Source organism: Sander lucioperca, chromosome 3 (genome assembly GCF_008315115.2).
Source record: "Sander lucioperca isolate FBNREF2018 chromosome 3, SLUC_FBN_1.2, whole genome shotgun sequence".
NCBI lineage: Eukaryota > Metazoa > Chordata > Actinopteri > Perciformes > Percidae > Sander > Sander lucioperca.
The window spans coordinates 42,255,703-42,399,881 of NC_050175.1; the positions used below are offsets into that span (position 1 = coordinate 42,255,703).

At 39.2% G+C, this 144,179-nt stretch overlaps 4 protein-coding genes and 1 long non-coding RNA gene across 16 annotated transcripts in view; 2 read left to right on the top strand and 3 right to left on the bottom strand.

Annotated features, from left to right (window-relative positions):
• itga11a (integrin, alpha 11a) overlaps window positions 1–25,653 on the bottom strand; it is a 50,266-nt gene extending 24,613 nt beyond the window's left edge. For 2 of the 3 annotated variants that reach the window (XM_031290135.2, XM_031290136.2), the window contains exons 1-10: window positions 25,390–25,653; window positions 15,125–15,239; window positions 5,171–5,283; window positions 4,534–4,625; window positions 4,148–4,262; window positions 3,877–4,004; window positions 3,508–3,656; window positions 3,271–3,415; window positions 2,618–2,783; window positions 1,976–2,046 (exon numbers count right to left, since the gene is read on the bottom strand). In XM_031290135.2, the coding sequence (XP_031145995.1) occupies window positions 1,976–2,046; window positions 2,618–2,783; window positions 3,271–3,415; window positions 3,508–3,656; window positions 3,877–4,004; window positions 4,148–4,262; window positions 4,534–4,625; window positions 5,171–5,283; window positions 15,125–15,239; window positions 25,390–25,474 (1,179 nt within the window). In that variant the 5' untranslated portion in view covers window positions 25,475–25,653. The remainder of the gene's footprint in view (window positions 1–1,975; window positions 2,047–2,617; window positions 2,784–3,270; window positions 3,416–3,507; window positions 3,657–3,876; window positions 4,005–4,147; window positions 4,263–4,533; window positions 4,626–5,170; window positions 5,284–15,124; window positions 15,240–25,389) is intronic. The other variant, XM_031290137.2, reaches the window with a different exon arrangement.
• Window positions 25,654–52,488: 26,835 nt separating this feature from the next.
• Window positions 52,489–104,280, top strand: coro2ba (coronin, actin binding protein, 2Ba). Of its 4 annotated transcripts, XM_035999780.1 has the most exons (13): window positions 52,489–52,506; window positions 52,750–52,860; window positions 85,053–85,253; window positions 93,241–93,357; window positions 94,122–94,271; window positions 95,058–95,222; window positions 96,550–96,666; window positions 96,816–96,920; window positions 98,668–98,764; window positions 99,066–99,178; window positions 99,624–99,714; window positions 100,928–101,067; window positions 101,306–104,280. In XM_035999780.1, exons 2-13 carry the CDS (start codon window positions 52,846–52,848, stop codon window positions 101,438–101,440), a joined length of 1,446 nt encoding a protein of 481 aa, XP_035855673.1. In that variant the 5' UTR covers window positions 52,489–52,506; window positions 52,750–52,845; the 3' UTR covers window positions 101,441–104,280. The 4 variants fall into 4 exon arrangements, with proteins under 4 accessions (XP_035855673.1, XP_031145845.1, XP_031145846.1 ...); XM_031289985.2 differs by lacking the exon at window positions 52,489–52,506 and having other exon boundaries at window positions 52,574–52,860; XM_031289986.2 differs by lacking the exons at window positions 52,489–52,506; window positions 52,750–52,860 and adding an exon at window positions 81,477–81,810.
• Window positions 103,599–109,440, bottom strand: anp32a (acidic (leucine-rich) nuclear phosphoprotein 32 family, member A). Of its 5 annotated transcripts, none has more exons than XM_031289993.2 (7): window positions 109,225–109,440; window positions 106,580–106,729; window positions 106,378–106,500; window positions 106,082–106,280; window positions 105,848–105,957; window positions 105,696–105,762; window positions 103,599–104,021 (listed from the first exon to the last, which is right to left on the bottom strand). In XM_031289993.2, the coding sequence occupies exons 1-7, from the start codon at window positions 109,276–109,278 to the stop codon at window positions 103,909–103,911; spliced, it is 816 nt and encodes a 271-aa protein (XP_031145853.1). In that variant the 5' UTR covers window positions 109,279–109,440; the 3' UTR covers window positions 103,599–103,908. The 5 variants fall into 5 exon arrangements, with proteins under 5 accessions (XP_031145853.1, XP_035855674.1, XP_031145852.1 ...); XM_035999781.1 differs by having other exon boundaries at window positions 103,605–104,832; window positions 105,708–105,762; XM_031289992.2 differs by having other exon boundaries at window positions 103,605–104,829; window positions 105,708–105,762; window positions 105,848–105,963.
• Window positions 109,441–128,109: 18,669 nt separating this feature from the next.
• LOC116043444 lies at window positions 128,110–129,199 on the bottom strand. Its single transcript, XR_004103471.2, has 3 exons — window positions 128,880–129,199; window positions 128,396–128,529; window positions 128,110–128,292 (listed from the first exon to the last, which is right to left on the bottom strand). It is a non-coding gene; the product is annotated as an uncharacterized LOC116043444 (long non-coding RNA).
• A 6,327-nt stretch (window positions 129,200–135,526) lies between these two features.
• Window positions 135,527–144,179, top strand: part of glceb (glucuronic acid epimerase b) — a 54,801-nt gene continuing 46,148 nt past the window's right edge. For 2 of the 3 annotated variants that reach the window (XM_031290133.2, XM_035999784.1), the window contains exon 1: window positions 135,527–135,734. The gene's annotated coding sequence lies outside the window, so the exon portion shown is untranslated. The remainder of the gene's footprint in view (window positions 135,735–144,179) is intronic. The other variant, XM_035999783.1, reaches the window with a different exon arrangement.

Genomic DNA, 144,179 nt, shown 5'->3' on the forward strand with positions numbered 1-144,179 from the left:
TGCTGTATTATGTAGTGTGTACATATACAAAGAATTTGACTCGTTTTTGCTGTTTCCCCTAGATCTCCTTTTCCAAGTCGTATTTAACAATGTGAATCATTTTCACCCTTTTCAGATACAACATCACTCCTATCCAGCTAACACATATCATACAAGTTAAGTATCCTGGGCCCATTTTGTTTTTGTGTTATTAACCACAGCACCCCATATCTCCCGTTACTGCTAAAGTTGGAGCATACTGTATCTATGAACAGGTTTTGCAATAAAGCCATATGTGAATGAAAACTTGAAATCTGCTTATCCATACTTTATTTAAGACATCTTCTGTCCAGGAAGTTGAGAAACTACCGTATTCATGACAAATCAACAGCTACTTCATCAACAGTCACAAACGCTACAGTGGAACATTTTCACACAATTAAAAACCACAGTGTGCAAAGAAAGTAAGTCTGCTATAAAGTCCATTATCAAAGCACTGATGAATCTTGGTCAGTGTGTATTTCAAATCATCATTCAACAAAGGAAACAAGTGCAAATAGCTGCAGACACAAGGAGGAATAGAGGAAGGATTTTCTGTCTTCCATGGTTCACCATACTTTGTATCACTGACAATGTAATTACAGGGTTCTTCTTCTTAATGAGCTCAGTTTTTTTCTTGCCGTACACAATGTGCCAACAACACATTTTCCAGTGTCTGAGCATATGCTGGAAAGCTTGCAAATCCATTCCTGAAAGATGGAATTGTGTGCTCACCAAGCTCGCACTACGTCACTCTTTGACAGCAGCTTTACGCCAGTGTGGTTGTCTGTTTTGGTCAGAATGGTCTCCATGGCAAATGAATGAAACTCCAAAACAGTTCAACATTATAAACCAGTAACCTATTTCTACTGCAGTTGCATGTACGGCCATGAGCCTTGCTTTGGTTAGGATGTCAAATCTTTATTGTATCGGAGGGGGCCAGATTTGTGTATAAAAGATATATCACATTATACCAGCTCAACAAACAAGTGATTTATATTCTGTATTGTATATAGGAATCAGTTTTGCAAATAAGCAGAGAGCCTTGGGATTATTCTTCAGCATTGTTTAGTTACAGTTAATGAAACAAACAGAAGACAGAGATTACTATGTATGCAGATGCATTAAACGTCCATATGGATAGTATATGACATAAGCAGCCTTGAGAGTTGGCACATATCACATTCAGCAAAACCATCTGGGCTTTCAGGACTGCTTTTCTCCTTTAAAGCCCCAAGATTCTTTCCAATAAGTTATTCTACTCTTAACACTCAGGTTGGTGTTGTCGAGAATCTCTGGAATCTGGCCTTGTGGACAGAATTTCCAGACATTGCTGCCACCCAGCTGCAAATTCAGCTATATATTTATTTTTCATCATAAATTGGAGATATTTATTCCTCCCTTGACAAATCCCACTGTGAAGGGGAACTGGAAAATCAAAGTAGTTACATCAGCAAATGTCTGGACGGAGCCAGAAAGAGAGGAATGAGAATCAATGAATTGGTATAATCAGCTGGTACAGTAGAGGAGATGTGTCTTATCTCCCTCTTCCAGCTGTGTCACCCTCAAAGCCAGCACACCTGCAACTATCTGCTCTCAGATAAAATCGAAAGCCTCGAGGTAAAGTAAGCGGAAAAACAACACGTTCTGAAGCAGAACTGTCTCAATTTTGTCTCAGCTTCTCACTAGCATGTTTCCCTGGGGAAAAAGTAATGTCTTATTACCCATCACTGCATGGTTGAAGTGGAAAAAGGCCTGAGTCTTTTGTCACGGGGTCCTAAATCAAGAAGACCTAAACCCTTTGGGGCCACACAGACGGCACCTCAGGGGGGACTGGAAAGTAATAAATGGCAGGTTGTGGGGAGGAGTTACGATGGGCCAGAAATTGAGACAATGTGTGTTGTTCTACATGTTGACAGATGATATGAGGCGACGTGGTAGCAGAAGTCAGACTCACCTCGACGTTGTGTGCGGAAAATCCAGCCTGAGACATCTGGAGGCCAAACGCTGTCCCATTCGTACTGGTTCCTGCGTAAACAAGTCAGTATTTTACAGCTTTCAACCACTGCAGCTGCCAAACCACAAACAAAACCTAAGAAGGTATTGGTATTGGAGTGTCCATGTGGATGTTTTTTTTGGATTACCACCAGTCTTCAAATTGCCTATTTTATCCAACCAACAGTCCAAGAGCCAAATTATTCAAATTACAATGATAGAAAACCGAGAAAAGCAGCAAATCCTCACATTTCAGAAACTGGAACCAGCCAAAGTTTGTCATTTTCACTTGATAAATAACTTAATAACCTATTATTAAAATTGTTGTACTGTATTTCTTTATCTTCCACAGATAACCATTGTATCCTTTGGTTAAAGATAAAAAAAAATGAAAATCACCAAACGCGGAGTTAGAATGTTTTCATGCAAATGTAGCAGTACATTACTAGGAGGTTACTACTGTATGCTGCTTAGTCCTAAGAACTTACACTGTTTTAGTTGTTTTTTTCCCTATTTTTTAATGCACTTATTATGAGTTGTTTTGGACAACAGTGTCTGCCAAATAAATGTAATGTATGTAGTTTTAATTAATTCCTTGCAAAACCTTCCAAACTGAAGATGCGTTCTCCAAGTGCGTCCACAATATCCTTCAGTGCTGACTCATCTGTCACATTAAAGAAGTGTTTGTCATCTGGGTCGCTGGCAATGTACTTGATTTCATTGAGGAAGGCCTCAGGGTTAATTCCTCTACGGTTGTAGTAGCCGAGGACCTGGGAAGATAAGTACGTGCATGAAGTATTTGAGTGTCAACAAATTTAATTAATCTGTCACATTGTATAGGCCCACAACAGGTTAACATTAGCACTTTTAAAGGAGGTTTCAGAGGATTTGGGGTTTTCTCCACCGATGCCAATGCTGTCATCAATCCAGAGTTTTTGCTCAGATGCTCATGCCCAGCTAAGTAAATCAAATGTGGAATCAAGTGTGCCATTAGCTGCACCAGCAGTGGCATAAACCGAAGAAAAAAAAGGCTTTTGGTTTGGAAGAGACCATTTACACCTTTAACAGCACTTCCACTGCTCTACAGTTCTCCAGGGGCTCGAGTGTTTTTGGCTCCATGCTTCACTATACTCCATGAAGTCACCTCATGTGTATGGCATTTTAAATGCTGCACTGGAAAAATATTAGCCATCAGAAAACTAAGTTAAAACTCATGAAGTGTAAGCCATCTAACCCAGGTAAAGCTAGCAGACTCACAGCAATGGCATAACGGGTGATACCATCCTTCTCACTGTCCTCGATGGCTTGCTGGAGATCCACACTGTCATGTGACTCTCCATCAGTTATCACTATCATCACCTTCTTGGCACCTCGTCGACCTCCTTGTTTGAAAGCTTGTGAGCTGTGAGAACATGTTTGATTTGTAAAATAAATCACATAATGGAGGAGTAGTGAAGTAGTGCTGCTCTTTTGTACAAACAGTAAATACTGTACCGTGCTACATTGATGCCAAGAGCTGTGTTGGTCTCCTCTCCACCTCGTTGGTTGATACTGCGCGCTCTTTTCACCACTTCCTCAACAGATTTGTAGTCGCTGAGTTTGAATTCATGGACCACCTTCTCACCATACTGAACGACTCCAACCTGTCCAAAGATACACAATGACAATGATCTAACACAATTAATAAGAGCTCTGTCTTCTTGCAGTTAATTACAGCAATGACTTTCTCCCGGCATAGTAGATTAAAAAAAAATCTCAGACCGCATTTGCTGAGATAAAGAAAATCAGTATTTGAATTTATCCAACAAGGAAGATTACCAATATATTGTATCTTATTTTAGTATTCCTTCCTTTCTTACACACCTGTATTTGACCTGGTCCAATATAGAACTTCTGAAGAATGTTGATGAGAAAAGCCTGCACTTCATACCAGGGGTAGATGGAGTTTGAGCCATCCAGAACGATCACTATGTCCATATAGGTCTCACATCCTGAAAAATATTTAAAGATGAGACTTAATAATGAGAGCACACATGAGGAAAACAGATGTTCATAAATGAGGAAATAATCCCCTGCTGTGACTAAGAACTGTCCATGAATGTTTGTCAAACAGAAAAGATACTTTAAGGCTTACTCTGAAAGGCAGGAGCAATCGTTCTGGAGAACTTGAAGCTCGCATTGACTCTGGAGCATATGCCAGTGCTGTAGTAAGAGCTGCCACACTCATAGGACCATAGCGGTCCACAGGCCTGAAACATAAAATAAATCATTTATACAAGCAACATTATCGACCTCAGCATATTACAGAGAGTTAGGTTCATGCTCTCAGAGAACTTCCGTAGGGAGAGCTGCAGTGTGACAACCATGTAATCAAAAGACAATCTTGTGGTATTTTTTTCCATTTTGACCCTTGCTATTTTATTAAATGTGTTCTTACTTACTCAAAAAAGGCTATGCAGCAACAGACCATTAGTGTATGTTACATCTCAAGAAGATAAATCCGACGAGTTTTAATCTCACCACAAAGCTGTTGTCTTGAGGGTTCGATGTGAGCGTCATTCCCAACCTCATCTTGTCCTTTCGCTCTGATACGTTGGTCAGAGATATCCTTCCTTGAGGGAAAATGAATCTCACTGAGAGGATCTTGGATGCACAGACTCATATATACATAAATACATGCGCTGTCCTTCAGAGACCAAACAGAGGTTCCATCATCTGGGACTTTGGTTTGTTATTGCTGTCGGGGCAGCCAAAGCAGAGTCTACATCCTCAGACCTAAACGTTTACTTGACAAAACTTCATGTGCCTTCCTAACCAGCACAACACATGTGCAACGGGTATGAAGAAGCATGCGGTGAGATGTGTGGTATAACACACATGTGGAAATGTACATAAACCATTTAAAAAAAAAAAAACAGTAAAATGTGGAATGATTGGTATGGTACCCACACTTCTGTCTCACACATGCCACCATAATGTTTACCGTTCAAAAATGTTGAGACACATGCAGAAAAACACGCAGATATAAACACACACATATTAACATATAATCCATGCATAAACATTTATCCAGATGTTGTACATTCATGATTGCCACTGTTACTGTATGTATCTTGTGATTCTCTGGTAAAAAAAAAAGTGTTTTGTGATACTATACCTAAGTTGAGCTTGGAGCAACCGTTTCCATTGGTTCGTCTGCTCAGTGAACATTTATAAACATCCCCTGTCTGATAAGGACCATTCATTTCATACGGAGCGCCCACTAATAACCTGCAAAGACACAAATTCCAAAGGTTAGCATTACTGAAAATGTACATCAATATTAAAGTGTGATTTACACAATGTCTCAGTTGTTATTTATTGTCTGGAAGCAGTTAACTCGTGGTAGTAGAGCTAGAAGATTGACAACTTTTGTTCTACCTAAGAGTAAGTCTTCGTCTGGCATCTAATTCTCTGAGGGAATATGACTGTGACTGTTAACTTCAGTGACCCACACTAAACACATGGGCTGACCGGGAAGGTTTTAAACCTCTATTTATTCAAGGACGTTAACGAAGCATGTTTAATCATGTCCAGAACCAGACGTCTCATTCATAAACAGTTCCACACAGTCACACCCATAGTTGTTTTAACTACATACAGATTTTAAATGAAGTATGAAATGGTCAGATAAAAGTCAGATAGTTGTATATGAATGTCAATTTAAGGTACTAGGTAAGTGCCTTACTTAAGGGTACCCTTACGGTAGTTTTGGAAGGAGGGGTATATGTTATTTAATTTTGCCATAAATGTGAAAAACAGACTTTTGCTCAATTTTCTAAACTCTAAGGTCACACCAAAGTTGAATCAGAGGAATTGTGTCATTATAGACCATCATAGAATTTAGATTTCCTCAAAGAGCAGTGTCAAGTGCTGGACATTCTTTTCACATGACGTACTATAGACTTCCCAGTGGGTTCCCTATGCGGGGTCAGTGTGGTCTTATAAATGTCACTAAAAGGTTTGGATGATTTAATGTGATGAAGAATATAAAGTTGCCTGGTGTGTTTACTTCAGGACTGATGGAGGACATAAATGCCTTAAAGGGAGACATACTTCACATGTATGTCAGAGATAAGAACTCTCTTTGTTAGAAATAAAAAGGGGGTTAAAGCCATTTTATTTATTATTGACGACCTTCATGAAAGTCCTTTAGGGTTTCACGCTATGTCTTGTGATGTGTTTCTGTTTATCAAGTGATATCTTTAGATTAAATGCCTCATCTCAGCACTGTCACAGTCACAAGGTCCAGTGTCCAAATGCCTCAGGTTTTAAGATACGTTAACTGCAAAGGCACCCTCAGCTTTATCTCTCCAAGGGGAATTTTGCAACGCATACACAGTATACAGACCGATTGTCCTAAATAGATAAAATAATATCAGCATTTAAAAAATACAGAGAATAACACTGCAATATAACACAGTAGTGTATCTTCAGTTGTATTGTTTAATCTGTACAAAAATAGATAGGACCTAAAATAGTAATTTAATGTTACATTTAAATTGTTCTGTCACTTCTTGGTCCAAGTTTTCAATCAAATTGTATGACAATGCTGACATGATGAAGGACACATTCAGTGACTGAAGAAATACACTTAACACAGTGCTGAAGAATCACGGGGCTATATAAATCAGTAGGTCAACTATTTAAACAACTGTGCAGTCCAAGTGAAAATCACACAGGGCAAATGAGCAATTCCCAGTTCAGTTGTGCCCCAAAGGAAGACACTTGACACCAATTTTGGTAAAAGCAGACTGTGGCCAACTACCTTCATGGACCTCGAGGTCAAAGTCTAATAATTAAAGAAAGACAGATCTTCAACTTAAGGGTTTTTAGGTCAGGCTCATGATCCCTTGAGCTTCAAAGCTTAGGTTAGTAAGACAAAGGTGTCCTGGGGATTGTAAAGTGATAATTATACACTTCCTAATAATACTGTTATAGCACTTTGTTTTGAATGCAATCTATGAATTTGTTGCAGAACACATTCTGTAGACATTCTTTCAGACAGAAAGACTATATTCATCATTGCAACCATTATTTAATTGTACAACAACAATAACAACAACAACAGTCTTTCTACAAATTTGTCTCATGAGCACAGCCTAAAAAGGCATTTAGACATTGCATTCAACAGAAACGTTAAAATGATTCAGCTCAAATGTCAAATGGTTTCATCTGCTTGTGCTATTAAAGCTAAAAATCCTGCAATGTACTGTAAAACATAACTGTTTGTTTGAATTAGGACACGGGTTAAGTTTTGACATTGCTAATATAATATAATATGCTGCTTTAACCTCAGCATGCTTCCAAAATATTAATTTAATCTTGTAAAAATCCTACATTAAGAACACAACTGTTTATAAAGTACATAAAAAAGGACAAATATATATTTGAACATCATTATTGCATGTTTAAGATTAATAATGACGTGCTTTTTCTTTCTTCTTTATCGATGGTGTTTTTATTTGTTGACCTAGTAGTAGTAGTAGCAAGCTATTGCATACAGTTCATCACAAGAACGGCAGTGGTCTTGCAGGGATAAATAAAGTTGTATTTGACTGAAAATTGAGTCAACACTTCCATGACAACCAGTCCAAACTCCCGTTGAGGAAGATTGTGTGATATAATTAGTCTCGAGAACAGAAGTGGACCTTGTGGTGAGATTGTTTGTTTAACTGTTTCAGTCTTGAGTTTATTTTTTGATGTCATGTGGCATGCCATCTTTATTTGTGAGTTCCTTTTAGGGTAGCTATACAAGTTATGTGTGCATATACACAGAAACATTTGTTATGATTTGACATTTTAAAGCAGTGATGAGGACAAGAGGAAACTGTCCATCACTGCACATTAAAGAGAGACTCATATGGAAGTAGGCTTCAATGTTATTGCACCTGAAGCCAACTTTTAAAGTCTCATAGCCTCTGGAAGTCATTTTCACCACAGTGGCTCCAACAGTGCTCATATTTTTATAGCTATTAATATCATGATTATTATTTCAGTTATTGCTATCCACTGGCAAGAGGAGACACTGCAGCACAAGTTCAGGTCAGGATACAGCTACCTTGAGGAAAAAGGACTATTGTTGCCTTTGACTTGGACGTCTGCCTCGGGGCCTTCTGAATTTCACCAGAAGCTGCTCAAACAATCATGTTCCAGAGCTAATTAGGGTTGAATGCTAGCCTCGGTGCATCATCACTGCAGGAATGCTAATGACACTGAAAGTAATAACTTGACCCAAAATGAATGCATGGACATTTTCTACCATGGTTACCAGGGGATACAAAATGTTGGGGTTTTGAGAAAGTGCCACCCCCAAGCCCAGGCTGTCATTAATGTGGTAATGTTTTTTCATATTTGGAAGGAAGAGATGCATACACTGTGAAACCACATCCCTGCCCCAAACATGAGCGTGCTAGTCTAATGTCATGCTTGCTCATCACATTCCATTTGTCTGCATTAACAGGATATGTTCTTTTGTTAATGCTGCCTCATAAATCGAAAGAATTGTCATGGTCAAATAATCATTTTCCAAAGACATTCATTTAGCGTGTCTATTTCACTTGAGAGTATTGACCAGGCAGTGACAGGACTTTTGAGAAAGCACATGCTTGTTGCTGTAATTTATTGTCCCTCAAACATGTTGGTCTTTTTCAGTTCGAACAAATAGCGGCCTATGTTTCTAAGATATATTTTTAGCCCACTAGCGGCGTGGCTCTTGGAAAGCCAATGTTGGTTGGTCAGTCCATCACATTCCCCCAGATTGAAATATCTCAAGAGCGATTACATGAATTGGATCATGGTCCCCACAGGATGAATCCTGTTGACTTTGGTGGTCCCTTGACTTGAACAAAGTTTTAACTTATCCAGTAAACTATCTCAAGATCTACTGGATGCCCCCATGGCTTAGGGATTCAGAGTAAATTATCTCTGCTGTCCATAACAAAAGCTTAAAATTACCAAAACATATATTCAACATGCATACAGTATATCTCAACATATACATGGATTGCACAGATATTGTACAGATATTTATGAAGAGGATGAATCGTTTGGTGATCCCCTGATTTTTCCTCTAGCATCACAATGTGGTTGACATTTGACTCATTTATTAAATGCATTGGCACAACATTTGGTGAAAAAAAATCATGTGGCCCAGTCATGAACTGTACAGTAATATCTTTGGTAGTAGCTTAACTTGTATCCTATAGCGCCATCATCAGGTCAAAATGTATCCAATACTAAAGTCTATGCCCAAATATCTGCAAAACTAATGGCATTCACATTAATCACAGTGGAACTTTTGTTGAATGTTTAATGCTAATTAGCCAATGTTTTCATGCCAACATTGGGCTCAAAGCACTGCTGTACCTGATATAACCTCACAGAAACTGTAGCTGTAGAGTCCTATTTTTACTATAGTCAATGAAACATGTATCAATCATCTAACTTAAAAGGTATAAAATACTACTGACATAAGCATTACAATCACATAACTGTGTCTGTTGTCTCTAAATTAAAATTCAATAGATCAAATTGTTTTCCTCTCAAGCTCAAGAGGTGTAAAACAACTTTTCTTTGCAGCTTTGCAAACGAGCAAAATAAAGGGAACACTATTTGAGGCCAGTGCTGAAAGACTTCACAGACTCCCTGTAGTTCTTTGTGGAGCGCAAGTCGTAACTGAGCTAAGGAGTAAAGGTCAGGTCTCCATTGAGGAGACCTGGTACAACTGTAGAAAAATAAATAGTGGGAATAGAAAGTGGGAGGCTTCTGTGGTGTATGGCTCAAGTATGCAGGTCCGTGAATCCCATCAGGTTTAAACACCCAAGCTCTTCGTCAATTGGAGGTAAAGTGGCCTCTTCTCAGCTCCCCACAGAGTGCCCGCTCTGGCAGAGTGTTTAGGGCACCAGAATGCTCAGTAGACATGTGAGGAAATGACACATTCTTGACATTGTGACCTTTCCTCAACTTGGTAGCTCTATCAGCAGTCATGGACAGAAACTGTCAACAGACCTGACAAAGATGTCTCAACTCACAAAAATTGTGAAAATAGTATTTTGTTTTCGCTGCTCACTTAAATACCACATGCTTGGGTAGTGGTTTCTCAGATAAGTCTTTTTCGACACATACTATTTTTATATTTCAGATACACAAAAGTTCTTGTCAACAACTTGTCCATCACAGTGGAATCAACAAACTACTTTCTTAATTTGTTCCACAAAGAAAGCCTTTTGAATTTAGCTGCATGCCTCGCTTACCTCAGTTTACCTCATTAAAAGCTTTTTTTTTTACAAAGTCACTTTCCAGCTGTGATCCTGTTCCAATCAAAACACACAGCTGAGGGTTTTCAGAAAATCAGACAGCTTCGGAAAAGTTGAGAGTGCTGCAGTGTAGCACAGATGCTCACAGGCAACATCCATTATTGTAACAATTTAAATTCTCTCGAAAGCTCAGTTGAGGTGAAACCACTTGAGGGGAAAGTGGAGGTTGGAAAGTTAAAAGGCATAAATGGCCAGGGACATTGTCGATTGTCCATTGCAATTTATAATAGGTCTATCTCAAATACTGTTTTCTAATGGACTAATATAAGTGTGAAGTCACATTTGTAAATACAGTGAATACAAGCACCAGAACACACAAACCCAGACAATCAGCAGAAATGCCCCCCTGAAGTGCTCACACTTGGTGAGCACATGTTCTGCTGCAGACTTGCAGTCTGGCACTTTAAAGATGCATTTGTATTCGCTTAAAAAACAGATTATGTCCTAATCAGCAGAGATAATTGTCTCATCAAAACATTAATCTTGGGGAAAACAAATATAAATCCCTCTCAAACCTCTTAGTTGACACATATGAAAATGTGAGACATGTGGAGTCAAAGTCATCACTTCTCCACAAGAAAGCAACACTGATCTGGTACCAGAGATGAAAAATAACTACATTAAACTACTTAAGTACTGTATTTAAGTACATTTCTGTAGTAAAAGTATTGCCATTGAATGCTACTTTATACTTCATTTCAATACAACAATAGGCAGTAATGTACATTTACTTATGTAACATTTTGAATGCAGGTCTTCTGTATCATAATTAAGTATTTTTTATAATATGGTATGTTTTTACTTTGACTCAAGTAAACAATCTGAATACTTCTACAGCTGTCTGATAAAGGGTGGATCCTCACATCACTTAGTGAAGCTCCCACTGGTGATAGATAAAACTATACTGAGCAGCAATATCTTTGGTTTAGATGTGCGGATGTGGATGAAAGAGATCAAGCCTTGTCAATAATGAAAGCATTATTCAGAATTATTTTAATGATCCTTTCACACTCAAAAACACAGTGTTTTCACATCTCCCTCAGATACCTCAACATTCCTGAGTCCAGCTGAGAAGTGTCAGACCATGCATCACACACACTGCCACAGACACACAAATATACTGTACAGCTTGAGTTTGTGCATGCAGCTGTGTGTTCAAATACCCACACCTACGCACACTGCTGCACTGACTAAACATCGTTTTAAAACTAAACTCCATTGGATGACTAACTTGTCTGCCACAGAGACAGAAAAGTCATAACCAAGGTGTAAAACCAGTGGGAGACTCAGCACTGTGGGTCACAGTAGGTTGAGTTAGGCAGTATACTGAATAGCCACAATATTGAAACAATTGTTTAAAACATTTTTTAACATATCTAAACATATATGTTTACAGAAATGTTGCCTCAATCAGAAGACTTTCCACCACATTTGTGCACTACCACTATTGTATTGCTTATGAATGAAGGCACTTTTATACCAGATGTATCAACACCTAATAAAGATGCCAATCCCTACAGCTCCATTTGGCTAGACACTGTTTGTGCAGTCTGTGCTGCACTATTCTTCCACTGCAAATGTTTTCACCTTATTTTCAGACATTTACCTCAGTCGAGGCAGCGTCTCTGGTGACCTTTGTTCCACACAAATTGGCCTCATCAGACCTTTTTACTTCTGGAAGACATGGCTGGCTGAGAGTTGCTCCGAATGGTGAAGAAGTTGGATTTTACAGTGTAAGCGACTCCGTTGCTGACATGTGCAAAGGATGACTTCTGTGAGCTGGCAGCTCTTGCTAGTTTGTCACTTCACTCTCCAAGTGTGTCAGTGTCCCTTCCTGTACACCAAGAACACACACGATTTCACTCCCAAGCCCCTCATCTAAACTTTAAAGCACGGGTCTTCAACATTTTTTAAGCCAAGGACCCCTTAACTGAAAGAGCGATAGAGCAGGGACCCCCTACTACATATATTGTATAAAATGAAGTTGCATTTTAAACTGGGCCTACAATAACGTGTAGGGTGGTCTAAAGCCTTTATACATACCCTTTTTGTATAGAATACTAAGCTATTAAAATAGCCTAATAATTGTTGGCATGATTTTATAAATCATGTTTTAATGTTAAAACATACATATGGCACAGTGAATCCTTAGGATTAACTCTATCTGTGGATGGCTATCTTAGTGACTACCTTACCTATAGGCCAGTAAGCCTGTCATCAGTAGGGATTCATATTTGCTAATAATATGTTGGATTTAAGTTAAGACATTTTTGGAATTGAGGCCCCCCTGCATTGACTCTGAGGCACCCCTAGGGGTCCTTGACCCCCTGTTGAAGATCCCTGCCTTAAAAGATAAGGCCAGTGATATTCTATATTGTATTATTATTAAATAATACCAAGTTAGTAGTTCAGGTATGTGTGAATGTGAAACATCGGCAAAATGACAAAGACTGGGCTGTGCGTAGGCTTCAAAATAGCTAGTCATCTATAATGCGATGAACTACATCACCTTGTTAGTAATACCTTAAGCTTTGGCGCTGTCTGTAGGGTATTTTCTCCCCTTCTCAAATGCTGTGGTTTTTAAGGACTGAGTCTTGCTGGTGGCGGTTTATGTTGCTGATCTTTCTCCGACACGGTGCAATCCTTCCAAATGGCCGACATTTTCTTTTACTGTAAATAAACCACACATGCGCACGGCACCCTTTGCCCTTTTTACGTTATACATCGTGCCAGGGTCGTGCAGAGTCAGTGGCTTCTTCTCTGAATCAGCAGCTGTAGTAGCAGCATATGTTAGCGGCTGTTGTTTGAGTCCGACAGCAAAAAAACAACACATATACATCAGCCACTGCCATCGGTAATTGCCATCTTATATGCAGATAGGCCGATGCAGTCAACGAGCAGATATTTGCACTTTTTCCACATAGCAAGTTGGCACTGCAAATTTGCACGTTCTCCCCGTATTTGCGTGGGTTTCCTCTGGGTGCTCCGGTTTCCTCCCACCATAAAGACATACATGCTAGGTAACTAGGACTACCGTTAAAACTTAACACAACTTAACTTAAAACAAAGGCGCATTTACAGAAATGTTGATTAATGTGCATTGTCCTAATCAAATAAATCTACAAAAAAATCTAAATCTAAATCCGTGCATCCCCAATAAATACAAGAGCACACACAAACACACATGTATATGTACACAAACACGGCATGGTGATCTGTGATTTTTTCAGGCAGCAGGATAGTCATTTCATTGTCAAGTGCAATATTCTGAAGTTTTTTTGTGTGAACACAATACTCTCTCTGTTTACACACAAACACACACATCACCCACATAAAACACTATAGGCCTCATTTCTCAGGCTATCCAAGGCTGATGGAGGATGGATAACTTGCCAAGAGGAACAGTAAAAACAATCAGCATGGGACAGTAAGCCCAGTCCGGTATTTACTGCATATACACTGGTCCCATTATGTTAGCAGAGCAGTGTAGTAGTGTAGTGTAAAATTAAAATAATACCATTGGGCTGTTCTCGGAGGGAAATTATGACCGATAAATTCTTAATGAGACATAACACAGTTCTACCATAATGCTATTGAAACAAAAATTAGATTAGGTACAACTAGCAACGTTTATGTTACACATATGCTATGTTTTCTGAACTATCACCCCTACATACATGTATGGTCAAGGTCGAGGGTTTCAGTTCGATGATCACTCGCTTGCTGCAAAGCAGTTTACGTCACTGTTAGGAAGGATTTTAGTGCTCTTCAGTGCATATGATTAGTCATTGTTGATGTAACTTTCATGGTTAAACAAGGCTGATTGTTGAAAGGAGACAACATGGTCATGGTCACATGCATTATACACCTACGCATCCACTCTAACAAATGACACTACTTAGAGGGGACAGTAATTATTCACTTATCAACTGCAAGAGGTCTCTTGTCAGGAAAATGTAAAGTGTTCATCATTTTCTGGTGAAGCCAGTCTGAAAGCCATTGAAGTCAGAGAAAAAAAAAAACAGGCATATAACTAATATATATATATATATATATATATATATATATATAAACAGAGCTAATGCTTTACATACACACACACACACACACACACACACACACACACACACACACACACACACAGACAGAAGCACAGCTGGGACTTGGCATGGTACTAGCACAGTGTTTGCCAACAGCCATTTTGGGGAAGCCAGAGACTCATTCTGGCCACCACACGGTGCCAGTTGGCCTAATAATAGCATGCATCAGGAGTGAGTTTGTGCTATGAGGTAACATGATGAATGTGAGGTATCCAGCTCAGGATTTCAGTTTGTTTTGCAAGCACAAATTAATGGGAGGAAACTGTGCACACCACAGGAGAGGTACAGTAGATTACTCTCTTTCTTGGGAAAAAATATCTAACTGCCAAGTCAGACTTGTCGCGTTGTCGAGTTTAACAGTCATGATGTCCTTGACCTCTTAGCCATAGATCTCCAAGGTAAATTCCGGCTGTTAAACAGAATTTAAAAATGTACATCACAATAAGAGATATTGACATTTTGCATCATTAAATATAGATGATAAAAGTCTGACACTTTTAATTCAAGTGGTCATTGTGGGGTCGGATTTTTGCCAAGCTATATGACAAGACAGGCACTGAGTAGCAGAATTTGACATCAAATTGCTGAAGTACTTTAAAGGTGCAAAACATCATTTTGCATCACAGCAGTGTGTAAATCATATCAGCTCCTTACCATTTTTCTCCTCCAGCAGCCACGTGCTGCTGAACAGTGTATCCAAACTGGGCTTGTTTAGGGCCTTTGATGATCCTGGGGTTCTTTGTGTCGATATTGAAGCAGTGGTGGAAGCCTTAAAAAAGAAAAGACAATGTTCATCAGCACTGGCTAAAGAAGATGCCATTAATGACCTGACGTCTGAGTTCTATACTAGCGTTAGTGTAATACACAGAACATCCAGTTTTCTGTGCCACGTAGTAGCATTTCAGCAGCTTTATGGATGTCTGTACTGAAAGAAGCATTCACATTAACATTGATTAGACCTCAGCATCTGGCCTAAGTGCAACAAACTGCCGCAAAGTCATCCTTGCTCATCATTAAAATAAGCCCTACTCTGTCTCGTGTCTGTTTGTCCCCCCTGCACCAGAATAAAAACACAGACTTCCCTCATAAAGAAAACAGATACTCATTGGTTACGTGTTGCAGAGTAGCTGAGCTGTCTGTCACATTTGACTGATATTCTTCTATCAGCCATCTGCAGACCCAGACATGTTTTGGTTAAGCAGCATAGTATCAACATTACCACCTACATGACCAACGTTTTACTTCCAGAATAACTTTTTTTCCAGGCACCAATCTGGCATATAATATAAAATAGACCTAAATCTGATCTAAGACAGATGTAAAATCTGTGATTTACATTTCAGTGGTGAAGGAGCCAAAAAGGCTCTCAACATGTCATCCATATGAAGAAATGACCTAACACCTGCATCATATCAGTATCTAATATCTTGCAACTGCAATTATACGATTGGTAAAGAGCCTCTGCAAGGAGTTTTGTTTTTATATTGCAGTTAATAGAAGGTTAAGTATAACCTGACAAGTAGTAAGAGGGTAAAAAGTAAAAGCTGCTGTGGGACCTGATCAAAGCAAATCTGTTTTTCCGATTGTGTGTCTAAATTTCTCTTACACCTTTTGACAGCTTACCAGGTGGGAGAAAAGAGCAGTGAATGTCTGTTTTCAATTAAAATACCAATCGCAGAAGTTTTTTTTTTTTTTTTTTCAGATTCTGCATGTCACCAAGTTATTGTGCCATTATGGCTAATTAATGGTGACAGCATTATTTGCCTTTTCAATTTCCATCAAAAGAGGAGGACTCTGTCTCTGTGTGAGGACTTGTGATGTGAAATGTTTTGACATTGACATTACATGACATTTTGCTTTTGGCAGAGAAGTAGGGGAAAAACATAATCATCTACCACTCTGACTTCCTCTTGATCAATCTCCGTCTTCTACTTAATATCCTGCTGATCTCTGTCTCAGATCCCAAACTTATCGTGAGTCTGTGCTGATCGGTCTATTGATGTTTCACCTACTCTACGCTCACAGATCATGCTGACCGTTACAGTAGGGCTTAATGATACTCTAAATCACAAAATATACTACGTTAGATTGGGAACTACTACACCATTTCAGCACCAAAAGAAATGCATTAAAGTGCTCATATTATGCTTTTTGGCTTTTCCCCTTTCCTGTATTGTGTTATATATCTTTTTTGTGCACGTTATAGGTTTACAAAGTGAAAAAGCCCCAAAGTCCACCCCAAAGAGACTTACCATCTCCAACAGAAAACACTGTTCACAAACTGCTCCAAACAGCTCTGTTGTAGTCCAGCCTTTACTTCCGTGACGAACGTGCGTCACTTTGTAACACACGTTATAATGCTCGCCAATGTGCTAGCATGGCACGCACTCATACTCTGCTTCTGACTGGCTGGTTGTCCTTACCTAGCTACTGCGCATGTGTGACTCCCAACAAAGATTGAATAGAAGTGAGATGCCTCACTCTGTAGCTAAAACTGAGAGCTCAACACAGGGTGAAAAGAGGAGCTGCAGCAATGTGCAGTACGACAAAAAAATATGGTGTTTTTTGCAAATTAAACCATGTAAACCTATTCTGGTACAACTACTAAATACAATTATGAACTGGAAGATGAGCATAATATGAGCACTTTAAGATAAGAAAGTAGGAGGGAAAGTTAAGCAAACGTTATGCTTAATGGGACACAGAGATTTGTTCTGTAGAAGTTGAAGATTATTGCTTAAAAAATAAAGTGTTTTCTCACAGTTTAAGCTGCCCAGCTGAGCTGAAAGCACAAAGGCCTCTGCTTTAAAGAACTACAAACTCCCCCACTTATTACATCTCTGTGGCTTTTGTCCATACACTGTTGGGCTTATTCAATCCCATGCCCTCACGCTAAACAATCTCACTCTCAGCTGACTCCCCATCTTTTTTTCCTGCAAGGGGAAAATTCAGTTAAACGTAAACAACAAAGTGAAGGAATGCTCAAAGTTGGAAAACATGTAAAATTCAAATTAACCCATAACAAATGACAGCTGAGGTCAAATTGAAGACAGTTGAACCCAGGGTTCTCTTTTAATGATGCAAATGTGAATGAAGTTAAACTTAATGAATTTTCATTGGCAATTGTTAAGCTGACTCTACATACCTAATGAACAAAATATGTGATTGTGCAGATTAGTATATTACATAAGATATATATTACTAATGATAATCATGCTATTATGCAGAGACATTTTGAGTCTCTTAATACAACTAGTTATGATATGTTATCCAATAACCCTAATAATTGTGAGCATTGAGTATTGAGTGATTGTTTATGAATAAAATGTATCTGATTCCAGCTTCTTAAATGTGAATACTGTCTAGTTTCTTTAATTCTCTATGACAGTAAACTGAATATCTTTGAGTTGTGGTCAAAACAAGACAAGACATTTTCTGTCTTTTTATAGATCAAACAACTAATTGATTAGGGTAATCGAGCAAATAATCAACAGATTTAAGGATAATGAAAATAATCGTTAGTTGCAGTCCTAGTGAGTTTAGCATCTGTTTTCACTTTTATCGCAATGATACTCATCTGCATTGCCAAGATAAACAGAGAAGCCCAGTTGCCCACATTACATAACTGTCTATTTGAAGTCAAGGGCTGTATGTCAGAAAACCTCCCAGACGTAACAATGTGTACCAGTCTGCTAACTACAGCTAAGTACAGTAGTCTAAAAACTACAGCTGAGTCTTTTAAACACCTCAAAGGAGCTGCTTGCTTTTCTTGGTTATCCATGAAAAACAATATCTATCAAGCCATCAGCTAGATGAAAAAAAAACAAAAAACAGACCCAACATTTTGATAGATGAAATTGTGCAAAATTTAACAATTTTTGTTGGTTTAGAGCTGTGTCAAATGCAAAAGCTTGTTGTGTGGCAGTTTGTAGTTTTACTCCAAAGCCAACCCCAAGCAAGATTTAGCTTTGGAGGCCCCTTACGGTGCCAGCATACTTCATAAGAACTGCTAGTCAGATGGTACAATGGCTTCGGAAACTATCTGAAACGTCGAATTTGGGGGGAGGTGATTTTACTTTATGTAGTTATTGGCCAACTATGCAAAGTAAGAACTATTTCTGTCACTTTCATATTATCAACCGAGTAAAACAATATGAATGCATTTTAGATCACTGTTTGAAAGTGCAATTCTATCCCCGTATTTAAACGATTATTGTATATTTCCTCCTCTCTGTGAGAGCCTTCGGGTGTGGCCCTTCGGAAAACACTTTTAGCTTCCGACGTGGTCGGACAACACGTCGTACGGACTACTTCATTTCTAGCATAAAAAGAACAAGTCCGGGCCATGTGTGTTTTTGTTAAACCCTACCTCTGACTGTTGTCAGAACTCACCAGAAACTTGGATTCTTTCTGTTATTTCCATCCGATCTTTCTTTTTTCCTCCTGTGCATTTATAACGCTGATTAATAAAGCTCTGAATGAAATATGTGCACATTTTTCACTCAAGTTGAAACATTCTTAAGTCTCGCAGACAGATCTTTGAATCAATTTGTTGCACTGCGATGAAGTTGTGTCTAATTCCATAATTCACTTTGTGTTCTGTCTGAACACACATTTATGAGTTGATACAGAACATAAATAACTTGGCTAATGGTGGAGCTTTTTTGTTATCTAAGATTTGCAAAGTTTGCTGCACTAATTGTGGGATCTTTGCCACTATAACAGCATATTCTGTGATGAGAATGAACCATAGACAGTTAAAGAAATGGACAAAGCGACGCCGTAGACTTTGACGGTAATTTCTCTACTGTGCGACAGAAAGTTGCGTGGCAATGACACAATCATTAGCCTATTTTTATAAAAACGGCTGCTACGGGGCCATAACGTGAGATACAAGGTAATGGAGCCTTTTATACATTGTCGTGTTTCTTTAGAAATAAACAATGGACAAATATAGTCTTTAAATGCTTCAGATGTAAAGTTATTCGCTCTCAAAGTGACGCCAAAATGAATGGCAGTCAATGGAATACTAGCAGAAGGTGATGGCTTGTTAGCCTATGAACCTCCCCATAGGAGGTACGCTTATAGGATGCTCGCTTACCCCCTTGGGATGAACATCCCCAGCACTTAAGCATCTGGTGCTCCACCTCCAGCTGAAGGACAATCATTGTCATTACTTCAGAACAAGGAATTACATTTGAAATGTTAAGGGTGAAAGCATGCTTTACTATCTTAAGTCTTACTATCCCGTAACGCCCTGCTGTGCCCTACTATAACATGAACTACTACGACTACCATTGTGGTCACTGTTTCACTATCTTTATTATGACTATTATTGCCACCATTCACCACACCCCCAACCGGTGCCGTCAGACACCACCTACCAAGAGTCTGGGTCTGTCCGAGGTTTCTTCCTAACAAAAAAGGGAGTTTTTCCTTGCCACTGTCGCAATAGCTACTGCTAATGCTTGCTCTTGAGGCAACCACTGTAATAGTTGGGGCTTCGTAAACTACAGAGTGTGGTCTAGACCTACTCCATCTGTGTCTCGAGATAACTCTTGTTATGATTTGATACTATAAATAAAATTGAATTGAAATTGAATTGAATTGAATTGAATTAAGTAAGTAATGGGGTCGTATCATGACATTTCAATAGTAGTTAAATGTGTTAAATGTTTCCGTGCATCAGCTGGTCAAACTCCCATCAGTATTTCTATGTAATGCTACTTTTTAGTCCAGATTAAAAGTGTCCATGTTCTCAAACGCAGTACTGTAGTAATACAAAGTACAGCTGCAACAAAACTCAGCTTTTTGTTTGTTACACAGCAGAAAAAAAGATGCATTTGTTTGGGTGAGCAGTTGTTTGCACTTTAAAGCAAAGGACAGGTTACATGTCCCCCAACAGAAATGGGAAGTGGTCTGCATTCCTTAGATACTGAATAGTTTGGAGTGTTAATCAGTTGTCTAAACAAATAGCAAACCAAAGTCTACTCCCACTGTTCCTCAGCAAGTATCAGTAAATATGAGACTGAAATTGAGGGTTTTGGGCACTGCAGGCAGTGTCAAAAACATCACAACCCCAATTTTACCACAGCAGGACATTATGGGAGTAGAGTGACCTGCCACAGAGTGAATGAGTCATTCATTTCTCAAGGCTGTCACGTGATCAGGAGTATATATCACTCTGATTGGCACAACTATAGACCATTTGTTCCGTTTCATGAAAACCTCCATTAAAATAAATGGCCATCTCTACCACGCAGACTCTTCATGTAAATATTGACACATTCTCCACATTGCTCATTTCCTGTTGTATGAATGGTGCACATGTTCAGCTGGTGTTTGATCCTTCCCCCAGACATCCTCTGGTTTCTGTTTATCTAGAAACAAAAAAGGGGTGACTGAAAATAGATTGGTGGGAACAGATAGGTGTATGAAAAATAAATAAAGATCAATTGGTAACTCTTGACAGTGTGGTGCAGCATAAAACATTTTACAAGTGAAGGGCAGTGGGCTGTACCGTTTTAAAGTATCGCTATCATTGTTCAACTGGAGCACATCAATGTTAAAAGTTGTGGTAAATGATTTAATGCTCGGATGACTTTTAAGCATTTAAAATAAATTCCCAAAGATGCAATCACAGAAAAACTGAAGTCTAACCAAAAAATAAGCGAAAGCTAAGACAGGGAAAGTGTCAGGGTGAAAGCATGAGAATGGAGGTGATCCAGTTTCCATTTCGAGCTACTAAAGAGCAATTTAATATTCCCAGTAATATCAGCAGCTTCTAACATAAGGTCAGAGTCTTGCTGGGTTTCCTGTGTACCGGCTTCCATGCCCAGATAAATAAACCTCAGGCCGGTGGCTGCCGGTGCGACCCACATTAGTCCGCTGCTGCCTTTGGCCCAACACCAAGCTGCAGGAGCTCCACCGCACAGATCCACTGACATAGAGCAGCTGTGCGGGTTGCATTGTGCTAACTGCTGGCTTGGAGACATCCTCCTATCAGACAGGCATTATTCAGTTTGTTTATTAATTGATACGGTGTAATATGGTTTAGGATTTATGAAAACATACAGTAGATCACAATGATGTGTGTGTGTATGTGAGTGTTTATAGACATTGCATTACGACTGCATCTGACTGAAAATATAAGAACAGAGTCTTCACATATAATACATCTCAAAAGCAACAGTACCATTTTTCCATTGATCAATTCTGGATTTACATTACAATGGTTTTCTCTGGAAAGATACTTTACACTTGACAATATACTTGGAAAGATTTTGGCACCTTATATTACATTTACCCCGCGCCAATGTAAATACCCTGGGAGGCACGGGGTATCTAAAACCAGATGCGCAACAGCTAACTGGGCACTGATTAACAAGCTATTAACCCTCTGAGCCAACAAAAGGCCCTCCAGGGATTCAAACCAAGTCTCTAGGGTAGCACAGTGCAAAACAAGTATCACCAGCTATTACACACAACTACATGACAGTCAAGACATGTACATGGAGTAGGTTTGTTATTACAGAAATAACATGATATGGATTTATGTATAGGTATAATATTAATTGCTTTTGCCAAGTGTAATGTTAACTAACTGTAATACTCAATCTTCAACAGCCTGTTAATGTTGTAAAACTACTACAACTATTGATTCATATGCAGGTATTTTACGATACGATCTGACAATAATTCAACCTTTAATACTTTAATAATTCATTTTGCAGTCCATAATAATTTATTTTGATGAGACATTTTAATGTTAACTACCCCCAGGACATCTGTTGCTACTAACATATCGAGTCTCAGTAAATGCCAACTCACAAGACTCACTTTTGAAAATAGGATCTGGACACAGATCCAAAAGGCAGTCGACGCAGCATGAAGGAACATCTGACTGAATCCCTGACCAAATTACACAACCAAAGTATAATCATCTGATTTTTGGAACAACTGTAATCAATCAAGATATTGTACAAAAAAAACAATAGTGTGAAACATAACCTCCATCCAGATTTGTTGGCAAAGGTACAGTAACTACCTGGGACTGCCAATTACATGTAATTGATTTTATACAATGGTAATGGCATTTACCAATTTTATATGAAAAGTGTCCATGCAACAGGAAACTTCACACAAGGTTGGGTCAACCTTGTGTGTTTAGCACACTAATCAACATTTTTTTATATAAATCAATGTGTAATGTAAACAGGGTTGCAAAAACCAATTAAATAATTATCATCCAACTATGAGCCGTTTTAGTCAGTGGTTGTGTTTGCAAAGTTTTGTTCAGTCTCAGCGCTCTCATTAACCACATGCTTAGCAGCAGCAGTAAACAGTATTCTGTAGTAAAGAGACTGTCCCCCCATGACAAACAACAGCATCAATTGTTTGAGCAAATGCCCCAAAACTACATTGATTTACATTCAAGCGGCAAAGCCCTCAAGCGGTCGTAAGAATTATTGGTCTTGTCCGTTGATAGCAAAGAAGGAAGCTGGGTGACGTTATTATTGAGCCACAAAGTCTGCATAAAGGAAGAGTTCCAGGTGGTTGTAGGTGTCGAAAAAACTTTGGACTTGACCAAGTTGTTTTTGTGCCTAAACACTACCAAACCTTAACCGCAGCATTATCACATCATAAAACAGATTCATTTTTCAACAGTAATTTGTAACGATACAGGCATCAGATTAGAAAACACTTACATGTGTATTTGAGCGTTTAGACTGCCAGCCCATATTGGCATATCCAGATTGTATCCAGGTTGATTTTAAAAAGCCTAGCAAAAATCCCACATTAAATGTGATTTTGCTGATGCACTCCTCAGTCCCAACTATGGTCCCGATGCTCTGGCCGCTCAAATAGGACACACAACGATGACGTCAAATCCAGAGTGGCAGAAGTGCTGAGCAGAATCAATGCTGCTACTAGCTGAGCGCTATGGAGGACAACATTAAGGAGAACAACTCCTCTGTCGCTCATGAAATAAGGCAGTGGCAAAATATATAAAGCTTCATGCTGGTGAAACAGATAAGCATGGGTGATTCTGAATACAACAACTGTTATAAGTGGATGATGATGCAAACACAGCCTCCTGAATTTCCTTTGGGAAATGGCCATGACATAATTGCTACCATGCACTTTGAGATTTACCCATGAAGAAAATAATGGACTTGGCATCTATCTATCTGTCATTTATTATCAGGACAACTCATGGAGTATTATTGTTTTTAATCCAGTCAGAATCTGGCACACTGTGATTCTGCTTTAATGGAACATACATTTTGGATTTTGAAGGGCCTCCAGTTAGATCATTTATATGAGTATGTCAGTAATTAATTAGCATTGTCATTTTCAATGAACTCTTCATGACAGTGAACATATAATAAAAAGAAAAAATTCTTAGTTTATATAAGAAATAAACTTGCTGAGTTGACATATCCTGCTGGAATAGTGTGTATGATGACATGTGCCTTATGAGGACAAATCTGCTGAATGTATGGAAGAACAGAAGAAATAAAGAGTATCTTCATGTCAAACTGTAGTTTTCTGAGGCAAATGACACCCGCTGTTTAGATGTGTCATCTATGTCTATGAGATGGCCTGACTGAAGTTAACCGGATTTTATTCAATTCAATTTTATTCATAGTGTCAAATCATAACAGGACCCTCTATAATTTACAAAGACCCAACAATTCCCATGCACGGATGAGATCATTGGTCCAAAAGTCCCAGGATTCCACAAACAGCAGACTAAAATGCAGCCTCCTTCTTATGTGCCTGCCAAAACATCTCCCACCACAGCCAGCATCGAGTCTTTCTCCGCAGAAAAGGTCTCCAAGGTCAGTGTCTCCCTTACTGTGGCATCAGTCCAAAACTCGTTTCCAACAAATTCCAAAATTAAACCAAATATTTACAATAGCGATTTCCTCTCCTGCATTTCTTGGTTTTGTGTTAGTTAACAAAATGTCTAAATCGAAGATTCATTTATTTTTTTCCAAAGAATTCCAGTCTTGTAGACCTCAGTATTAACCTCGGGGTGACGCAACATCCCAGAAAAGAGTAAATAATTTCAGCTTCATTGTTGAGAAAAACTGTTCAACATGCACAGTATTCTATGGAAACGTTTGCCAACACAGTGTGTTAACAATGTGGTAACACTCTACACTACAGTATGCTGAGCTCCAAACTTAACCATAAAGAGATCTCTACTGTAGCGCTGCATCTGTTGCTTAAGGGTCTACAGTATATTTGAAAGGGCGCAGTAGGTTTTATTAGTTTTGAAAAACATAAATCATATTCTTTTGGTGACTTTTATTCACTCTCTGTCTCTCTCTCTGTCTCTTTCTTTCCTCCTGTTGAGATGTGTTACTGGTATAGTGATTTCACCAGTAATTGACCACAGTTCTGGCTGAGCACCAACAACTCTCCAGTCACTGGAAACTTGACTGTGAAAAGATAGCATCAACTTTCATTTGAGAGATCATGCCTGCTTCCAATGAAACACACAGCACCTCTGTAGACCTGAGGGGGACAACATATCCTTCAGTAAAGCCACTGAGCTCTGCCCTTCCTGTCTCTTACCATGATACTCGGTCAAGATGTCAGGTTATGATGTCATTAACACAGGCAGCCATTCATTCACTTAAGATATTCAGATATTACTGCTCTCAAAGCGTGGACATAAAAAACCTTTAAAAGCAGCAGTCTCAAAGTTTCCAGTTGTTTTTGGAACAGGTCAAAGTATACTGTAACTAACAATTAGAGAACCATTATTATACTGCAAAGCTACATGACGAAAGAAAGAAGGTCTGATTCATACATCAGCACAACTCAAGCATGTAAGGATACACACACACACACACACACTCACACACAGAAACAATAACATACATACATAAACACCTTTCACTCACCTAACTGCTGGCTGCAGATCCAGAGCAGGAGGAAGCAGTAGTACTCCATATGTTTGCCGGTGCAAGCGTGCATGCGTGCGTGCATGCATGCATGTGTGTGTGTGTTTGTGTGTGTGTGTTTGTGTGTGTGTGTGTGTGTGTGTGTGTGTGTGTGTGTGTGTGTGGGGGGGGTGTGTGTGTGTGGGTGTGTGTGAGTGATGACTGCTGTGAGAGTGTATGTGGTGGGCTGAGGAAAAGAGAACCAGTGGCGGGCACAGTTAAAGATCTCACTCTGATTGACTCTAAGTCTAAGTTAAAGCGCTGCATATATCTTGGGAAAGTAGGAGGGGACTGTAGAAGAAGAAGAAGGAGGAGGTCCATTCTGACATAGCAGGCAGGAATACTCAGCCTCTCACACATTCATTCAACTGACTTTGACTGGGTGAATACTCAGTGGTGGAATGTAACAATGTACATTTATTCAAGAACTGTACTACACTAAAACTTTGACATACTTGTACTTTACTTGAGTATTTTCATTATATGCTACTTGCGTCTTCACTACATTTCAGAGGGAAATATTTTACTTTTTACTCCACTACGTTAATCCGACACTTGGTTACTTTTTATAAAAACAATATGCTTACTACAACAATTACTACAACAATAAAATGCTTTTACAAGTATTCATTAGTGATAAACACAGAATAATATAATGTTTTATAATATGGTGACGGCACAGTGGATATGACACATGCCTTTGGTGTGGGAGATCTGGGTTCAATTCCCACTGCGATACATCAACCAATGTGCCCCTGAGCAAGACACTTAACCCAGAGGCATTCTGAGTTGAGTACTTTCGCTTTTAGTACATGTTGCTGATAATATTTCTGATTTTTTACTTAAGTATCATTTTGAATTCAAGACTTTAGGACTTGTAATGCAGTATTTTTAGACCACTGTATTTCTACTTTTACTTAAGAAAAATATCTGAGTACTCTTTCCACCCCTGGATATTTATGATGACATACATTTAAAGGAATTGGGTTTTGAGCTGTTAAGGTGTGAATGAATTAAAAGTGTTAATTCGTCAATCAGAGCCAATTTGTACATTATAGTTATAAGTACATGTAAAAGTCACTTAACAGAAAAGTGTGATATTTACTTCACAGCTTGGAAGACAGCAGAGTTTCTTGATAGAGAATGAAATTAAATAATGAACCAAAAAACATTTCCAAAGATATTTCAACAAGTGAATCTGAAGGAACATACAGTAGATCAGTCATTTTTCTGATTACACACCTAAAACATCTCCTTCACCTTCTGTCAGACTCAAGCTATGCACCACAAATGCTATCATCATGGCACAACCACAAACTAACCAGTGTATTAACAGTGGAACGCAAATATGGCGTATGTATGTTACCTCATACCCTTGCAGCTGAACCATCCAATCCTAAATACAGAATGTATAATGACCCACTTACGTAATAAGACATAGTTTGTGTACATTAACTCTTCTGAAATCCATTTGTGGTCACCTGCTAGATCTCCAATTCACTACTTAACTATTGCACACAGTTGGGTCTGGAAAATTATTTTTACATTGACAATTACTATGTTTGACTTAAATACATCAACACCGTAGCAGGTATTTTCATTTCGGCGCCCATGTTATCCAATCTATCCGTTCATACCGGACGCGGAGCAGCCGCGTCGGCCTGCGCACTGCATAGGACAGACGAACGGACGGACGGACACACACACACACATATACACACACACACACACACACACACACACACACACACACACACACACAATGACTAAGACTATATTTGACTTAAATACATTAACACCTGCATAATAAACCATGTATACAGTAGCTACGCACAGAAATGTTTGGATGGTACAAAGCCATGATTCCTTTATGCTCATTTAATTAATTATCACATTGGATTGTGGTACTATTGGTCATATTGCACATATTGTGTGATCTATTTTATGGACTTGAGCCCTATGCACACGTAAGCGTCACGTAAGCATCACGTTAGCGTCACGTAGCATCGCGTATAGCCGCGTAGCGCAGCTATTTTCATTTTGGCGTCCATGTTATCCAATCTGTCCATTCATACGCGGAGCGGCCACGTCGGCCCGCCCGCTGCAGATAGACATAGTCCTCTGTGAATAGTGCTATATTCATTCATGTTTTCTTTCGTTCTGTCAGGCATGTTGGACTGTGTAATTACCGTAAGGTGCTATATGAATAAAATACACAAAACACATCAAACTGCTAAAAAGCTATCTTTTTATATTACCAATATGGGTCAAATGACTAATGTGAAAGGTGTTGCTCAACTCTGCAGTTCCCTTTTACAGAATGCAACTTTAATGTTTTGATACACCTTCACCTCTCTCGCTGGCGTCATTGTTAGCTGCAGCAGGCATGTTATCAGCAGAAAAGCTCTCATACCCTAATATGCTATAGCAGACAGACAAAGTTAGCGACTAGATAGATAATGGAGCATTTAGCAGTTAAAGAGTCCAATATTTCCCTCTAAAGTTAGCAAAGACCAAAACATAGCTAAAAGGAAAATTAATTTGTACCTAAATTGTCCGACTTCAAATGCATGCCATTGTTGCTCTGTGTAAACAAGTTTGTTATATAAATTTAAAAGCTGCTAATATGTTAAGTGTTGTGTTGTTCTACTTGGTATTGGATAAAGTGAACTAGGAAGAAGCTGCGTCTTAGATTTTAAAATGACAGAATGAAAGGACACTACAGGTTTAGGTTGATAGTAACATTTAGTGTAGGAGCCCAGAGGTGATGCTTACAGGAAGTAGTGAATAAAGGTGATAGATAAGAATAAGTAGCCTTTAACAAATAGGTGTAGTGTACATCTTTCCTTGAGTACCACACATAAAGTATCCTGGGCAGACAGGCGGTCAAACAGCCCATATGAGTCTCTGAAGTGCCTGTGAAACTAATCATAGAGGTAATCCATGTCACACATCCAGATCTGATATCCATCCTGTTGAACAGCTGTCTATCTGAAAATCTTTCAAACTGATAAATATACATCTTTGGCTCTTACAGACACTTGCTCTTGGTTTGCAATCAGCGCTTTTTCTTTTTCAACACAGAGCAGCAACCTCAGATCACATAAATCAAGGCAGTGTATGTGCTAAACAACTTAGGATAACCAAGCCTTCAGAAACATAAAAAGAATTAAGATTTGCTTTCATCAAGGGTGCTTAAAAGCTCATTGTCCCCCCCCCCTTCCCACACACACACACTTTACTACTTCTCCTCAGCCGACTGCTGGTCCACTTGTTTCTTTCAAGTCAGAAAATAAAGCTGTGTGCCTGTAAATGTGCACATAGCACTGCAGATGTAAATTCCAATGGGCAGGGTTCTTGAAATGAGGAACTGCACTAGGTGTGTGAAGGTAAGTGATACTCCAAGGTTGGATATATTACAAATGTCTGCATTTGATGTTAGGACTTTTCATCTGTCTAAAAAACATCAACATGACATTATGGTGTGCTTCCTGTGTGACATTATATTGTTTTAAGGCAAAATAAAGTCTACATGGTTTTCCAGGTTACATCACAAGCATACAGTGATTTCCTTAGGCAGACTAACAAGACGATGCAACAAAGAAACGTTTTAAAAGGCAGCATTCCTGCCCATCAAACTATTGAAATAAAATGTTCCCAAATTGGAGGGGAAAATGAGAAGTTATAGGGGTTTGGCAGTCATTATAAAGTTCTTCATAAACATGAAAAGTTTCATAACAAGGATTGTTTCATCCAGTATTGTGGGCACAAACTCATAGCTCAAGAATCTCCCACTGTCAGCTTGTAAGACAAATGATAGATCAGAAGGGAACCTACAATTAAGATCTGGTGCTCTGAATGAAGGCAGTGTGCCAGTGCAGTTAAGAAGTTGGGCTCTACATGTATTTGTCAGTGTTTCAAGACCAGAGGGGGGTGGTGGGCAATTCTCCCCAATGCCTTTCTGCTAACCTAAATTGCCATGTAGATATTTAGCTCAGTCAGTAAGGGGGGACTGGGGGTAGGGGGACCAGAGGTGATCTAAACGGGGAGTAAAAAATTGGGTTTTGAAATTCTATTCTTTTTCCCTCTTCCAGCCCATATAAGCCATACAGACTCCCACTGTCAAGTGCGGCCTGAAATCAATACTGCACAGGAGCTGTATTTACCTCACCTTTTCAAGGCCCTCGCCAACACCATACCACAACTGCAAGCAATTACTTTAATCACCCCAGGATTATCTGTTTGTGTGCAATATATATGGACTGTCTCCTCAGGCTAGAACGGGAGCTTTGGCCAGACACAGGACAAGTCCTCTAGGATCAGACATAAAGAATCAAATAGCCAACCCCCATCAGTGTTCAGGCTGGGTGTGTGCCTCATATTAAGACCCAGCATCTACCACCCATCATAATCTACCACCCCCAAGCCTAGTCTTTGGGGTTTTTATTCAACTGGACTGGAGTCTCAAACAAAAAAAAATATTAAGTCATTTTGACAGCCCCTTGGTGCATGTAAGTTTGCATTAATGGCTCAACAATTCCAACAATACAAGTGTAATTACATTGCAAAACAAAACAAAAAAAACAACTTACAAAAATATGGATAAGTAATTTTTCTCTGCACAAATACAAATGTCTATGTCTAGCAATGTCTATGAACACCCCTTAGAGCTAAAGACAGTACTTTCCCTGATGCTAAACCTGCCAATAATAAATGCTATACAGTAGACCTTTGTTTTTAAAGCCAAGCGGGCACAAATACTTTTCAGTTTTGTTGTAAAATAAGAAAACAATATTTCTCTCACTTCTCTGCTCCTCTCTCAGCTATCTCTCTGTCTCCAAGGATGGAATTCCCCAAAAGTACATGGGATCTAAAACACCAAAACAATACAAGGAAGTGTTCACCCTTTGACTCAAAAAGATGAACCAACTGGGGTTTGAAGTCTCCGCCATCTACTGACACTGGAAGGTCCATATGCAGTCTTTATGCCCATAGTCCCATATCCTGTTGTCAGAAGTCATTTCCAGTTCTCTGTTACTGCTTAAGATATTTCTTGGAAATTGTTCTTTAAACATTCAACTGTACATGCTGAAGCTTATTGCCCGTGGAGATGTTATTTTCCACAAATCACAGCCAAGTAAGGCAGGGGCAGGATGAAACAATGAATGGTTTTTAAAGCAATAGAGCACACACACAAAGTCCTCCAAGGAGCTTTTTGAAACATGCTGCTGTTTCAGCAGCTTGTTTTTGGCCCAGTATCATCTTCTGTGAGGACGGCAGGGAGAGATTACTGCACAGTTCCAGCAAGTAGCCCTGCATAAAGCATTAACCTCGAGAAAGTGTTGGGAGATCATCTGCGGAAGCTCTCTGTCAACCATTATGTGCTGTAGAATACATGAACCAAAGAAGACTTCCATCTATTATCCAAAATGCAAAAATGGTTTGACAGGTTAAAATCATAGGTTAACATTTCTGTATTCTTTTTTTTTTTTCTAAATATTTTTTGGGCTTTTTTGCCTTTATTGGATAGGACAGCTTAAGACAGGAATATGGGAGAGAGCGGAGATGACATGCAGCAAAAGGCCGCATGTTGGAATCAAACCTGGGCCGCTGCGGCAAGGACTGAGCCCCAGCACATGGGTCGCACGCTCAACCAGGTGAGCTACCAGGGCGCCCACATTTCTGTATTCTGATGTAAAAAGTATTTTTCACTAATTTCAATATGTAATATATTTCATGTATATTTCAGATCTGTTAGTTAAGCAAACCTACCAACATTTTCTTTTACAAGTCCTGCTTTCAAAATGTTCCTTAAATAAGGGCTCTTAAATCATAAACACAAACATGTTTTTACAGCAATAAATCTCTAACAATACATTTGTTTTTGCAATGTATTTTTTGTATGCTAACCAGACTACACTGGTGGTGAAGTAAAATAATAGTTTTCCTCTTAGAATTATTTTCGTCTTTGAAATGTTAAAATTAAAAAAAAGTAAAAATACAAAGTTGCACAAGTAACTCAAATGTATACTTAAATTATGTATTAAAGTCAATCTACCTTGTTCATTTAAACTAAATCAAATGTTCAAGCTGTAATCTCGAAGATTGTAATAGCTGATGAAAAGTATTACAATATTTATATATGTGCAGTATTACAAACTGGGTGTCTGGCATGACATCTCCCAGAAAAGATGCTTTTCTGTTTTCCTCCATTTAAATGTATACACATACACAAAATGGATCAAACTATTCTGAAAACTTGAAGCTCATGTATCAACAAGACTCCAGACCATAGAAATAGAATGAGATTCATTCTATTTCAAGTCAAGTCAAGTCAACTTTATTGTCAATTCTGCAATATGTGCCAGACATACAGAGCAATTGAAAATATGTTTCTCTCTGACCTACGGTGCAATAAGGACACGTACAACAAGTATAATATAAAAAAGATAAGAAATATATACAAATAAGATTAAGAAAGATAAGTTATATATACAATTAAAAAGATAAGTAATACAATACAGTAATAAATTCTAAATAAAAAGTAATAAAAAGTACAGAAAACTAAAGATAAAGATAGTGAAATGTGCAATATTTCACTATCCAGACTGCTAAGCTCAATGGTGGTTTAAGCCCCCAACGTCTCCGTCCAGGCAGCAACCGTTGACTTCAAGGCACCTAACCTTAACCCTAACCCTAACCATTGCCTAATCCTAGTGCCTTCCAGGCAGCACTGCCTGGAAGGAGACGTTGGGGGCTTAAAACACTGATAAACGACTGCTAAACTCTAAGCACAGTTCCCCTGTTTTCACACAAATACAAATTCTAAATCAAACAAGACTGAAATATTAAGGATTGCCACTTTAAATTAACATATTAAATAAATAAAAACATACAGTGTCAAATTGTATCCTTGATTATATTTATTATGGTTAAAGATTTAAACCCAGGTATTTTGTTTCACCAAATGTATTAAATCATCTTTCAGGAATGAGAGGAGACGGTCAACCAATGTTGAAGCAATCCAAATCAAAGCAATGTAAGCGGATTTGGATGAGGAGAACTTGAGTGACAGAATGCAGGCTGGGAGGAATTCAGTGGTTTTTAGGATGCCATGCAGAAATCCTGTTACTTTACAGAAGGTACACTGTGTGTTTTAAATAATTTTTGGGGGTTACAGTGTATCTTGAAGCCTTTCTTGCTGTTACTGTATGAGTATGCATGTGGTTTAGGAAGATTCCTCTGTTGTAGGAAAGTTATGTGTATACTCCACCTATAAGCATGATTATACTTTGATGAGTAAATAAACATAGCAAGGATCTCTTTCTGTGTGTGTGCTAAACTGAAACAGTCTTTTCGTCAGTTGTTCTTTATTTGTTTCCTAAAGATGGCATTTAGAATAAATACTCTATCATACATGTAAACTCAACCTTAGATCTATGGTTTTAAGCTTCAAAGACTGTCCACCCACAGCTAAGTTGAAGAGGAAATATATCCCACATATCTGTATGTGCAAGTCATCTTTGGGAACTGCAAATCGGAAATGCAGAGTTGGCTGAAAAAAAGGCAACCAACTCCCATAATTCATATTCCTTTTATGGTCATGGAAAGCTGAAGCAGAAAGTTACCACAAACAAGCCAAACAGTCCTGGCACAGATAGGCTGGCACAATTCATGGCTTTGGACAATGTCTCCAAGCAATCAGAACTATGCATTTGGGTAATTATTAGGCCTATCTCATAAAATGTGCCTTTGTAGTGTTCTGTATAGAATTTGGCAAATGACTTTCCCCAAGTCATTTGCCTTCAGTTAGAGAATTTTTTAACCTGTATTTAGTGGCCAATAGTAGACCGACATCTTAAAAGGTACATTTTAATATAATTTCTAACATGTTCTCATACCCAAACGACAGACATTGTTCGCCAATAACTCCCAATCGACATATATAACTGTTCTATTTAACGTGTTAAACGGTGATACGGTGGCAGTTTTGAACACGCAATTTAACGTTGTGAAACGGTCACAGTTATAAACACGTGGTTAACGTTGTGAAACTACACTGGTTAGGTTTAGGCAACAAAAATACTTGATTAACTTTTGAAAAAGATCATAATTTTGGGTTAAATGACATAAGTGGACTTATGGAGACTTTTGCGCTCTTTATACTATGTCACCTGACTTCCTACTTTGCTGCCGCAATAATTACTAGAACAACTAGAGGTCGCCTAACGTGAGGAAGGTCAGCCTATTAGTATATAAATATTAGCCACAACAGCTTTATATGGTTTTGCCTGTGGTTTGTCAGCTTGCTGAACCTTTAACTTTCCTGCTGTCCATATTCACCCAACTACACAGTCCTCTTCAGGAACTAAATGTAATGAATCTGGACTTGTTGGATAGAACTTTATTTTTCTTCTTAATTTGACATTAAAAGTACATTTGTGTCCAAAACACAAACGTCACCACAGTACTTATCCTGTTGACACTACAGCTGAAGAACAAAAACTTTGGTTGAAGTATCTACAGCACTGTGTTATAAGCCACTCAATAGTTTGTCAGGGGATCAGTCTTAGATGGCCTTTACTCAGCGTTTCTGAGATTTGGCATGCTAGTACTGTACTTGGCTCATCTCCTGCTGCTGGATCCACATTGGAGGTCCAAATCAATTTAGGAGTTTGAAAGGGGAACAATCATCACAGGAACTATGAATCTACCAGTGGTTAAAAAAAATGGTTTTTAGCCAATAGTCAACTCAACTTGCCTCCTTAGTACATTGTTCAGCTCTTTTTGGTTTGTTACCATGTGTCCACTCCATGAATTTCCCGACTGACACAACCTCATTACTAGTTTGATGCTTATGGAACATCTCAATATATTGAATATTAAAAATGAACATATTAAAGAGCCACATACAGAGAATGAGAGGAGTAAATGTTTCTGTCTGAGCTCGAGTGAGTCATTCTAACTTTTCCAGATCTCTGGCAGGGCATTGTGCAGGTTGAGTTGTGCCAGCAGCAATAGTGGGAAATAGACTAATGTGGAAACTAAACCCACACGCCACAAGATGGACGACAATGGAACGCCGCAAAGCTCACACATTCAGATTCGGGGCAAAACCTTGTCTCTCGACACCCAACTTAAAACGCCTTGCTGCCCATATGGAAATTACTACCATGGACTTAGTAATGTGCTATGTGTCAGAAAGGATTTTTTTCCCATTCTGCTTCCTAATAATCAATACAATAGTGCCGACTGTGAGGCAGTAATAGACAAATAATACACAATCAGCTCTTACACAAACCACATTATTGTAGTTGTGTTACTTTCTATGACAAAAAAAAAATTATAAAAAATGAATTACGTTCACTCACCACATTCCTATATCCAATCATGCAACTCACAACTCAAAAGTCCACATACAGAGACTTAGGTCATAACGTCCTGTGGTCTCATATAAACTTCTGCCTCTGTCATGTCTTCATCATGGGAGAACACACACTCCTGTTTCATTGCGTTTGCATTTACATTCATTGTGAGACAGATGGAAAAATTGTACTAGGCTTTTTTTTCTCCTCTTGGAACTCAATGGAAAACCAAACGGTCTACAATTTTCTGCTTGTAATTATTAGGTTTCACGAAGCTTATACGCAATTGTCTGTTGCAGGTTGACCACTCAAGCACCAAGTTAAGTCCCTCTCACAGACTTTTTTAAATCCAATCCTTATGACAACACATCAATGGTTAATGCAACACATCTTGTGGTGTTTCCAAAAGGGAAAGTCTATGTGTGATGATATTTTATGTTGTTTTACACCCTGGCAGCTACTGTTCCAATGAGAGTTTAAACAGTCTGTTTATTTTCGTACCAGGCTTGGCAGTTTGTTTGCTCAGGAGAAGACAGATTCAGTTTCTCTAACTATGTTTGTATTTTTCAAAGAACTATTTCATTTGGCAAGCAGAAGGTGTCTGCCCTATATGGGTTCTAATCCAGTGATAGTTTGTGCTGTACATTTTGTTTAAAGGGCAACTATTATATAGCATTTTCAGGATTATACTCGCATTTTGTTTGTACTAGAACATGTTTACATGCTTTAAAGTGCTCATGTTATGCTCATTTTCAGGTTCATAATTGTATTTAGAGGTTGTACCAGAATAGGTTTATGTGGTTTAATTTTCAGAAAACACCATATTTTTGTTGTACTGCACATTGCTGCAGCTCCTCTTTTCACCCTGTGTGTTGAGCTCTCTGTTTTAGCTACAGAGTGAGCAGTCCCTCCAGGATTTCGCGATGTTGCGATTGCGCCAATTCACGCAAATTCAACCAATCACCGTGACTTTGGTGCGACTCATAATTTTGACCAATCACTGCAACTTTTACGCAAATTTGACCAATAACCGGAATTTCCCGCGACTTCAACCAATCCCAGCAGTCCCACGTGCCAGACTTTACGTCTGTATAATGTGACTCTGAGAGCCACTGACCAAGCGGGAGTGAGAGAGAGCTTGTTTCCGATATGAAGACGAGATTCGAACATCTCACATTTACCAACAAAACGTACAGTGCAAGACCGTGCAAAACATTTCAGACCGCCCTGCCAACCTGTATACATTTTAACATCAATGTCAGTGTAATGTTTTTTCACTCTAAAGTCAGCAGCTGCTGTTTCAATCCTGTCGGCTGTCTGCAGTGGGCGGGGGCGGGGCTGCTGCTCATACAGTTCCCCCCGCTACTGACGCGCAAACACACAAACACACACAGTAGATGCAGGAAAAACTGCAGATGAGACGACACGATGACCTAAAATGAGGACAGCTACTCTCGTTATTGTAAGCGCAATGATAAGTTAAAGTCCAATAAGTAGCTACTTTATCAAACCGTATGAATTTGTGTCCCAGGCCAGGTTAGGAAATTAACTAACAATGTAAAGATCAACAAGCCACTGACACGTTAAAATTTGATTCATTCAATAAATTATTATTTTTTGTCTTAAATCCACCAGCCATTTTCATATTATACCAACATTTGCAGCATCCTGAGCCTTTTTGGTAAGGTTAGCTAGCTTGTCAGTTGCAGAGTATGAGGGCTTGCCATGCTAGCAGCTAGGCAAGCATTATAACGTATGTTACAAAGTGACGCACATTCGTCACGGAAGTAAAGGCTGGACTACAATTGAGCTGTTTGGAGCAGTTTGTGAACAGTGTTTTCTGTTGGAGATGGTAAGTCCCTTTGGGGTGGACTTTGGGCTTTTTCACTTTGTAAACCTATAACGTGCACAAAAAAGATATATAACACAATAAAGGAAAGAGAAAAAGCCAAAAAGCACAATATGAGCACTTTAATGTTAAAAAAAAAAAAAAACATACTGCCCATGGCTGCTGCACCTGTATTCACTAGGGCTGCAGCTATCAATTATTTTAGTAATTGAGTATTCTACCGATTATTCCATCGATTAATCCGATAAGAAATACTTTTGTTTTATTGAAGAGCAATAATATACAATAGTTTGGTTTAATTTTCGGAAAAAGCAACATTTTTATTGCCTACATTACTTACAATATCATCTCTCAAAAACTAAACATATTAAGTGCATTTAAGTGCCATATTAAATTGTTTTTAAATAAAACATTTTCTGAAATGCAATAACAACCTCAAAGTTTCAACCTGAGACTGATCTGTATATAGGCCTATATGTAAATATTAGTTATACTCTGTCTATTTTCATTTATATATTTGATTACAATGTCACACAGCTCTGTTACACTTATGCTAGTAGATCGTTGATCAGCTGTTTCTCCGTGAAGAGAGAGAGGGAGAGAAAATGGTGCGCAACAGTCAGCTGTTTTTCCGAAGGGATAGTCAACAAGTCAGCTCTTTAGATCAAATTGTGGTCACCTCTACGTATTTTCTTGTCTTTATCTTTGTTTTTGGTAGTTGTGTTTGGTGTAGTTTCATCGTCCTCTGTGATTTACTTTTGTCGGGTCCGCTTCGTGGAATAGATGATTAAGTTAGACTCGATGTTTTCTGTTGAGATGTTGAAGCATTGACGTCGTGCTATTATTGTGGTAAGCTAGTTCCATTTTGCAGTAGACACACTGCACAGAGTTTTCATTTTAATTACGTTTGAACTGATTCCAAACTTTGGACACTTTCTGTCATTTTCTCCAGCCTGTCTCTTCTCTTAGCCCCTCACTATTTACGCTCTCTTTCTTCATTTTGTAATCTGCGCCGTCAGTCTTCAGGGCATGTGTCGCCAGCAGCGTCAGCCCGGCGTGCGACAGTAATAATCATCCGTGCAGAAACACCGTGAGCGATACAACATTGGTAACATTGATTAAACTAAGCTTCGAGGCAAATCATTTTGCATCAAGGTTTTTCGAGTTATTCGAGGAATCGTTTCAGCCCTAGTATTAGTGTTGTTTTCGTCAACGAAAATTATGACTAAATATCGTCGTCAACGAACCTTTATCACGTGACGAAAACGAGACGAGACGCAACGTAAATGCTGGTCATGTGACGATGACTATAATAAATATATATATTGTTGACGAATAAAAACGAGACTAAATGTGGTTTACAAAATAAAAACTATGCTAAAATGTCTCTTCATTTTCGTTCCCTGTGTCTCACTTCAGGGGCTGGGCTGCATCAGGTCGCACTGCGCAGATGCAGGCGACATTACTTCTTCAAGCCCTAACGCATTATTTAATTTAGAAGATGCAGCGGTGAGTTAGGGAGTGAGACGAGCGTAAACAACAACAAACAAAATTAAGTCTGACAGAGAAAGCTGGGACCGTGGCCGGCCAGCCAGAGTTCGTCTTTGGGAGAAAAAGAATAAACGGCATGGGAAATCACAGTAAAAATCACAGGAAAAAAACACCACAAACCTTAAGAGACATCTCAAGCCATTCCATAACGAAATTGAGGTAAGTCAAGACGTTAACGTAATGTTACTTTCTATTTTAGAAAGCTAATGCCAACTCATGAGGCGGTGGTTAATGTGTCTCATTTTAACGTTAGCTTTAGATGTTAGCCACTGGAGCTGAAAACGTGTGTGTGTGTGTGTGTGTGTGTGTGTGTGTGTGTGTGTGTGTGTATTTGTTTGTGTGAGAGAATGTGTGGGTTCTTAGTTCCTACTTGACTGACTCCATGTGTACTAAGCATCCCTTGTTGGCCAACATTTTGGTTTTGTCTATACTACTAGGTACTAGGGGTGCACAATATATCGACTCAATATCGTTATTGCGATATCACGTTGCGCGATATTATACCGAAAGTCTCGCGATAATTACGCAACATTTTGTTTGCGTTGCATCCCGCCCAACATGTACCCAAAGAGTATAGAAGCAACAAGAGGCGAAACTCAATAGAACGTTGTGTTACATTCAGTCCAAGATGGCGGAGCTGCAGTTCCATTGAGTTTCTCCTCTTGTTATGTCTATACTCTTTGATGTACCTCTCGAAAAATACACATCACTTGGTAGCGTTGTATTTCCCCCGACTCATTTTCTGGTTCTCCTTCTCCATAAACAATATGAAATCAAGGAGAGGGTTAACTTTTCCTGCTCCAGATTTCCCACCGTGGTCAGAAAGAACAGGGGAGACACTTTGTTTCTCTCACTAAGACTCTAGAGTCACTACTCGCTCCGAAGAAAATCGGCGTCACTCTCTCACTTCTACCTCGCTCTACCACACACCAGAGCACGTATAAACATCAGCTGCGTGGAGCCTCCGTAGAACCATAAAACACAGAGAAAGAAAAGAAAGGACCTAAAGAGAGAGCGAAGAGTGGAGCAAAAGGAACACAAAAGTAAGAAAATGAGTGTTGCTCTGGGAGACGACGAAATAACAGAGATTGAAAGGAAACCTGCCTAGCCTACCCCCGGTTGCTTGGCAACAGTAAACAGAAATTCTCCGGTGCTACCTTAAACCACGTCTTAAAAGTTACTTCAGAGATATTGTTAAGTCACAAGAACAATGTTTTTGGATTTAAAAGTATTTATTTCTCGATAAAAGTAACACAATATATGAGATTAAATGCCAAACATATCAGATATATACATAAATACGATGTCCTGAAGCGTTTTCCGCCATCTTGAATTATTTTCTTCGACTTGAGCCACTGACATACGTCACGCTGCCTTCACTCTGATTGGCAGTCACTCGTGGCCAAACGGCCACTCCCATTGAAAATGAATGGTACGTAGCTGTCTCTTGTAGCTAATGTGACTGTAGGGTAATGCCTCCTCCTCGGCAGCTTGGAAATACTTTGGCTTTAAGCCAATAGATGTGCATTGCATTGTTTTTTATACTGTAGTCGTGTATATACAACCAGTACAACATGTCCTGTTCTGTAGACATGCTCTTTATTTATTTATTTATTTTATACTGTCCAATCAGTAAAACATGTCCTGTTCTGTAGACACATGTTGGACCAGTCCAAAATGACTGTCAGTTGAAATAAACCTTGTGTTGTAAGAAAACTTGTTTTATTTGTTATAAATCTATTTTGATGCGTTTTCCCATAACTTTGGTAATTTTACATATGTTTAAAAATATCAAAATTAATATCGATATCGCAATATTCATTATCGATATCGCAATATCACATTTTTTTCAATATCGTGCACCCCTACTAGGTACTTATACTATATTGAATGGATTAAATACAATTGCATTACTAAAAAGAGACTAAAATACAATTTTCATCGCCTAAAACTAGACTTAATGTCATCAATTTTCCTCGACTAAAACTAGACTAAAATAGTCATGGATAATTCTGATTAAAATAAGACTAAAATGCTCAGACTTTTAGTCGACTGAAACTTGACTAGACTAAAAAGAGTATGAACGTGACTAAAACTAATAAAAACTAAAATGACAGCTTGACACAAAGACTAGACTAAAACTAAAATTAAAACAGGCCGCCACTAGTTGAAGCTGGAGCTACTGCAACGGAGTAGCTATATAGCAGGACTTTGTACTGTGAAAAATCACCAATAAAGGCTTCTGAACCAAATATTACACAACTGGACATGTCCCAGCAGTAAAGTGACCGGAATTTGGGGAGAAATGACCAGCATTGGCCGAGATTGCTACTATTAGCTATGTCGTGTTAGCATATAGCTACTTAATAGTTAGCAGTATGCTAACGTTAGATTGTAATGGAACGAAGCAGCACTTTCTACCGTCCAGATAAAGGCTTCTGAACCAAACACTACCCAATCGGACATGTTTCAGCAGTAATGCGACCCAAAATTGGGGAGAATTTAACAACATTGGCAGCCAAGATGACAGTGTTTACTGCCATTAGCCATGTAGCTACTTTAGTTAGCTCAATTAGTTGACACTAATAGAATATAGCAGTTTGGAAGGGACAGGAGTAAATGTTGGGTGCAGTATTCTGGGCACAAACATCAAGTAATGTGCAATTATGTAGGTCTGTTGCCAGCGGCCTCTCACCAGCAGGGGCCTTACCCTTAGGTCAGCCAAGGTCCCCACAGTCAGATAACCCTGTACACTGGAAAATTTGAAATGTAAATATAAATGTGTGAATGGGGAAGCAATGGCCTAAGGCTACATCCACACTGTGTTTTCATTTTAAGGCAGCATTTTGAAACAAAAAACGTTTAGGCTCTGTATCAGAAATGATCTCAGTCCATATTAACACGCCTGACAACGCATATCACATTACCATTCACATACACTGTGCATGCATGTGCCGTTGTAAACAGGAAGCAGATTGTCTAACGTTACTAACATTAACATTGAAAATCATGGATGTAAAAGTTGAAAATACAAAAAATACTTTGGAAAAAGAACAACAATGGCGAAAATTATGACCACGGATTTATTTGCTTGGACTGACGATGAGGTGGAACTGTTACTGAAAGGTATATAAGCCTACCTAACCAATAACATTGACTGACGTGCGTCATCTTTTCCTTTGTTTCTGCCTGTCCAGACTACAATGCCACCCCAGTTTTCAAACTCAAGCAGTGTTTCCAAATGTCTCAGTTTTGGGAGTTCGGAAACGGCGAAGTTGTGTGGACACGAGGCGTATACATAGCAAAAAATATTCGTGTGGATGTAGCCTAAAGATTAGAGGAGCGGCCTTGTGACCAAAAGGTTGCTGGGTCCCCAGACTGGGTGGGGAAAGTCAGAGTGGCGTTTGCCACTCATCATTACCACCATTGAGTGCAGCTTCCCAGTGTAATTACATGCACAGCAGTAACCAGGGTATGGTCTTACTTAGGGCTGCAGCTATCGATTATTTTAGTAATCGATTATTCCATCCATTAATCGAGTAATCGGATAAGAAATACTTTTGTTTTATTGAAGAGCAATACTATACAATAGAGTGGTTTAATTTTCGGGAAAAAACAACATTTGTATTGCCTAAATTGCATAAAATAATATCTCACAAAAAACTAAACCTATTTAGTGCCATATTACATTGTTTTTAAAGAAAACATTTTCTGAAATGCAATAACAACCTCAAACTAGGGCATACATTAAACATACATAAGCATTGCCTTTAAGTTGTGCAACTTAACTTTCAGAACTACAAGTTTCAACCTGAGACTGATCTGTTATATAGGCCTATATGTACAGTATATATAAGTTATACTTAACCTATTTTCATTTATTTATTTGATTACAATGCTACATAGCTCTGTTACACTTATGCTAGTAGATCGTTAAACAGCTGTTTTATTTCCGGGTCAAAAAACACTCTAGCGGAGTGGGAAGGGGCAGTTGGAGCATGCGCAGACGCTTAACCCGATCTTACTCCGGTTAAGGTACATGCAGGAATACCCCGATTACTGAAGGAGGTCTCTAGGTCTGTTAACCAGGATATGAGAACTCCAATTTTAACCGGGGTAAGGGGAGAAATCGGGGTATTGCCTTAAACCGAATATAATTGGTTTTTTAAACTGCATGCATGTAAACGAGAGGCTAACACATCAGACTGTAGTTGTACTGGGAAGCTTGTGTGAGGTAAAAAAAAAAGTGTTTCATTGGAATACATGATAACATGTGACATAAGTCAGAAAAGTTATTGGTGTCTCTGGTCATCAAGTGCGAGACAGAAAACCTATTTAACAAAGTATCAACTATTAAAACAGTACATGTGCGCAAAGCCCTGACTGAACAACTGCAAGCCCTGTTCAGAGGACCTGAGGGGCCTAGCAGAGGTATACGGCATAAGTAGTTCACTAATATACTCTAGTACCGGTGAGAAGCCCAGTTAAAGCATTATAGATACTTATAGATGAGGAAGATGATCTTCTATTGAATTCTAAATTTAATCGGAAGCCAGTGATGAGACACCAGAATCAGGGTGAATTGAGAACCATATATGAGGTAGTCTTGCTGCTGAGTTTTGTAACCGTAACCGATTAACAGCGTCTTGGCTTAGGCAGGAATAAAGAGCATTACAATAGTCTAAGGAGGACACAAGGCATGGATAACCATTTCCAACTGCTTGAAAAACAACAATGGACGTATTTTTTGCAATGTTCCTCAGATGAAATGGCAGGACTGAATAACTGTCTTGGCTTGTTTGTCAAATTTCAGCTGGTAGTCAAAAGTGAGGCCTATGTTTTTGGCAAAATATGTTCTAGTAGTAGCTTCTATCTTTGCAAAATTGTACTTTGTATGCAAACATTTCGAAGTAAATTTTTTCCATCCTAATACTGTAGCTGGGGAACTGAAGCCGGTGTGAGGAGTACCTGGACTATAAAACAGAGGCTCTGTACACAGCTCACACAGACTCGCACACACACACACATCACAGCCTTGCCAATCATAGCAACCATACTACATTAAAGATATATTGAACATCACATACCGTCCACAACAAAGTCTGAAAAATGAGCCATGGAAAAAAATGCACAGCTACCTTTACCAAAAACCACCAAGATATATTGCTGCCAAACAGCTGGTGTCCAGGAATGAGATGTTTAGCTGGAAATACCAACTCAGACTTTTACACTTTTTCAACGACCCCTACTGCTCTGTGATTTACAGGAAGATGATGGCATGATTCCAGGAGCGGGGTCCAGAGCTGCACAGGGTCCCTGCATGCTGAGCGTCTTTCCTCTGCCAAGCACAGGTAAATATGCCCCCTGTAGATGTTGACAGCTGGAACCCCCTGTTCAATTACATAGTTTATGAGCACTGAGTCCATTTTGTGGCTGAAGACTTCTGGTTACAAACATGTCTTCAGTTTCATAAAGTGCTCCTTCTGCTTTTATATCACTGGTAAGGTGCCGTCCTGAGAACATCACTTTTCTCATCAGTTACAGTTCATCCGCCTCTATGCCTGTCTGATCAGAGAAACAACGTGGATGCAAAATGAGCCTGCTTCAAACCCTTAATACATCAGGAACACACAGACTTAGACAATTATTTGTTGTTTTTGGTCTTCAACCCATAAATAAATGATGGCCTTTCACCTAATTAGTGTGGTTGTATTGTCTCTCAGAGCTTCAAATACTTTTCCCTAACACCAGCTGTTTCCACACAGATGTGCCTGCGCATATGAGCTATTATTTGCGACATGATTAAGCATTACAGAGGGATTGCTACATAACTCATAAGGCAAAGCAGATGGACGGTTTTGATCACAATGACAAAACAGACATCTTTAATCTGGTTTTTATGAAACTGCCTCATGATTATTGGAGAACAGACTCCCCGAACCGCTGTACATTAATTTCTCAATCTAGAGCAAGTCCAGCACCTTTCAACTATTTGAAATGCTTGTTTTAGTCAGCAACTCACAGAATCGCAAATTTTAAGAAAATATTTTCCTGCTATTATAAAATGAAAATGAATACCTGACTAAATGCACATCATAAAAAATACAGTATTCGAGGAGTACACCGCCTGGAGCAACGTTTTGATTGTTTAATATCTTTGTGATATCCTGGAGTCTTCCCTAAAGTTTTTAATATGATCCAATATCTCTGTCATGCAGAAATTGCATTTAAATTGCTTTATGTCATAATGAATCAAGGCAGATGCCCCGACTGAACAACACTGTATCACTTGTTCCATGTGGCAGAATTATGCCACTGGTTTCAGGCGGCTGCAGGAGGCCCTAATCAGACCTCGCATGCGTTCCAAGTTTGATTACCAGCTAAATCAAACACAATCAGGAGGAAAGTTGGAATGTAATCAATCCCTTGCAGATAGGATTCAACCCATTTGTCAGATATAAACCATTCAACAACAGACCAGAAAACGATTCAGACAGCACACTGACATTTACTAAATTATAACAAATCCTGATTCCTGAACCACCCAGAAGTAGTTCTTATACTGTCAGAAATAAGCAGACAATGTATTTTTTAGCTTTTGTGCAACTGACCCAACTTCCTGCCCCTCAAGTGTGCAGGCAAACATGATTCAAGAGTCATTTTGTGTGTGTTTTCACTTTTGGCAGTGCGCTGGATGGGATGCAGACTTCTACAGAAGGTTCAAGAGCATTCCACTGCTTTTATGATAAGCCGTGGCCTGTTAGTGCTAAGTCTGGGAGTGAAAACGTCAGACTGGCCAACAAGCTGTGTAAGCAATGAGGGGAGCTGCACTAATCGAAGAAAGAGCGTTGGACTTAGCGCTGGACTAGGAGCTAGCCTGTCTGTCCTTGTTGCTTTTGAGATAGGAAGAGAAGGAAGACCACCCAACCACATCCACACACTTCATCTCGCATTCATCTCAAAATGATGATCTGTGGAATATACCTGCTTCAGGATATGTATGGCACAGCAAAGCTATAAAATATAAAGAAACACGTCCAAAGGAATATTTAAATGTACAGTGTCTGCCAAACTGACTCATTCAAATCAGTTCAGTGAATGATCCTCTGAAAATTATAAGTTATGAATGCGTTTTCCCCTTGCTTACTGACTTTTACAAGAGACAAATATATAGGCTCTGGCTATTGTAAAGAGAAAATGAGTCAATTTGAGTAGGGTAGCAGTTTTTGCTTTTCTGTCTCTTCTAATGTCATATAATGGAAGAACATTAGTAATAGACCTAACGAAGCAAGTTTTCTCTTTTTACTACCGTACATATATTTGATGAGAGGTTGTGTGCTGTTTCCAGTATTTTTTCTTGATTTTAGGCCTATTTGATGGCAAAGGTCTGCTTAAGTGCTACCACATGTTAAGCCTTTGTACTGCTGTCATTGACTTAATGTGAGTATGTTGTTTTCCAGACTCTGTGTGTGGTGAATGTGTATGAGGGAGAGAGGAAAAGAAACGGATACAAAGTGACAAAGAGATAGAGAAATAAAGAAAGAATGCATATGTGTGTCTGGTTACTCAGTTTGGGACTTTTTCCAAAAGCAGGGACAACGCTAAATCCTAAATCATGGCTGCATCTCCCTCCTTCAAACATCTTAATTGCATTATCTATTATCTTTATAAGTCTTTAAATCAACATCAGGTTTACCAAGGTCATTTTAAAAAGCAAAGAATGCAATTTTTTTAAAAATGATAACAGCATTAGGTTCAGAAGCATCTGTCCACAACACTGACATGAATCACAGTCTAAGGGTTTGGGAGGGATGGGGGCTTTTTTCCATCAGACAACTCCGTAAATCTGCCCCAATGACCGGCAGGTGAAAAAATAGAGCAAATGAGAGGCTCCAGGAAGGGAAACGTAGCTGGAGAGGAGACTGGGATGAATTAAAAACCGGTGGAAAATGACTTAAAGAGAAGGCGATCCGTTGAGTGAACAAACTGTGGAATTGTCCACTCGTTGTTGAGCTATGCATCACCGACACAAAGAGGCGCGCACTGATGAGGACTCTGCAGTGTGCGCTTCTACCAAATATACAAGACTGATTGATTAGAAACTCAATCACTGCCACTTGCTGTCCTTTTTCTGTCGACCTCTATCAGCTGCTTTGCTTCCCTATATCCATTTTTTAAATGGTCCTACTCGCCCTCCTCCCCTCTTTTCCTCCTGCTTCGTCTTCACTTTGCTTCAGATAGAGGAAGTGTGGTTTGTGTGCAGAATGCGGCTGACTGGAACACACTAGGGAAGCCGAAATTTGAGTCCCTGTGCATTAAATGTTCCACTACAGCAACAATTTCTGTGAGGGGAAATCATGCGGTGGGCCACTGTTAAAGGGTCTGAAGGGGGGGGGGAAATCATGACTCAAAATAAGAACTTGGCCATTTTGGTGGTTGTATTGGTTTTAGTGCACGCCATATACTGTAGATCTGTATTAAATCCGACCACACACCTTTGTCACATGTGATGGTCCTCTTTTTCCTCCACCATTCTGATTCTCTCTCTCTCTCTCTCTCTCTCTCTCCCTCTGCTGTCAGCTTGCCACCAATGCAGAAAAATTAAAAAGAAACAGAAATTAGTTACATAGCAAAAGAGTAATGTATGTGCAGCTTGTGTGTGTGTGTGTGTGTGTGTGTGTGTGTGTGTGTGTGTGTGTGTTTTTCAGGACATAAAATATTTTATCGTGTTTAATTATAAATCGTTGCCAGGCTCAATGTTTTAATACGCCATGTGGGCTTGTTGTGGAAGTTGTGCGCTGTGGATTTGTTGCAATGCTTGTTGCAATTACTAGTTTATTGCCACACTGCCAGATTTGTAGTCCGGGTTTACCTTTTTTTTGTCACTAAATGATGGTACAGTTAAGTTTCTGAGATGCTGCAAGGGATGTTTGAACCCTGTATGTCAGCGTCACCTCAAGCATGAAATTGGTTTTACATTGCAGTTTTTAAGTTGCCTATGCAAGCAACATTTAGTCTGCAAGATTAGTCATCCCATTGACTGTTACTAAAATGTGGTTTCTAAATGGTGAGTCAGCTAAGGGGCCAAAGTATAGGGATCCCTATGGGAGCTTTCTGATTTTTCTAATGGTTTTGCACATCTTTCCTATGAGGGTTTGTATGAGAGGTAGTCAGCTTGAGTGTGTGGCACAGTGGTTGGCTACATCAGATTCATCTGTTTTGTCTTTTGTAATTTTACAAATTAACTGCACATCTTATTGCTGCCAAATGTTTCCTGAAGTGCTGCAATGACAGGGTTGATTAGCTGTGGAGAGCTCACATGCTGCATCATTGTGGGTGACAAATTAAAAGAATAATTTCTCAAGCATTTAAAGACCAGGATAGATCAGTTTAACAAATTTGCAAAGACGCATAACCAATGGTACAGTATAGATTAATCTATATTAGTGCAATTTCTTTGTGAGTTTTTTCTACTTGTGTACAGCTACACATTGAGAGGGCGTGGATATAAAAGTGGCTTCCATCTGCTGTAAAGAACATAAAATATAAACAAATGCAGTGAGTGATGAAGTGAAGCAAATGTCTTCATATTACACAACATTCATGTTTAGCACTTATCAAAGTCCTTGTTAATTATGTCTGCAAACCAATAAATCATCAGGTAAACAAAGTGTGCAATGTTTTGACATCCATTATACACAGACAATTACAGGCATTCAGTTGTAGCCTTTAAACTCTTGTTTGTTTGGGAAGGTTTGACTAACCAGCCTGAGAGGTGAGTGATGACTACTGTAGATATAATCTTCATAAATCGTATATGGATTGGCCAGATGACAAGCCAATAGTTCACTTAATTTACCTGATGCTTTGAGGTTTGGTAGGCCTGTTCATCTGTGAAAGCCAATTCAGAAAAAAAGTTCTGGTGAGTTTGGTAGCCTAACTTTTGAACATTTACCTTAAAAAGCTAGATGCAGTAGAGGGAATCAATTTGCTTGAACAAAAAATAACTGTGTTTTTCTGTAACCTAATTTATGAAATTCTTTGTAATATATTTGGATTTTATAATGATTGAGACATCTGAATAGGCAGTCTCTGGTTTGGGCATTTTATGTAGCTAGTACCAGTACCAGACATAAAAGCTTACAAGGTCAATAGTTTAGCTAACCTTAAACTCGAATATTCACTTCTTAGCTAGCTAGCTTAATAAGTTAAAAGCCAGGTAGTCAAATGTTAGACAGTACAGGAGGAAAAAGGGAAAAACATTATGATACTTCTTTACTTGGCCCTACTTCTCTAGTAATTATTGTTTTTACGTTTCAGACGTTTGCTTTGATGGCTAACGATCAAGTCAGAGCTAAGCAAAGATAGCCTAAATCGGATAAACTTACTCAAGCACAACATACCTCCATTTTAAAGATATTTCCAGATTGTTTGAAGACTCTTCTATACAGCTGGAAACACAACAAAACACAGCTGCCCAATGTAATTATTTTCAGCTTTAAACCCGTTTCCCAAGTCATTATACATTTGTCATCACCACAGATATATCACCTGGACGTAACGTCACCTTGTCGCCATCTTTGTTTGAAATCTTTGGTCGCTCGCAACCTTCTATATACAGTCTATGGTCGCAACAAGTAAAGCCCAAAAGCCCAAACCCTTGCTCCGATAGTAACGTTGGCCAAGACACGACATTGTATACCGTACGTTTAACAATCCCTCCAGGATTTAAACATAGTAAGCTACTTTTATCAGATATGATGGCTGCAGCACATAACACCAGGTATTATAAAAAACCCATCAATTTAAAAAAGATGTTTCCCCTTTCTTACAGGGATACATGCTCTAAGTGTAGTACACAGGTATTTGTGGAAGGAAGGGAGAGATGATTGTTCTTTGTTTTTATCCGTTTATTATCATAATTTAGTCCCGCACAATGACATTGAGGTGTTTTAAAGGAAGTGTTTCAGGTGTCCCACTGAATCCAAGTAACAAACAGTAGGTTGTGTGACTTTACAGACACAGCACAGTCAAGGAAATACCTTTCTGAAAAGTAAATATACTTAGAAATTGATTGTGTGTGTGTGTGTGTGTGTGTGTGTGTGTGTGTGTGTGTGTGTATTCCATAGAGGGGTTTGTTTTATCTCTTCATGTAGAAAATCCACAACTAGAGACGTTTGAAGCCCTTTACAAGTATTGTTAAAAATAAGTCTTCAAAAAGTCTTCAGAAAATAAGCTTTTTTTTAAATACACTGACAACATCAGCTATGCCAAACTACTTGAAGGTAATAATATGACTTCACCACACGATGGCAGCAAACTGTTAAATATAGTGGATTCCCCCAGGTTACAAGGCTGTCAAAGTCACAATATAACAAGGAAATAGAATTCCAAATACAAAACAGACTTGCCATAATTCACTGAAACAAAAAGGAATCATGGATTTAAAGCATACAGCCAAGCCAGAAAGTGATCACTATTGTTTATTGTTCCATTTATCAAAATTATTATTGTTGACATGCATGCTGACTTTCTCTATGAATATTCAACCTCTATTTTCTTTAAAGGAGCATAGATGTCTGGTGGAACATGTTAGACAGGATGGCTCTTCCTAGTTTGCAGGTCCCTGTATTTGCCACTCCCACTGTATGATGTCGGTTCCTCCCACACCTTTTTCATGATGTATATTGGAAAGATCACATACTTCCAACACCCTGAAGAATTAAACTTCAAAGATTCAGTGCTATGGCACAACATGTACGTTTCAGATCACACTCACACAGGCCTGGAATGCCAAACTACTTGAGGCTGGAAGGCTTTTAAGAAATAAGTGAGTCTGGGATTGTCCATGCACCTGTTGTAACACAAAAAATGTAAATACTTCATAGTACATGTATGTTTCTTATAATGCAGCACAACCTGCCACATTACTTTATAAGCTTTAGCAAGTATAATACAAGCCAAATGTGCACAACTATGTCTTATCATAGCCCAACTTTTGTGACAGTATTGTAATCCAGATATTTTCTCATATAGATTTTAAAGAGCCTCTACCCCCACCCAAAACATGTACACAGGAAATGCTATTGTTTTAGACAGGAAATGCTGAGAATGGGGCCTCAGATTACACTCACAAAGACTGAGATTGGGGAGCGAAGTGACCACTGAATGACAATATGGGTGAGTGTGATAAAACCACAGTAGAAAACCATAATGATCAACCTGCAATGGATATTTTCTATTATGTCATTCAGTATGGATCCCTTCTGTCCTAGTGACCTTTACTCCAGCATGTGCAGATATTTACAGTACACACACACACACACACACACAAGTATGTACATGTAGATGCCCAAAACAAAGCCAGTATTGTGCGTTGCAACTACTAGAGAAAAGTCTCACACAGCGATGGGAAGTTAAAGGGATACTTCACCGATTAGCATTAAGCTTTGTATCAGTAGAAACCCGGTAGTATTTTAGAATGACCGTGCTTCCCTCCCTCAGATTTCTCTGTATTGTGGGTCTGGAAAAAAGCCTAGGCATTTTTGCCCAGAGTCTGTGGACTACAGCCAGCTAGTTCCGCATGTTTTCAACCCGCCCATAAGGGGTTGGACTGTCGTCTTCACCCGAAGCGAGCCGAAGCTAGTCGAGTGTCAGCCATCTTGGAGCTAAGCTACAGCTCTCTCTTTTCAGCAGCAAACTTTTACAACAATTATGTGCATTCAAACTACCACACGTGTACCACCGGGATACATTGGTACAGACAGACTGGTGCAGAAATGGGGTGCTTTTATCCAACTACTGCTAACTGCTGGTGGAGTTTGTGACTGTTAGATGCAGACCATTCTACATTCCACGCAAATTCACGGCTGTGTTTATACTCAGTGTTTACAGCCCACCAAGCGCTAATGCTATCAATGCGTTAGCTGAACTTTACGGAGCCTATAATGTGTGTGCACTAAATGTAGCCTGTTTCGTATTTCGTTTTTATATAATGTTGTTTTTATATATTTTAAATGTGTAACACCACTTGAGCCATGGTGAAAAGTTCCGTGTATATGGTTGAGATGACAATACAACACATTTGAGTTGACTTGACTGTCTCACTGTCTATTATGTCTGTAAACGGTAGGCGTGGCTTGGGAGTGGACTAGTAGGGAAGCGAAGCAAGTGCATTCTGGGAGTTGTTTTCTTTCATCCACATGAGCCAAAAATACATTTTCTGGCTTTTCTCGGTCTAGAAGGCACCAACTTCTAAATGACCAATTTAATACATATTCATCTTTCCAGTGGTGAAATATCCCTTTAAGCCATGGTAACTGAGTTGGAATCTTTGCTTGTCTCTAGCATCCCTCTATTTACACAATTAGTATGACAGAGATGTATTACTTTCTGAGTGCGGGTGGGTGCCTTTGTGCTTCCATACTTGTGTCCTTTCCCTGGCAGGATTAATAAAGTATATCTTCCCTGAAAAGAAAACGAAAGAAAGTACTCCAAAACGAAGATATCATACTGATTTGGATTTCTTTGAGAAATTCATTTGGATTTAAGAGTAGAGTTAGTAGTTAGAGTAACCTTCAAATTTAAGATCAAAAGGTAAAGAGTCGGGACATAAGAATATTTTGTGATAGTGATATATATCACAAAAAGGCAAATGCATGCAAAATCAAATCAAACTGATCCATTGCAATTAACTGTGTTATACTTAGACAAAACACGTGTAAAACAAAAGCTTTAAAAACGCTTAAATACGCTTTAATTCCAATTTCATTGAATGCATTATTTAAACAGCAGAATTTGGTAAAATAATATCACAATTTTATGGAGATAAAACCATAGTCAAAGAGTGTCCTCATAAATACAGCTTTACAACTTTTACCATGTGTTTTTTTGTGTGTCCGTGTGTTTGTGCCTAGGTCTCTATAATGTTTCCACATGTAGAAATAACTATAGATTCAGTGTAATTTGGACTTAACTTAAAATCTAAAATGCCCTGGTCCCCGTCCATCAATGCCTTTGTCACTTACACGCACAGACATGCACACACACATTTATACACACACTGATGACGTGCAGCTAGCTCCATCCCTAAGTAGCAGACTGCGACACAGCGTCCAACTCCCTCCCTCCCTTCCTCTCTCTGTTTCTGCAGTCCTCTTCTCTCCTGTCCCAGGAAGCACTGCTTCCGCCTCCTCCTGCAGCCCTGCCTGACTGCTCATCAATAAGCTGTATTAGCCCATCACTAATCATATTGCGAGAGACAGAGAGTGAGAGAGTAGGGTAGCCAGACTTTGTGTGCAGTGCATCATCAATGTGTGTGGGTGTGTGTGTGTGTTTGTTTGCGTGTGTGCAGTTGGGGAGGGAGGAGTGTGTGTGGGGGGGGGTGTGTGTATCCTAGCGGGGCGCTTTTCCCTGTTGTAGTAACCAACCGCACGCCGGCTGCCAGCCATTACTTCACTGCAGCAGCAATCTGCCCTTTCGTATTTAGTGAGCCAGACACACTAACCTGTCTGTCCCCTCCTCTTTTCTCTCTCCCTCTCTCTGCATATTCAGCAGAGCTGCCCTCCTCTCCTCCTCATCACTCTGCCACTCCTGCGGCGTTGCTCTCTGCTTGAAGGGGACACTGGCCTGCTCCTCACCCACTGATTCTGCATGACTGTCACAAAGGTAAGACCGCTCTGGATGGGGAGCAACTTTAAGGATGTGACCAGTGATTTAAGATTGGGGTTAGATTGGACTGTGAAGGTTATTTAAGGTTTTGATCTCATGTGTGTGCATGCATGGAGGAGGTGAGCTTTTGAGTTGGGTAGTGCAAGGTTGTCAGGATGCTGCTGCCCTGAGGATTTGTGTTAATGTGTGTTCCCATTAGAAATGCAGTCTGGTTATGATAAGACCAAAATCAACAACATTACATTCTCTAATCTGCAGCAGACAGTATTGCAGGCTGAAGCGAGTTATTCTTTTTATATGTGTAGGAGCTATGTAAACTTTATTTAGATGAGAATTGTTATTCAGATAAGAAATTCAGTATCAGACCCGACATTTGAAGACTAAACTGTTTATTTAAGTATTTTGTGTAAGACTACCTTTTAAACTCAGTTATTATACTGTATGTGCAAGATTGTGAGACGTAGTGTAGGTGATCATTTTGCGACAGGTTTGGTTGTTTAAGGTGTTTTGTTCATTTCTATCAATAACAATATGAGAGCTGGGAAGCAGGTTTGGGGTTTTGTTCACTATCAGCTGCAGAGAGTAAAGCATATCTCCTAAAGCACGACGGTGGCTTTGACAAATAGTGATTTATAATACTAATTAACAAAAAAGATTACAATTATGATATGCAAATTCTGGCTTACAGTGGATTTCTAAGTACTCCACGTGAAAACATAAGTTTAAGGATTTTGACAGTGTCAGTCTGTGTTTCAGTCATATCGTGGATTTTTCTTGATCTACTGTGACTTGGATTGTATTTCCATTTGTACATCACTTTGGACAAAAGCGTCAAGTGAATAAATGTTAATGTAAAAACCTGTTAAAACAGTCACATTATGGGGTCTCAGCCACCATTAACGGATGAAGACCAGCTTCCCACAAGGCCAAGCCACAAAACGATTATGGTACATCTTCTGGGAGTAGATAAAAGTCCATGCAGTGTCCTCTCAAGTGACAGCAACAAATATGTGTGTGTGTGTTTTAGCTGTCTCAAGCTGATCTTAAAGTAGGTGTGTCATCCCGCTTGCTTGACTGTTTATGTGCATCCAAGTGTGTATTGGAGGTTGCAGTCTGTGCTTAACCCTGCAGAAGCCGTTTAAATCCTCTCAATCAATTAAGAGAGGGAAAGAGAGCGAGAAAGACAGACAAAGAGAGAGAGAGAGAGAGAGAGAGAGAGAGAGAGAGAGAGAGAGAAACAGGAAGAGGACACACAGAGAGGAAATTAGCACACCTACTCCGATGTAGAGAATTAACCTGGACTGAAATAGATGACCTACTGTAGACACAGGACAATGGCCTATTTACTCACACTTACGACCACACAAGTGCAAGTTCCGCACAAAAGTTGTGTTAATACAGAATGGTGTAGTTTGTGTTTCCTGGCTGCTCATCCCTAACACAAATTCACAGACAGTCGCTCTCAAAGTGCAATTTTCCTTCCCGTGTGTGAGAGAGATTGTGTGGGAGGTGTGTGTGCGAGCTGCGTACGTGGACGTTCTCCACTATGAGAACTGAAGGAGGGAAAGGTCAGGTGCTTGTGTGTTGGCACTGAGCCAAAGCCTAAACCTGACTGTAGTCAAGGCCAAAGGCATTGAAGAGAATTTTAATGAATACACCCATCATTTTTGTCATTTTGCAGTTTGCATTTTGATTTCCTTCCTGCAATTATGGAAATGAGATGATGAAGAGGAAGGAGTGGAAAAAAAGGAAAGTCAAAAGTGTTCTTTGACATCTCTGTAAAAAAAAAAAATGTATGAAAGCACATTGCCCAGTGGTATCTAAAGTGGTATCTGGGTGTGTGGGAGAAGCAGAGAGAGAGAGAGAGAGAGAGAGAGAGAGAGAGAGAGAGAGAGAGAGAGAGAGAGAAAGAGAGAGAGTCTAGGGAGCTGTTTTCATGGATATGCCTGCCAACAGCAGAGAAGTCACCTTGGGACGGATACAGAACAAGAGCTTCTATGCTGACGGGGCTAAACAGACTTCTACCCCCTTAGCCCACAGATACAGACTGACAATATTCTGGAGAGACAGTCCCTGCAATGCCTACTTAGTATCAGATCAAGATTTCCATGGTCTTGCATGACCTATTAGCATTACAGCAGAGATTAACAGTAAATCTATGCTGGGGGCATAGACATTAACACATGTAGCATAATTGGGACAGTAATGTCATCTCTTTAAATTAGCAATAATGTAGGCCTAAATGTAGTGTTTATGTTGTGTTTGCTTATGAGTACCAGTAACTAAACAAAACATGTTTGCTGTGAAACATTTTTGCATCAACAACACATTAAGTGGGACAAAAGGAGAATTAAAATGTTAATGCATTTATATGTATTTTATGGAAAAATAGCAAATGTCAGGCTCGCAACCTATGCAACCAACCTATACAACCCACTCCATAGATTTTCTTTCAAAAGATGCTACTACAGTGAACTGGGATTTTTTAGTGGGAGTTTTGAGTCTAAGCATGTATATGATGGTATGACACATGATATATGTATTGCACATGTAGTCCATATAAAAATGTCATACCAAAATACTTTTAGTATAAAGTCATATTAGGACATTAAGTGAAAAACAATGAAAATCTTCTTTATGTTTATAACTTAAACATATTCGAATGACCAAGAAAAGTTCACATTGGTGGTGGTCCTGGAGATGTTTGTTTAGTCTGTTGTGTTTCTGATTTTACAACTACAACCAGATTCTAACATTTTCGGAATTTTTAATTCTTTAATTTTGAACATGCTTCCAATGTAACTGTCTGTATTTACAATTTTTTAAAGATACTGTAGCTAGCTAGTTGGGTATGGTAAGTACATCCAGAGCTGTTTTTTCAAAGTAATACTGTTGTGCAGACATTGTACAGTGTATGTATTTGTTACTCACTGATAGACAGATCAACAAACAGAGAGAGACACGCTACCGCTGACAAAATGCTGACAGTGAAATCAGGTCATTGCATGTTTAAATCCATGGCCTTTGCTTTTAAATATGGCCTTACTGCACTGAGTCCTCTGTGAGACGGGACCATAAGCTCTTTAGCTTTTTAACATAGCCACTTTAGTCTACTGGCAATCATTTCTTTGGGCCTGGAGAGTTATCCCATATATTGCTACCAAATATCATAATACCTCATATTGAACATCATAATATGATTTGTAAAATCATGCAGAAATGTAAAATTCCTTTTAATTATGTAGTTATAATGTAAGTTTATGAGCAGAAACAACTCTGAGGGTGTAACTATGCCAAATGCTCGACTTCTAACACAGCTGAAGAGTTCCTAAGAAGATGGATGATGCACTGCTCACTATAGTTTTCCAGGATCAAAATACAAAGTACTGCATAGATGATGCTTAGTGCTGCATACAACATGCTGCTCTCAGTAGTGTAGCAGAAAACTGCAAACACAGCTAGCACATCAGGGCACAGCATGGGCTTATTATTACTATATCTGGAAACTGTTCATATTTGCTTTGTGATTGCGTGTATGTCTGTGTGTGCATGAGTGTGTGGATGTGGGTGGGAAGGCACAAATGTGAGTTGGCAGACACATCATGTGTAGGTGGGTAGATAACTTCCGTTACTACTACTAAATCGGCACAGAGTATTAGAGATCTTGTGATATCAGCAAAAGGACAAACCTGTTTATCTGCTGTCTTTTGACATGAAACTGTGTGATAGTGTGCGTCTACATCCTGAAGGCTGTTTGACCTCATCTCAAAGTAGTTCAATGAAAGCCTGCAGCTCACAGCTTCTCCCTTACATAAGATAAACGGAGTAAGAACAAACCCATACAGTAAAACTACTCTACCTTCCGTTTGTTCAATAAAAGACCACTTGTGTCCTCCAACAACACAGAGGAGGCAACAGAAGCTAGTTTTAGCATTAATCGTTGCCCTACGTTACCTTCCTGTCAGTTTTAGTTTGGTCTCAGTCCACAGGGCTCAAGGGAGAGGCATAATGGCAGCGGGATTTCCCTGTGCAAGAAACTGACCTCTCCAAAAGGCTGGGGTCACTCAACCCTCCGTCTGCCAAGTGACCTCCAGCCAGAGACGTTGGGATATAAAAGCACAGAAGGACTGAACTCTGTTTCATATTCAAAGCAATTTCTGAGCATCTAGCAAACTATTAAACTGTGCCATTAAGCACAACAGTAAGCTGCACAGACCATTTAGACTGATCTTTTGAATACCCCTTTGACTAGAAAGCTGTGATTTGCATGGCAACCCCTAAAATGCTCCAGTTGTTTTTGGTTGGAAACCACAGAAAGAAAAGAGTGTGCCAGGGCTGTGGAGGGGGGTGGGGAGTAGGACAGAGGGACGCTGAGGGAGCAGAGGAGTGGCCGAGATGTGGAGGGGGAGGACTGGCCTTTGGAGTCCCCCTTTTTATTCCTTTTGACACCAGCAAAAATGCTTCCCAGCTAACACTAAAGGGAGTCCGTGCGGTGATAAATGATTGTCCGTTCCCAGAGGACGGACCCATAAACACACATACTTATGTGTGTATTACTATACTTTGGAGTACTATACTACGCTTGATTCATTTACTGGCTCATAACTCTAACCTTAACCATCTGCACTGCACCCTTAACCTCTCCCTAATCCTACATGCTTGTTTCTCTTGATCAAAAGCTTTATATTTAACCCTGCTGACGTGAATTCTATATAATTCAAAGTAGCATTCCAGCTGTGTTAAGCGTGTTTGCAATTACATATCTGCAAACACCCCAATTATGAAGGAGGCCCACTCTGCTCCGATGTCAGGCACACACATGTGGTTGGAAAGACGTCTGAAAGCCATTTTCAGAGTGTTTATGGTACAGCTTCTGCTGTTAACTGTGAGGCTGTTCAGACTCTCGTAGCATAAAATGATTTAAGATATGTTTTCAAGATATGAAAGCTCTGACACAGCTCAGTGACTATATGCTTTTATAGTTATTTTATTCAATCAAAACAGAAAAATAAGAAATTTGCTGTAGAGAGGCTGTGCACATTTACACACACACACACACACACACACACACACACACACACACACACACACACACACACACACACACACAAATCCAAGCACATCCACGTGCAAACTGTCTTCAATTCTTTACTCAGGGCACTGCGCCCACCATAACTCTTAATTGAGTCTGATTTAGACCACTGGCCATTTGTTAAGCTTAATGTTTACCCGCACACTCTTACAGACACACAGACACATTAAACTGAGAGCTAAATTGCCAACCTAGCAACCTAAAACATGCTATTCTTGAAGTAGGAAAAATATACAACAGTTTAGCAGATTAAGAATCCTAAATCCAGAATTAAGCTTTTTTGTTTCCTATAGCAAGTTGTATGTGTGTATATGAAGAGAGCTGGGGCAGACACAGTGTGAGAAAAAGGAGGAAAAAAGGGAAATAGTTGTGAGAAAGCTACAGAAAAGCATTCACCACAGGAAGACATTCAGATCTCATGAGCTCATTGCCTGTCAGAAAGCTTCCTTACCCTGCTTAGAGTGTGTGTGTGTGTGTGTGTGTGTGTGTGTGTGTGAGAGAGACTGTCTGTAACAATTGTACTTTTCAAATCTGTGTGAAAAGCCTGTAGTGTATTTCCAAAAGCATTGGGAAACTTCTTTCCACTGCATAAATCATTCCTCCACTGCAAATGCATTCACACAATCCATAGTCTAGGTGACCTTCTCACCAAATTATGACTTGAATTGAGAAACAAGTGCACAGGGGAAAGCTTTGTTGTGGCTTTTGTTGGATAAAAGTGTTCATTTTTTAATTCCCCTTTGGAAGGATGCTGAAATAAAAGAGGAGGGAATAATGTGAAATTATTAGTGAATATCTTCCAGTGGAAATAAAGATCCAGGAGAGAGTGACCATTACCAGCATCCCCTTTCCCCTCCAGCTGAGATTAAGTGTGTGTGTGTGTGTGTGTATGTGTGTGTGTGTGTGTGTGTGCGCGCGTGTGCACGTGTGTGCATGTGCGCGTGCTGTCTGAACAATCAGGACATAGGATGTGCTTCCTGTTTGTGGGCCTGGGGAAAAGGCAATAAGTGCATTAAGACAGATGGGTGTACATACTTACAGATGTGCAAGTGTGTATGATTGTTTTTAAGGAGTGGGTGTTTGGTAAAAAGGATTTTGTACACTAAAATGCCCATAGTTTTGGTATTCAAACTTAAGTGCGAGTAAGATGTAAGAATAGGCAAGGCAAGGCAAAGCAGCTTTATTTGTATAGCACATTTCAGCAACAAGGCAATTCAAAATGCTTTACATAAAAACAATAAAAAAAGTGCAGTATAAGAAATTAAACATTAAAGCGCAGTTAAAAACAGTTAAACATTTTTAAGCATTAAACATTAAAAAAAAAATGTTGTGTGGGACGTGTGGTTTACTCTGCTTGCCACCCATCTTGGCGTGGAAAAGTACTTTTAATAGCTTCCAAAGAATTCCAAATTAAATGAATTCCAAAGAATTAAGTAATTACCTACAGTTTTTTATTTGCATTCAAGAAAATGTATTTACCTCACACCATTTGCAAGAAACTGGCAGTAAGACTTAAAGGTGCCCTGCCACACAAAACTGTTTTTACTTGTATTTTTTTTTTTTAAATATGTTAGGTCCATATGTATTTGTGTTATGTCGTGAATGTAAACATAAACTGCTACCTCCTCTGTCAGCTCTAGCCACTGAAAAGAAATAAGCGGAGAAATCAGGCCAATTACAAAAGCCGGTCAGTCTGACATGGTGTTGCCTGAGCTCATTACTATTCATGAGCTCGCCCAGATGTGCTGGGTAAAGGATGCTGATAGCCAGGCTCTCATTGGCTAGCTGCTAGCCAATTAGAGTCAAGCAGCTTAGCTCGTTGAATATTAATGAGAACTGGCACAAATCGAGCTGGGTCTTCCTGCAGGCTTTCTATACCACGCTAGAATGGCTTGAAACAAGGTAACCAAGGCATTTTTTCCACAAAAAATGTTACAGTCCATGGTAGAACTTCAGACATTACCACAAAGTAATGAAATACGTGTGGCAGGGCACCTTTAATACTAGTTTAAATGAGTTGCTGAGATTTTATGCAAAGTAAGTCATTCTCTTAGATGGATACAAACCCTGTGTCCATCCTCTCCTTTAACTCTGAGCAATGCTCCTTTTTCTGATTCATCCTTTCTTTCTTTTTGGCTGATAAGTAAAGCATCAGTAGAGTCGACTAATGCTTTACATATCAGTGTGAAATCTTCAATTTGTTCCTGAATCGTCTCTCATCTTGTAAATGTCCTCTTGGCCTTATTTATGTCTAGCTACTGTATATGTCTGTCTTTGTCTTTATCTGTCTTTTTTTTCTTTCTCTAAGTCTCTCCCTTGTTTAGAAGATCTTACAGTAAAACCCCTGTGACTATTACAACATAATTGTAGTAACACAAGAGGCTCTCTAGTCAGATAGTCTCTGTCTGTGGCACATTGAAACAGATTGAATGGCTTGCAGCATCTGTAAGGATGTTATTTATATAAGAACACACAGTGTTATACGGAAAGTTGTTTCTATTATTTTGTCCACCCCATTTATATCAATGAGGTTAGGCTAAATACCAGAAACAATAAATAAAGTGGTACTGTAGCTAATCTGGCAAACATGTCAGTTTCTTTACAACCTGTTTTAAGGGTCTGACTGCTCATATTTCTTTTCTTAGCAGACTGGTGTGGTGATGTAGCCGTGTTCCCAGGTCTCAGAAATGTCTTGAGTACAAATTAATTATAACTAATAGGAATAACCCGTCCCTCTAATAGTCCTAACGCAAGGGACATGACTCAATATACAGAGCTCTTCAATGTTCAGTTTAGTAAATAGAGGCACTGAGAAAAGAATGCAGTGCAGTCTTTATTTATTTGCACTACAGTTGCACTAGTGAAGCTGCAGTGGTCAATACATGTCAACTATGCAGTGCCACTGCAGTGAGAATTAGGGTGGTCCATTTTCTCACTGAAACAGTAGCTGCCTGGTTGGGAGGCTTGATGATGTGTCATGGAATCTACTTATGTAATTTTATCCAGCATCACATTCCCAGGCATGAGGCTGACAATAGCAGCTGCGTTTTCATTTCTTGCATGCTTGTGCAATGTCAACTCACATTTGAGTTATGTTCTATCATCTGTGCCGACGCCTAATGTTTTGTGATTTGTTTATTTCTCACACCTGGTATGGTGGTCAGAAGGGCTGGGACGATATGCTTCTTTCCCGATTCCCTTTTTTAACAATACATGGGTGCTGATTCGATTTGTATTGCGATTTTCATTTATTGCAATTCCAGAAGTATTGCGATTCGCTAGTATTGAGTATTGTGAGTTTCTTTTCCTCCTTTTAACAAAAACAAAAGTTGAATAATACACTTCTAGGGACAATATATCTTGAGACATTTCTAAAAAACTAATTGTTTTCTAAAAAGAGTGCACATGACATGTCAGTCCGTCAGTCTGACATTTATTTAATTTGTAAAGAAATACATAACATGCATTTTCTGCATTTTCTGCCTTCGCTCTGTTGTGCTAGAAACGGATAGCGGTACCAAGCAGAAAATATTTAGGTGAATCATTGGTAAAAATAAATAAATAAAAAATATTGATTCTAGGGAAAAGAATCAATTTTAAAAATTATAGCAAAAAAAAAATCACGATACATAGGATTTTGTTTCCCACCCCTAGTGGTCAGGTATGAAGTACTATGATGTCTTATGCTAGTAAAGCACAGGTTCAAACATGAGACATACCACATTTGATCATACAGACAATGAAATATCTTTATGTGCTTTATACACTGTAGCTAGAACTGTATTCTAGTGAACATCGAGTGAACATAAGAGAGAAATGAGTGGGGAGTGGGGCAACGATTGAGAGCACATCCACGATGGATGATATATTAAGAGAACCCACCCACACTTTCTCTCTCTCTTTCTCGCTCTCTCTCTCACACACACACACACACACACACACACACACACACACACACACACACACACACACACACACACACACGCACGCACGCACACACACACACAGACATCCGCATTGGAGTTCATCAGGGTCAAATTCAGCTCTGTATTTCGCCTATGGGCACTGATAGCAGTGTAAATATAGATAGTAGTCTCTCTGCAGCACAAAATAGTACATTTATTTCATTTACTTTCCTCCTGTGATTTTTTTCTGTCTCTACTATTCCCTTTGCTTTATGTTTAACATTATGTTTACTCTGTTCTGTAATGCTGCTAAAAATTTGATACACAAAAAGCACAACAACGTCATTTAAAGGTAGTTAGTCGGCGTGGTTCACTGTTCTGAACTAACTGATGAGCCCATGAGGAGATCACATGAGCCACAACCAGATAAGCCTCTTATAGAGGCTACAGTATATGGTGAAAGTGTCAGTGTGTGTCTGAGCCACAGATAAAGCCTGGTGTTTCAGTTTGTTTGGCCAAAACAATCAGGCTTGTTTGGGTTCAATTGACGATTGGAGAGATCAGACAGGGGGATAGCTGCAGAAACCTGGGTTGAGTTCAGAGGTCTTTCAGACTTGGGTCTCACCATTTCTCTGTTGGCGGTGTTCATCTGTACTATTTTACTGCAAAAGAGGAAGCTATAGTTTCAGGAATGCAGTCCTAGGACCACATTTCTACGATCGCACTTTTGGGTCCCTAGTTACGAAACTGGCATACTGTGCCTTATATCAACATTTAAGCTAGGAGCTAGCTAGCTAATTTATTAAGGGTTAAGGTTAGGTTTAGGGATTTTGACGACCCTAGTTACCGACCGAAACTGGCATAGCCTCTTAAGCAAGCGTCAACATTTAAGCTAGCAGCTAGCTAGCTGTTAAGGTTAGGTTAAAAGATGGGGTGTGGGCATTTTTAAGGCCATATTTACCGAAAGAACCTGTCCTACTAAGCAAATGTCAACACTTAAGTTAGCAGCTAGCTAGCCATAAAGGGTTAAGGTGCACTAGTGACTCCTTGTAGTCAGGTTGGTCAGGGTGTCTTGCGGACTGAGTGGGATCTGAGGCAGATAGCATAAACAGAAGAGCTCTGGTGAGCTGGCAGGTGAAAAGAAGCACCATAGGAGTCATTCGGCTGGCTTTCTACACCCTCCTCCGATCAACAGTGGAGTTAGTAGCTGTTGCAAAATGGAAGAAAGGGGGAAGGAAATGCAAAGAAAAATACGAAATAATGTTAGTAATCTTAAATCAACCATTCTACATGTTAATGTATTAAGTAGCCTATACAATTTGAAAAGTACTTTATATTTGTCTTGCAAACCTTTGTGTAGACAGCGACATGACACTGCATCCCTGGGTTTGATTTATGCTAGAATTCATTTCACAGAACTTTTATCTGATTGTTCCTACAGAGTTTTTGCCAGAGAAACGTCAGTATAAATGTCAATCGGTCCTTATTCTAGCTGTGTAGATTTCCATTGCTGTCACTATTGCAACACAGTGGCCTGTCTATCTAAAAGGTCCAACAACAGAGGCGAGAAACAAAGAGCCTTACAAAAAATGTTTCTCCGGTCATATCAAACATGAAATGTATTCTTTGCTACTTGGGGAATTAATAACATTTTTGATTAGTATTCATAGCACTTTTACTACATTGTTTATGACATTAATAAAACATATTGAAAAAATTGCCCATTCATGTAGAATTCTATAAAAGATTAATTAACATGCTTAAGGCAACCTTTCAGGGACATTGTCCTGCACATTCCTTTCTGTAGTTTGATTAGAAAACTACTTCAACCTTCTGTCTTATTTAGGTTATCGTTATGAAAAAAATAAAAATTGAATGGGCGCTTTTATAATCTTGTGTTGGCATTGTGATAGGAAGATCTATACACTTTGGATTAGAGGACAACAAAGCCTGTTGCTGAGGGAAATCCTGACACTATATTATTGTATGTAGACCTACTGTGTGCATTTTCTCTGTGTGTTGTTGTTTACTGGACGGATTCACCAGCTGAGAGCCAGCTGTGTCTGCATTCCAGCCCCTTGTTTCTTCACCGTGGGTGCCGACTGCAGCTGAGAGGGTTTGCTGGGTTTATGCTGATGTGCCAGGTTCATTGATTTATGTAGATGGTTTGTGGAAAGAAATAAAGTAGAAAGGAGGAGAGTAACAGGGGTAACAAATGCAGAATAAAAAGAAGGGCGAAACAAAGATGCAAAGACCTGATCATGATTTGGTTTACATTGAATCATTGCTAATAAAACATGGGTAATTTAAGTTCAAGTGTACTTAAACACTTAAACTGTCTGTATCATTGCATTCCTTCATAACAAAATTAATTTGTATTTAAAGTGCTCATAATATGCTCATTTTCAGGTTCATAATTGTATTTAGAGGTTACATCAGAATAGGTTTGCATGGTTTAATAAAAAAACACAATATTTTTGTTGTACTGCACATTGCTGCAGCTCCTCTTTTCACCCTGTGTGTTGAGCTCTCTGTTTTAGCTACAGAGTGAGACATCTCACTTCTATTCAATCTTTGTTGGGAGTCACACATGCACAGTAGCTAGGTAAGGACTACAAGCCAGTCAGAAGCAGAGTATGAGGGCGTGCCATGCTAGCAGCTAGGCGAGCATTATAACGTGTGTTAACGTTCGTCACGGAAGTAAAGGCTGGACTACAATAAAGCAGTTTGGAGCAGTTTGTGAACAGTGTTTTCTGTTGGAGATGGTAAATCCCTTTCGGGTCGACTTTGGGCTTTTTCACTTTGTAAACCTATAACGTGCACAAAAAAGATATAACAAAATAAAGGAAAGGGAAAAAGCATAATGTGACCACTTTAAGCCATATTTAATCAGGTTAGACAGTTGAGATCAATGATCTCTGTTGTCTGCAACATAAAGTTACAGACAACAGCAATAATCACAAGAAAACATAGAACAAATACATTAACTATAACAATAACGGGACAACAGAAATATTTGGATGCTCAATTTTCTTAAATTCACACACATAAAATAAATAAATAGGAAATGTAAAAACTAAAACTAAAAGTAAAGCACCATTAAACAATATTTTGTCATTAAAGTTTAATAAAAAGGCTCCCTGTCATGTAAAAGGGTTGTTAGTCCTGCTGATCCCACTGTGAGTTGACACCTCGTCCTGATCTCTTTACAGCTTTCAGCTCGTTGTTTTGATTTGACGTGTGGCTGGTGAAGAAAAGCCAAAGATTTAGGACGCCAAAGAAACAAAAATATTGTTTTCTCATGAGTTTTCTGACCAAATCCGGGAAGAAACATAATTTGACTGATGATGAGAAAGTATCGTTTCTGCTTGCTAGCATGCAGTTGTTTGCTAATGCATCAGCTCTAAGAACTTGGGAAGCTTATATTAAATGCAGGAGACATGTAAAGCTGTGTTGCTGTTAATTTGTCTTGCATTTGTAAATGTACATTGGTTATTTTATATATAATCCTGTATTGAAAACAATTTCATATGTGGTTTGCATGTATGAGAGAACATCAAATTTTAAAAAGATGAACTTTTTTCCCATGCCATGCCACTGCTATTCAGTTAAGATAAGATAGAACTGTATTATCCCGAGTTGTGCAGCAGTTACAGTACAAAGTAGGAATGAGTGCAATTATAAAACATGAAATATCAATAAAGGTGCAAGAAGTCAAACAATAAGTGATTTTATTAAAATTAAGTTTACCCCTAACTTGCCCCAGTTCATCGTACCAAGGGCTCTCTAGGAGGCTTTCTGATAGGAAGAAATTTCTTTTGAGTTTCGAGTCAGTGTTTGAAAATGTACCTACAGTATAGCCATGGGCGTAAATCTGACCTAACAGTAGGGGGGGACAAGAAACATAAAATTTCTGAAGAGCAATTTTTTGAAGGGGACACAAATAATACAGCCACAATTATACACGTAGAGGACACGTGTACACAGAGGAAAGCCTTAATACTATCATTAGTGTAGCATGGAGACTGTACCATTATCCTTCTTTTCAGTGTTTCTCTTGATTCAATGAAAATGCTGACTAAATTGACCAAAATATTCTTCTTTAAAACCATGTATTTATTTTTAAGTTGTTTACAATCAAGCCACAAAAATACCTTAAAACATAATGACTTATTTTGAAAAAGTGTCCCCATATAAAAGAAATACAATACTTTTGTACACTTTTAAATTAACGTTTTGTAACGTTAAATTAGCTGATCATAATGTAAATTAGTGAGCCACTGGTAAAGCTCATCTGCTAACCCTGACAGCCACACACCTCCAAAAATATGAACTAAGCTCAACACACTTACCTGAGACTCTCCACCTGACTGTCCCTGGTCTCCCTGTTCCTCAGTTCTTTCTGTCTTCTTTGCCAGTGACATAGTGACGTTAGTATTTCCATAAGCACCCATTCTTATAAAGATGTTACTAAATTGTCTTGATATGAGGATTTACTGTACTTACTTGGCGTTTTGGTGTAGGCCTACTGAAAAAGGATCTTATGTCTGTTTTTCTTTCCTCTGTCATTTTATCTGGGCAACAACAACACAAATCTTTAACGTCAGATGTCTAAATATGAGTTATCGGTTCATAGGTTCACCACGCGGTCATAATATAATTATAAAATGATCTTGCGTCCTCCACATAAATATTAGGTTTTGTCTGGGACAGGATATATATTTAACTGATCAGCCACTTAACTTCATATTGAGCAAAACACAACTGTAGATCTTCAATATTAACCCTAATATCAGTTCACACCATAGACTAATAATATACAGTCTATGGTTCACACACATTAGGCTTATCGCCATAGTAACGTTAGTTGTAGTGGGTGCATTTCTATCCAACAAGCTTTTAAACAAGCTAGCTAACGTTACATTATATTACACTAACATTGCAAACTTTTTTGTCATGACTAATTCATTAATTACTCAGCATCATTTCTATTTGAGAAAAGAAAAACTTCATCTGATGTTTAATGTGAATAAAACAGCCTACTTAGCTACATTCCTGTCACCCGATGTGACTGTGAGTCTAGTGCAGATCCTCCTAACCAGGCAGTGGACCAAACCACTGTGAGGCAAGGGAGGGGGGACTCAAAATGTTTCTAAACTTAAAAAGCATTTTTTGGGGTTTGTATTGTTTTACTACTTACACAGATATTTAAGTATACATCATTATGTTATTTACAATACACAGCATTGTTTTAATGATATTTCTAGGGGGGGACAACCCTTAGATGGGGGGGGGGTCCTGACCCCCCCGACCCCCCTGGGATTTACGCCCTTAAGTATAGCATTATTATTTTAAACTGGAAATCACTGGAAAATACTCTTACAAGTTGTCAAAGGGGGACATCAACAATGTATCATACAGGTCAGCTCTAAATATGTGTAATAAATGTGTACTCTAAATATGTATCATCGCTTATCACTTACTGCCCAATCCAACAAAACCATATACAAAACAAAACTGGGATGCACAGAACAGAAACAATTATACAGTTATCTAAAGTATTTCTCTGGAAGTGAGCAGATCCAGCTGGGAGTAGATGGTGCCAATAAAGAATCCCTTCTGGAATAACAGCCAAAATTAAATATTTGTCTCCATAGAGGAGAGTGAAATGAGGTCTGTGTTTTACAGCTGCTTTTTAAACTGGGACACATAGATTGACTGTACTGTACAAGTCCAATTGACAGGCTGGCAATAAAGAGAGCAATGCAACAGACTGGAAAGCTGTGCATGAGTGACCACATGATAGATATTCAACCTATTGTATCTAGCCAAACACTGTCCTGCCAAGTGAGTGGAATGCTCTTACGTTATTATAAACCAAGGGGGAGGGGGGAATATAATAAGCATATGGAGGCACGTGGAGGTAGAATGGCAGAAGCATTAATATTGTAGTCCTGTGGTTAGCTTTCGCTGAGTGATCTAATTAACAGAGTGGCTCCTCCGAAATAGGTCAAATTCACAACACATTAACCTTCACCCACATATGGGAATATTGTCATTTCCAGTGTGGCTTAACAAGCAAGCATGTGTGGTGAGGCGATTGCTGTTGCCTGTTTCTCTCTCTCTCTCTCTCTCTCTTTTTCTGTCTGTTTTCACATTTTTGAAGTGCAGAGTAGGTATGTCTTTTTTCTCGATTGAAACAGAAAGCTGAGCAAGACAATATTAAAGAGACACTGGAGAAATTATCCCCAGATGTGCAGGAGTGCATATGGTAGTTTTAACCACAGGGAGGTGACCAGCACTATCTTTTTCTTCATCTCACCTGTCAGATTTTCAACAGAGCAAAGTCGCCATCTCCACTCACCAGCTCGATTTTTATACTATAGTTGTGGTTTAACCTGCTTACTGCAGTAGAAAAACCCCATTAGTAGTCTTTCCTCACGACCGCTGCTCTGAATAAACAGGAACATCTGGAGTTTCCCTGCCCTCACTTTAAAGCTTGGAAAAGGTGCCAGAATAGCTGCAATCTGCTTGTCTCACACAGATTTGTCCTTTTTTGTATCCAGCCCGTGATAATAGACTGTGATATTTGTGTTGAGGATTGAGAAACTAGCTAAAGGATAAAATGAACGTCATGAAAAAGCTCTATCTTGGTTTGCTCTCTTAAATGTTAGATTTTTATTCCTGTCCACCTCTCTGGCTGCTCAATTTCTCCAGAATAAACAAACCACAACTCACCTTCAGTGCAAGTACACATACTACCTTTCTTAGAGCCTGTAGTTATTCCATGTAGTCCATTAAATTACTGTAAGTAACCATAAAGAGATTACAGAGAACTGACCTGGTGCTTTAATGTGATATCGATGTGTATGAGGTTCCTGTGCAAGGACATTCGTTATCTCATTGCCCTGGGTAACTGTATCAGACAAATGGCTCTATAATATCCTTTCGCTACTGGTATCTGGCATCTGCACCTTCTGTCAGTCAGTTAGTCAGTACTTATGGTCCATAGCAAGATATCTCAACAGCGACTGGACAGACTGGCTAGAAATTCGCTTGAAAAATCAAGGTCACCCAATCATGATTCCTCAAGGTTCTGGTGACTCCCGGATTTTTTGTGTAGCACCAACATGTGGGCCAAAATGTCCACCTGTACAGAAGAAAACTAAAAATCTAGTAAGCAGTTAGACAATTAAATTTACTTATTCATGCTTCCCAGAGGATGAATTCCTTCAATGCTGCATACTCGCACCATTCTTTAAACTTACATTTTAGTCCCACTGGTAAGGCCCTAACAATGAAAAAAATGACAGTATGTAATTTGTCTGATGTAAGGGACTACGCAGCCTCTAGGGACCACGGGCGAGGCTTTCTTGTGTATACTTCTTTTATTTTTGTGTTCCTACAGTTATCGTATATAATACAACCTTAAGATGCAATTCAAATTCAGTGTATGTTCAAATTGCTTGCCTTAAAAACTTTTCTGTTTGCTGACCTGTGTTGTATGTATAGATATATAATCAAAGTATTATGTCAACAATGAAAACAAAGTATTCTTTACTTTATGTAAATGTATCTTTTAGAAACAAGATTATACACATTAGATTTATTTTCAATTAGAAATTGTGTTGATATCCAATCTTTCTGATACTGTTAATTATCATATTCATCTATGTTTTTCAAGGCAGTATCACAGAAATGATAGGAAGATTCTAACAGCACAAATCCTTGTTGCCAAGATTCAGATGGCCACTGTCTGGAATGGAGATGTCCTTGGCCAGGCAGATGGTGTGGCACTTGACTTGGCCACATTCTCTGTCTAGGTTTGCTTTTTCCCACTCTCCATCCATCCAGTCTTGCAAAAAAGAGACAGAGTGAGTGAAAGAGATTGTGAGAGGACACAGTGGAAAGAGAAAACAGACAAAAGATTGAGGAGGTGGAGATACCAAATGGATGTTCAGTCCATCTGGTCGCGGACACAGTCGAGCAGGATCGCCTGGCATACTGGGTCTCTGTGGTCCAGAACTTCCAAGCTTTGTGTCTTGTTCAGTTTGGATGAACAAGTAGCTATTAAATATAGCTTATGAATACATTGAAAAGAATTATGTTCATTATTTAGCCTATTTGTTTATTTATTTAGTTGAGCTCTTCTTAAATTGGCAGCCAATTAGTACATGGACCCATAATGATGACACAAAAATACAAAACTGAGAGTTGCAGCGGACCTGCAGTTTTCTCGGAGTTTGTTCCAGATATGTGGTGCATAAAAACTAAATGCTGCTTCTCCATGTTTAGTTCTGACTATGGGGACAGAAAGCAGACCTGCCCCAGATGAGTAAAGTTTTGTTGTTTTCACCTGTGCTTTTCATACTGTACATGTAAATTAGCGAAAGAATGGTCACCTGATAACTGATGAGAGAACAGACACCAAGATCCCCTCTTTGTGTCTTCAGAAGATGCTGTAGATCTGTGAGCATGCTAGGGATCTACCAATACTGTTTTTTCAAGGGCGATACCGATACCGATTATTAGTAGTTTATAAAAAACGTTTTTTGGAACCGATATGCATTTACAGTGAAAATGAAAATCTTTACATCAAAATTACAAACGCCAACACAAAACTTAGTTTGAATGCTTTAAGCAATTATTTAATAAATTAGAAACTTTCAACATAATACACAGTAAAAGATAGATGGTGTTGTGGAACATTAAAGCGTGATTTATACTTCTGTATAAAATCTACGCGGAGACACAGACCCTACGCCAGACCCTACGCCGGACCCTACGCCGGACCCTACGCCGGACCCTACGCCGTAGCCTGACGTGCACCTCTCGAAAAAACGTAACAACACATAGGGCCCTGTTTTAACGATCTAAGCGCACGTTTGGTGCAGGTGCGTTTAGGGTGTGTCCAAATCCACTTTTGCTGACGGCGGAAAAAAGGGTCCGTGCGCCAGGCGCATGGTTCAAAAGGGTTGTATTTAGTGTCTCCATTAATTCATAGGCTTTCTGCTGGTAGGGGTCTCTCAACCAAAACAATGGATTGTAAACACGGACTTTTGATGACGTTGGCAAGTTGCGTAGAATTATGGTAGTTGTAGTTTTTGTTAAACACCATCGCTGGTTAGAATGCATCTGTTCACGGATAACTTCATGCTGTCATTAATAAATAATGTCAATTTAAAAAAAAATTAAAACATAAGTTATGAACTAAGAAACATTATTCTAGAGTACAGTTATAATAATTAACAAGACTGATGGTGTGATGATTTTCCGTCTGAATCTGCACGAAGCCCTGGGAGTTCTTAAAACATTTATCAGAATTTGGTATAAATTCATAAACCTTCAATAAACATTTCACACATTGTACAATAGATACTGATGCACTGTATACAAACAAATTAGATGAACAAGATATCTCCTTTTAATTTTGCACAAACTGTAATGCTACACTTGTTAAAAACACATCACCAATTCACTAATTGATATATATGATAAAACATACAAACACACATAATATGATAACGATTCATATTTGTTGTCAAATTCATTCCCAACTGACTTAAATTTGAAAGATTAGCTCAATGTATTGTATTGGTGGATAGTATTGGTTAAAAAATCATTACGAGGCCAAAAATAAGCAAGGTGATGCTACATTTTTAAACTGAGCATTGTCTAAAAAGGCAAGATACATTTTTTGTAAATTGCTTGTGTACTATATGCCATTATATGAGTAGTAAGCTGTAGGCGCACATTAATTTACATAGCACTTTATAAAACCCATTCTAAAAAGTTCTTCATATTTTAATATTTAAACAAAATCACAACCAAAATTGTTAAAGAATAACAACATTGGGGTACAACTGGGGTGAAGAATCATCAATACATGCAGCTGAGAGCCAGGTCATTACTTGTTTATAGTGTTCATAGACAGATAAAAGCCAGAATAAATAAATACTACCAAATACTTGAGCAGAAGACCACTTGTCATTAAATAAAAAAAAATATTTAAGATGATAAACCACAACTGTTTCATATCAAAACAGTATCTGTTCTCACCTGTAATTGCTATATGAGCTTCAAAGATAAGATTAGTGAGTGCATTCAATGAAATAAAAATGTTTATGATCTCCTTAGGAAACATGGCATCATTGATATATTACAAACTCTGCTGTATGAGTCACTGTCATGTTTAGTCAATAGATATCAGTAACAGAGCTGCTTAGTGTGGAATGTCTGATGACCTCATTACTGTAAGCAGTATTAAGTATTTTAAACTTCATCATCTGTTAAAAACATCATAGAAAGTCTTTCACGTTGAGTTAGGAACTCTTTATCTTCTAACTCACATACGTGGGCATATTGAAGAGTGTGCACAAACAACCAATGCTGGTGTATCTCTGGTTAGGACAGTGTCATTGAATCATTAAAACATCTGTATTTAACCCTAATTGAAATGCTGACTTATTGTATGGAGATCACCTGATACAAACTGTTCAGGAAAACATATGAAAAGGTCAGTCAATGTAAATTGAATGTAAACATTTAAAGAACAGCGGAAGTCTGGAACATGAGTTAGAGAGAATGGAACTGTTTCCAGAATATTCTGTAAGTTATGATGACATCACTGTTATGTTATAATCATAAGGTTCTGATGGGCCTTTGTGTCTTGGGTCAGTATGAAGCAACCTTTCAATAGAGAGAGAGAGAGAGAGAGGGAGAGATTGTGAGAGAGAACTGTTCATCATTGACAGCATCTACAAGAAACTTCGAAAATCTACCAGCTAAAAATGGATCAGGGGTGGAACAACAGGAGCCCCAGGTGCCCCGCCAACCTGCACGACCAAGTGAGGCAGCTGAGTGATTTTTTGAGGCATGAGCATGCCAAAAACAGCTGGGAGTATAATAAGAGACTGCAGCAAAGACCTGAACGAGACTAAACAACAGCTGGCTTGTCAGAAGACCCTAAAAGAAATGTTCATTAACAGAGAAAAGGACACACGCAATGAACTAGAGAGGCTGAAGAGGCTCAGTGACCCAGAGACCATGAACACCATGAGAATTGCCACTGAGGTTCGAAATACTATCAAAACAAAGAAGAAGAAGAAGGTGCTTCAGAAAGACTTTGAGGACCTCAAAGTGGCTTACATTATCAGCCAAGAAAAGTTCTCAGCAGAGCTCCAAGTTGAAAAAAATAAAAATGGAGCTCTTCAGCAAGAACTTGAGCAGCTGAAAGCTTCACATCAGATCAACCCAAGCTTTCAAGCTGAGCTGAAAGGTGAGAAAGAAAAGGGCAACAGCCGTCAGAAACAGCTGGAGAAAGAGATTCACTCCCAAGCTGAAAATGTGTCAGAGTACCTAGAGGCCATAAAGCTGGTTGAAAAGGATGCTCTGGTTCATCAGATGGAGGAGGAGATCCAGACCCATCATTTACTGGATGTTAAGGTGCTCCGGAGCTCGAGCACCCACGGAAAATACTGAGCACCCATGTGTGCCAGACTGCCAGTAGGCTACATTCATTTAAACTAAAATATGTAACTTTCTGCCGCTAGGGGTCTCAACCAAAACAATGGATTGTAAACACAGACTTTTGATGACGTTGGGAAGTTACGTGGAATGATCTCCCCCTTCACTTTTCTGTAATCTTAACTATTCATTTTGGTGCTTAACCCATCTTTTGTCAGGTTAATTTAGCTAACTGTAAAGACAGCTAAACGCGAAGGGGGGAGAAATTCGGCAGGGAGGAAATCTTTGGCACAAACACCGGTAGACGTAGCTAACGTTATGGATGGCTGCTGTTGTGACTTGGATGCCTGGGTATGGTCTGTTTCCCGACGCTTCATTAAATTGCCGTTAGCGTCGTAAGCACCCGACACTGGAGTTAAGTGCTGGCCGGGTACGGATTGCTGTAATGATAGTGGCTGGCTGTTGGCTAGCTAGGGGCTAACGGTAACTAGCTATTGCTACATGTCCCGGGGCTGTTGTCAGCTCTCATCCCGAATTAAGTCTCTTTGCGCCGGGGGAGTGAGGCAGACAGACCGGGGTGTGCTAGCTGGCTAAATTAGCATTAGATTAGTCGTCTATATATAGGCTAACATTAACGTAACTGGTGAACTAATTTGTGGGTTAACCCAGTGCAGCTTATCTGTGGTCAAAACAATCATACTAATAATAACTTTATGAGTGTGTTGAGCAATGTTGTAACCTTATAATGTTATCCACCAAGCATTAGCATTAACGTTGGGAAATTGACAACTGCGTCGGTCTTAAACTAGCAAAGACACTTGCGTTGGGCTTTGCGCTGCGCCGGGTGCAAGATAGGGCCCGTAGTGTCTTGGTAGCGTTGCATTTCCCCCATCTCATTTCCTGGTTTTCCTTCTCCATAAACAACATGAAATCAAGGAGAGGGTTGACTTTTCCTGCTATAGATTTCCCACCGTGGTCAGAAAGCACACTTTGTTTCTCTCGCTATGACTCTAGAGTCGCTACTCGCTCTGAAGCTAATCACCTTCACGCTCTCACTTCTTCCTCGCTCTACCACACACTCCACACACACACATATGCCGGCTTGACGGACACACCAACGCACAGGTATAAACTTCAGGCCTCTTACGTAGGCTACAGCGAAAGCTCTACATGGTGCCTCCGCAGAACCATAAATCACTCTTAAGTCAGACTCAGTGGTGAGTGAAACCAAAGCAGAAGGACAGACACAGAGCTGTAGTGGAGTCAAAGTAGCGCACTTTTTAATTTAATTAACTTTATCGGTTATCAGTTAAATAAAATGCAGATACAGATAATCTGCAAACTGGCCAGGGACGATAATCGGTCTATCCCCAGTGCATGCAGTGGTACTAGAACTATACTGTACCACATACAGCACAGAGACACAAGAACACCTCAGCACAACTGAAATATCTTGTGAAAAACAGCTCAACCTTTTACAGTTTCTCACTAAGGCTAAAGTGGTAGCATGCTCATCAGACCAAGCTTCTGTTTGACTCACAATAGGTCATTACGATGCCAGTCTCCAGGTTCTGGGTTAAATGACCAATAATCCAACCTTCAAGTCAATCACCTTGAAGTTTTCAACGCAATATCTTAACAGATCTGAAATCATAACTACCTGAATGATTATCAATTCCACAGAGCTGTTTCTGTGGTCTTACTTCAGTGATTGATTTCAATAATCTAATGAAAGTGCTCCTTCATCTCCTGCTCCTGCGTCTTGGGCTCAGTGCTATTTGGCTTTCTCAATTTGAACCATCACCAGATGGATTTAATTTCTAGGCTGATGAGATTTGTGTACTACGGCATAAATCAACTTTCTTTAGTGTCGCTTCTGTAAAGAAGTCTGTCAGCTTTCTCCTAAAGCACAATTTCAATTAACTTTAGGATTATCTTTGCTAAAACAGATGTCCACCACGTACAGTACAGATTGGAAACCGTGTTTTGAAGTTGTCTCGTCAAACTGCAGCAACATAAGACGATTACAGCTTTTGTTGCTGCATTACAGTAAAAGTAAACATTTATATAAAAAATATATTCTACAGGTATGAAGATGCAGTAAATAACATATCACTGGCATTACAAGAAATGCGTCATCTGAGGGAATTGCTGTCCGAACAAAGCTTAAATGCTTCTTGGGCGTTTGAATTTAAATCATCCTGATTATTCAGTTTTGAGTTTTTTAGATAATGAAAACATCAATATTTATCTCCACTTTAATGTGTGTGTGTGTGTGTGTGTGTGTGTGTGTGTGTGTGTGTGTGTGTGTGTGTGTGTGTGTGTGTGTGTGTGTGTGTGTGTGTGTGTGTGTGCGCGCTGCAGAGCAGCCAGGTGGTCTGACAGTGAAGGGGAGTTAATCTCTGTCTGCTAAAAGCCTCCTCTGCTCCTCCTCTCTGTCTCCTTTTTTTCTTTAAATATTTCATCATTCTTTATTGGTCTTCCCCTGCCTTTTCTCATCTCATCTTCTCTTTCACCTTTAGTCCCTTATTCTCGCTTTAAGGCAGTGTACACTTGCCTTTATCTCTGTTTCTCTTCTGTCACAGTGCCATTCTCTTTTGTTTCCCTGTCTTATCTTTGGACTTTTCCTTCACCTTGAGTCTACAGCCCCCTTTGGGGTGTGAGGCTCAGCTCGCATCATTATGCTCCAAAAAGCACATGGCAGAAACTCTTGGGGGGGGGGGGAGAAAAGGCAAGCACAGGGGAGATTATTAATTTAGACCTTTCTTCTGGTTTTTGATGACTGATCTTCCAAGTGGAATTCAAAAAAATATGTTTGTGTTTGAATGTAAAATATTGTATGTGTTAGAGAGAAGGATGAAGAAAAGTCTAGTATTTGTGAACATATCAAAAGGTCTATATACATATGTATATCAAAATGACGGTATATATCCATAGTAGTTACTGTATATTACCTCACTGTTGTCATGAACCCTTTTTTTACACTCTAAATGGCAGTGGATGGATTCCGGGACACCCACTCCTCCATGTACTTGTGCTTTGATAAGTGCCCTTCAGCGGAGTTTCTGGGTTTCCTGTCCTTGGGTAGTGTGTTCTTTGCACCATTACGGCTGCTTAATGGGGCTGGCTTAAGGCCTAAGAGCTGCCATTAGCTGAGCTTCTGCATCTCCTGTCATTATCACAGGGTAATACCCTATCATCATGAACATACACTCAAACAGCACTGGCTGCTGTTTCACCAGGCTCATGTCCATGGCACAAGGACTGTATTAAGAGTAATCCTTAATATAACTGTCTACTTTGCTCATTGTTGTAAGATATTAACAAAGAGTTTCAAGGTTGTGTTACTGTATATTAAGGTAAAATGTAATACTAGTGGTTTTTGATATTGTTTTGACGCAACAATATTACAGCTACAACATTTCCTGCTCCCTTCATCTCTTCTTTTTCACACTTTCACTTTCACACTAGCTTTGGCACGCCGAGGCAGTGGCTGGCACAGTCTGTATGACAAGACTACAGCCATGCTAGCTGCTCTGTGAGGCTGTTCTTAGGCCATAGACTGTATAAAATATGGACGTAGTCGGCAGTATTTTAACATGGGGGTCTATGGGGATTAGTCTATATCCTTGACGTTCCACTTCCGGGATTGCTCCGGTGCCGCTGGAAATTCTGCCGGATGCATGCATTTTCCATTTCCTTCTGCTTTCTTTGTGTTGGAATTTTAAATTCGGTGGATTTATGAGGACTATTGTTGACTGCTCCTCAGATCTCTGTAGGGTAAATTGAGACAGCTAGCTAGACTATCTGTCCAATCTGAGTTTTCTCTCACACAACTATTTTACAGTGGCTCCGTGCGCCCATGTCGATTGTGATTGGTTTAAAGAAATGCCAATAAACCAGAGCACGTTTTTCTCCCTTCCCGGAATGCTATGTGGAGTAGCCAGATCCTCCACAGCTCGACAAAGTGTGGATGGTCTAGCAAAGCGAGACTAATGGGGATTGACTCGCTTTTGGAGCCAGCCTCAAATGGCCATTTGAAGAAACTGCAGTTTTTGGCAGTTCCGTGTTGGCTTCATTTTTCAGCACTGGAGGTTCCTGGGGAAACAATTAGCATGCTAAGCATCTTAGTTTAGCATGTTAGCATGCTAACATTTGTTAATTAGCACTAAACTCAAAGTACAGCTGAGGCTGATGGGAATGTCATCAGTTTTGCAGGTATTCGGTCATGAATCAAAATCATTGGACAGATTGAATAAGGACCTGCTCATGGCACTGGATGAAAAGTCAGAGGATCACTTGTTAAAATTCATCCACTTGGAACCTTGAGTGTATTTTTCTTTAAACCAATCACAATCATCTCGGGCAGTGGTAAGCACCGGACGGAGCCACGGTGCCTCTGCAAGATAGCCTTGGGAAGGAACTTTGGGTGGAACATGTGTACGTTCAAAGGTTGTTTTAGTCGTGTAACCAAAAACTCAGATTGGACAGATAGTCTAGCTAACTGTCTGGATTTACCCTGCAGAGATTTGAGGAGCAGTTAACCATAGTCCTCATAAATCGACTGGAGTTTAAAATGCCAACACAAAGGAAGCGGAAGGCAACGGACATCCGGCCGAAATGAAAGACATCCGGCGGAATTTCCGGCGGCACCTGAACAATCCCGGAAGTGGAACGTCATGGATATAGACTAATGTCTGACTAACTAACAGATTGACATAACATACGGAGTGCAGAGGTCACAAATGGGGCTAAGCACACCTTTGAGTATTACAACAAATACGTCACCTTTCAGCGGCAGGTGGAATTTATAGCTGATTGTTTTTTTGTTTTTTTTAATCTCTAAATGAAGCATCTTTACATGCCCGCCCCATTTAACTGTCAAACATTAAGCAAATAACTGACCTCTGACATTACTGTGTGCCATAGTAGTTGCAATGGCACAAATAATATGTCCTTTAAGGCATGTAGTAAAACAATTGCACCTGCGAGCTCCACTGTGACTTATTAAAGAGACATCATGTGGGTATTTCTCCAGTTAATAGGCTTTGTAATACAGCGGTATACTGTAGTTTTGCAGATGTGACATGTGGAGTTCACGTAGCACCATCCCCACCCTCCACCTGCCAATGAGCCCATGAGCTATCGTTGGTGGAAGGTCTGACATGAATAATAGGAAGATTTTGCCATTTCACCTGACCTTTTACTAGTTGAGCCTTTTGGTGTGTTTGTGTGGCTTTCTTAATTGTGTGAGAAACTCCGGAAATGATATAATAGACATAGATGGGCCAGATAATAGAGAATGAGTGAGTTCCAAGAGCTCCTGTGGCCTCTCTTTCCAACTGATTGAAATGAATGCAGGCTCAAATAAAAAGTTACCTTTCCAACATTCCTGAACTGGCCCTCTGGAAAATCCGACAAAAACCCATATGGACTGATTTACTTTGGGCTGCTGGAGCAGGTGTGTTAAATCTATCCTGTTCTGTTTCATTTTGTTCCATTAGCCACTTGCTCACAGCTGCCATCGCCTGCAGTGTTGGCTGTGCCTTTTGTTCACTTTTGTGTGTATGTGATGCTGTCAGCAAACATTGCATGCAAGGCTGTCTGCATCAGGCATTATGCATCAGTTTCAACTGATCTTTAAGTAAGATTTGGTCTATAAGTGGGCTAATAGTCTATCGTCTCAATGAAACTTTTAGAACCACTTGTCCTGTTATGCATTACCATAGCAGTGTAGAAAACTATTCCTGCACTTTTAGCCAAGCTGTGACACTTCCTGTGTAAGATCCCACTTCACGCTGTGAGGAAATGTGGCCAAAAGAACCAATAGGATATCTCGCTTTTTGTGATATTTGCTCCTCACAGAGACGGGAAGTCATCATAAATGACTGTACAGAGTGACTGCCAAGGGAGAGAAGGAAAACACAGAACATACCATGTCGGCTTGACAGGACTTCACTATGCCTCAGTGACAAGACATGCAGTCTCCCTGTGGATTTCCCTTTTGTATCTATTGAATGTGATTTCAAATGGGCCTACTTCCTTATTTGGCACCAACATTAAGAAAATCTTGATTGGTATAGTTTGACCCATTGATTTGATTTGGTGGTGTTTGAATGGCCTTTTATGGTTCATAATGAGTCAGTATGCTGCCATTAACTGTGTATAGTATGAGAAGAGAGAGAATGTTGGACTGCAGCTTGGCTGATGGGAGAGCAAAGCCAAGTGATGTTGCTATTCTCATGAAAATAAATATTTTATTTAGTGGTTTGTTGCCGTTCAACAGTTAGCTTTATATTTTGGTGATTGTTTTTACCTGAGACACAAATATTTGCTGCTTTTAGGATATCGGAAAGAGGGTTAAAACCTCAAAAAGAGAGGAGGAAAGAGAAAGATTGAGTGTGCACAGAGCAGCAGCAGTGTCTTGAGGCAAGACGTAAAAAAAATCAGTAAACACACTCTACTCTCTGGAGTGGTCTGCCTTGCAGCCATGAACACTACATAAAATGTATACTACTGCAAACAGGCAACACATGGTCAGACATGGACGCAGGCACATAAACGGACACACATGTACAACAAATAATAAAGACAAGTAAACTACACACAAAGAGACGCACACATACTGTACACAACGAGCCAAGAGGCCAAAGGCAAACCTCCTTCACAGTGAACCTCAAGGGCTCCACCCACATTTCAAACACACGGACAAACATCAGGGGAGGCAATTTTCACTATTACACCTGCCTCTGTGTATCGATCTGTCTGGCATTTCAGAAACTGTTTGTAGTGAAAGAGACTTTAGGGTTTGTCAGTGAGGAACAGGCAGTGATTTAGCAGTTGGAGTCACACAATTATCTCCAGCTCCATTCAATCTTTAAATATGCATTTGAGTAGGATGCAAAAGACATTTTTAGGATTTACAGGTTCTGTCATATTAATTTGTCAGTGGAAATAGATTCACATATTCCTGGCAAAGGGGTTTCGTCAGTGTTGTTTTTATATTGTTCCTAATGGAGTCATCTATTTAAATAGGAACAAACACTGGTGTTCAAATTAACGTCAGTTATTTAAGTGTTGCTTGCACCTTGTTGATACATTTCAGATCATGGTAACATAATGATGATAATACGCGGGTCAAAGATCTTATTAATTTCTTAGTTGAGTCACACACAGCTCCTACGTCTTATAACTATAATATAAAAAACTAAAATATACTTTGACACAGAAGGCAATTATTTATTTATTTTAAATACTTTGGCATATTTGTAAAGATCAATTTAAGATGTTCATACATTGTTGGTTATACTTTATTAGTAATTCCGTTGTTGATTATACAAAGTACATTTTTGAGAGGTTTAAGTCATTTGTAACAGAACATGAAGTCACATGTTTTATTAGATTAGGTGTAAGAAGATATTTTTTGAGCAAGATGTGGAAACTAAATACAAAAGTGCACTACCTCCCCTATAAATACATATAATAAACTTGTTTTATGATGGTTTCAATTGATTACAAGCTAAATTTATGTCATTAAAAAGGTGTAGAGAAAATGTTTCAATCTGCCTACTTTTATACTATTAAGTTTAATCGAAGGATGGGAGAATTATTTTTTCCCCACAAAGTATTTTTATGTTTCCACAGCACTAAAGGATAAAAACGGACTCAAAGACAAGATCTAGAATGTCTGACTATAGCTACAGTAAATAAGCTGTATGTGTAAAATACAGACATGGAGTTAAAGGACAACATTCTTAGCTTCAAGACTGTGAAATGTACAACACCTTACCGTGAAGATGTCTTCTAGATTACTTCTATACATGCTTCCAAGTTGTTTTTTTTAAAGCAACAGTCTGACCGCGTGTATTGTATTATACTGTTTTTGAAAGTGATATCACAATGCCTTTGGCCCTGCTGGAGTTGCTAGCAAGGTCCACAGTTGCTGATGTTCCTTCTGGCGTCCACCTGTCTTTACAGATATTAGGAAGGTTTCGTACCTCTGGAGGGAAGGATTAGAGTATAGATAAGAGATGAAACGAGGGGAGGGTGGAGGGAGTGAAAAACTGCTGGGAATCAGCCCAGAAGGGCCTTGTGATTCCAAACAAGCAGTGTGTGAGAGAGGAAAGAGGATGAATGGCCACTACTGGCTGGGCTGGAGCATGAACTGTGGTCGAGACAGACAGAGACAGAGGGCTGACTGAGTGGCAGGATGGGAGAGATGGGTAAGAGGAGGAAAGGGGGGAGTGCTAGCCCTCCAGCTATCAGTACCAGTAGGAGGAGAGAGTTTAAAGGGGAGGGGGGAGGAAAAACATGAGAGTGAAGGAGGTAGAGCAGAGACAGCCTGCCTGCTTGGATTTGAAGGGGAAGGAAGGAAGGAAGAGAGGAGATCCTGGCAGCTCGCTTAGAAAGGACGGTGGATGTTTGCAGTCTGAGAAGGCCGCAGCAACACTGTGACTATAGTGTCACTGTAAGGACACTGGTAAGGTAAGTTGGCATTTTCAGGGTGATTACGAGAACATTAGTTTGGTATTCAGATATAAAATGGGAGATTTATTTATCCAGGTTGGCATTAAACATTTTTATGGTGAAAATATACGACAAAAACAACTGTCTGCAAAGTTGAGAAGGCCTGTTGAACCCCAGAGGGAGTCTTATGATCAGTGTTGATGGATACTAAGTCACTTTCTTCTCTGAGTTTTGTGCTTTTGTGTATGTGCATGCTGCTGCGTTTTGGTGTGTGTGTGTGTGTGTGTGTGTGTGTGTGTGTGTGTGTGCTTGCATGCGTGCGTGCATGTGTTCTCATGCTGCAAACCCTCGTGAGATAAGAACGACACAAACACACACAGATATCCTCTCTGTGCCATACCCCAGTGACCAATGAATGAGCATCCTTGTAAAGAGAGCTCAAAGCAGGCGAGTTTCCTCATTCCCTCTTCTCTAACCATCCCTCAGGCCACTTTCTGCTGCTCTTCTGTTCTACATTAATTCTTCAACAAGCTGCTATTATGCTGCTCATACAGACCTGGGTTCAGAGCACTCAATCTGGGTTTGAATTGGATGAGGGTTTAGATATTTACATGCTGCATATGACCTGCTCACAGTAGAATGATATACATAGGGCTGCAACCTGCTAACATTATTTTCATTATCAACATTTTCATATTGCTTGTTTTGTCTGACCAACAGTGTAAAACCCAAATATATTATATATACAATTATATAAAATGGAGAGAGGCAGCAAATTGTCGCATTTGAGCAATGGTGGAAGAAGTACTCAGATCCTTTACTTACAGTACTGTAAGTAAAAGTAGCAATACTTCAGTGTAAAAATACTCCATTACATATTATTATAAGTAAAAGTCTTACCTTCAAAATGTTACAAAGTAAAAGTAAAGAAGTGTTACCAGTAAAATGTACTTAAAGTATTAAAATGAAAAGCAATTGGTATACAGAATGGCTACTTGTCTTATTATGTATATTACATAATAATTGTTTTATTACTGATTACTGTAAGCATTATTTCAATGTTGTAGCTGGTCAAGTAGTTTTATGTTCTGTTGGGTAGTGTCCGAGATATTTAAAAAAAAAATTGGACCGTCTAGATATTTTCTTTATTTAGACATTATTTTATTTGCTTGTTCTTGGTTGTGCAAGAATTTGACAGCACTGCAGGCACCTTAGATCTATATAGGTAGGCAGGTATCGGAGCAGGGAGGGCATGGGTGGGTCTGTGTTTTTTCTTTTTTACCGGAGCAAGAGAGGCAGGAGGAGCAATGTTTCTTTGGTCTTTGTTTGCTTGTTTAGGATAAATAAACCACAAGAAAACACAGAAACATCCCTATTACCAATGGACTTATTTTGCCTGTGTGCATTTCATTCATATGGTGCTTCATTTGCCTTTTGGTTTCAAGTTTGTTTGATTTTGATTGTGGAGAAATAGCCATTACAGGTTGTTCAATCTATTATAATACATCATGTTTTATAAATGTATGTAAAATCGAAATTGAAAGAGTAACTACTAACTAGCTGTCAGGGAAATGCAGTGTAGTTAAGTGGCAGAAAATTGTTATTAATTAACTATCTTGCCTCCTTACATAATCAATTAATAGTTTCAGCACCATATGCAAAATTCTAAAACACGCTGTGACACTGTAACTGCAGTGGTACTGTAATACTGCTGCAGACTCTCTACAGCTGCCACATTTGAATGCTGAAGTGAGGGCAAAGTGATGATCACCCACACTATTGTAGCCTACTGGATGCCATTTTTCCAGTCTGGTTTGAGACGGAAAGGGATGGGGAAAGACAATGGCAGCCGCATGGTCTGAGGATGTTTCCATTTGCATGTGTACACCACTCCCACCAGTTCCCCTCCACATCTCAAGAACAATGCTGAATAGAGGATTGCCTGATGTCACCCAGCATTGCTGCTACTGATCTGACAAGAGTTGTAAATCCTCTAACTGCCAGTTCCTGTTGTGAACTGATATAGTCCATCATTAGAGTCACTGGAATTTATTCTCATAAACAGATCCGGTTTCAGAAGATTTCTCAGAAAAAATGACACCAACTTCTTTCCTTATGGAACAAAGGGCATTTGACATCCACTTCCTGTGACTGAGTCAACCTTTAAGTCCTTATGCAGAGCCATCTCACGCCAAATACAATCAAGAGCTCCATCGATGCATTCTTGTGGTGGAGTGACAAACAAAAGAAAGCATCTTGAGTCAAACGTAACCACTTCTCTTTTGTTGTGTAGTGGCTGCAAACAAAGGCTGCTTTTCTGTTGTACAAGATCCATGTGAGCCAAAATAGAGTGAGGAACAACAGGACATACTGTAATATGTCATTTTGATTTATACAGCTGTCCTATTCTGTGAGTGAAGTTATTTGGAAGAAAATGTCTCTATCATTGCTTTTCCTTCTTGACACATTAATCAGCGGCTCTAAGGCAACATGAAATGGTGTCAAAACCGTTGTCACCCAGTTTTCACCCTTCGAAAGTCTCACACCCGTGACCAATTTGGACGATTTCCCACAACTGTATGTGTGACAGTTATCATGTCTGCACAGATGGGACAGCCCACCCTGCAACTGTGGGTTTGGTAGATTGGAAATTGACATTAGGCTTCATTGATGCTGTGTGCAATATCATCATGTCAAGTTCCAAACAATACTCAAGGGATAAAGATAACTTTCCCTTACAGTGCAAAACATTTTTTTGTGATGTTACAGTATCAGCTTGGCTAAATGTTCCTCTCTCCTGCCTACAGACAATGTCAAAAACCCTACTCTATTTGCTGCACTGGACACACTGAATAGTACAAAAGCTGGGTCATCTGAAGCATACCTAAAGTTGAACCACAATAAACTGAATCTACAAAATACTTTTTCTGGATGGCAAATCCAGGTCAAAGCTGTTATCCTTTATTACGTTTGAAAACTATATACTGTACAATTTGCAATGATTTGACTGTCTTTTGGGTTTTGGGCTTTTGGTCCGACAAAAAAAGCAATCCATCACAGTGGGCTGTGGAAAATTATGATGGGCATCTTTTACCATTTTGTGACATCTTCTGACAGATGATTAAAGCAATAGGACAGATTCATTAATAATTAAAAAATGATTGTTACTTGCAGCCCTAATAAAGAAGCTCAAGTAATCTATCAGGATGTTCTGTAAAATAAAACTTAAACTAATTTGTATATTTGTTTATTCTCCTCAGATGTCATGGCGTCCGACCTACCGAAGCTCCAAGTTTCGAAATGTCTACGGAAAAGTGGGCAACCGGGAACACTGCTTCGACGGTGTCCCCATTACCAAGAACGTCCATGACAACCACTTCTGTGCTGTCAACTCCACATTCCTGGCAGTTGTCACCGAGAGTGCCGGCGGAGGCTCTTTCATTGTTATACCTGTTTCCCAGGTAACTGGCACTGCCACATGCTTGATTTGCTGTTTGTTGTTATGCCGACCATGGTCAAAGATTTAATGGGGTCTTCCCATCTTTGGAGACCCCTGAGGTTATTTTTCTACGTTACTGTACACTTCAGTGTCAGGGGAGATATGTGATGTTTCATTATTGTGTGTTAAAGCTTTAGTGCGTAACTTTTTGACATTAATGAATGTCCGTTACATTCTAGCCATTGCCAAATGAGTTACATAACTAAGACTATCAGCTCCACACAACTCTCTCTGTATTTCTCAGTATGGCTATTTTCAGAAGATTGTGGCGACCGGTGACTTTCCCGCGCAGAAACTCAAGTGAAGCTAATTACCTTAGAGTTATTAGAGTCCATCATGTGGGGGGGGGGAGTTCGGAAGGCTGTATCATGTGGACGCACCGACAGTTTTGTTGTCATTACTTAGAATTCCTTATGGGGGCGGCAGAAACTACACACTATAGCTTTAAAAATGCTCAGCTGTTGCTAGTTCAGAGTCACAGTCTTTGGGCATTTGTACATTATTCAAAATTAACATTATGTTTCGCTAACAATCATAGCTTGAGTGACTCACTGTGAGTCAAAGCATTTAGGATGTTAAGGTGCATTACACTTTATATTTGTTTAGGGTTTAGACAATACATATTGTCCACAGATTTTTCAGGACTCTGAGGTTTCAGCTACTTCACAGCACTGTAAGATCTTAAGTTTGAAAACAGTTTTCGCAAAAATTCACCACAGACACTCCCTGCTATTGCAGAGCATGCCAGCCTTAGATCCTCAAGCCAGAGCCAAAGTTGTAACAGGGTAGAATTTGGCAATGTGATCATAAAGGCACACTGGTATTTCCCATAAAAAAGACAAAAGGCCTCTGTTGTAGTGGAAAGTGTGATATTGGTTTTCTCATTATAGGAAAAGGGAATGTGTTTCTTTTTAATGAAAATTCCCCTCACATTCAGCAAATACAATTCTGCTTTACTGCTTGTGCTGGGTTATTTATTATACAACAGTATTGCAGATTTTAATATGGAAGATAAGCCTCACAGTCACACATTTTAGAGGTATTATGCAGATAGTAAAGGGATAAATTGTCTTACACTTTAGTGTAGAATTTTTCCAAGAACTGCATTTAAGATGTAAAGTATAGAATAGTTTCAAAATGTTGCTGTTGTGCCTATTGTGAATTGAGGTGTTATTGGTATATTTTTTTTATGTTTCACTGTATTATGGACTGTGCCGTACAAATATGAGTGTTATTTTTCCACAAGGCTATAACATAATTTGCCTCTCACTCCACTTTGTAGTTCAGTGTAGGTCTGAGAAACCATAAAGTGCTTTGCCTCTTTAAGAGCGACTGTGCCAAGGTACTTGAAAAGCTCTTGGCTGCCAAGCAGAGTCAAGTCAAGCTGTTATCAGGCAGAAGAAGTATTCGGTAAGCTGAGCAGTTCTGCTGCGATGTGAAGCAGGGAGACCTCAGCTACATTTTACTTTGCATCATCAGCTATGGAGTTCAGGCATGGAAAAAAAGACTACTGGCATTTAGGTGATTAGATAGTTGAAGTGCTTAGATAGTGAAAGCCTTTTTTATATTTTCATATATTTATATATATTTTATCTGAAGTCACAAACTGTGTCACATTTGCAAACTGTCCACTGTTGCCATGCTTTATCATTTAATATACAGAGCAACAGATATAGGTAGATATAGGTACATAATAAGGGCTCACGTCATCACTTAATATAACCTTTTCAAAATGTATTTAAGAAATGGATTCTTTTTCATTTCGTCCTCCTACACTGCTTACCTCAGATATGGCTTTTAAAATTGGTGAGGCTGCAGGTTATACTCAGAGGTCTCTAGGCAGTTGAGATGCAGTGCTCTTTGTTTATGGAACTCACTTTGTTTCAAGCTCTTGAATATGAAGAAGAGCTGCACATCATCACATAATGAAAGTAACGCTTGCATTGCATCATGATGTTATATACAGTAAAAAGGTTGCTTGCAAAGATAGAAAGATTGGGTCATATTGGCTGGTTTCACGTGTGAATACAAGGTAACTTTTTTATAGTTTAGTATAATTTAAACATAGAGGATTGAGTGAGAAAGACATTCATAGATAACATGTGTCAATGGGAGGTGTACTGAGCAAACAAGTGTTTTCAGTCAGTCCAGTAATAAAGAGAAAAGTCTTATCAGTCAGAAAATTCACATACAGCAAATATCAAGAAAAGTGCTGATATAAGTAGTAGTTTTATTTCTGACCATTCCATTCGCTGTTTTCTGGCTTTTTGCTCGCAGGTTTCTCTATAGAGCTCCCCCTACAGCTTCGGAATAGATATTTGGCAGCTCCTATGTTTACTTGTGTCTGACTCCTTGCTCGGTCAGTCTGCTGTTTCCTCTTTCTCGGTTCCTCCGACTATGCTTTCCTAGCTTTCTGCTTCTTTTTTGCCGGCTCAGCCATGATGATAGTGTGAAAAACTCCATTGCTACCTTGTTAGCCGGTTCCTGAATGGCCGTATGTGTGCAGTGCCGTGAAGCAATTCATTGCATCACGAGTCCTCATATCAGGCAATACTTCCTGACGCTGAGGCCGGCGACTCGCCGGCCGGAAGTTGCAAGGGTGGTTTTTCAGCTCACAGGCACTAGGGGGAAGCGAGACAACCACCATTCAACTCGAAAAAGAAGTCATATAACCATTCCAATGATTCCGAAGCTGTTCAGTTATTAAGGTAAATTAAGATAAAAAAAAAAAAAATTCATAGTTCCCCTTTAAGGTGGTTATTTTCTGGAAATTCAAATCATTTGCACTAAACAACTAGAAAATATTCTGATTACAGGGTAAAAGAATACCTATTGCACATTATCATCTATAGTAACAGTTTGCTATGGTTTTTTTCATGCTGTGCAATGACTCTCTCCATGACCTGTCTAAAGACCATAACTTGATCGATTTCCTCCTCGTCAAAGTATTGCACTGAAGCATTTCCTCTGGTTTCTGCTGAGTTGACGAGTTTAGAAAGGCATTTCTCATATTCAGCAGCAGCACAGATGACAGCTTCTGTGGGATGGTGGCTACTGTTTCATGCAGTACCTTCCAGTCAAAACAACAAATCAGCAAACATAATTGACCCCTTGTATAAGACAGTTAACAAAAGGACGAACAGTAAGAATATATTTCTTTTTTCTTTTTTTTCATTTTATTTCATTTGGTTATGCTAAAAGGATGGTGTTGAATAGTTAAGATGACTATTTGTTCATCTTTAAAGGCAAGTGGTCACTTCTTTGTGATGTTAATTTAAATGATCAATCAGCTGTCTGCCCACTTTAGTAGAGGCCGTCCGTGGAGTGCCGTGTATATGAGATCACTCAGAACAGGTAGAAAAATGGCAAAAAGACTAACAAGGATGAAAATATAAGCACTAAAGGAAATCCATAATCTTTATGCAAGGCACTTTTACACTTAAACTTGTGAAACCTGGGCTCGAATTCAACATTCGACGGCCCTTTTCTGCGTGTCATCCCTTCTCGCTAACCTCTTTCCTCTGTCTATCTGCACTTTATAATATCAATGCATAAAAAGCCCAAAAATAAGTTTAAAAAAAGAAAGTACATTGTAATCTGTGGTGGGTTTGGCTAATAGCGAGGTGTAAGCATGGCAGACATATTGTGATGACAGCTGGCGAGACAGCCATATGGTTGCCACTAGCAAGTGAATAGACTGCCGCTGGCACCACCTGGCACACACATGCACCGGCCCAGAAATTGACACATAAGGTCACAAACACCTCCTCATCACCTCAGACAAAGAAAGAGAGTACAGTGGGTGTGGTGCGTTTTTCAATCACTGCTACCATTGCTACTACTATGAACAATGAGGCAAAACAGTATCACCGATCTGTAACAGAATATTTCCCAGGTTCCCGTGGCCCGTACATAGGGGAAACGCTGGTATGATTAGATGCCTATTCTAAAGTCATCTGTATAGAGTAATTTACATTGCACATGTTGTAATGTCATTTAAAGGAAGGGGATTATCAACATATTATGCACAATGTTCATGAAAAAGGATGTTATTTTGCTACAGTTTATTATCAATGTTAGATTAAATTGTCACTGTGAAGTCATTATAAACTACTTTACTGTAGAGGCAAGCAGTGATCCAGCGACCACACTGCAGAACACGCTGCGGGTGCATACAATATGAAAGCACCAACAGCATGCCATTAAAGGTGCTGTAGGTAGGATTGCGAAGATCCAGGACTTGGCCAAAAAAATTGAACATCGACAACTTCTCAGTCCCTGCCCCCTTTCTGCTAAAGCCCAAAACGGTCTCCTAAGCCCCTCCCCCCACAAGGGAGAATGAATGCATGTGCATTAGCAGTGATTGACACACAGTTAGACACCCCCCCTAATTACCTGCTTCATGTAGTTCTACTGGAACATATGGTCAGTTTCAGCAAATGTGACAGAAAGTTAGTTTTATAAGGCTTACCTACTGCACATTTTACATGTGATAAACCACAGGAGCAGGATAGCAATTCAACTTAATAAGCATGACTCAGCTTGTTCTTTTTCTACACTGATGTGTAGCTGCAACAACAAGTGAATTATTTAGAGAAGAAACTAACAATGACAGGATAGAAAAGACCCAGTTTCTAATCTTAAACTTGTAACATTAAATCCACATTAGTTGTTAATTCCCTCCAGTTATGTGATTCATTCATTCACATCATTGCATATTATAGCCAGAGGAGTCATATTTTAAAAACACGAATCTCCTTAAATGCAGCTTGTTAGAATAGGATGTACTGTAGTAATACTGTAACCTCAGAACAGCAGTGGTAATGAGGATGTATTGGGAATTACAGATCAATAAGAGTTGGTAATCTCAGTGTGGTGCCTCTGGTGTTCTGGAGCCATTGGTACCTGGCCTGCATATCTGTGCGTCACCAGGAGAGCTCATCTGAGGAAATCATAGTCCATAGAGGAAATGAGCTGCAGAAAGACAATAAGACCTAATATAGATCTGTGTCTCTTTACTGCCAGTCAGCCAGATAAACATTAGCAACACTATTTTCATTTATATTTTTAATTAAACATGTGTATTCTTGATTGTGGTAGAGATAGCTATCTTTTATTTATATCATGTTCCATTGTAATTTCTGATTTCCTAATAGTACCTCATGGACCCTCTGAACCCTGTGGTTCCCAACAGACATTATGTCTTTGCAAGTAATTAGTTCCACTTTAATAAGGAGTCCCTTAGATCCCATGGTATTAATGTTCTGAGGCCATGTTCAAACCTCTCAGTCACTTGTATAGAAAAAGCTAAAGCGTCATCAAATCTTGGCATTAGCCTGGCTTGTCATTTTTTTTACATTTCCCTCATATGTTACTTTCCTGAAATTTACATCTTTACAGCCTACGTGTAGGAGCATAGTGAGAATCTATTGTGGTCCAAGGTTACCAGAGAATTACAGGAGAGTGATTCAAAGAACTTTCAATGCTAACTTGAGTTAGTTATGTATATGAATCATTCTGTCTTGCTTAGTCACACTCTCTCCTCTTTTCCTAATTTTCTTTTAATTTCATTTTCCTTTTATTGATGTCCCATATCACTGTTGTCAAGGTCTACTGCTTTTGGCATGTGTTCCGTATCTTGTTAGCAAAGCCTTCAGTATCTTTGGCAAACTTGAAAAAAAATTCTTACAACCTCAGCGGTCTTCAACATTTACTTCCTGCCTGCTACTTTTTGTGGGTTAACTAAACTAATACTTGTGATATTCAAAAGACAATTATTGATCTGCTTTCTTTTTGTGTATAGCTTATATAAACTGTATATCTCATTGTATGAGGTTATATTGATATGAATATGCTTGCTATCTAACTTGTAAGCTAGGTGTCAGTAGCAAGCTAATATTGTTCACTATGGGTAAACACTAGCTGACAACTAAATGTAACCTCTTCATTAAAATTATGTGGGAATGAGATATGATGATGCCTACTTGAGGAGGTGATGTTATGAAGAAAATGTTTTAAAAACTGATTTAATGAGTTTGAAATGCTTTCTGGGTTAAGTCTTTTTGGAATATAAGTCTCTTTAATGCCAACCAACGTAAGGTCACTAAGGACAGAGTTGTGCTGTAGAACGTTATGTTAAATTGTATGTAATGGTGTTTAAATCACCTGTGATTTCCCTATGTCTCCAGAGCAATGGGATGGAATGATTTGATTGGTTGTTAATTAATTAGGCCCCAGGTCCCAGCTGTAGTGAGTCACTCACTAAATCTCTTAAATGTGCTCTAAGCGATGTTGGATGATGGCACTTCTTGTTGATGTTCGAGGAATTTTCAAACAAAACGAGGCTAGCTTGCCCCTCCCTCCTCCTCATCCCATCCCCTCTCCCTCCCTTCCGTGCTTCCGCGCACTCACCCCCCACCCCCAAATCCTTCTTGTTTGGTGGTGCAGGTTGGCACAGTTTGTTTTTGTTGGTGTTTGTGGAGCCTGGGCTGTCTACAGAGACCCCTTTTTTTACAGTGTGTTCAGGGGACAGGCAGCTCGCGGATAGTGAGATGTTTCCTTTATGTGACACAAAATGTTGTAGCCTAAAAAAATGTGACATCACTTAGAGCACCTTTAAATGAACCTGACTATTTTACATTTTCTGAAGAAGGCTTTGTGCATAAACGCGTTGATTTATTGTGATGTGAGGCTAATTAAACAAGTGAAATTACAGTATTTGTTTCCTATTTAACTTGGGAACTTGAGATGTGATACCTTTTCTACACTTAATGGAACATAACTAAATGTAACGTTCATATACATACAAGCCTTACTGATGTTGTACGATTGTATTTCACCATTTTGCCTCCTGCTAAAATAAAACGAAATGTATTGTTTTCAGTTTGAGGAGTGCAACGGGGCAATTTGAAAATTATGGTAATTAGTTAATTCTCTCTTTGAGGGTTAAGCTGCAGAAATGCTGCTAATAACATTCTATTTTAGTTCTATATTATATTTTATTCTATTATAGTGGAGTTTGTTTAGGCTTGATAATGCATCTGGAGTGAATCTTCAGGGTTCAGTGAGGACAGTTTATGTAAACACGCACGCACGCACGCGCGCGCACACACACACACACACACGAGCACACGCACACACACACACACACACACACACACACACACACACACACACACACACACACACACACACAGGATTTCACAGAGGCATGACCTGATGCTCTTACACAAATCTCTGAGGAAATAAAAAAAGAGGTCAGTGGATTGAAGTGACATCAAATATTTATGCCAACATGACTGACATTAAGAGGTTTCTGTCATCTGTTGTTATGAGCCACTGCCCCTCTGTGGACTCTGAGGGTTATTGCAATAACAATGATGTGCCTCAGATGTCCCTGTACAATAACCGGGTGTGTTTTGTTTTGTCAATGACATGACATCAAGTCATCTCACTGATGTAATTTCACTGTTATTACATTATATTAGTTTTTCATGTTAACATCAATAAAAGAAAAGAATACTTTTGTTCAGTTATGTTCTTAAGAGATGAATACAGATAGTGAATTATTTGCATCCAGTAGTACTTCTTCTTATCATTTTATCACTGCTTATTAGGGAATGTAAAACAAAATGTTTTATTTTTCTCTTCTACTATTGTTTTGTGTGATTTATGCTCTTTTGTGAGATATTTTGTTTTACCAAAATGACAGTATACTGGGTGTCTTTTATGCATTTTTATGTGCAAGATAACATGCATACATCTATTCTATTTTACTCAATTTAATTCCCATAACATTATTTTATAATCTCTTATTTATGGCATGTTGTTACAGTACAAGATATTGTAATACTGTAAATGCTAATTTTTCCATTCCTTTCACCTACATGCTCAAACTAGAAAACGTAAAAGTAGATGTAATATAACATCCTTCTGTCGCTCTGTTTCAGTGTGGCCGCCTGGACTCTCATTACCCAAAAGTGTGTGGACACCAAGGCAATGTACTGGATATCAAGTGGAATCCCTTCTTTGAAAACATCATAGCATCCTGCTCTGAAGACACCTCGGTAAGTGACCCACTTTCTTTTTAATATCTGATTTTTACCACACAGGTAGGCTGATTTTAGAGGGTAATGGTACTATATGACTGTAAGACTTTGAAGATGTGAAAAACATACTGTATCTGTGACATCATGAGGTTGTGAGATGCTGAGGACGGTTGACAGCCACTGGCCCAGAAAGCAAAGAGGTCATCAAGCCATTATGGCCAGCTCTGGTGGCGGTTGTTGTTGTGGCCTGAAAATGGCACATGCAAGACGTGAAATGCCTTTGAGCAAGGCACAAATCCACTAGCTGTTAAGTAACTGACTACATACATGACATTAGATACAATATCAAATCTAAATAAGTATTACTATTAATCTCAGATGTTACATGACATATACTAAGAACCTGTAGGCCTTTTTTCCCAGAACATGCACCTGTTAAATTAATCTACCGAGCATAGTAAAGCCATGGTACATAGCACTGAGTCCTATATAGTACTTTCACTTGTTGGAGGATAATCTCTTCTGGTCCAACACAGAGCCTCCAGACATAGCTGTAATCCCATCTAATCCTAATGCAATGGGTTACATTGATACCATGTGCTATTTTTGATCAGAGGGATCTGGTTGTGTCAAACTGATCGTAGATTGGAGGCCCTGAAGTGGCCTCTGACAATACTTATTTGACCTGTTAATTAAAAAAACCTGTTAATTAAAAAATGTGTTATGATGGCGTACTGTGTATTCCTTTATGTTTACTGTCTGTGTGTATATGAACGTGGCAGGTGCGAGTATGGGAGATCCCAGAGGGCGGTTTGAGGCGCAACATGACGGAGGCGGTGCTGGAGCTGTACGGCCACAGCAGACGGGTGGGTGTGATCGAGTGGCACCCCACCAGCAGCGCCATCCTCTTCAGCGCTGGCTACGACTACAAGGTACCACATGAGTGACTCCAAACACAACAAGCTCAAATCAACACAAAATCCACGGACAGCACTGTGAAGATCACCAGCACAATGATTTAACTAACATTAAATACAGGTTAAAGGAAATATACCCTCTTAGATACTCAAATACTGTTAGATATTGACAATTTGTGTTTTTTTAGCTCATCAATTTGTAATGTTGAAACTATTTTTTATCACATACCATTGTATTGGACTAATCAATTAGTTGATCCACAGAAAATTAATCAAATGATTTTTAGTTGATACATTTTTATAAGGCATTTATCAAGGAAAAATGCAAACTATTAGTTGGTTCTAGCTTCTTAAATGTAGGAACTTGATACCTTTCTTCATTCTATATCAATGTAAATTAAATATTTCTGGGTGTTGGTCAGATAAGACATGAACTATAAAGATGACACCTTGGGCTCTGACAAATTTCGTCGTCATTTTCGTCATTTTATAGACTTAACGATAATATATTTACCAAAACACACACACAACAGAACGGACAGATTTATCGATGATGGAAAATAATAATTTCTTACAGCCCTGTGTTTTGACTTTCCCTCAATAGGCCTCTATAACTAAATTAGTGATTTCCAAAGAACAGAGCTGGGACATTGAGGCTCTGTTGCAACCAGGAGATATTCTCCTTATTTCACTTATATCAGCAGAGAATACTCTCTGATGTGTTAGTAGTAGCACACAAAAGCAAAGTCAAATTCCATTCAAGCACCACAGCCATCTAACAGCTCTGCCCGACTGTGTCAGGTCTTGATCTGGAACCTGGAGATTGGAGAGCCGGTGAAAATGATCGACTGCCACACTGACGTCATTCTCAGCATGTCCTTCAACACAGACGGCAGCCTGCTGGCCACCAGCTGCAAAGACAAGAAGCTGCGTGTCATTGAGCCGCGCTCTGGGGCAGTCCTTCAGGTCAGTGGGAGGGGCCTGAGATTTTTATGGGAGACTGCACATTGAGGGAACAACTGTTCATGTTAAAAATATCCTTAGCTACTGAGGAAATTATTAATTGTTTGTCCCTATATATGCTATATCAAATGTACCTCTAATGAACCTCTTATTTACCAAAAGTATAGTGTCTATATATTAGTTGACAAGTTCACTATAAACGTATGTGTACTTTTGTTCTGGAGCCGTTTTTTATGGTTTGGGCCCCTTACTACAATTAAGGAAAATCTTAATTCTACAGATATTTTAAGCAATAGTGTACTCCCAGCTTTGTTGCAAAAGCTTAGGGGAGAGACACTATCTTATATCAACATGACAATGCCCCCATGGACAAAGTGAGGTCCATAAAGAAATCTTTTTTTTTTTTTCAATTTAGTGTGGACGAAATTTTCCGACCTGCACAAAGCCCTTACCTCAATCGTATCACACTTTTGAACTGGATCTCTGACAGCAAGCCAGGCCTTATCGCCCAACATCAGTACCCACCCTCACTAATGCGCTATAACTGAATGGTAGAAAATCCTGCAACCAGGTTGCAAAATCTTGTGGAAAGCCTTCCCAGAAGAGCGGCTGTTATAGCAGCAGGTTAATTCTAATAGTTTCAGAATGGTTCAGAATTCAGGTTTCCACCCACACACAACATGTTGGCCATGGCGTCTCTTTGGTTCTTCAACAGGTCTTGAGCCCCAAAAAGTCATTGGAGAAATTGCAGCTCCATGACATTTTTTTTTTTCAAAATTTTTTTACGAGGCAAAATTTTGATAAAATTATCTTTTTGTTTACTATCTGTATTTTACTTTATAATTTTAAAATACTGCAGCTAGTCCACACCACTTTTCAACCACTTCATGTTTGACCTCGTCTGATTACCATGAAATGGTTTCTGATTAGACCCATGTGTTGCACTCCTGCTGCACCAAGTGGAGGTGATCAAGATCCGGCAGCAGGGGGAGTAGAACAGACAGAAAAGAAAAAGGGACAAATCATGAAAATGTTCTGTACCTAAAATACAGATTTACCTTCAGAGATTCCAACAGAGACGTGTTGTTGTCTGTAAATTAAAGTAAATGAGATATAACAATAGTCATGCTGGTAATGCAAAGCTTGTAGAATAATTGTAAAAGCTGTCCCCTGTTGTAAAGCATCATACAAATGTATTTGTATCCTTTCTCTGTACTGTCACAACAATACAACGGTCATGAGGATAAATACTGGTAATATGTAAGAGAATGAACTTTCCTAGCAGATGCATGTACCATTAAAGCTCTATCTTTGTGTGCTGCTCCATCAGCAAGCCAGCTGTAAGAACCACCGTGTAAACCGAGTGGTGTTCCTGGGCAACATGAAGCGGCTGCTCACCACGGGGTTTTCACGCTGGAACACCCGGCAGATCGCTCTCTGGGATCAGGTCAGACAACACCTCCATATGGCTAATGCCAGAGTGTGATGCTAGAGTGGGTGGAGCGAGTGGGTATGTTTAACTCTGTGTGTGTGTGTGTGTGTGTGTGTGTGTGTGTGTGTGTGTGTGTGTGTGCGTGCGTGTCTTGCTCTTCCCAGGAGGATTTGTCCATGCCAATTATGGAGGAGGACATAGACGGCCTCTCAGGACTGTTGTTTCCCTTCTATGATGCTGACACACACATGTTGTACCTGGCAGGCAAGGTGAGCGCTGACACTCACAACAAGGACATTATTTTTCACGACTGTAATATTTATCAGATTTACGTTATCGTTCAGATCCACATTGAACTCGGATGTTTTGGAATATTCTTCTACTATGAAGTCTATCAAATAAACAAAACTGTAAAGCACATTGAGGTTTTTACCTGACCAGGTAACAGGGTAGAGGCAATCAGTACAAATTTGATATGGCAAATACCAAACAAAGTAATAAGCTACAAAATGCCCTTTTTCAAGTTACAAGAGCATATATACATAATTTGTTGTAATTAATTATTGAAAGTGTCACCATTAAGCATACCATTAACAAAACAATGCAGAGCAGCAGGAAGTGGCTTATTTATAAAGTGAACAAACAGGTGAAAGTCAAAACAATATGAGATAAATTTGATGTGTAAGTGTCAAATATACATCTAATAATTATATTTGACACCAAGCTACAGTTCACTGGCCTTACTTGACGTAATACAGGTCCTTTTTCAATCTGTGTCAGATATCTGATCATGTTTGGCAACTGAAACGTTAACGTTCTGTGTAAATGAGAACAGTTTGCACAATGTTATTCACATAATGAAAGTTGTTAAAATATGTCAGATTTAACCTATGAAACCTCTTTCAAATATCTGCCATTGCATTTAAGATGCAAAGTCACACAGTTCCCACGTTACTGCACTGACATGTTTAAAGTTCCCATATTATGAAAAAATCACTTTTTCTGGGATTTGGGGTGTTATGTTGTGTCTCTGGTGTTTCCACACACATACAAACTTTGAAAAAAATCCATCCATGCTGTTTAGAGTGAGATACGGTTTCTGAATGTGTCCTGCCTTCAGTCTCTGGGTGAGCTGTTCAAAATCGGCACGGCTTGTGACGTCACAAGCCGAAACGAGCAGGCTAACCACAACCATTAGCTCGTAGCGTTAGCATGCTAACGCTAACGCTAGCATGGCGTTCTCAATAGCAAAGCACTGCTACAACACACACAAGTTCACCATAATCTACAAAAGAACTACTTACATGTGCGCCCTCATTTAGAAGTCTCCCAGCTAATCCTGCCTTGTAACTGACCGAAGTTGTAGAAACAGCCTTTCTTTTACTGTCTATGGAGCTAGCTAGCTGACATGATCTAAATCTGAGCTACTGCACATGTGCAAGTGCAATCAAAGATAGTACAGAAGAAGAAGAAGAAGAAGAAAAGAGGTCTCACTCTGTAGCTAAAACAGAGACCAGCTGAAAAGAGGATCTGCAGCAGTGAGAGAGAGCGGTACAGTACAACTAAAATATAGTGTTTTTTGAAAATTAAACCATGTAAACCTATTCTGGTACAACCTTAAAATACAATTATGAACCTGAAAATGAGCATAATATGGCTGCTTTAAACAACAAACTACTCTGAGAAGTACTGTAAGGTTTTTGTTCATAAATGTGTTTTAAACTGGTAATATTGTTGCTCTACAAGAGATTATTTTATTCTTTTCTTATCTTCAATACCCTCCCTTAATTTAAAACTGACTTCAGTGATTTCAAATTGTAGTTGAAACATTTAAAGAAGCTTTTAAATCTAAAGACAGCACAGTTTATACTAGGAATCGGATCCTATCACAAAATAAGATGAGGCTATACTTAAAACATTAAGAAGCCGAATGTTAAAACAAAGTGATGTGGTTGAAACTTTTTAGAGCTACTTCTTGGACTGTAGAGTAATAGCTACATTTTGCTGCCCTGACAGGGGGACGGCAACATCCGTTACTTTGAGATTACCACTGAGAAACCGTTCTTACAATACCTAATGGAGTTCAGGTCCCCGGCCCCACAGAAAGGACTCGGTAAGTCATTTGTTGACCAGCAAAATATGAAAGACAGATCCTAACCACTTCATTAGCAGTATTTAGGAATGGGATGGGGGGGTTTATTCATTTAAAAGTGGTATTGCATGGCTGAAAGGATGAAATTCATTGAAGGGGGAAAAAAAGTCAGAAGAATTTAGCTGTACTAACTTGTGTCATTTTGCAGCAGGTTTGATATTTTTCTCATGTTGATGTGACTCCAATTAGCCATGAATTCTGGGAAGGGATTTCATGTTGTCAAAACGGTTTGTCACCCCACGCGTTTTGTTCTTGTCTGCAGGTGTGATGCCAAAACACGGGCTGGATGTGGGAGCTTGCGAGGTGTACCGCTTCTACAAGCTCGTCACCCTGAAGGGTTTGATCGAGCCCATTTCGATGATTGTGCCAAGAAGGGTGAGTGGGATTGAAATAATGGAATGAACTGATTCTTCTCTGTTCTCTCATTATGAATCATTTCTGCAATATCACATGTCACATTTATCCAGCACATAACGGGTTAAAGAGCCATTAAGTAGTTTGTGTCTGACTTTAATCAACCTCTCTTGGCAACACTTGGACATACAGTATTCCTGCATGTTATGAGCTGAAATACACAGTGAGTAAGCTAGCTAATCAGAGCTGACAGAGGTTATTAATCGGAACACAAAAGCATAATTTATCATTTATCCGTTTGACTTGAGAACAAATCAAGTCTTTCTGGTTTGTAGCAGACAGCTTACATTTTAAGCTTTGAAACAAAGACAACCATGTTTAAGACATCGTAATATCACGTTTTTTTTTTCAGATACCAAATCTAATCAGTAAAATGAGAATGTATGTGGTGTTTCCTGGTTTACAGTCAGACACATACCAGGAGGACCTCTACCCCATGACAGCAGGAACTGAACCTGCGCTGTCTGCCAGTGAATGGCTGAGTGGCATTAATAGAGGTAAACACTTTAGACACACATGGATTGATGGTTGATGCTCCTTTGGTGGTTTATAAAACCTTTTAACAGAAGCCATTTTTTTTGCCACCTGTAAACCAATGTTAGCAAAGATCTAAATCAAATACCAACATATCATCCTGCATTTGATGATGTGATGTGCTGGAAAACATTTCGTAGGCATGACAGATATTTAAAAACAAAGCTACAGTAAGGCATGGTGATGAAATACAGTCGCCTTCAATCGCTGTGTATTTATTTTGTCTTGTTTTTCCTCACTCTTCACACACTGTCACTGAACATACGGCGTGTACTGTCACCAACATGGTGTAAACACCCACAGATATTTCCTTTTACTCAAACTCTGATTTGCAGCTCATGGGGTCTTTAAATTACAACGTCAGCCAATTGAACATTAAATCCAGGAGGTGACAGTGTTTTTAGGGAGTGTATTTTTTTCTTTTTATCACCTCATCTCACCTATTCTTCATGGTCGGTCACTGTAGGCGATTTGTGGGGGGAAGATGGGGGATGCCATCCCCCTTGTTAGCAAAGTAACCAAAATGCATGTGCCTTGTTAACCTGCCCCCCCCGCCCCCCTCCATCCTCCTAATAGCAGAGAGAGTGCAGGGGCAGAGAGGTTTTTTAGTTCAATATGTTAGTCTAGTCTGCCTGACTCATTGATCCTTTATCTGACTGAGGTTTGTGCAAGTTAGAATCTATGGCCCCGGCCATGGCTTTGAAATACAGTATCAGTAGCCTAAACTGTGCTGTGTGTTGACAAATCCATGGCGCTGTCCATGGTGCTGAAGTAGCAGACGGATGTGTTATTGCGACATTTTCTCAGAGTTCCGCCCCTCTGTCAGTTTCGTCTTGGATCTATAATATTCTCTAAACTATATAGCTGAGGGGAGATATAAAATCAATTTTAAGCTGTGCTGTCAATAAATGGAAAAAAGGCCCAAAAAATTATCTTAATTGTCCTATCTAAAAAAATACAGAACAAAGAGTCGTACAGCAGTACTAACTAGTAGTTCGCTAGTTGTGGGTGAACAGAGTCTAGTATGCAGACCAGTTAGTAGATGATTGCACATATGGATGGACACACCTAGTTTAAGACCAACGCGGAGCAAAATAAATTGATCTGGTGATCTGTAAAGGGCTTCGTTCTTTTGTGTTTGGTTTTCACATATTTTTGCTCACTTTTTGCAAACAGACCCAGTCTTGATGTCCCTGAAGGAGGGTTACCAACGGCCAAACCAGTTAGTGTTCAAAGCCCCAGTGAAGGAAAAGAAGAGTGTAGTAGTGAATGGGATCGATCTGCTGGAGAACGTACCACCCAGGACAGAGAACGAGGTGTGTGAAGAAGTAATGCTCTGAATCACCCAGCTGTCATTTCTCTACTCTGCTGTTGCTCTATTGTAAAAGTAGTGTTTTGAAATGCTCTGCAAATAATGCAAATCTGCCTCAACTTCTGTAGTGTTTTTCCATCACTGTACTTTCTCTAAATTGACCTCTATTAATATCAGATTTTCATACTTTTAAGTTAAAGTGTATTTGTCACATGCATGACTTTTTGTTTTTCTGTACGTAGCTCCTGCGGATGTTCTTCCGGCAGCAGGATGAATTGCGGCGGCTGAAGGAGGAGCTGACCATCAAGGACGTGCGAATACGCCAGCTGGAGCTGGAGCTCAACAACCTGAAGAATGTTAGCCCCAACAACGTCTGACCTCTCAGCCTCCTGGACTGGCAAAGCTGCTTCCTTTGCCCCCAATTCTGACCTCCAACAAGCTTCTGAGCCCTCCTACGCCTCTTTTTTGATATATCATAACTTCACCCCTGCTGCCCTGCATAGTGCACACAATAATATGATAGGTGTTGGATAATCTCTTTACTGGCGCAATTACAGGAATATTGTAATAATTACAAATATCATAAGTAATGGTGACAAGGCAGTGTTCATGGATTTCCACCTTAACATGAAATCAATCATAGGGAAGGTTTGAGATCCAATCCATTTAGGTATTATCTGTTTTTACAACGTATATCTAGCACACATTAAGTGTTACGATGAGTTATTGCATATTTCCTGCCAGACCTCCTGAGTGTTTGTCTCACTGTGCCTACCCTATCATTCACCTTGCAATACCTTGATCACCACGCAAAACAAAAGCCCCTACACTCATCCCCCTATAATGACCAAACCATCTAATTGTCGTGTTCTGCTAAGGCAAAACTGGAGGATAAAAAGACTGTCACTGGCTCCTATGTTCCTTCCCCAAGGCCTTACACCCTGCTGCAGACACAGTTTGCAGTGAGCTGCAACATCATCTCAAAATGGCTGACATGTGAAGTACTTCTGCACTCAACAGATGAGACAAGCAGACAGGGATCATGTTTTTCACACAGCTGCTAATCCTGTAGCTTCTTTACTCACCTTCAGATGTTGCTGGCTGTAGATTGACTTCACAATACTGACATATACAGTAGCTACCCAAAATGCAGTCTTTCTTCCCAAGGATAGTGGGTAGTCCACTCACTTTAAGTGTTTTATTCTTTATTTAAATAGTTGGAAAGCAGCAGGGGAGACATGGATCCAGAGGTGGTGGACTTGCGTTACTCGAATATGGTCTCAAGGGAAGCTTTGCTGGCTGTTATTGTTTGTTAGGGCTAATTTTGAGGATGTGGGGTGAGGGGTGTGTGTAACGTATATTTGCTTCTATTTATTTGTCACTACCTTTTTAGCTAATGACATGTATATGTGTTAATCCCATTGTTTTTGTATGATGTGGCTGCGCAATTAATGATTGTGATGCGTGATAGATTATGCTGAATGTTTCCGGTTGAAAAGGCGCAAGATTTGTGTGAAACTGTACCTTATATGGTATGAAGTTGACTTTGACTCCCTCAACATAACTTCAGATAAGGTATAACAATATAATCTTGCCTTTTCATAACAGTACAGAAAACTGGAATAATAACCATCCTTTTACATTTAAACTAAGTATATCAACATTAGTGAGATGTGTTTACTTGTAGATGTGTAATTTTGCTCTGGAGACTCCAGGTTTTTTCTTTCAGTCTGAAATTTAAAAGAAATGGGCAGTGGATTAACACTTGATTGGCTCTATTATACCAGGAAGGTTCAAGCGGTTACAAAAAAAGATTATGCTAAACTGTCCATCCAGGACCAATCACATTCAGCCTTGTTTGAATACTGATTCTGCTCTTGATGAGAAAGGAAAAAGATGAATCGGCCGTATGCATAGCAAGAATGGAATTTGTACCCAGAGTAAGTAAAAACTAAGTGAAGGTCACAAGTCTTCCCTGATCCCATCATAGTGGAGACATAAGGGTCCAAAACTTTACAGCTTATGTTAAAACAATCAGAAAAAAAACATATAAACCCTTTAAATGTAGACTTGTACCACTGACACATTAATGGTAAATGCGTACGTTTCTTGCAGGAAAAATAAAAGGCTACAGTGAAAGTAGACAGTGGGAAAAGGATCTACCAGAGAGGGCTCAGCTACAGTGGAGAGACAGGTGAAGTTGGGCTGGAGTTGTGTTATGTCAGGCCTTCTAGTGAAGGTGTACTGAGGACTAAAACCAACCGCTTAACTGGTTAATTGTAAAGGTAGGATAACAGTACAGAAAGGTTTTTATGCTCAATATGACAAACTCTCTTTATACAGTTGTTGAATGGCATATTGGCTTAGAGAAGTGTTACCATGGCAGTTCCTCCATATTTGTTTGGTCTGCTGAAAAATGCATCGTAGATCAGTTTTCCATCATCCTCGATACCCTGATGACCTAAAACTTGAATCCTGTATACACTTTACCATTTGACTTGACTGTGATGAACAAGGACCACAAACTTCAAAACGTATATAAAAAAGGGATTTATTGAAGTGAATGGGAGGGAAAAAACAATTTGGCTGATGACAGTGGATTTAACATATGGTGAAAAATCACTGAGGTAGGCCAATTTGACCAGTACGTATAATAGTGAAAACAAAGTCCTGTTTTCCAGAGTTTACACTTTGAAACAATAAATTTTCAATGCACATAAGTTTTAACCTCCATTTCTATCAAGTATTTCTCTACACTACCACCACAAATTCAAACATTGCCACCTGTGTGTCAGAAAAGAAAATGGAAAAAGCGATAATGGATTCTGATGTTGAACATTTCTCTTTATGGAAAGATTATGCATACAAAGTTATGTTCAAATTCAAGAAATGTCACACTGCGTATTTTAGATAAAGCAGCATACATATTTAATATCTTATTACAATTCATAGTTTCACCTCAGTTGTCTGTTCAATGTCTGCCGTCATCAAAGAGAATACAAAAAAATAGATTTGGTCATTATTTACAAGAACACGTAATTTCCGAACTATCAAAGCTGAGGGTTTAAGGAGGAGGAGCAGCTTTGACGAGGGCAGACATTTTCTTCTAGGATTTAAAAATATGCCCTGTGAGTGTCACACTGTGCATGTTCAGACACAAGTTTCACACCAGGACAGCAGAGAGTATTGGCATACTGGTGACACTACAAATACATAACTTACATTTAAAAAAAAAAAAAAATGCAAAAATAAGTTTAAGACGAGGAGAGGACTGCCATACATGAACTCCAGTAGTTGACTTTAAAATGTATTAGACATGCACTCTTTTTTTTTTGTTTCATTTTGTTTTTTTCTTTTGAAGGGGGGTCTTAAAATACATAAGTCATCAGAAACTGGTCTTACACAAACGGTGAGAAAAGAAAACCATTTCTTAAAAAGGTTTATCTTTGCTAATATTTGATATTACAAAATTGGTGTCCACAAAGCAGTTAAAAGTGGACTGTAAAGACTGGAACACGGGAGCATCAAAAGGTACATAAATTTAACTTATTTCTTCAGACAACCCCGTCTACCTGACTGGCCAATAACAAAAAACACTCCTACTGCAATATGAAATCGGGGGGAAAAAATACATGGGGTTGTTGGGAAGTGACTGGGAGATACAAGTTTAAAACAGTTCACAACTTAGCTTCAAGAGACTCTCAATCGTCTTCATCCTCCTCCCCTTCTTCATCCAGTTCCCTTTTTCTCTTCTGACCTCGTTCTTCTTCTAAAAAATAAGAGTCACATTTAAAAAAGACACAAACCCCAGAAGCATATCAATGTTCCTGTTAACCTCTTTATGTTTTTTGCATCATGATGACAGCAATGCTGACTTAAACTGTATGCAATTTTCACATTACAAAAAAATCGCTTTGTTATGGACAATAAAGATTTTCTAAATCAGCTGAGTCCCAAATCTATACTATGTACTAATTCTAAGTATGGTGTGTGTTCACGCTGGAAAAGTGACAAAATTAAGTAATCTAAAAAACACTTAAGTTTTTGAGTGTTGAAGGACACTAATCGAACACACTAATTTTTGGATCTTTCTTTGTTAAGTTTAATTGGTTGTGTCATTCTAAAAGTAAAGGTTTGATTGCCTTTGCATGGCACATTTATTGTATCATTTCCTGTTAGTATAAAAACAGTTAAATGTGTCCTGTTGAGTTTTTGACCACTAAAAGCGCTATGGAGCAATGTTTTCAAAAGTGGGTCCCTATTTTGTTTGCCTTTTTTTCCTCAGTTAGGAAGAGAAAATCCTTTCTGACGAGAGTTTAATGTACCCCGATACAAATTCCTGTCGCTAGTTATTCTGCTGTTGCTGCTCAACAGTCAGTGGTCGAGGCATTAAAGGACTACACTCAGTGTTGTACATAAGATATTCAGATTATTATTCTTTTTCTTAGAACGGCAAACAGTCAGTTTCACCAGAACTAATTATTAGGTGTCTTATATCACTTTTTAATGGACTCCCTGCAGCCAATCAGAATCAAGTATTTATAGACCATGGTATAAAGATTAGTATATATTATATACACTTAGGATGTAGTATGGAATTGGGAGACAGCTTCTAAATTTAAAGTCAGTCACCATTTTGCTCACCTTCATCATCCTCATCGTCAACCTCCTTGTCATTCTGATCTTCCTCCTCTTCCTCCTTTAAAAAAAAACAAAAAAGGTACAGTTAGTATAATTATTTCAGACTGAACATATTATTTAATGCAGATCTCATTTATTCCCACCTCTCCACTTAGGTCGTCCTCTTCCTCCTCTTCATTCTCCTCTTCCTCCTCCTCTCCCTCCTCCTCATCCTCGTCTCCTGGTGCTGCATCTTCGTCATACTCCTCCTCATCTACATCTGGGCGAAACAAGTTGGCGGTTAATAATTATGAGCCAAATGTTCAAAACGCCAACATAAGCGACATTAAGAGACGCTAGAAAAGAACACATGAGGGTATGTGAAGCCTCAAACTCACCGTCTTCATCTTCCTCGTCGTCATCCAAACCCTCTGCGTAAACCTCAGCGTCGGAATCTGGTGCCTCTTTGTCGTCTTTGTCGTACCCGTCCAGGTACGTGAGCTGGGGTAGTAGCTTGAATACGTTGTCTCTGTATTCGTTCAGGTTTGTCACTTCACAGTTAAACAGATCTAGGCTTTTCAGGGTCCCCAATTCTTTCTGTCAAAAGAAAAATCAAGTTTGGTGAATAATAACAGCCTGCTGCTTTGTATATTGTCATTCCCCCCCCCCCCAAGTATTTTAGGGTCTTACTTACCAATGGTTCTATTGTGCTGAGGTCTTTAATCTTGTTGCCACTGAGGTTGAGATGTGTGAGGTTGGGGCATTTCGCTGCCAGAACGTCCAACCCTCCTGAGATCCTGTTATCGCTGAGTTCAAGCTGTTGATCGATTATAACAATCAAAATATGCAAAACCCTCAAGTCACATACTTGTTTTGTGCAAAAAGAAAACGCCTACCTTTTTGAGTTTATTTAGCTTCGGCAAGTGGGCAACTGTCGTCAGTCCAACATTGATTGTGCTTAGAAATTCCAGCTCCTCAAATTCATCTGTTAGACCCTCGATCTTTCCTTCGTTTGAGCGACAGTTGTCTAAAACAAGTTCTTTTACCTATAGAACAAACAAATACATCTGGTCAGCATTTGTTACATTTCAAAATACATGAAAGGTCAAATACTAGGGGTGTGCAAAAAAATCGATTCCTATTCGAATCGCGATTCAAGCTCTACCGATTCAAAGTCAATTCATAGAATTCCAAAAATCGATTCATTATTTATTTTTAATTGTATGTCTACTGCAATCACATGGGAAAAGTAACTACATTTACATATTGTGAATTTTTTTTGTTTGTTTTTTTTTTTTTTTTTTTTTTAAATCAAAAATCGATATTGAATCGAATTGTGACATTTTCTGAATCGTGCACCCCTATCAAATACAGAGTGCATAAAATATTTTAAGTATGTGTTCACTTTCTGTCTGGATAGAAATTGAATATTAAGTTTATGCTATTTCAAGGTTTAAAATCTTTTGATAATATTTGTTTTATTTTGGAGGGATGCACTTTTTTTTATGAGAATCTCTTATTTGTAATAAGTCGCTTTGAACAAACGTGTCTGCATATGTTAGGCTACGTAGTATTCAGCACACTAAAACAATTTTGTTTCAGCTTTTGGGAAGCTACTGCTCCATATCAACAAAATACATAAGTAATAACAATCCAATAATGTATATAATAATATAGCATTCTGTTGCAGTATTTTATATTTTTTATTACATTTAGCTGATAATAGGTACAGTTACTCTGTTACTGTAACTAAGTACAATTTTTAGGTACTTGAGTATTTTATTAATACAAATATAATTAACTAATTATTTATTTATTTTTATGATTAAGCCACTCAGTAGTATATAAAGTCATTCAAATTAGCACCACCTTTATCAGCTACAACATTAAAGTGATGTACACATTAATGAATCAATATAACCCAATAATATATATTTTTTGAAATACTTTTAGGACTTCAAGTAGATTGTAATGCTAATAGGCATTTTACTTTAAATTAAAAATAATTGAACACAAATGCTACTGCAAATAATACACTATCCTTCCATAAACATAGTCCTTGATAAATACATTATGTAGTCTACTCAAGTAGCCTACATTTTGGCTCGCGCATTGTTATTTAAACAGTCTGATATGTGGTCACAGGTGTGCTGTTATCAGATATTATACCGCGGCTATGAACGTGACTCAGCCAATCAGCGATTAGGACCGGAACTCTTAAAATAAAAAATAAAAAATACAGTCCATCAATATTCCGTAGACACATTTCAACGGCGTAGTTATCGCGATGCATTGGCTCTACGTCTATTACGTAAATATCACATTTTAGCTACTTTTCTAGTAGAAACAGACATCGCGCGGCGGTTTGTATGTGTTCGTTCTTTGCTGGTAACCGAGTCAAAACGTAAAACGAGATGTGAGCGAACGGTTCAAAGCAAGTCGGAGGCAAACAGACCTACGAGTCGTGCACAGGGTCATTTGTGAGTAGGAGGGGCAGCTGAAGCTGATTAGATAGCTGCCAGGCAAACGTTTTCATTGTTGCTTGTGCTAAACAGTTGCCGATTGGATTGAAGCCGTGTATAGACTTCTGTTAATAAGAAGGTATGATGAATCGTTCGTCGTTTGTGTCGAATGAACGGGATATTGGGTGTATTTCGGATTGCCTTTGTTTCTCAGTAAAATGGCGGCTTGTCCTAGTTCTGGAAAACTAGAGCAACAACGCGGCTCGACGATTTGTTTTCATTATGGCTGGATTTGTCGTCGAAAACCACAAGAGTCTCAGTGAAACAGCAGAATCAACACCCAGCAGTAAAGATGCGGGCGTTATTGTGTTTCATATATCCGTGTGGTGGCTGGTTAACGGTCACCGCTAACACCGCTTTCTTTCTTCCATCTGTACGCACTGTGGCTCCAGTTGCAGGCTGCACGGGGCTGCAGGCTCACCAGTGTAAGCTCAATGTTTGAATGCACTTCCTGCAGAAATAAACGACTTCAACTGGACACTTTCAGTAGCTATAGCTATAGGTGTGGGATGCACTCGCAAGGCGATAATTCGATGCTATGATCTTTACGCATCATTGATAATGTCATGACTTTGAGTATCCGCATCCTAAACGCGCCAAGTGCACGGCTTAAAATGGGTAGGTAAATACATGTCCCAGTCGAAGCATGCAGGTAGCACATCAAACAACGACTACATAACAATAACACGGGGCTTTAAACGAAAAAAAGGGGCGCGTTCGTGGATCAAAAGTTACAAATATGGCTTCTCGTACTGCTTGCCTTGTTTATACCGCTGGCATAAAAAAAGCTGTGCTGCATTCTCAAACTGCATATCAAAGACGTGCACAAAAAGTTTAACCAGCGTACCTGCAGCACCTGCCGACTGTAAACGTGTTCGCAAAGCAACAATGTGACCCGACGTCTCCATCATCTTTTTTAACTTGTAGGAAACTTTGTATCCCCACGCCAAGACATCACACGAAAGATTCTCCATTTGCTGAGAGTGAAACATTACCACCGAGATGTGAGGCCAACTTACATCTGATGGAGTGCGGTTTCGCAACTCTAGATGAATTCTTTTCTTCATGTCCATCCTTGATCAGCGCACCCCGCGATACGATACACACTTTTAATAATTACTGCAAATGCAACTATACCACCTCTAGAACAGACTGCTGTTGTTCATTCAAACTTGATCCGCTCGGTGGGCGGGAGCACGTCTCAGGATTGTCGTCACCGCCGACCAATAGCAAGAGCCAAATAAAGAGGGAACGGATTTACAGACACACAGGCCAATGAAGGCACCCTTATAAAACTGGGTGGGGTTTTGTTGTCGAGGTTTGGTTGTTTGTTAACTTAAGTTTACATGGCTAGTGTGATGCTCTAATGTTTTTACACTGAATACATGTCATGGGACAGGGAACATGCCACATGGTTGTCGATGCATAAGTACTCATCCACCTCACTTCAAGCCTTGTTTTAAAGCTGGTAGTTATGGAGCGCTCTTAGATTCTGTTTGATTTCAATCTGTCATAAAACAACATACACATAATAATACATTTGTCACAATACTCACAAAAGAACAACAGACGAAAAAAAAATCACTGATTAAATCCCACATGGGGGGGGCAGTAAATAGTATGCAACAAAAACAAACAGTTATGCTCAAAACTGAATGACAGGGAAACAAATAAAATATAGATTCACCATTTCTTTGTTTTTTGTTTTTTTTTCTGGGAAAATACTGATAACTGCTGTTGCATTTAACACTATAGAATGGGACCAACATCAATTAAAGTTATGCTTGAAAAAGTATCAGTTCATATAAAATAAGTAAATGACAAGCAAAATGAAATAAGATAAAACTAGTTTCATGTTCAAAAATGTGATTCGTTTCTGAATCATTTGTGGTAAACTATTATGCTTTTTTTTATTTTTATTTGAATAATAAAGCCATGTCATATACCATTAAACACTCCAAAAGCTCAGACCATGTCAGACCTCCACTGAGTGACTTTCCCACAATGTCTGTGAGTTTTCCTCTCTTCAGTATTTATTAGCTAGGATTATATTAGCAGACAGGAGAGCTCAGTATGAGGCTGTAAAGACTTCATCCACAAGGGGGAAGCAGAGCTACTAGTCTGGAGCCAGTGATCATCACACCAGTAGTGTATTTAAATTGCCATTTTCACATGAACTCTTGATACAAGGTTTTTTTTTTTTTTTAAGCAGAAATAAACCTCGCTGAGGAGAAGATTTAATCGCATTGCTAGCACAATCTACTTCGTGATGAAAAGTAACTGGTCTAATGAAGCCACAAGCGTAGTCTAAGCAAACTAAAGACCTAATGTGAAGAGAAAATGATGAAATATATCAGATGAAAGGAGTATTTGTCTGCCAAATAGAATTGCATGCCAATGGTTATCAAGAGGGAGGACTGCCTCGCTCCTCGTCCACGTAACTTTATTAGTGTGATAAATAACGTGCATGTTAATGATAAGGAGACATGTGAGTAACTGCCAATAACGGCATTATTGCTGCCTACATCGCTCCCGCCAGCCTCCGAGGCAATCTGCCAGTCAGTCGCCTTTCTCCCCTCTGCTTCACACACAGCCTATTCTACACATTAACTCCCTGCTTTGCTCCATTAGTGTCAAACAAGCCACATTAGAAAAGCAGCACGCATGCATCACAGTTAATGAGGCTAACTTTTCCATGTATTATTAATCTGGTATAAAATCTTGATAGATAATGCATGCAAAGCAGAATAGCTGCTAAATGTGGCTTTGTGTGTGCCACCAAGACAATCAAACAGGCCAAGATCAAATATCCAAGCCATTTCTGTTTAACCTTTTGAACTCCAGTTTTATTTTCTTATATTAGCTCTTACTGTAAATAGCATTAAGGTTGTGAAAGTCGTGTTTTTCCGTCTGTCTGACAGCATCACATATAAATTGTGTATCAGCTCTTCACTCAAGCTGTATGAGGGAAATATTCACACCCAAAGACACCATGTTTTTGTTATGGCTGCACTATTCCATCAAATTGAAATATTCGAGATGTCCTGTTCATAATTTTATACAAACTTATTTGGGGTCTTTGCAGATCTCCGTGGGTTTGAACAAAGTTTGGCTGCACAGCGTGAGCTTGTACTGAGTGACCCACCAGTGGGGGTAGTTGGGATGTAGAGGTTAAGATAGAAACAAGACCACCAGAGGGCGACTCTGTCCTTTTCCACCATGTAGATTTTACTCTGGGAAAGCAGCTGATTGAGCCAAGCATGGCCTCTTGAATTTTTTTAACCTCATGAATAACTATTCAAACTACAGGTGTTGTCCATACAAAATGAGGCATTCAGTGCAGCTGCACGGTTTACCTTTAGCCTTACATTTTCCCAGAAACAAATGTTGATGGATAATTTGTTCAGTCAGGTGTAGGAGGGCTTCATATTTTACTTTATTTAATTAGTAAATCACATTGATCAAGATCTTATTTACAAGTGAGACCTGAGTACAGAGGAAAAATAAATCTAGCGCCTGATCAGACAGAGCGTGTTTTAGCAGCTTTTTATAATGTTTTCAACTACAGTCGTGGCCAAAAGTTTTGAGAATTACATAAATATTGGAAATTGGAAAAGTTAATGCTTAAGTTTTTATAATAGCAATTTGCATATACTCCAGAATGTTATGAACAGTGATCAGATGAATTGCATAGTCCTTCTTTGCCATGAAAATTCCACTGCATTGCATTGCTGTCATTAAAGGACCTGCTGAGATCATTTCAGTAATCGTCTTGTTAACTCAGGTGAGAATGTTGACGAGCACAAGGCTGGAGATCATTATGTCAGGCTGATTGGGTTAGAATGGCAGACTTGACATGTTAAAAGGAGGGTGATGCTTGAAATCATTGTTCTTCCATTGTTAACCATGGTGACCTGCAAAGAAACGCGTGCAGCCATCATTGCGTTGCATAAAAATGGCTTCACAGGCAAGGATATTGTGGCTACTAAGATTCCACCTAAATCAACAATTTATAGGATTATCAAGAACTTCAAGGAAAGAGGTTCAATTCTTGTTAAGAAGGCTTCAGGGCGTCCAAGAAAGTCCAGCAAGCGCCAGGATCGTCTCCTAAAGAGGATTCAGCTGCGGGATCGGAGTGCCACCAGTGCAGAGCTTGCTCAGGAATGGCAGCAGGCAGGTGTGAGCGCATCTGCACGCACAGTGAGGCGAAGACTTTTGGAAGATGGCCTGGTGTCAAGAAGGGCAGCAAAGAAGCCACTTCTCTCCAAAAAAAACATCAGGGACAGATTGATCTTCTGCAGAAAGTATGGTGAATGGACTGCTGAGGACTGGGGCAAAGTCATATTCTCCGATGAAGCCTGTTTCTGATTGTTTGGGGCATCTGGAAAAAGGCTTGTCCGGAGAAGAAAAGGTGAGCGCTACCATCAGTCCTGTGTCATGCCAACAGTAAAGCATCCTGAGACCATTCATGTGTGGGGTTGCTTCTCATCCAAGGGAGTGGGCTCACTTACAATTTTGCCCAAAAACACAGCCATGAATAAAGAATGGTACCAAAACACCCTCCAACAGCAACTTCTTCCAACAATCCAACAACAGTTTGGTGAAGAACAATGCATTTTCCAGCACGATGGAGCACCGTGCCATAAGGCAAAAGTGATAACTAAGTGGCTCGAGGACCAAAACGTTGAAATTTTGGGTCCATGGCCTGGAAACTCCCCAGATCTTAATCCCATTGAGAACTTGTGGTCAATCCTCAAGAGGCGGGTGGACAAACAAAAACCCACTAATTCTGACAAACTCCAAGAAGTGATTATGAAAGAATGGGTTGCTATCAGTCAGGATTTGGCCCAGAAGTTGATTGAGAGCATGCCCAGTCGAATTGCAGAGGTCCTGAAAAAGAAGGGCCAACACTGAAAATACTGACTCTTTGCATAAATGTCATGTAATTGTCAATAAAAGCCTTTGAAACGTATAAAGTGCTTGTAATTATATTTCAGTACATCACAGAAACAACTGAAAAAAAGATCTAAAAGTAGTTTAGCAGCAAACTTTGTGAAAACTAATATTTGTGTCATTCTCAAAACTTTTGGCCACGACTGTAGTGCAGTGTAGGGCTGCAGGGCTGATTGCATGGTCTGTGGTATTGCTGCTTGCAGCTTTCTCGAGAACCGCTCATCTCATCAACTTTACACTCACACTATGTTTCTTGGGTCCTGAGCAATACACCTGCCATGAAAAAGTTGTGTCACATACCCAGGTGGCATCTACTCGCAGTCAGAAACACTGGTGAAATACAATCTGGTTCAATGGAAAAACACCAAGAGCAGACTTTACCATTAGGCAAGATTGGCAACTGCCTGGGGGCCAGTGGTAAAAGGGCTCTAAACATCTATAGACTTATTATGTTTAGATATGAAAAATATTGAGTATGTTACTATTCTAATTCATTGTACCCCCCAAATAACTTACATGGGCCCCCAAAGCGCTTAAAAAACTTTAACTCAGCTATATATTACTGACTTATTGTGCACTGCAAAATTAAAAAAACAAAACAATTAAAAAATGATGCATTATTATTCATTAAAGGCCATGTTGCAGGGTTTATTTTCTAATGAATTTGCGCAATTTGCTTGTTGGTAATAAACATTTAAACTGTTACCCAACAACATCAAATACAATGGATATCACAAAACGGAATAAAATACGAAAAAGTAGTACTATTTTGCAGCGGTTTGCAATGATTCTCTTTTCCCCCACAATGCATTGCATTACGTCACGTTGGGGAGACGACAGACGAAAGCCCCGTCTCGGTTTACTGTCTATGGGCTCGGTCTGTGCCGCTGGTGTTGCAAAATATGGCTTTTGGTCTCGACCGAGTCCATGTGTCTTTATTATGTGTATAATAATACTGGAGGGAAAGTGAAACACAGCTTGGACGGGGGTGATGTTACGCCGTTAGCTACGCCGACGTTTGCTAACGTTAGCGCAACAGCGTTAGCCTAGACTGCTAGCTAGGTAAATATTACGACTGCCTTCCGAGTTTCCTATATCTGCATCCACGTTGTCAACATAAGACATGTTGCGTTAGTGCTCCTTTTGTACCATCATTTTATCGAATGCAATGTTAAGCTTCGCTCCCATGAGATGGGTGGGTTTTTGTTACATACAAAGCTAACTGGCTATAGTTAGCCTGTATGCTAGCGGAATTAGCTAACGTTGCGTAACCAGCCAGCAACTTTGGCAATCGGCAGTAGTTTCGGTGAGCTAACCACGACAGTATTGTTGCCCACTCAACCTATGCTGCTAAAAGCAGTCAACCTGCAGTGATATTTGAAATAGAGACGCTTGTGGATGTGTTAGCTGTCGTGGTTAGCTCGCCGAAACTACTGGCTGGCTACGCAACGTTAGCTAATTCCGCCAGCACAGGCTAACTATAGCCAGTTAACTTTGTGTGTAACGTAGCTAACAAAAATCCACCCATCTCGTAGGAGCGAAGCTTAACATTTCATTCAATACAATTATGGTACAAAAGGAGCACTAACGCCACATGTCTTATGTTGACAATGTGGACGCATAAGAAACTCCGAAGGCAGTTGTAATATTTACCTAGCCATCTAGGCTAACGTTGTTGCGCTAACATTAGCAAAACGTCGGCGTAGCGTTAGCTAGCGAGCTGTCTAAACTTCTGAAAAGCCGAACAGCATCCCCATCCAAGTAATAAATAAACACTAGGCAAATATGTTGTTACTGGAGCTAGTAGGCTACCATCAAAACGTAAGCTATCTAGCTAGTCGAAAATGTGTTTACAACGTCGGGGGATTTCACAGGTGAAACTGACTGGCAAGTTAGCCCATAGCTAGCATGATGCCTTCTATTTATATATCTAGATAAGTTTACTGGTACTTATCTGAACTAACGACATGATCACTGTCACTAGATATAAAGAAAACATTGACTTTCACTCGGTGCTATTCACTGACAGTAAAAACGCATCTTCCTCATCCCACTCAGTCACCATAGTTCTAGTACTAGGCTGAGGCACGTCTCCCCAATGTGACGTCATCACCGAATTGCGTTAAAAAAACCCACTAAACGACTAAAACGGCGAAAACTGGCCTTTAACACTATTTGGAGACATTTTTAACAATGATATACATATGTTGAGTGCTTTATGTACCCATTAATCAACAGTGGTGGTTAACCTGCAACATGGGCTTTAAGCTATCCAGCATTATATTAGAGTAGAAAGCTGTACCTTGAACAGACGTTACGTAAATTTAAGTACATTGTGCTCACAATGTCTCTCTTTCACTCTTCACTTTAAAGGTGCTATAGGTAGGATTGCGAAGATCGAGGACTTAGCCAAAACATTTGAACATCGACAACTTTTCAGTCCCTCCCCCCTTTCTGCTAAAGCCCAAAACGGTCTCCTAAGCCCCTCACCCCAAAAGGGAGAATGAATGCGTGTGCATGAGCAGTGATTGACACGCAGTTAGACACCCCCATTCCACTACGTCAGCAACGGCTACAAGCCGTTGTTATTATACATCCATGGACCATGGTATAGGCAGCTTTCGCACCGGACTGAGTGAGACCTACCTGGAGAAAGAGAGGCTTTGCCCCGATAAAGGTCGGGAGATGACGTTATCTTCTGCTTAGAAGGTGTGAATTAACAGCAACAGCTTAGAGCAACTTAATACAATATATTATACGGCTTTTGTTTGATATCTAGTGTTTCCTCTTAGCAAAATGCTCGGAGTGAATTTAAGTTGGGCTTTCATTGTGAAGGGAAGAAACTGAAGAAGTGAAGCTAGCTTTATGTGCTGCTGTTGTCACTATGGGAGTTATTTAAAGATGTGTGGGCCTTCTTGGTTCACGCTGGTTCAGATTACGGAGCTTCCGTGTTTTTGTTTTATTACCCACGGCTACAGCAGTTTGAACGCATTAGCTCAGAGGGCTAACTTAGCTTGTTACTTATTACATAGATATGAGATAGATGAGTCTGTTTACATCTGTACAAAAGCGTGCTGCATGGGACGTCTGTCGCGCATGCGGGTCACCACATTTGAAGACAGAAAGCCGCATGGACTCACTCACTCACAGAGATTTCTGCCTTTATTCGTAAGATTAGTTAGATAAGAGTGAAACATTTTGCTTGCTGCTTTTGCGTTGCTGAGCGCCTCAGGTTTTTTTGCCAGCGCGCCCTGAATGCCTCGAGTTGAAAAAAACTTTAACACAAAACGGCCAACAAAAAAAATGGTTTGCTGAGGACGGGTGATTCTATGGTTGCCTGGCAAGAATAAAAAAAGACGCATATGGAAATATGTGGCTTGTCCAAATCCAAATAATAATAATTAATAATAATTCCAAATGTATTTAACTCACAAGTTGTTGCTGCTGGAGAACGCAGACACTAAAAGTAGCGCCTGTACATATAGACTTTATGGAGACATGTTTTTATAATTATTATTATATATTATTAATATTATATTATTATTAAATATACAGTATACGTGGATAAAACTGATTCAGGATAAAAATGCATGTGTGTATGTATTATACATTATCATATAGGTGCGTGAGAGTGTGTATGTATGAGTGAGAGTATATATGAATATGTGGGCGTGTATGTGACAAGTGACTCCATTTATAAGTCATTCTTTGTTTACATCTGTTGTCGGTTAAACCACCGTTTTACTTTTATACTGAAAACTTGTTTTTTTCAATTAGGCATTACATAATTGCAACCTTTTACAGACAAAAATGACTGACCAAAAGTTGTTCTGTGCCAGCCACGTATGCACCATTTTGATGCAGAGCTACTTTAAGTAGCTCTTACCCAAAACATTACACACAAATGGAATATGAGACCCTTAAATCATTGAAATATAAAACTTCTAGTCCTGAAAAGAATATGGACTTGTGCACTGTATTCTCTGTTTGGTTAGTTTTCATTCAAAGGCCCTGCACACCCATGGTACACCCCAACAGGTGTTTTCACTTATTTTGCTGAATTAGATCTCTTCTCAGGACTGTGTGGGCGTGTACAGACTGAGTTTCATTGACATCTCTCTCCTGTTGTACTTTTTATATTCATATTGGTAGGCTATATTATGTTTGATGACCTTGTGTAAATCCACCATAGCTTTACCTAACAGGCCTTTTTCACAGAAGACATTTTAACATCTGACAGAAGAAGCACATGTGTAAATGATACAAAGGATCCTGCATTTGTCATGTCATGGATAACTTTGAATCTGTTTGTGATGTCTGTCTCTGAGCTGTATGTGTCTTTGTTTATCTGGCTAGGTGTTTTTTTTCTTCATTTTATTTGGTGTACGAGTCTCTACTGCAAAATAAATCTTGATCTTATGAGTTTACTTAATTAAATAAAGGTTCTATGGCTAACTGGGACGCTTGAACTAACGGAGCCATCGTTGTACAATGATATTAGGGACATCTGTGCTTTTCATGCCTAGTCAAAAATGGCCTATTTCAACCTGAGCAGAAGTCTAACTGAACAAATCTGTGCATGAGTGCACAGGGCCTTTATTCTCTATTGAAGATTGAAAGTGTTCTTCAAACTGTTAATCAATTTCAAAACCCAGAATACAGTTCAAAAATCCTTTTCAGTCCAGCTTCAGTCCCTGAGAATCTGCCAAGGTTGTTTTTATATTGGTGGAACAAAACTATGACAAGGGCAACAGGTGTAAATGTAATGGTGCATATCACATGACGGAAATGAAGGACGATCTGAAGAAAACTACTGAAGACTTGTAGAAAGTGTGCTTGTGAAAGAGGTAATGTACCACTAGAGGGTGGTATTTGTTAAGAAGAGATGGCATCAACAGGCCATGTCGAGCATCTTTTGTAAATATTAAACTGTGTAAAGATAATTTAGGTATTAAAATCTCTATTTTTAAAAGCAATTCAAAACCTTCAGCTATTTTAGATGATCACAAACCCTCCACAACTTTAAAGTGAACACATTGTTTTCATGGCACAGGGAGAAACAGTTGCTGCGGAAATAATCAAGCTCTTCCACTTTTCTCCACATGGCAGCACTTTCCGCCTGTGGTATCCGCCAACTTAAGTGCTCACACATGGGCAGATTTTGCAGTAAATCTTTCTCATAATGTTACTTAGTTGTCAGTTATAATTAACTCATCTCCTGCCAGAAGCTGCCTAAAAATTTAAAAAACAAAACCTGAAACAGACTAGATTAGACTGAAGGTTTAAAACAGCAGCTGCACTGTCAAGACAGACCTATTCACTATATAAAGCACAAGAAATCTTTCTAGTGTCAAAATGCTGCATTAGGACATAGAAATACGCAGAGAGCATTAGTGATGCGCAAGACCATTTCTCGATCTCAATTTTCGTATGCACCCTGATACACCTCGTACTATTTGGAGCCCCTGGTTTAGCTTGGTGTTGGGTACAATTAATCACCAACTTGTTCATTGCTCATTGAGATAAAAGTCAATAATGGAAATGCTAATAAATTAGATCGATTTAGCTATAACCTGCAGAGCTCCAAAAACAAACCCCATCTAATGAATTCAAATGTAACGATACTACATTAGATTCAACTTTATTGTCATTGCACAAGTAAGGACAACCAGTACAATGAAATGCAGTTTAACATCTAACCAGTAGTGCAATCATGAAAAGTGCTTTTTCTTTATAGCAGTACTTAAAATGACATAAAACACAGAATGCAGTATGATCTTTTTAGTCCATTATTAAAGTGCATTAGCAAATAAAGTGCATAGAGAGTCCATAGTCCATATAATAGTAGAGCCAGAGTGCAGTATGATCATATATAGTGCATTGTTAAGGTGCAGTAATAAAGTGCATAGTGATCAGAGGTAGTCAGTCAGTCAATAGTCCATTTGCAAAAGGAGAGGGGGCGGAGTGGGGTGGCGCAGGCGCAGGGGCTAGTGTTGGGTCTTGGTGTTGAGCAGCGTTATGGTGTTGTGAAAAAAGCTGTTTCTGAGTCTGCTGGTGCGACCCCTAAGGCTCTTGTAGCGTCTCCCAGACGGGCGGATGGAGAACAGTCCATGACTGGGGTGTGTGTGGTCCTCGATGATATTGTGTGCACGTCGCAGACACCGTGAGTGATGAAGGTCAGTGATGGCCGGGAGTGATGTGCCAATGATTTTTTGAGCAGTTTTCACCACTCGCTGTAGTACGAGTAATTTGGCAAAAATTGCATGTCAACCCTTTCAGTCAAAGGCCAAAATATTTGTATTTTTCTCTACTACCATTTATCTGCATCTGAAAGTCTGTGTCATATGAATGTGTTGCACCTTTAATTTTTCTTTGTGTTTTAAAATGAGGAAACAGTTGATGTGAATAATTGTGGCCATGATTTTAATGCATTTTACGGTAATATGTAGGTTCGTCCAAAAAAATTCAGTTACGAAATGAATTTATTAGAATTCTGAAGATGAGCATTATGAAGTAGTTAGTTAAATCTGTTGAAGTGTAACAAAAAAACTTAACTGCAAGTAACTTTTAATTTGGTATTACTCAAATTAAATCAGGCCTCTTTTGCACCTCTCACAGGGTCAAGGGTCGACGCCTTGAATGTCAATTATTCACCACAGAACAACCAATACCATGACACTGGTAACTAATATCAATTGCAATGAATTGTTTATAACCTCTTCCCCTAATTCAGGACAATGTGTGACACATGCAACATTGATGCGTCTATGCTGCTTCAATGATCACCATAGCAACACACAAGGACAGTGTTATACACTAATTGGTTCACATGTAAAGCCTCATTCTTCTTCACTGGGTGGAGCACCAGTGTTCAGATGGGACTGATAGGCAACTTTAAGCAGGTACTTTTTCTTCTATGTTAGCTGCATGGCTCTATCAGGCAGTCCAACTCTATAACTATAGGATGGATTGATATCAAATTGTGTGCAGACATTCATGGTCCTCAGAGGATGACGCCTACTGACTTTTGTGATCCCCTGACTTTTCCCCTATAGTGCCACCAGCTGGTTAAAGATTCATCTAATCCAGTGAAATGTCTGTTAGATTAATTAGCCCACAATGTTGCTCGATGGTGTTTTAAGCCCCCAAAGTTGACTTCAAGGCAGCGCTGCGACCGTCGACTTCAAGGCACCTAACCCTAACCCTAACCATTGCCTAAGGCCAAAGGCAACATTGGGGGCTTAAAACACCACACAATGTTGGTGGTTTTCCAGATAATGACTCCTAATGACTTTGATTATCCTCTGACTTTTCATCAAGTGCCATCATCAGGTATACATTTCTATTTGTCTAATACTTTGGTTTATGACAAAATACCTATAGTGACTAAAAACTATAGTGACATCCCCATCAGCCTCAGTGGTACTTTGTATTTGGTGCAAATGTATGTTAACACACTAAGCCACTGGCCCTTGATATGATTCTCATTTTCTAGTGTGGCCCTTAGGGGAGTTGAGTTTGACACCCCTGCACTAAGCTAACAGAGTAAATATTATACCTGCTTAACATGTTTGCATTGTCATTGTGAGCATGTGAGCATTCTGATATTAGCATTTAGCTCAAAGCACTGCTGTAAGTGGAGCCTACCAGAGCTGGTAGCATGGATGTAAACTCTCTTTACTTAGTCTTAGCTTTTTTTTACTTAGTTCATTACATAAAATGAATTGTTTAAAAAAATCTTGGTAATCTTTGGATGGAGTTATTTTCCACTTGTAGTAATAAACTAGTTTAATTCACTTACTTTAATGACTTACTGAATCCTTGTTAATAATAGATTGGCTAATGATAAGCTTATTTTACATTTGTGGTCTCACTGTACACGGAGCAGGAAATCAGCATGTTAAAACAAGCTGTAAAGAGTGACCTGGCTAACATGTGTGGCTCCCCCAGCTGTGGTTGCTAAAGTGTGTAAAGTGATCTTAGTAGGGTGAGGTAAATAATGCCATCGATGTCTCTTGAATTCACTCAGTGGTGTCAGTCCACACGTGAGATGAGATCGCCCTCCTTCTCCAAGGGAACTAGATCCTTTTTAAGAGCCAGGATAGTTCATGTTTAGCTATCGGAGTGCGTGAGTTTGTGGTGTGAGGCTTGTTGAGCACATGCGGTGCCTTTACCTTGCTAAAGAATATTTAATTTGTATCCATAAAAGAATGAGCTTCTTGTACCTCCTGCAAAAATGAAACCTCTCTACATGTGTGAAAACAATAAGAGCTGGAACAAAATGAGCACTTGGCGTCAGTCAGCATTCATTATTCATATTAATTGATTCTGGCAGTTTGGAGACAATACCTTGTAATGCAACACTCATGCAGGACAGGAAGGCAATAAACACGCACTAATCTCCTCCAGCATGCATACTGAACAGGCTGCTTCCTGCTGCTGTAACAGTGTGACTCAAGTTTTATTCTTGATGCTGGAGTGTGATATTTATTGTTAGAGCATCATGGTGTTCATTGTGTATGTACACTTATAGTGGTACAATAATCAATAATCATCATCATATTGAAATTCTGAATTGGCAGTTAAAAGGAAAGTCTTTTGTAAGGATCTTGGGTGTAATGTTTCAAATATTAATGTAGCTACACAGATTTCTTTTCTTGTCTCAAGCAGACTGATCTTAAATTTGTTTATTTTTGTAATTTACTTCAAGATAGTCTTAATATGCCTAACACATGTGCAACTAGCCTGGTCCTACCAGACTCTCGGACATTTCATTTGTACAGTGAGTCTGGCCACTCTCCATTGACAAGTGTTAACTTTTCCCGAACCACGTGGGGAGGAGGGCCACAACATCATGGCCACCAACAAAGCTCAGCAAAGATTGTTCTTGCTCATGCTTTTACTTCTGGATATTCGGCAGCGTTGCCACAATGGACCGAATGGCTTTGCTCGCATCTTTCTCCACCGCCATTATGGAACTACAACTCAAACTAGCGCATGACCGCAACGTCATTGTTCTCAGCCACTCCCTCTGTTCTCTGATTGGACCGGTAAAGATTTGGCTGGAGAAAACCCAAGAATTTACCGCAAACCCAGACGGAGTACTGAAGGAAAATGAAAATTGAGCGGAGGTACGTAGGAGGGCGGAGCCAGGCTAATGTGCAACAGCTTCCACGCAAAATAAATACTTATAGGCCTATCCATGACTGCAGATTATAATTGTGGGATACTAAGTAGCTTTGAGTGTTTTTCTGTTTATCATTTTTAAAAATCTAAATGGTGAAATTTAACTGATGCCGTGTTTTCTCCAACATTCTTTTATTTAATTACAAGGCTGCTAAGCTGACAAGAGGGCAGACAAGATTGTACACACTCACATTTGGTAGAAGTAAAAAGAGAAAAAAAGAAGGTCACATGCATCTTGATGTAGATGGCAATGCACTCAGCATCGCACTGCAATTAAAATTTAATGAGGCCTCTCCATTCTGCTCAACTAGAGCAGTCAGATGTTACTGTGCAGACTCTCTGCTCTTCTGTCCCTTCCCGTCTCCTTCTAGTTTTGTTTTTTTTGTCCACTGGCATTCAAATTTCAAAACAAACTACGTGAAAAATAATATTCTGACTTCTTTAAAAAGACCAGATTGATCTTGATCTTCCATGCTCGTGTTTCATCTGCTGTAGGATGAGATTTCTGTATGTTATCAATGTGAGATCTAGTTCGCATAACAAGGGAAGATTTTTTTTTCTGTTCATGTTCTGCTTCCTCCTTTTCAAATACACTCCTACCTCTTAGCTTTATACTGTTTGCTTTTGTTCACCTTCCTGAGATTCTTTCAGTCGACAGTGTTGTTGTGCACATACAATCATACCTACAGACCACATTTACACTCTGTCACTACATCCTACAACCATCTCTCTCTTTGTCTATATATATATATATATATATATATATATATATATATATATATATATATATATATCTCACACACACATTCACTTTAAAACATCCCTGCTTGTGCCTAATCCTATTTCAACACGGTGGATGATGTATAATTACATATTTGCAGAGTGCTAATTTGCAGCAGTGTCCTCATGTTTATAATAAGGTGGAGAAGCATTTCACACAGATCTGATAATCTGTACAGTATGCTGGAATTAGGCAAAGAGGCTCAATTGCAGCATATGAGGCATGTTTTCATAGAGCAAGTGGTTTCTGCCGATATGTAGTTACTGTAATGTTTCTAGCCAAGCTATCGCAGAGGCTCTATGAATGGCAATGTCAGTTGATCAGTCAGTCCACCTCTTTGGTCCAGACTGAAATGTCTCAACAATTATTTGATGGATTGCCATGAAATTTCATACAGAAAGACAGCTGCAGCATATAGATTTTTTTTCCCTTTCCTTAGCACCACCATGAGGTTGACAATTTCTGATTTTTAGTGAAATGTCGCGAATGTCATGAAATTTGGTACATGTATTCCATGGTGCTGAGAGGGTGAATCCCAATGACTTTGTTGATCCTCTGACTTTTCATTTAGCTTCACCAGCAGGTTTACCTTACACAGCAGCTGGATTCCCGCAATATCACAAGATCACACGCAAATCCATCTTCTCAAGTAATGGGTTTGTGTCCAGCCAATCAGCGTCCTGTAAGGAGCTACTGGCAGCTACGGGCGTGGTTTAAGTGTGGGTGACGAAACGAAGGATGACTGTTCGTTCATAACAACATTGGCTGCTCCTAAAGAGGTTAGAGTATTGATTGATTGATTATTAAAAAAAAAAAAATCTTAGTCAGACCCAGAGGTTATCACACAAAAGCATAATGCAACACTTATTGTCAATGTGGACCTTGGCGTTAGATGCTGCAATAGCATCAGTTATGTCATACCTGCAAAGTATTTCTTCATTGAAAGAAGCGCAAAGAACGGCCCTAAAGATTTTTCCGACTGGCTTCGGTAAGAGTTTGATAGACAGATGGTTCATCCAATCACCTGCCAAGTATTTTTTGAAAGTGCCAGCCCTTTTCCAAACAGTTTCCAATGATGGCTTCTCAGCTCCCATCTAGCACATCAGATTACTTATCCAGTGAAATCTACTAAATGGATTGGCACAGCATTTTGTACAGACATTCATGGTTCTCAGATGATGCACCTACTGACTCTGGTGATCCTCTGGACAACTATCTGATGGATTTTCATGTTCACTTCAGGATGAATTGTAATAACTTTAGTGTCACCATCAGGTCAAAGTTTTTTATAATGTCCATTATTTCAGTTTTGACCAAATACCTGCAAAACTAATTTCAGTCATACAGTATAAGCCTCAGCTAAACTTCATGTTTAGTTCTAATTAGAAAATATTAGCATGCTAACACTAACTAAGATGGTGAACATGGTAAACATTATACCTGCTAAAAACCTGAATTCACAGCACTCTGCAAAAATTAGCAGTCCACAAACCCGCTGTCACCAGTGCTTACTTTTAGCGTTAATAGTAAACTTGATTGTTACTGAATTAAATATAGTTTCATGTAAAGTAAGAGCACGGGGGCAGCGTCTTCTATGTAACTTGATCCACTTAAATATCTGCATCAAAAGTAGGACAACAGAACACTGGCGATCAATGTGATACATTACTTCACTGTCCGACAGTGTATCATGCAGCCAACCTTAATACAAACTATCTCAATAAACTACTTAATAAAATACATCATCACAAAAAAATTAATCTTACACTAGCATGGCTTATTTTCAGTCTTTATCCTCCACTGTAATGGCCTTCACTAGCTCTTATTTCTTTGTCAAAGTCTTGCCACAGCAGGAGCAGCCATAGTAACATGATTGACATTCATGTAGGCACCCACTTGTTCCTCTCAGAAAGAAGCACCACGTCCTCAGTCTCCTGAGGAAAAAAAGTTTCAGTTGAGCTAATACCAAAAATGACTACAGTAAAAGAGAGAAGCTGTGGAGTTAAATGAAACTATAATTTATCTGGTATTAATAACTTTTGTAATGTTCACGTCTGTATCTCATTTGCATAATTTCTATTATGCCATAAGAAGCTTCATAGAGCTGCTCTCCTTTTTCACTTGTACTCATCAGTTTTCCTCTTATAGAAAAATGGTCTGCTCACTTAGTTTTACAAGGTAAGGCATATATTAGGAGATTATGAGACAATGCATATTGGTTAAACCTTTACAGCTCAGGATTGACAGAGCAAAGTTATCTGTCCTATATTGTTATGCAATTTCACACCAGACAGTGTAAGTAAGTTCACTTCTTTCTAACCACCTAACCTCCTGCAAACAGACTATGTGTAAAAATGGTGGAGTTCACCTTTAAACTGGGAACCAAACGCTCATTCATGAACAGCTACTCTTCCCCTACCATTTCTATTTACATTCTTTTTTTCTTAGGGTTTGCAAAGCTGTAAAAATGGCAGCACTGATTTGCCAACACGGTAGAGTTCTACTCTCCCATTCTCTCCCAGTGTATTTACCTTACCTCTTGCTGTCTTTTGACTTCTCGCCTGTAGGAGGTAAAGGCACAGGCAGCTGTTGGTTGAGAAATCTGTGAGCACTTATTGTTTTCTCACCGCTAGAGAATTGCTGCCCCTGCCAGAAAAAAAAAATTCAACTATAAATTAATCAACTGTCTTTATTGTTTATAGCCCTGAACAAACAAATGAAAGCAATACGCAGACATTGACTCAATCTTTGCTTGTTTCATGAGAAAATCAATGCCACTCTTGTCTTTGTCCATTAAATATGTCTCTGGACCCGGCAGCCAGTTGAAAAAATTAAACAAATTAGATAAATACCAATTTGTAAGTTTTAGAGGTTATGTTGCCATTGGACAGAGTCAGGCTAGCAGTTTCCCCCTTGCTTCCGGTCTCTGTGCTAAGCTAAGCTTGCCAGCTGCTGGCTGTAGCTTAATATAAAGCCTTGGACAAATATAAGAGTGGTAGGAGCTTCTCATCTACCTTTTGGCAAAAAATAATGAGAGAAGCAAAAAAGTGTATTTCCCAAAATATAAGTATTAAAAGAGTACTCAGCCGATTTAGTATTGTACCACTGTGCCATTGTCGGACTCACTACAGACCAATGATGAAAATCGATGCAGCAGAACCAGAGATATTGTCTGTTTTATTCCACACATTCTCCGCATACATTACCCACAACGCAACTCGAACCCCGACAGTTCTTTCTGAGATTCGGGTGTGTTATGCCAGTAGTGTTAGTATCCTTAAGCAGAGATGAGGAGCGGGCTACAGACGTCTGGTAAGTAAGTTCACTTCTTTCTAACCACCTAACCTCTTGCAAACAGACTATGTCTAAAAATGGTGGAGTTCACCTTTAAACTGGGAACCAAAAGCTCATTCATGAACAGCTACTCTTCCCCTTCTGCTGCAAACGAAAAACACTAGAGGAAAGGGTTATATGCATATACATGACTGATTCAAGTAGCTGTGTGTGTCGTCCAGGTCACCGGTGTGTATCGACTGGTGTGTGAGGGAGGGTGGGGCCTGGTGACAATGAGCCATGGGTTGTAGTTATCCCCCTACCAACCAACTGCACTACCTACCTCAATTACCAAAGTATCACCTTGAGATTATCAGAAGAATTGTAGCTGTTTTAATGTGCAAAACCTCCACTGGCTTCTCTGTTTCTCTCATTTAGTGCTGAGGCCCACTCCACAAGTTGTCTTTGCTGACTCCAGATTAGCTCTTAAAACAAATCATGACAGGTTTCCTTTTGGTGAAACTGGATGATACAACATCTGCATCCAGTAAAAAGTGCAAGACTCACATTTATACACTTGAGCTCAGTGATGGATTGCAACTGGAAAAGCTGAGCTTTCATTCGGCCGTCAGGAAGAGCTGCCTGCTTCAGCAGTTCTATAACCTCTTTAAAAATGAGCCGCTCTATGATAATTGAAAGAAGTATTAGAGTAATAAATAACAAAAGTGTTCACGTGTTAAACAAAAGCAAGAAATCATATTCGTGTTAGTTGGGTTGACAGCTATGACACATTAGTGTTGTTGAATTTAGCCTTGATATAAATGACTGTATATCAAAAGAGCTGTAATTGTGATACTATTTAGACAATGCTTATAATGAAGTATTACCTTTGTGAGCTGCTTTCTATTGACATTTATATCATTATACCTGTAAAAGAACATTTATTTTTCACAAAATATATCACCACATTTAATTTCAGATTTAAATGTATGATTAAAACTCTTAATCTCTGAATCTGTATGGTTAGCGGCACTGGAGATGCTGAGAAATACAGTCAACAGTCACAACTGGTGAGTTTGTTTGCACTCCAGCAGAAGGTGTGGGAGTAGATTATTTTTTTTTTTTAAACTGAGATTGCCTCTTGGATACTTTGGTTTAAAGAGCTTGTTTTCCTTACTCATCGCCCAGCTTTCACTTTGTTATCTGGTTAAACAGAACTTTCTTCGGGCGCTTAGAAAATATTTATAAAATCAACACACCACTGTTCGCTCTTGGTGTCTCTCTGCAATGCTCTGAGACAATGCTCAATTTTTTAAAGTCAATTTGAAAAACACTGGAAGCCACATCACATGAATCTTTTATAACCTTGAGAGAGCCGATAAAGTAAAAGATAAAAGAAGCTCTGCTCATGGCGCACTCTGGACACTCAGATCAATCAAATGTCGGACAGACGGACTCATCTCTGTGAGGAATCTTAATCTGAGCCTCTGTGACTCAGTCAGTTCCTTTGAGAAGGGCATCACGTGCCAAAGTGCTATTGTTACATGCAAACTAATATGTTGCTTTTGCTGACCTGCAGAAATGTAGAGATATTCAACTGAAGCTTTGTTTATAACTCACTTAGAAACAGGCAGGTTTACACGTCTCCCTTATTATATAAAGCATATGCTTAAAACCAGAACAGAACCCACAATGCAGACACAGGGAGGAGTTCAACAATCAACAATTTATTCACAAAAAACAAGTAAAATATGCAAAAAGGTGAAAAAGTGGTGAACAGAGCATGGAGGCAGGGAGCCGGTGTCCAGCGGTAGTGAAGGGGGCATCCAAGTGAGGACTCTGGTGAACAAAGACGAGGCTGAGAGTGGCAGATGAACAGACGAGCGTTGCACGGCTAGAGGGAACAAAAGACAAAAGGTCAGTCAAAGCAGGAAAAAAGGCAATGAGCAAAATTCAAACAAGCAGGATACAAAAATGCTAGTCGGCCGAGTAGTTACCACAGAGGTAGTCTTTGTTCACAACATTCCACTTCTGGGATTGCTCCGTAGACCACCGGAAATTCTGCTGGATGTTGCTTTTTCCGGACGGATGTCCGTTACATTCCGCTTTCTTTGTGTTGGAATTTTAAACTCTGGTGGATATATGAGGACTATGGTTAACTGCTCCTCAGATCTCTGCAGGGTAAATCCAGACAGCTAGCTAGACTATCTGTCTAGTCTGAGTTTTCTGTTACACGTAAAACAACCTTTGAACATACACGAACAACACACACCAAGATGATTGTGATTGGTTAAAAGAAATGCCAATAAACCAGAGCCCGTTTTTCTCCCATCGAGGAAAGCAAAGTGGACTAGCCAGACCCTCCTCCGCAGCGCTGTGGAGGAAAGTCTGGCAATATGAGACTACCACTGAGGTTTCAACAAGAAGCTAGCGTGGAGTGGAGAGTGAGACCAAGGCCTTTCCCAATTCCCAAATTTGTACCTCCTCGATCCTCGAGGCAGGCTCATCCTTGACTCCTCGGCTCGGATCTCCTGTGGGCCGGACTAAGACGCAAGGAGAGGAATCGAGGAGAGGAATCGAGGATGCACAAACTGGAAATTGGGAAAGGGCTCAGGTTATATACTGCAGCAGGAGGAGGTGGCAATCAGTGCTGAAGACTTGCAGCTGGTTGATTGAGCAGGCAGGTGAGTGGAACGAGATTGGCCACGCCCAGCCTCTCTCACTGGCACAGACAGGGTAGACAAGGCACAGAACAAAAGGGGCAGGTAATATAGAGAGGAAAACCAAGAGCCAAAGCTGCAGATCCTAATGATGCTGCTGCTGCTGCTGATTATGATAATGATAAATTATGATTTAGGGGCTACACCTTTTAGTAAAATGTCCATTGTGATGAGTTCTTCTGGATAGTGCATTGTATCATCTCAGGAAGGGAACCTTTGTTTTGTGACAGATTTTTTTTTGTTGAACCTGGGACAGAAGACAGAGATCTTTGTTTCTTGTCTGACAAATGTTTCACCACTGCAACTGTATTGTTGGTGTCACAGGTCCATGTGGGCTGGTATGTGCATGACACAATAAATAACATAACTGATAGTCACAGATGCTGTTGATCAAATTTTGCTCAGTCTCAGTCTAACTGGAGCATCTGTACCCTGTCAAAAAACACTTTTCCAACACTAACTCCCTCAGTCCCACTTTTCTTTGCTGTTGATAAATCTGTGTCAATGCACCACAAATATTATAAAACAAGACATCTTGCAGGGAATTAATTTCTAAAGCCAAATGCATCCAGGCCTGTATCAGTTATGTTCCTTGGTGCATTGTGTGAAAATTAGCATTTCATTATTTCCCTTTGCTCTCCTTATTTGTCCATCAGCAACAGAACGTTATCATTCTCAAGGACTAAGAATGTAATTTAGCAATCTAACAAACTGTTATCAATCTGAATGATCTCTATGGGTTTTTTTGTGTATTTATGGTGAAACCACTCTTTATTGGTACAAATTATATTACACTCAGCAAAGCTTAGTCTGATGCAAAATAGGATGTTTTGTTTTGTGTTTGTTTAGTGAGATCCCCATTAGTTGTTACCCTGGCAACAACTACTCTTCCTGGGGTCCATAATGTGACAAACACATCCTCGGTATAAAGCACACAAATCACTGAGTGACATTCCAAGGCTTTGGAAAAGAAATGGTTAGGCGTTGTCACATTAATAAAGCCCCCTCTCCCTCCATCTCTGTCCACATAGCACTGTCAGTCTTCTCTTTCTTGTGCCTGAGGTTGATGTCAGATAGGGAGAGCACCACATTAAAGTGGCGCGACAATTCTACTTTTCCAAAGGTGGAAATGAGGGACGGACTTAGAATACCAATAGCCATAGATCAAATGAATGGTAGGGATTTTGAGCGCCTTATCTCACTCAGTCAGTCAGTTTGGAGTTGGCACCTGCTACAAAGACCCAGAGAGAGGACTATGGCCTCAGAGATCCTCCCAACTATCCCTCCGGCTGCAGGGGAAAGAGGTACATCTACACACACATATTACATTCACTTTTGCCTCCAATATTTTATTACATTTGTATAGCTTTTTTTTCTATTTTCTACTCAAGCTGTATTTTGCTAATCCTCTGCTGACAGACTTTTCAGAGAAAAGTTCATCCGACTCCAGTTTGTGCGGCATTTTTAAGGAGGAAATTAGATTTTTTTTTTTTAAGACAGAGCATTAAGCCCACTAATCCCTATTTTCTGCTGCTGTTGCTCTGGAATGATTTCTGACAGGTATTAAAAGTAGGACCGGTGTGTGAAGTTCTTCTTAAATAGCTCCAGTGAGTCCACACTTTGAACTTCGAGGTAAGCATAGACTTAGAAAAACACCCAGAAATCTATTCAGCTGTGATGTGTTTAATCAGCCCTTGATTGAAAAAAAAGAGCCTGAGAATTTCCATTAAATTCCTTAGATATTGAGCAGTGAGTGGGGTTTGATGGAGAAGGCTGCTTGTCAACCAGAAATGTGATTAAGTTCTGAAATATTCTGTCGATTCAAGAACTACTGCTATCTTTACCAAGCAGTCCCTTTTCTCGTTATGCATTCTACAGCAGAAAGAATGAAAAGGGGAAATTATCTGCTTTGAATTGCCTTTATATAATCCCAAATTTAAATTCTTGGATCTGTACTTTTGCCAGCAGTACATCTTCCTTTCAACATTTACAGTGCAGAATATTACTCTGCACAAAGGGAATGACCGGGTTTGCATGCTGTATCCATGTTGAGTGAAGAAATGAGCTATGAAGCCACATTTCCTTTACCAGTCCCACTACTCTCACACCTGTTATCACTTGAAATGATATTATGGATTTTATAACAGTTAATGGTGTTATGTTTCTCTTTATCAACATATAGACATACTGTTCACCTGAATCACAGTAATGTCAGAAATACACAAAAACAATCATCTTTTCTGCTACAATCAATTACATGTAATTTAGCTGACACTTTTATCCAAAGCGACTTACAATTAAGAAGACAATTGTCCTGTTCAAAGATTTCTACATTAATTTGGTCACCTAACCTCTAAAAAAAACTTTCCAGTGGCTTTGTTTCTTGTCCCTGTCAGGTAATTCCACTAAGAACTGTGAAAAAATAAATAATAATAATAATAATAATAAGACACAGCTTGACTGGAGTTCCTGGGCAAGCTGCACATAATCAGTGCACAATACTTCACACTGAAAATAAAGCTCCACATAACATTGTCCTCCCACATTGTCATTTTCACACAGTGCTTTAGGGAAAAATTATCACCAGACATTCCTTGATTTTGTAATAATAGAAAATATTAAGAAATATTAGAAGACTTATTGACGGACAACATATCAAAAACGAATGGAACATAATGGAAATCTAGCTTAAATAATGTGTCCGCTTGTAGAAATGCATAAACACCTCAGTGAACATAATATTATTACCATCTTTTATATATATATTATATATATTTCACTGAATAAGTGAAAACTTTAAACCTGCTGGTGGGGCTAGAGGAAAAGTCAGAGGCGAACAAAGATCACTAGGATTCATCATCCAGGGACCATGAATGTCTGCAGAAAAATGCATGGTAATGCATCCAATATTTGTTGAGGTATTTCAGTCTGGACCAAAGTGGTTACCTGACCAAAAGACAGACATTGGCATCCCTAGAGCCACACCGCCATGTGGCTAATAACGCATCAATGTAGACAATATCTTACTAAGGGTCTCCATTACACCTTAATGTGACATTAGTGGCTTTATGTATTGTGAATAATAATAGGAATGTCAGACATTTCTTTTGCAGCACATAAAAACATACAGTACATAGAAAAAAAGCTGCAGTTCTCTCAAAATCTACATGCAACTTTGACCTTTAAAAGCCACTATAGTAAAACTATACCTACTGATTTCAATGAGCCTCCTCGACTACGGCATTTATAGCTCCTCTGACAACATTACTACCAGTCAACTATAGGCATACAGTATGTGACACTCAAAGAGAAAGTGGGAGAACACTGTTTTTTCCAAGGCGAGATGTTGCTGTCTTGCATCATGCATGTGCTGTACCCTGAGTTCAGTTTGCCTGTGATGATATCATCTTCTTTTATTCTTTCTCATGGTGTATTTCATAAGATTTGGCATCAGATACTGAGGAGAGGGGAATGTCTCATTTATTTAAGTCTTTGCTGAAATTCCCTAATGCAGCCTTATGAAAAAGACATTAGAGCTCAAAGAAAAGCTTGAAATTGCACTTGATGTAACACATTTCAACAATGGAACCTCTTTTCTATCAAAAAATACTGCAGCACACTTTGCCTTAACCATTAACAATGACATGGGCATTTATTTCCTGTATTCTTTTTAGGGTTGCACAGAGATTTGGGATACTGCCCATTGAGTAGAAAGCAAAGGAGACTGGGCATATAGCTGTGTAGAGTATGGATCCTAGCTTTTGTCATATAGTCTGTGGAAGGAGAAAAACAAAACACTGTGAGGAAAACATGTGGACAATATGGAAACTCAGCACAGAAACGCATCACCAAATTCAGGATGGTGAATTAAAGGGACAACCAGGAGGGGAATCTGTGGGCATGTTGGCAGCCAGGATCAATATACTTCATGCAGTAATGCCACTACTTTTGCAACAATAGTGTTTTTGACAGCTTGACTTGACAGCATTGTGTTTGTGAGGATCTTAAACAATTTCTGCCACAGGCATCTCCTCCCATTTGCAGGATTCATAATTATACAGAATGTTGTTATTAACCCCCTTGGTTATCACCAAAGATACACTTCTTTGCCACACTGAAATCAACTGGAGAGATACTAGAGACACAATGAGCTTGGCCTGAACAAAGTGAATAATGCATTATGTCAAGAGACAGAAGTGAGATGCAACGCAGTGCATGAAACAATATTAGAATGCTGTGCAAGATATGTGATCCCCCCAAGGTGCCATAAGAAAGTCAATGGCTCATTTAGAAAACAGGATTGTTTTTAACTAATTAAATATAACTTTTTAAGCACTTCATTAATCTTGCTTAAATGGCATAAAATCAAAGGCAGGGTTGGTAACTTTTTCCAATATACACTTTTTTATACATTGTTTGAAATGGTCTTTACACCCCGACAGCAATAAAAGACTTATTTATTTAACACACGCATGCACGCACGCACGCACGCACGCACACACACGCGCGCGCGCGCGCACACACACACACACACACACACACACACACACACACACACACACACACACACCTGCAGATAATCCATTTTATTTTTGTATCTACCATATTATTTAATTCAAAACAAATTTGTACATGTAGTTTTGACATGAGATTAAGGGGGTTTAAAGTGCTCATATTATGCTTTTTGGCTTTTTCCCTTTCCTTTATTGTGTTATATATCTTTTTTGTGCATGTTATAGGTTTATAAAGTGAAAAAGCCCAAAGTCCACCCCAAAGGGACTTACCATCTCCAACAGAAAACACTGTTCACCAACTGCTCCAAACAGCTCTATTGTAGTCCAGCCTTTACTTCCGTGACGAACGTGCGTCACTTTGTAACACACGTTATAATGCTCGCCTAGCTGCTAGCATGGCACGCCCTCATACTCTGCAACTGACAAGCTAGCAGTACTTACTGCGCATGTGCGACTCCCAGCAAAGATGGAACAGAAGTGCGATGTCTCACTCTGTAGCTAAAGCAAAGAGCTCAACACACAGGGTGAAAAGAGGAGCTGCAGCAATATGCAGTACAACAAAAATATGGTGTTTTCTGAAAATTAAACCACATAAACCTATTCTGGTACAACCTCTAAATACAATTATGAACCTGAAAATGAGCATATTATGAGCACTTTAAGTACATGAAAAGACATTATCAAGCGCATAGTTCTCATATAATCCTCATTTGTCACTTGAAGATCTGTAACTTATCAAACACAATCTGTGACTCAGTTCAACTACAGCTTCCAACAGTAAATACTGAGATTTCAAAGTCTTTAACACTAGATCCTAAAGCTCAACACTCTTGTGATCCCTCAGTATGTAAACCACACGTTTGAGTGATTATACTCTTATGTAATATACATTGATGCTTTTTAATACTTTAATACAACTGATGTTTTAATTCTTAGTACGTATATTAAGTACATACTATATAAGTATTAACGTATTAACGTATTAAGTATATTGTTTATATTCTTGTATTGCTGGTTATCTTATCTCCTTTTATTACTGTTTGTTACTTTTCAAGTTGAATATGATGTAATCTCTGCAGTCTCCTGTTCCCATGTGTTCTTTCTGAATGTAAAAAATAGGTTGAAGATATTTAAATGGATGGGATGTGATATATTTTTCTATACCAGTTGTGTTTCTGGAAAATGTGATGCAATGTAAAACTACCGAAACAAGCCAGATTCACAAAACTACAACTGCTCAAACTACCAACACCTACTACTGCGCGTTGGACAATGACTCCTTGTATTACATAATATGACGGGGCATTGCTCAAGGACCCTGCGCTACTCATTTCATTTCATGTGTGTGCTGTGTGTATAAAGAGGGGTTTGCATAAGATAAATTTCAACTGCCAATTACACGAACCTTGTGGATTGTGTGGACTGACAAATAATTAAAGTGATTTTTTTGTTTCAAAACTTATTATGGCTTGTAAATCCTGCATTACCTTTTCACATGATAATTTTCAGAAAAGGTTAAGTATAAATTTAGTAAAAATATAAAAGTAAGTAAAGTTGAAAGTTAAAATTGAACTGGAAAGTTGCTCTTTAAATAACATTTTGACAAGCTCACACAGGTGAATATGATTTTATACAAGACACAATATTTTATCTTTTTAACTGTTTTTTTTTACTATTGTTTTTTATTCATTCATTTTATTTGATTATTTATTTATTTATTTTTTTTCTTTTTCTTTTTCTTTTTCTTTTCACAGAGCACAAACTCTCTTTCAAGGGCTCTGACCAAGTGCTCTGACTCTGACCGACACAAGCCAAACAAATGCTTGGATCAGTTGGAGTTAATTTCATTGGTTCGTAGAAATCTCCGAGATCTCGTCCTATCTCGCGATACTGCAGATCCTTCCCAATGAGAAGCAGATCCTGAGCTGTATTCAGTCGCTGTTGTGGCTGAGCGGCAGCATAGTCAGTCAGTCTGTCGGTTGAGCCTTGATTCAGCCTGAGGCAAAACAGGAGTCTTTTAAACTAACCGACCAACCGAAAATAACTACTTCTGGTGTCCCCTGAACCAACTCCTGCTCTGTACGACACCTTTAATCCTGCAGGTAAGGTTGCTAACGTTATGTCTTGTTGGCTCCCTCTGTCCAGACACTCGTGTGCAGTGCTAGCTGATATTTTCACAGTTCAGTTTCACATCAGCTATGCAACATTTAAATCCCACCAGTCTTCGTTTCCTCTTCTGTCACATCTTAACGTTACCTTCGTAAAACGCTTGACCGTTAAAAGTCTTTAATACAACCTTTAGCTTATCGGCTTGTATTAACGGAACCCGAGGGGGAATACAGGAACTTCAAAGCTCAGTGTTGCTCTCTGGAATGCCATACCCTGTTAGCTTGTATGCTAACGATACATTTGCTTAAAATAAAGTAGCTGTTGGCTGGCTCACCAGCCAGCTGGCTACGTCTTTCTGCCAGAGCAACACCAAAAATATCAGCGTTTTACAATATTGTCCTGTTGGAGAGGTTGTGATGATGTGTCTTTGCGAGGAAGCCATGTCAGGCTTTTTTGTGAATGGACCAGATCAGATACTGACAAACTTAAGTTTGCGAACGGTTAGATAACATCCAGTCATCTTACTTAGGGTAAGTTTGCTGTTTTTTTGTTTTGTTTTTTTTTATCAAAGATGTGTTTTCATTCGCAAATCGTTGCAACAGAATATCTACTTTTACATTGCTAGTTTACTCTGATACTCTTCGGTGTCTTTAGGGATAGGGTCACTTTCTTATGTGTAGTTACTTCTCCATCCACAAAGATTTTCCTTTTTCCACGATATTTCCACCTACAAGCGCCACGCTGGCCTGTTATTACAGGTTGAAGGTAAAATACCACTTATGTGCAATTGTGCATCCGGGAATACAGTAATGCAATGACATCAAATTGGCTTTTTAGCGTATACACATCTTGAATTGTCTATCCACACCTGTCTTTTACAGTCTGATCCCTTTTTATATTTTGGTAACTACACAGCTGTTAACAGTGTGCATTGTTAAGGATCTGATCTAGTGGACATTAGGCTATTTTCAGGATACTAACATTGAGTTATGTGCCCATATCCTCGAACAGTAAATGTCCACGAAAAGAAGATAAGATTGAGCTGTATTTATGCTGACAGATGTTTTTGTTTGCATTATGCTTGATATGTTGAAATATGCATATACTTAGTTAAAATGTACTAATACATTGTATAATAAAATGTACTTACCAAAATAATAATAGAATGAAAATGGCACTCACAACACCCCGGTACAAATACATTGATCGCTTATAAACTGCACATCCTTTATCACTTTCAAAATCTGTAAACATTATTAGCCCCACATATACGAGTAGATGCACTGTATGCTGGAAAGTGGTTGCTTGTTTGTGATCAGGCTAACTCTGATATTAACTTTGGTTACACTGGCAAGGATATATGAAATTACTGTTTGTCACTGACAGTAGCCTACTGTAAAGCCTAACTGTAAACATGATTTTAATTTTTTTACTTGCAGTGCTTATTTGTCTGCTGGTCTGCACCATGCTATACCTAATAATAAGTAGTTTTTTATTACGGCGTCTGACTATCAGATACCTTAAATGCTTTACATTTTGCTCAAGAGCCAGCTGAAACATGTTTAAATATTTCTTACCGGAACTGTGTTGCACTCAAAATCAGTGTGAGCACAACCCCAATAAACCCACCTGGACTTTTGCTAAGCCACTGAGGTTATTTTAGCATGTCTGGCAGGGGTCAATACTAGGGATTTCCAGATCCGATCACGTGATCGGAAATCGGGCCCGATCACGTGGTTTCAGACTCGATCGGAATCGGACGTTACCTCCCGATCAGGACTCGATTATATATGTATATATATTCTCATTATTTTTTAACACATCTATAGTTATGCGGTGGCACAGAGTTAGACCCTTTTGACTCCACACAGAAACAGCAACGCGTGCGGCATGACATCACTTTGTTGCAGAGACGCTATTGGTTAAATGCCGGCAAAGTAGAACACGGAAGCAGCTTGAAGCGGAAAGCGCAAGTATGTCTGCGGTCTGGACGTATTATAAAGTTGAATTATTATAGAAGTATCGGATCGGGACTCGGTATAGATACTCAAAATCAAATGACTCGGACTCGGACTCTAGGGCAAAAAAACCTGATCGGGACATCCCTAGTCAATACTAACAGTTGACACATCAACCATTTCATTTAGTCTGGTCGATGCTGTTGACTACCACTTTTTGTGTGTATAAAAACCCTTAAAAAAATAAAAGTATCGTTTCGTTGATTTACTGAATCTCTAAATATGTATGTGGTCAGCCGTAATCACAGTAGGATCAGTGCTGAGGCAGCTCCCCCAAATGAACGAAAAGCAAAAACTTGAGAAGCAGAGCTAATAAATCAGAGTTGATAGAAACACCTAGACAAGACAGAATATGGTATATATGTGTGTGAACAGTGGGGAATAGATATTACGTTATAATACTTAATTAGGAAGTGAGGAGATTCTGAATTCAACATGAAATACCAACAACCAATTTAGACCCAGAAGAAGAGTTTTGAAATCTATAATTCTGAGCACCTGGCAAAGTAATCCTTTGCTCACTGGAATTGATCAACAGCTCTGTACGCCCCTCTTAGATCTATTAAGTCCATTTCTTACAGCGGTGCAAAGTGTACCTTTTCAAGTTATTCCTCCATCAGAAAACACCATCCTGCATGTGTTTAAAAAATAAAATAAAAAATCCAATTTCACACGTTAGCCCTATAGATGTAGCATTGATCTCTGAGCATGTTGCTGTTTTGTTTGGTGTCTTTCATGGCAGAGTCTACTTGCATAATTTCACCATATCCTCATAATTCTGTGGTATTAAACATTTCACAGTTACAGTAGTCTTAAACCCATATTTCCTCTTCAGTGTGTCGTCTCCAGTAAATATTAAACATAGGGCCCTATCGAGCGTTATCTGCTGAATTTGGCAGAGTGCAGTTTTGTGTCGCTAGTCTTTGATTTATTGTTGATGTATGCCCTTCCAAAGCCATTTCAGTCTCTTCTCTGATGAGTGTCCTTAATCAGCACATTTCAGCACACAGCATGAAACAGTCAAGTGTCCTTGTGGCTGAAGTTGTCTCTTCTTGTTTCCAACAGGTACAGTACGCATTTGTACAGGACAGAAAGCTGTCAAATGGTAACAGTGTTTTATGTTGAACTCTACTAATTTGTACCCCTTTTCTGTGGCACTTTTACTGCATAGTGGGCGCAAAGTAGAAACCAGATATGCAACTTGTCCAATCCTTTGCTGTATACACTGTTGTAATTACTAGTCTTAAACCTAAGACCATTGCTCTCTCACCTACTCTCTGAATCAGGCAGTTGTCTGTAAAATAAATATAATTCCCTATTATTATGCTGTTATGCCAAGTCTAAACATGTCCGTCTCAACAAGAATCAACAGCAGAAAGATCTAAGTCTAGGCCTGATTACATATTTTAGTGTGCATGACAATTGTCTGCCTGGAGCTTGAATTTCTGAAGCATTGGTCACTGTTCGGCACTTTCAGACTGGAGGCAAATCCGATTCGTTTTTCAAATCAGATCTTTAAGACAGACTGTCCGCACTGTTATTTGCAAGTGTTCAGATCGGATTTGTGTGTTCAGAGTACATTACCAACCTATCTGCATGAGTTGCTGTGGTAACAATGTTACGGCTTCAGTAACTACGTAGCTACGCTGGTGACGCGGCTTTCTATCTGCTCAGTACTTCTGTCACTCTTGATTTGATGTTGTCGTGTGTTGCGTTGCGAGTGACCCAAAAGACACTTTGAAATCTGATTTGAGCGTCCCGACTGTAGAAATCCGATTGGAATCACATTTCAAACCAACTCCAAATGTGGTTTGAGTCCGTTTTGCAAAAATGTAATTGCATGTGTTTTTTGCTGTCCAGAAACCAACCTGAATACAATCTGGATATGCCAAAAAATGGTTTTGGTCTGAACAAGGCCTTAGGTAAAACCTGTGTCTTCTGAGCAACAGTTGATTTCAGGGTGTCAAGCCAGCTGATGCTACCAATGTAGTAAATCATATTTTGTTCTTGGCTGTAGCACTACTGTAGTACATCTTTCCTTATTATGTTAAATGCTGTATATCTGAAATTGTGCCATAAAAAGTGTTATTTTCTGTCTATTATTATCAACTAAGACATTCTGGATGATGAGACATTTATTTTCTTCTCATCTGAACATTCAAAGCAAATGTAATATTTAAATTTTATTTGTACAATACCTCCTTTTTGGAGTGTGTTTATCATCTTAATTGAGCTTTAAAGGAAAGGTCATTTCTCAAACTGTCAAGGCTTTCCCATCTGTTTTCTACCAGCAGCCCAAAAAGAGAGAATGCTGCCAAATCATAAACAGGCGACATTTAAATATCTGTTAATATAACAGTATACTTGCTATGTTAATTTTTCATTCAGTTTATGAACCTTTGAGATCTGTATGCTTATATATGATGCCCCAAACGTACTAAATAATCGGAACTAAAATTGTATCGCATTCACTATGTTCCAGTTTTGAAATGATTTGTTGGGAGAGGTTTACTGAAATGTTTGGTTGGCTTATAGGGTTAGTCAAAAATACCATACCATGAGACAATGGGCCAGTACAGATTTTATTATAATGTTTCTACCAAAAAAGCTTTCCCTTTTAATATCTTTTGTGTTAGGCCATTGTGGGCAATTTTGCAAATCAGGACTGCTTTGTTGCAATATTGGGTTTAGGGGATTTTTGCATCAGTGTGATGAAGTACCTTGATTTGTCAGATGCTTCATTCATAGGATTAGTCCAAAACAGACATTCCCATATTGCTATTTTATTGTCTTCTCAATTGAATTTCCAGAAAATGCCTTACAGACTATATTTCCAGATGTACAGTATAGTACTATTGTGATATAAATTACATATTCTCAACATAAGACTTGATCCATATTGCCCACACCTAGTGGCAGAAGAGATTATCAGATGTGGGTTGTATGTGATTTAGGCTGGCAGATGGCAGCTCTACTGAGTGTTGATACTGCCTTTCTTGCTGAAGTTGACCAGAAAATCCTCTTTAAATTAGCCATTTCTTTCCTGCTCCTCACATCACACAATTTAGCATGGAAGCATTCAAACCTGCTGTCTTGTGTGCATTTGTCCTTTGAGACCCTTTTATTGCTGTGATTCACTTGACAAGGGCAGCTGAGTGGATATTGGATATAGATAAAAACAGGCTAGCTTTATATCCACTTTATGCCGCGACTGTGTTTAGACGTGTTTTTTTTTGCAGGGGGCTGTCCCATCTGGGGCGCTTTAGTCCTCCTTATGACCTCTGCCAGGAGTTACCCCAATTTTTTTGAGTAGCCTGTCAGATGGCTAGATGGCAGATATATAGGATGTTTGCAGCAGCGAGAAAGATTCTTCAAGTGATGTCATTTTTTACCAAATGACTTCAAAGAAGTTCAAATGTTTGTGAAAATCTGACAATTGTAAAAGCATGATTAAAGAGTTTATTTTTTATAGGCCTATGTAAAATCATAATCCTATAGAGTAGCCCTACTGCAAAAAAACAACTAAAATATATCAGAATTTGCATAAATGTAGGGTTAAAATGCTTATGTTAATCATTGAAATGAAATTACAAAGTAAGTATAACAAATAAGTGTCATATGCAAGTTGTTTTACTCTCTTGTTCCAATACTGTTATTGTCGGTACTATCCACACCTTAAAATAAGAAGTGTCTGATGTTTTCTCTCTCATGGGCATTAACCACTTCCAACTTGGACCTGCTCGGTGTCAACTTCCCCTTTCTCTCAAGATGGGTGCTTCCGTTGAAAATTAAGTGCTAGATTTAATGCAATCTTGCATTCAACTAGCTTGATAATGGTTAAGAGACATTGTCAACCTCTCCCAAATTGTTCTTATTTGTATGACAAAGTTGCTCTATGATTGCTTAGAATTGTCAGTAGTAATCAACTAATTTGGCCTCAGTACCTTCATGGTTTGAAAGCAAGTTCTACTTTAATTTCCTGAAGACTCAAAAGTTCACAGCCCAACAGGCACTTCATAATGGCTGCTTTTCATAGTTTTTCTAGCCTACATTCTGTGTTAATTCTTGGCAGTGAGGAGGGGTTGGATGAGTCCAGGCTCTCTGTGGGACACCACTGTTGTAAACCCTTGCCCTGTGACCCTCAAAGGCAACACACAGACCGCTCATGTCTGCATACTTTGAAGCCACAACCCTCCCCCAGGCACGTTCCTCTATACCCCTTCTCTACACTAAATACCAACCACCCCCTCTAACAAAAGAGAGCCCCAGTTGCTCTCAAGCACACAGACGACAGGTATGGACCTATGCTCCTGCTCAATATTCACCATACTTTTTGGCTTTCAGAACAAGCTTAAATGTTTTTAACGCTGATTTTGTATTTAGCCAGGATTAAGAGCTGGTAGGTCCAGACAGGCTTTCCAAGGAATTGTAACACACTGCGGGGAGCGAGATCCCCTGGTTGGCTGGCTCATGATCATGTGGGGAGTGCTTGCACCTTTGCCTTCTGTCACAGCTTCAGTACCCGAACCCAAGACCCCCACTACCCTGCTCCTACACATGGGTTAACCATACATTTAAGCCAATGTTGTAGTGCTGTTCTTCTCAGCCACAACTGTCTCTTGCGACAGTCTGACCTGCAAGTATCTATTCACTGGCAGAGAATAGAGATGCCACTGTGTTGTCTCTCAACTTGTGTTCTGTGCAACCAAAGTTAATAACACTTATGTTATACTGACATGCTGAATGCTTCTCACTTAATTTACTCACTACGGACCTATTGTGTCATTCACTTGTTCGTAATGTAACTTAACTTGGGACCAGCTACACAAACGGCTGTCTTTGGTTGTTGGTGTTTGTGCCAATAGAGTGTGTGTATTGATATTTCGTTGTTTTTTTCTGTTGCTTTGTATTCATTTTGCATTTAAAGTAAAACAAATATTTATTTATTTTTGTACTTTTTTTGCAAAATGTTTTATATTTTTCAATGGAAATGAGAATAACGATACAAAAATAATTCCCTCCAATATCGTGAATCATATCGCAATCGCAATATCAGTCAAATATAATCGCAATCAGATATTTTCCTCATATCGTGCAGCCCTATCGTATAGTGCATTCCATTTGTACACAGAAGTCGGATTTTCCGAGGTCAAAGTCGGAAACACGCCCCCTGACCTCGGATTTCCGAGTTCGGAACTCGCGCAACCACCGAGTACCCTGAGCTGAAAAAATTCAACATGGCTGCTCCGTGTATCAACAGTTGTGAAAGCTGTAGTAACATACAGTTATTAGCACTTCTGTGTTATTTGTGTCTCACTAAATCAATCGTACACACAGTGCTGTCCATATTCTGTTGTTACGCTGTTTGTATGCACAAAAAACAGTGTAATGCATTGTTATAAACTGGCATTGCTAACAATGGCTAACCTGGCTAGAGCTAATGAAAACATTGAAAATCCGAACACATTCAACTCGGGTGTGACGTCATTCCCAGCTTCCCAGTTATTCTCAAAATTGCAGACTATACACTATTATATGTGGGCAAACCGCTTCAGTTATGTGTATGCATATAGCTTTAAATGCTCATCTCTTTCCGACCGAAAGTAAGTAGCCCCCTGGATTAGTTAATTTAGGTAACTGCATATGGGATCTACTTCAGGGGCAACTTGTAGCTAGCACAATTCTGAGTATAAGAGTCATTTAAAAACACTGGGATTTTCTTTCGTTGCCAAAAGAGAACAAAACTACTTTGTAAAATGTGGTGAGTTATACACATAAAAGTGCACTGGCACTCTATGGGGTCGGTGAACCGTGCTGACCCGTTCAGACAGATCACCACTTCAAATTAGACCCACACTCACTGTTTAGCTCTGAATAAGGTATAATTAAGTCTACTTTCCTTAACCTTATTTCAGTATAAATTGAGCACATAATATTCTAATGCCAGAATCAAGAATTATCGATCAGCAGGAAATTAAACTGCAACAATTGTTATAGCCGGTTATAGTTTGAGCCATTTTTTAAGCACGAATGCTAAGTATTCTCTGGTTCCAGCTTCTCTTATTTGAAGATTTGCTGCTTTTCTTTGTCTTATATGATAGTAATGTTTTGTTTACATTTTTTACTGATGGTCAGACAAAGGAAGTAGTCCTCCTTGGACTCTGGGAAGTTATTATAGGTATTTGTCACTAATCTTCTATAATTGATGGACCCAATGATTGATTGAGAAAATAATTGTTAGTTACACCCCTTCTTCATCAAAGCTCAGTAGCCCCCGTCTGTCACATGAACATTTTAAATAGTAACAGAAAAGTAAAAGTCTCCAAACTACAGTGACTCCTGCATTATGTAGTTAAATTATTGAACACTTGCAAGTTTCCGCAATTGACCACGTCGGTACAGCTCAGTTGAAGAGCATCA

Excerpts from the sequence above, each read along its gene's own strand:
- coro2ba (XM_035999780.1), top strand. Across the intron at positions 85,254-93,240 it reads TTGTTATACCTGTTTCCCAG|TGTGGCCGCCTGGACTCTCA; the intron begins GTAACTGGCACT and ends GCTCTGTTTCAG. Across the intron at positions 95,223-96,549 it reads GCTCTGGGGCAGTCCTTCAG|CAAGCCAGCTGTAAGAACCA; the intron begins GTCAGTGGGAGG and ends CTGCTCCATCAG.
- anp32a (XM_031289993.2), bottom strand. The coding sequence starts at position 109,278 with ATGGACATGAAGAAAAGAATTCATCTAGAGTTGCGAAACCGCACTCCA. Across the intron at positions 106,501-106,579 it reads AGCTAAATAAACTCAAAAAG|CTTGAACTCAGCGATAACAG; the intron begins GTAGGCGTTTTC and ends ATCGATCAACAG. Across the intron at positions 104,022-105,695 it reads TGATGAAGGTGAGCAAAATG|GTGAAACTATGAATTGTAAT; the intron begins GTGACTGACTTT and ends CAGACAACTGAG.